The 144179-nt window shown below is 43.8% G+C and overlaps 1 protein-coding gene across 4 annotated transcripts; it reads right to left on the bottom strand.

Annotated features, from left to right (window-relative positions):
- Window positions 1-24995: 24995 nt before the first annotated feature.
- Window positions 24996-143678, bottom strand: CLTC (clathrin heavy chain). Of its 4 annotated transcripts, XM_073572970.1 has the most exons (34): window positions 143421-143678; window positions 123509-123716; window positions 96496-96525; window positions 91894-92162; window positions 90281-90442; window positions 88112-88225; window positions 87771-87944; window positions 86351-86548; window positions 79133-79333; window positions 78847-78999; window positions 78636-78758; window positions 78323-78460; window positions 78072-78236; window positions 77683-77863; window positions 75303-75466; window positions 66039-66164; window positions 65392-65534; window positions 65044-65278; window positions 64792-64914; window positions 64546-64691; window positions 62587-62770; window positions 62313-62505; window positions 61823-61980; window positions 61355-61519; window positions 61130-61237; window positions 60847-61014; window positions 60622-60771; window positions 60375-60506; window positions 60147-60257; window positions 59895-60065; window positions 56995-57216; window positions 34083-34103; window positions 30706-30781; window positions 24996-26268 (listed from the first exon to the last, which is right to left on the bottom strand). In XM_073572970.1, the coding sequence occupies exons 1-34, from the start codon at window positions 143460-143462 to the stop codon at window positions 26144-26146; spliced, it is 5079 nt and encodes a 1692-aa protein (XP_073429071.1). In that variant the 5' UTR covers window positions 143463-143678; the 3' UTR covers window positions 24996-26143. The 4 variants fall into 4 exon arrangements, with proteins under 4 accessions (XP_073429071.1, XP_073429073.1, XP_073429072.1 ...); XM_073572972.1 differs by lacking the exon at window positions 96496-96525; XM_073572971.1 differs by lacking the exon at window positions 34083-34103 and having other exon boundaries at window positions 143421-143677.
- Between the last annotated feature and the right edge of the window lie 501 nt (window positions 143679-144179).

The following is a 144179-nucleotide window of genomic DNA, read 5'->3' as shown; positions in this document are numbered from 1 at the left end:
TGTTTGATGAGAGGAGAGGGTGTGGAGAGGTTAGAGGAGCAGCGGAGTGTCATTTTTTTTTCTTTAATAACTTAATGCGTGTACAATCCAGCAGCCAATCAGGGAACAGAGACCATCCACAACGTCATGATACTAGGTCTTCTGTGATTGGCTGCTGAAGTTACATGTCCCTGGCCATATAAATAGCTCACATCTTGTTTTGTTGGGGCCATTTTCTCATTGTTACAGCGCAAAAAGAAGCCGCTCCTGATTGTGCTGCAAGGGAACTTGTCAGTTAGCTAGACAGGATCCTGTCCAGTGTGAAATCCATCTTCCAGCATCTAACTAGATTGTGCAAAAACTGTGTTGCAATCTCAGGAGGCACCGTTTGCTAATCCAAATCATTTGTGATAAATCTGTGTTGAAGTGAGAAATCAGAAGGCCACATTCCCTCTTAAAAATAGTTAGTGTGCCTGTACAATACTCATACCTATCTCAAAAAATAAATAGTGATTGTTCAGTTAGTGACAGGTGTGGGTGCTAAGGTTGTGAAACAGCAGGGTACAAGAGGGGAAGGATACATACAATATGAGTGAGGGAAAAGCGAGGTCGTGGTGGAAGAGGGAATAGGCTTGGTGTTTGACGTGTATATGGGTTAGGTGCTATTGTTAATGAAAGCTCAAGTGAACAAACATCGTCTCGTCCTATGCAAAGACCCCTGACAACACCTGTTTCTGGACGGGCTACTTTACTCCCTTTCTTTGGCAGCCACTTAGCCGAACGCCTTGTAGATAATGGCCATGTGCTCCAGTGGATGTGAAACGTTGCATCCAGTCTCTCCTCCTCTTCCTCCATCTTAACATCACACACAGTACAATCAGGGGTGAACCTAGCCTCTCTGCTGCCTTAGGCGAACGGAAAAAGGCCCCCCCCGTAGTAAAATCAGTAAGAATAAATCTGGTTTACTCTTTACTAGCCTAACCTGATGCACATGTAAAATACATACACTTTTAAATAGGAATATATTTGAAACATCGATCTTTACACTTGTCTTCAGGGACTCAATGTTGCCTGAGGCAAAGTGATCAACTTGCTTCTTTTTAGGTGCACCCCTGGCCGGGGATCAGTGCTTACTGTAGCACTTCTTCCCCGGCGGCAGTCCGTGTGGTACTGATGTGGCACATGGGCGGCACACAGTTGCCACATGTATTACACACACGGACATCTCCAGTAACGTTTTTTCCGGTACCGGAAATATCAGGATGTGTGAAATCAGCCTAAAGCCACTTTCACTTGTTCAGTATTTGGTCAGTATTTTACATCAGTATTTGTAAGGCCAAATCAGGAGTGGGTGATAAATACAGAAGTGGTGACGTGTTCCTATTATACTTTTCCTCTGATTATTACACTCCTGATTTTGCCTTACAAATAATGAGGTAAAATACTGAACGTGTGAACGTGGCCTGATAGCGTGTTTCTGTTACTTCTGACTTCCTGCAGACAGAAGTTGCAGTCACAAGATGGCGCCGATAAAAGTTGAAGACAGCAGCAGGGAGTATAGGAGCAGGGCAGGGACCTTAGGTTAGAAGCATCACTCCAGGGCAGCCCCCCCCCAAAAAAAAACAAAACAAAAAACACAAAGTGGTGCTTAGAGTGCACAATCCCAGCATTAAATCTACACCTAAATACATACACTGGGAAACCTAAAAAAACAGCAATGACCCAATAATCGGAGCAGATTGTTAACAACAAAAAATATATATACTATAATAATAATCTTTATTTTTATATAGCGCTAACAAATTCCGCAGCGCTTTACAGTTTGCACACATTATCATTACTGTCCCCGATGGGGCTCACAATCTACATTATATTAAATATATTAAAGATGAAATGTGGAAAAACGCAGTGTTTCTGCATTTAGGACCATAGCACAGGGGGCAGACAACCTGGATATATTGGCAGTACCCAGGGTGTATGATTTGAGGCTATTTTGCTGACACAAATTACTTGTGAATAAAACTGGTAATAAATCTTATAAATTAGTGCTTAGTAATAGTGTAACAAATGCTGTAAGAACAATGGAGATTCCTCCTGCTTTGTCCCGGCTCAGCACCTTCCTGGGAGCAAACATTGCCCGTGTACACACAGATAGGGCTGTCACTAGGAATTTCGGGGCAGTATAATTTTCGGGGACCCCCTTGAGACTCCACCCAGGCTCCACCCCTCGAACTGTCCACAGTCCCACCGCTCTCTCTTCGAAAAACTGCACTACTCACCAATCACACATTAACAGTTCCCATTACCAGATCCCACATGTAGCAAGCAGCTTTTGTTTTGGCCAAAAGATTTTTTAAGCTGCCACCACGACAAGGTAGACTCTTTTGGCTGGGCCCTACTCTACTCTAACCTATTAAACATTTGTTAAAATATCCAATACAATTAAGGTATATTTTTATTTATTTTTCAATTTTTAAAATGATCAATAATATCACATACAAATGACAAATACCATGACCAAACCATATAATACCACCACATAATGACCTATAATACCACATACAAAGGAACAAATACCACCACAAAATGCCTAGACAACATATTACTGACATGTTGCTGACGTCTTGCTATATGGGCTGGCTGCACCCTGTAGTGCACTTGCTTCAAGATCTAGGCAGGTAAGTGTTGCTGCCTTTTTGTCGGCTATTTAAAAATGAATTTTTGGAGACCTTGAGTCTTCTTTAGTGGCTTTGCTATTTAGTTTAGTGTAGGGACCCATAAGCGTGTGGACCTTTGGCGCAGGTTACGGGCTCCCGTATTTTGGCCAAAATATCAACTAATACCTCACTATTTTTGTATTTTTTGCACTATATTTTTCGGGGTACAGCCAAGCCCAGACACGTCTGGTCTCGCATGAGGGGTGTTCACAAGGCTATGCATTGAGAGTGTGCTGGCCAGCCCGCCTAATCGAAAAGTAGGGGCGTGACTAATAGGTTGTGAACCAGGCACTGTGCGGTACCTTTGTGTGAACAACGCCCTATGCGGGCCTCTATTGTGCAATTGTATACTGAGCAGTCACCCCCTCTAGGATTGGGTAGGTGGAGAGTGGCTGTTGATCTGGTATTTTGCACCTGTGTTGCTGACATCTTGCTATATGGGCTGGCCGCACCCTGTAGTGCATTTGTTTCAAGATCTAGGCAGGTAAGTGTTGCTGCCTTTTTATCTGTTGTTTAAAAATGAATTTTTGGAGACCTCGAGTCTTCTTTAGTGGCTTTGTTATTTAGTTAAATGTGAAACTAGCCTAATATAGTGATCAGCAGTGACATTATACACAGGAGCTCTGTATAGAGTGTCAGTGTACAGGTAATATAGTGATTACCAGTGACATTATACACAGGAGCCCTGTATATAGTGTACAGGTAATACAGTGATCACTGGTGACATACACAGGAGCGCTGTATATAGTGTCAGTGTACAGGTAATACAGTGATCACCGGTGACATTATACACAGGAGCTCTGTGTACAGTGTCAGTGTACAGATAATACAGGGATCACCAGTGACATTATACACAGGAGCTCTGTATATAGTGTCAGTGTACAGGTAATACAGTGATCACCGGTGACATTATACACAGAAGCTCTGTATACAATGTCAGTGTACAGGTAATACAGTGATAACCGGTGACATTATACACAGGAGCTCTGTATATAATGTATAGGTAATACAGTGATTACCGGTGACATTATACACCGGACCACTGTATATAGTATGCAGTGTTTAGTGTCAGTGTACAGGTAACACACTAACTCACCAGTGATGTCTCTAGGTGAAGTCCTTCATCTTTGCTTTTCATCTTTCATCCCGCACAGACCGCCGTCACGTCTTCCAGCCAGGGCTCATCTCTGCAGGAAATAACACAGCTATCTAGAGCACCGCTTGCAGAACACATTACTGAATTTTATCCCAAATTCTAAACTACGCCAGATGAAGAAAAAAAGCGAGTGTCGCTCTGCACATTAACAGAACCACCTCCCTCATTTAAAACTGTATCCTCAAAAAATAAAATAAATACATTACTGCTGTAATAATATCCCTTAAATAGCATATAAAGCAGGAATAGAACAATCCACAAAATAGATTATCTGTGTAGCAAGGTGGATATTAAAACTTAACCTTTATAAGGTAAAATTGTAAAAAGCCAAATTAGTCAAACAACAAAAACAAAGGGGTACCACAGTGAAGGAAGTGCCCTATAACCAAAGAACAAAAAAAGGGGGGTTGTTAAAAAGGTACTACTGGCCTCTCAGATCCTCAATATTAATCTAACCTGATAGCAAAATTACTATAGTTGTCCACAGGATAAGTCATCCACTTGCCCAAGTAAGTCACAATAACATGTATGGGTATAACATCCTTTTCTTATAAGCACCACTTCTTTGTACCATATAAATAAGATTATGTATATGCTATTCATCCTATGGGCAACTATAGTCACTTTGCTATCAGGTCAGATTAATATTGAGGATCTGAGAGGCCAGTAGTACCTTTTTAACAACACCTCCTTTTCTGTTCATTGGTTATAGGGCACCTCCTTCACTGTGGTACCCCTTTGTTTTTGTTGTTTGACTAATTTGGCTTTTTACAATTTTACCTAATAAAGGTTGTTTTAATATCCACCTTGCTGCACAAATAATCCCTTAATTAGCCCCTATGATATATCCTGGCTCCGTGTGTCAAATCCCTGGCTCCAGCCATATGTTCTCCCATCCTGCCCTCATGAGTATCCATTCTGCCCCCATGTGATGTCCCATGATCCTGCCCCATGATCCAGCCCCATCTGTCTCCATCGTATCCATCCTGCCCCATCTGTCTCCATCCTGCCCCCCATGCTCCATTCTGCCCCCCCGTGCTCCATTCTGCCCCCCCGTGCTCCATGCTGGCCCCCCCGTGCTCCATTCTGCCTCCGTGTGAAAGCGCAGAGACAGAAGGGAAGAACAGAGAGAGAAAGGAAGAAAGAGAGGAAAGAACAGAGAGCGAAAGAAAGAAGAGAGAGAAGGAAAGAAGAGAGAGGGAAAGAAAGAGGGGAAAGAAATAAAGAGAAAGAACAGAGAGAAAGAAAGAGGGGAAAGAACAGAGAGAGAAGAGAGGGGAAAGAACGAACAGAGAAAGAAAGAGGGAAAAGAAAGAACAGAGAGAGGGAAAGAACAGAGAGAGAAAGAAAGAGGGGAAAGAAAAGAGAGAAATAAAGAAAGATCAGAGAGAGAGAAAGAGGGGAAAGAAAGAACAGAGAGAGGGAGCGAGAAAGAAAAACAGAGAGAGAAAAAATGAAAGAGGGGAAAGAAAGAACAGAGCGAGAAAGAAAGAACAGAGAGAGAAAGGAAGAACAGAGAGAGAAAGGAAGAAAGAAAGAAAGAAAAAAAACAGAGAGAAAGAAAAAACAGAGAGAGAAAGAGGTGAAGGAAAGAACAAACAGAGAGAAAGGAAGAACAGAGAGAGAGAAAAAGGGAAAGAAAGAAAGAAAGGGGAACGAAAGAACATAAAGAGAGAAAGAAAGAGGGAAAAGAAAAAATAGAGTGAAAGAAAAATCACAGAGAGAAAGAAAGGGAAAAGAAAGAACAGAGTGAAAGAACAGAGAGAGAAAGAAAGAACAGAGAGAAAGAGGGGAGAGAAAGAACAGAGAGAGAAAGAAAGAACAGAGAGAGAAAGATAGGAAAGAAAGAACAGAGAGCAAAAGTAAGAAGGGAGAGAGAAAGAAAGAGGGTAAAGAACAGAGAGAAAGTAAGAGGGAAAAGAAAAAACGGAGAGAGAAGAAAGGGGAAAGAAAGAACAGAGAAAGAGGGAAAAGAAAGAACAGAGAGGGAAAGAGCAGAGAGAGAGAGAAAGAAAGAGGGGAAAGAAAAGAGAGAGAAATAAATAAAGAACAGAGTGAGAAAGAACAGCGAGAAAGAGGGGAAAGAAAGAACAGAGAGAGGGAGAGAGAAAGAAAAACAGAGAGAGAGAAAGAAAAACAGAGAGAGAAAGAAAGAAAGAAAGAGAAAGGAGAGAGAAAGGAAGAACAGAGAAAGAGAAAGAAAGAACAGAGAGAAAGAACAGAGAGAGAAATAAAGAGGTGAAAAAAAGAACGAACAGAGAGAGAGAGAAAGGAAGAACAGAGAGAAAGAAAGAGGGGAAAGAAAAAGAACAGAGAGCGAAAGAAAGAACAGAGAAAGAAAGAGGGGAAAGAAAAAACAGAGAGAGAGAAAGAAAGCGGGGAAAGAAAGAAAGAAAGGAGAGAAAAAAGAAAGAGGGGAAAGAAAGGAGAGAAAGAAAGAACAGAGATGGAGAGAGAAAGAAAGAACAGAGAGCGAAAGAAAGAACAGAGAGAGAAAGAAAGAACAGAGAGAGAAAGGAAGAAAGAACAGAGAAAGAAAGAACAGAGAAAGAAAAAGAGAGAAAGATTCTATATACTATAGCAGCCTGGCTCCCATTGTAGTGCCCACCTGAGCCTCCCAATGCAGGACATATCATCATCCGCTCACATGGCCGGCATCCCCGATTCCAAAGCGATCCTGCTGTCTGCGGTGTTGGAGGACGACACGGTGATGGATCTGAAGCATTCCCTGAAATGTCTCCATGGTTCCGTCACAATCTCCTCCCAAAATTACCTAATTTCTGGTCAGCTTCCAGCACATCACTTCCGGTGGAATGTCACGTGCGAGTTTTAAAGTGCTCCTCAGGGCTCCGCCGTGTACTCCTGTGTCCGCGGGAGAAGTAAGCTCCCGGCCGGGACAGCGGAGCAGACTCTCAAAATCGGGACTGTGCCGCTGGATCTGGGACGGTTGGGAGGTATGAATGCTCCCCACCATACACCTTGTACACGCAGTTCCTCTTTGTATGCCTCGTACACACGCTACATAAACCTCGTACACACATGGCTCCACTCTGTAAACCTTGTACACATGCGGCTCTGCTCCATACACTTTGTATTCATGCGGCTCTGCTCCGTACACTTCGTACACACAGGGCTCCGTTTCATACACCATGTACACACACGGCTCCGCTCCGTACGTCTTGTACATACGCGGCTCCGCTCCGCACACCTTGTACACACACAGCTCCGCTCCGTACACCTCATATACACACGGCTCCGCTCCGTACATCTTGTACACTCACGGTTCTACTCCGTACACCTCGTACACACCTGGCTCTACTACATCCACCCTGTAAACCCCTCCTGACCCCACACATAAACTTCTCTTCATCCAGCACCATGACAACCAGCACACTAGAGTCCTGCATATACTGAGGCCCCTGATCATGTGACTCCTGACTCCTCCCCTCCTGTGACCTCATCACAGGTCCTGTGCGCACAGGACAGCCATTTATGAGCAATCGGTGCAGATGCAGGAGGTGAATCTGCCGCCCCTATCTTCAGGGACGCAGCGCTGCCTGAGGCAAAGTGCTCAACTTGCCTCATGGTAGGTGCGCCCCTGGTGGGCACACAACAGGGACAAAGGCTATGTGCACACATTCAGAGAGAAAATTCTGCTGCATGTCCTAATGTGTTGTCAGGAAGAATGCTGCGTAAAATACAGTTTTTGCCACAAATTTGTTGCATAATTTCCCCCACTCGTTAGTATGGGTGAAATACGCTGAAAGAAGTGACATTATACAGAATTGAATTTGCTGCAAATCTACAAGGAAAAATTATCAACGTGTGCATGAGACTTCAGAGGTCTCATTCACTTTTCTTGTACTGTAAAACTTTGAGTATTTTCCATGTGTACATAGCCTTACAGTTAATTGGGGAGAGTCACAGAGACTGAATAATTTATATTATTGGGCAACGGCGATTATAGTTAATGGGGGATACAGTGCTGTTTATTTTACATTTTGATTGGTGCGTGGCTAATAGTATATTAATGGTGGGGTACATACCCGTAATCTGGGGGGAGACACAAGTATCTATACTATATATTTGACCTTGTTATTTTCAGGGCTGCGAAGACCATCATGACAAAAACAGTTATGACTGGAAGATGTCGACATGAAAGTCTGACTAGATGGAGAAAAAATAGCAGAAAATGACTCTAATCAGATGAGACATCAGCGGTAAGTGCCTGGATGTAAATATTATTCTGTATCAGCACTGTGTGACCTGATGTTTTTTTGTAAAATCCCTTATTCTACATTCTCACATTTGTGTGAATTGTACATGTGCTGCTAGATTTTTTTTTTTTATTAGACGGCACACTCATAGAGTTTTATAGTTCCATTCACACATCCATGAAAATCACAGATCAGGTAAGATCCATGAGGGTCAGAGAATGTCCTGTTCTGATTTTGAGGATCAGAATAGGACATGCTCAATGCATGTGTAAAAGCAGGCAGCACACCGAAACTGTGCAGGGATACAGAAATGTAGCCTTATTATGTATACCACAGTCCCTTAGTACACTGCTCAAAAAAAATAAAGGGAACACTAAGATACCACATTGTAGATATTACTGAATGAAATATCGCAGCTGCAAATCTTTATTCATTACATAGTGGAATGCGTTGAGAACAAGAAAACATAAAAATGATCAATGTAAAGCAAAATTAATATCCCATGGAGGTCTGGATTTGGAAGGATACTCAAAATCAAAGTGGAAAATCAAATTACAGGCTGATCCAACTTCAGTGGAAATGCCTCAAAACAAGGAAATGATGCTTAGTAGTATGTGTGGCCTCCACGTGCCTGTTTGACCTCCCTACAACACCTGGGCATGCTCCTGATGAGTCGGCGGATGTTGTTATGAGGGATCTCCTCCCAGACCTGGGCTAAAGCATCCGCCAACTCCTGGACAGTCTGTGGTGCAACGTGACATTGGTGGATGGAGCGAGACATGATTTCCCAGATGTGCTCAATCGGATTCAGGTCTGGGGAACGGGCGGGCCAGTCCATAGCTTCAATGCCTTCATCTTGCAGGAACTGCTGACACACTCCAGCCACATGAGGTCTGGCATTGTCCTGCATTAGGAGGAACCCAGGTCCAACCGCACCAGCATATGGTTTCACAAGGGGTCTGAGGAACTCATCTCGGTACCTAATGGTAGTCAGGCTACCTCTGGCGAGCACATAGACGGCTGTGCAGCCCTCCAAAGAAATGCCACCCCACACCATTACTGACCCACTTCCAAACCCATCATGCTGAAGGATGCTGCAGGCAGATCGCTCTCCACGGCGTCTCCAGACTCTGTCATGTCTGTCACATGTGCTCAGTGTGAACCTGCTTTCATCTGTGAAGAGCACAGGGCGCCAGTGGCGAATTTGCCAATCCTGGTGTTCTGTGGAAAAATGCCAAGCATCCTCCTAGGTGTTGGGCTGTAAGCGCAACCTCGATCTGTGGAGGTCAGGCACTCAGACCATCCTCATGGAGTCTGTTTCTAACCGTTTGTGCAGACACATGCACATTTATGGCCTGCTGGAGGTCATTTTGCAGGGCTCTGACAGTGCTCCTCCTGTTCCTCCTTGCACTAAGGTTGAGGTAGCGGTCCTGCTGCTGGGTTGTTGCCCTCCTATGGCCCCCTCCACGTCTCCTGGTAGCGCCTCCAGCCTCTGGATACTACGCTGACAGACCCAGCAAACCTGCTTACCATAGCTCTCATTGATGTGCCATCCTGGATGAGCTGCACTACCTGAGCCACTTATGTGGGTTGTAGAGTCCGTCTCATGCTACCACGAGTGTGAAAGCACAGCCAACATTCAAAAGTGAACAAAACATCAGCCAGAAAGCATTGGTACGGAGATGTGGTCCCCACCCGCAGAACCACTCCTTTATTGAGTGTCTTGATAATTGCCAATAATTTCTGTTGTCTATTCCATTTGCACAACAGCATGTGAAATTTATTGTCAATCAGTGTTGCTTCCTAAATGGACAGTTTGATTTCACAGAAGTTTGATTTACTTGGAGTTATATTGTGTTGTTTAAGTGTTCCCTTTATTTTTTGAGCAGTGTATATAGTGTACTCACTTATTATGTATAGCACAGTTGCTTAGAATATAATGTATTCACTTAAGTATATCACAGTCCCTTAGTATATAGTATACTCACTTATTATGTATAGAACAGTCCCCTATAGTTTGCTCACTTATGTATAGCACAGTCCCTTAGTATATAGTGTACTCGCATATTTTGTATAGCACCTGCCTTAGGCTGGTTTCACATTAGCGCTTTTTAAGCGCACGCACGGCCGGGGGTAGCTCCGCCCCCGAGCCGGCTCTCTGCCCGGCGTGCCCGCCCCTTGCTTGTAGCGCCGCCTCCTAGCGGACAGCGGCGCCTGCGATCGGCGCACCCTATCTTTAGCATAGGGTCCGCAGATCGTGCGCAGGCCATGCGCTAGTTGCGCTTTGACCTGCGCTGCGCACTTTTGACGGTGCGCCGTGCGCGCCAAAATCCGAAAAGTTCGATTTTGGCGCGCACGGCGCACCGTCAAAAGTGCGCAGCGCAGGTCAAAGCGCAACTAGCGCACGGCCTGCGCACGATCTGCACACCCTATGCTAAAGATAGGGTGCGCCGATCGCAGGCGCCGCTGTCCGCTAGGAGGCGGCGCTACAAGCAAGGGGCGGGCACGCCGGGCAGAGAGCCGGCTCGGGGGCGGAGCTACCCCCGGCCGTGCGTGCGCTTAAAAAGCGCTAATGTGAAACCAGCCTTAGTTACACGGTTTCTTTTATTATGTATAACTCCTTCCCTTATTACGTACCATCCTCTCTAGATATATATGGTGTCGTCCCTTATTATATAGCTTCCTCTGCTGTTATGTACAGTGCTATCCCGTACATAGTGTATTCTTGTCATTGTTGTTATTCAGTGCCCTCCCTTTATTACAGTCATCTCAATAGATATAAAAAGACTGCTGATGGAGCATCCAGTGACCAGTCCATCAGCTCCTTCATTAGAAAATAAGCTTTCCCATGCTCCATCAGCCATCATTGAATTATACATCTAACAAGAGAGGACAGTATGTAATAAAAAAACAAACAAACCCAGCACTATATAATTCAATATGTAAGGGACGGTTCTGTACATAACAAAAGAAGGCACTGTGTAATAAGAAACAGTAATATACATAATAAAGGAGACATATATATGGCTTTGTTGTCATAGAAGGAATGGGGCTCAGACATTTCTTGCACAAGGACCCTAGCTGTCAAGTGTTTACTTTGCACTTGCCTTGGAGGGTGCTAAAGGGCAGTCAGTTTTATTTTTTTTTATTAAAACAAGTGACAGCTTTGAGTCAGGGGGTTTTCTTGAAACTGGAAAACCCCTTTAATTTCTTTCAAACCACCTCTCAAAACTTGTCTTGCTGATGCAGAAAACTGCTGAGCATAAAGACTGTTTTTCCATCACATCTTTATTTGCCGCATTTGATAGCACCGACATGTTTTTCTGATTATAGTCACATTGATGCCATTCCACCGTGACGTTAGAATTACACAGCTGTAAATCTCCTGCCTATAGATTAAATACAAAATTCTGATTGCAAGAAAAGGTTTTATAGTATACTTTATTATTGCTTTAGTGCTCTAACAGCATATAGCCAGCTTTGAAGCTCCCTGTAGTGGTTTTCTAAAAAGAAACCATTAGCACAGCAAGGAGTACCGTATTTTTCGGACTATAAGACGCACTGGACCATAAGACGCACCCCAATTTTCAGAAGGAAAATAGGGAAAAAAATGTGTCAAATGGGGATCCGTCTTACAGACCGAATTTAGCTTACCTGGGAAGGGATCCGGCACAGGTGGAGGAGTGGTCACAGGGGTCATTCAGTGGTCCAGGTTCGTGCGGTGGCAGCTCTGTGCTGGGGCAGGTTGGTTGTGCTGGAGCAGCTGGGCTGTACTGGGGCAGCTGGGCTGTGGCAGCTGTGCTCGGGCAGCTGTGCTGGAGCAGGTGGGCTCTGTGGGGTGAGGGCTCTCTGTGCTCCGATGCAGGGGTGGCAGCGGCTCCGCCGGCATTTCCTCCAAGCCCGGAGGCCCCCGCATATTCCTTGCCGGCCGCCTCCATGTTGCGGTGGCCTCCGGGAACATGGACGCCAGGAAGATGGCCGCTGGTCCGGGGACGGCGCATGCGCAGGTTCAGATCTCGTCCCGAGATCTCAGGGGACGAGATCTCGTTGCCGAGATTTGAATCACAGCCCGCTGCCACCACCACACTACAGAGCCCCGCGGCACCCGCACCAGCCTCCGGAGGTTAGTATATTTCGACCATAAGACGCACCCCCCACTTTCCCCCAAAATTTTTGGGGAAAAAAGTGCGTCTTATGGTCCGAAAAATACGGTACTTTTTGTCTGGTGTTTTTGATGAATTTTAAGTTGGTGCTTCCAACATAGATGTGTAGTGGGCCTAAATGACTTATTTTCGAGGAAAGCTCATTGTTGCATATCAGGATAGTTTATGCTACAGCTTCACCAAACCACGTGGACCATGAATGTGAAGGAATTGTAACAGTGTAGTCTAAAGAAGCAACTGGTGTACAAAAGTGCCATTGCCCATATAGCATAAATAATTGCCAGTGTTTTACAGACATCACTGTCCCATTGGGGCTCAATCTAAATTCCCTATGTGTATGCTTTTACAATGTGGGAGGAAACGCGCCAAAACAGTGGAGAACATACAAACTCATAGCAGACACTGCCTTTGGTAGGATCTTTGAACCCATACTGCCCGATCACTGTATACTGAATAAAATTAAAAAAATCAGTGATACCTAAAGGCCCAAATTGGCTTATGGGGTTCAGCTGAGTTACATTTTGTTATCCATTTAATTTTTGACAGTAGGGGTGACATTAATATAGAAGAGAACATAGCCTTTCACATGGAAAAATCCATAAATAGAATCCTTACATCCCTTTAAGATTTCTACTATAAATACACTGCTCAAAAAAAGAGGGAACACTTAGGCTGAGTTCACACGTGGCGTTTTTTTCGCGTTTCCGCGGCGGTTTTAACCGCGCGATTTTGCCGCAAAAACGCGAAAAATAAGCATCCCATGCATTCCTATGGGATTCCGCAATGCTGTGCTAATGCTGCGGTTTTTACCGCGGCGGAATCGCTTCGCGGTAAAAACCGCAGCATGTTCATTAATTTGCGGAATCGCGGCGATCCCGCACCCATAGGATTGCATTGTTCCGCTTACTTCCCGCATGTGGCTGTGCACACCATGCGGAAAGTAAGCAGAACAATTGCGGATGGTACCCACGGTCCGGAGGAGAGGAGACTGTCCTCCGGGCTTTGGGTACCATATCCCTGTAAAAAATAGAATTTAAAAATAAAAAATATTGTTATTCTCACCCTCCGACGTCCCGCGCAGCCTTCCCGCTTCTCTCCACGCTCCCGTTCCCAGTAATCCTTTGCGAAAATGCCCGCGATGGCGTCCGTTCTCGCGGGATCGCAAAGTCTCGCGGTCATCGCGAATTACCGCGAGACATCGCGATCCCGCGAGAACGGACGTCATCGCGGGCATTTTCGCAAAGGATTACTGGGACCGGCTGCACGGGACGTCAGAGGGTAAGAATAAAACCATTTTTTATTTTTTTTTACATTCTATCTTTTACTATTGATGCCGAATAGGCGGCCTCAGTAGTAAAAAGTTGGTCACACTCGTCAAACACTATGTTTGACGAGTGCGATCAACCTGTCAATCAGTTCTCCAAGCGATGCTACAGATCGCTTGGAAAACGCTAGCATTTTGCAAGCTAATTACGCTTGCAAAATGCTAATTTTTCCGCGGGAAAATCGCGGGAATTTAAAATGCGATTTTCCCGCGGACTGGAATTCCGGAATTCTCGCGGTAATTTCCGCGAGAGTTCCGGTACGTGTGCACTTAGCCTTAAACAACAATTTATAACTCCAAGTAAATCAAACGTCTGTGAAATCAATCTGTCCACATAGGAAGCAACACTGATTGACAATCATTTTCACATGCTGTTGTGCAAATGGAATAGACAACAGATGGAAATTATTGGCAATTATCAAGACACTCAAAGGAGTGGTTCTGCAGGTGGGGAACACAGACCACATCTCAGTACCAATGCTTTCTGGCTGATGTTTTGTTCACTTTTGAATGTTGGTTGTGCTTTCACACTTGTGAGTAGCATGAGACAGACTCTACAACCCACACAAGTGGCTCAGGTAGTGCAGCTCATCCAGGATGGCACATCAGTGCAAGCTGTGGCAAGATGGTTTGCTGTGTCTGTCAGCGTAGTGTCGAGGCTGGAGGAGCTACCAGGAGACAGGCCAGTACACCAGGAGACGTGGATGGGGCCGCAGGAGGGCAACAACCGAGAAGCAGGACCACTACCTCTGCCTTTGTGCAAGAAGGAACAGGAGGAGCACTGCCAGAGCCCTGCAAAATGACCTCCAGCAGGCCACAAATGTGCATGTGTCTGCACAAATGGCTAGAAAACGACTCCATGAGGATGGTCTGAGTGCCCGACCTCCACAGATGGGGGTTGTGCTCACAGCCCAACACCGTGCAGGATGCTTGGCATTTGCCCCAGAACACCAGGATTGGCAAATTCGCCACTGGCGCCCTGTGCTCTTCACAGATGAAAGCAGGTTCACACTGAGCACGTGACAGACGTAACAGAGTCTGGAGACGCCGTGGAGAGCGATCTGCTGCCTGCAGCATCTTTCAGCATGATGTTTGGCAGTGGGTCAGTAATGGTGTGGGGTGGCATTTCTTTGGAGGGCCGCACAGACGTCCATGTGCTCGCCAGAGGTAGCCTGATGTTGTGAACACCTTTGACCTGGCTTCGGAGTGTGGGCTCCCTCTGGTGGTTGCTGCTGGTAATGGAGATGGTCTGGCTGACAGTCACCTGAGGATGATGATGATTGGAGGTCAGGTGTTACAGACTGGAGAGATTTAAGTGAGCAACCATCCCTCAGTGGTTGCCGGTGATTTGGTTTGCTTCCTGAGCATTTTGGAAGTCTGCTTGCGTCCTGCATCTTTCAGATAAGTTATTTGTCTGCTTGAATCTTTTTTGCATTTTGATTCATTTTTGCTGTTTTCTGATTTTTGCTCTGCTGGTTTGAGTTCAGCTGGGTTCCCTGTTGGGACCTGTGCTGGACTGTTTCATATGCCACAGCTTGTGTCAGTCTTTTCTGTATCTCTAATCCCGTTATATCAGTATCTTTGCTTTGCGTCCAGTTCACACCAGAGTTCTGATTTAGTGGGGGAGAGGTCGTGTCGCCTCAGTATTTTTGCATATCAGATGTGGTGGATTTTTCTTAGGGTTTTATGCGTGATTGCAGACAGTATCCTTTTCTGTCCTGTGCTATCTAGACAGTTTGGGCCCCATCATTTGCTTACTCTATTTTCTGTCTGTTTTGTGCCTCATCTTGTCTCACCGACAATATATGTTTGGGGGCTATCTATTCCTTTGGGGTTCTACTCCGGGGCAGTTTAGCTTTACCATTTCTCTCTTTAGGCTTAGTTAATTCTTGGGCTGTGCCGAGGCGTCTAGGGCATCGTAGGTACGTCCCACGGCTAATTCTAGACGTGTCGTCAGTTTAGGGGTCTGCAATCCGCTAAGCTACCCACCTCTCTGGTTATCTGGTTTCTTAGCCTATTCACCTGCTATCCTTCTCGGTTACCTAATCATAACAGACTGACTGCCATTAGTACCGAGAGATCCTCAGACCCCTTGTGAGGCCATATGCTGGTGCGGTAGGCCCTGGGCTCCTCCTATTGCAGGACAATGCCAGACCTCATGAGGCTGGAGTGTGCCAGCAGTTCCTGCAAGATGAAGGCATTGAAGCTATGGACGGGCCCGTTCCCCAGACCTGAATCCGACTTGAGCACATCTGGAACATCATGTCTCACTCCATCCATTGTCACGTTGCACCACAGACTGTCCAGGAGTTGGCAGATGCTTTAGTCCAGGTCTGGGAGGAGATCCCTCAGGAGACCATCCGCCGCCGCCTCATCAGGAGCATGCCCAGGCATTGTAGGGAGGTCATATAGGCACGTGGAGGCCACACACACATTACTGAGCATTTTTTCCTTGCCATGAGGCGTTTCCACTGAAGTTGGATCAGCCTGTAATTTGATTTTCCACTTTGAGTATCATTCCAAATCCAGACTTCCAAGGGATATTTATTTACATTGATAATTGTTTTATTGTTCTGAACGCATTCCACTATGCAATGAATACAAATTTGCAACTGGAATATTTCATTCAGAGATTTCTAGGATGTATTTTAGCGTTCCCTTTATTTTTTGAGCAGTGTATATAAGTGGAATAACCCCACTGAATGTGGCAACCAGCTATTTGATCATACAAACGATTTTTCCCCAGATTGTTAGGCTCTATATTCATGTTGCACTTGCACTATATTCAAAGTTAACTTAATTATTTCCCCTGGTCTACCACCATATCCATTCTTTCATAGCCCATTATTGCAGTCCTCCACTGTACTTCATACCCAACTTTGTTTCATTGCTTGGATCTCTTTTTATTCCATGACTTTTTTCAGTAATATTTTATTCATCGTCTCAATTTTTTCTGTCCTCACATTTTCTCTATGTTGATGCCTTAGGATAGTATAATTTTCTGTCTGTTTGCATTGTTTTAATCAGAGAGGTAAAATTAAGTATCAACTGTCAAGCAGTACACTTAGGCTGTTTTCACATTCGCGCTTTTTAAGGGCACGCACGGCCGGGGGTAGCTCCGCCCCCGAGCCGGCTCTCTGCCCGGCGTGCCCGCCCCTTCCTTGTAGCGCCGCCTCCTAGCGCACAGCGGCGCCTGCGATCGGCGCACCCTATCTTTAGCATAGGGTGCGCAGATCGTGCGCAGGCCGTGCGCTAGTTGCGCTTTGACCTGCGCACTTTTGACGGTGCGCCGTGCGCGCCAAAATCCGAAGTTTGATTTTGGCGCGCACGGCGCACCGTCAAAAGTGCGCAGCGCAGGTCAAAGCGCAACTAGCGCACGGCCTGCGCACCCTATGCTAAAGATAGGGTGCGCCGATCGCAGGCGCCGCTGTGCGCTAGGAGGCGGCGCTACAAGGAAGGGGCGGGCACGCCGGGCAGAGAGCCGGCTCGGGGGCGGAGCTACCCCCGGCCGTGCGTGCGCTTAAAAAGCGCGAATGTGAAACCAGCCTAAGTCAAGTTGACAGCCAAGTAATCTGAAGGACAGTAGGGTCCTCCCTGTGACTAGTCAATTCTATACGAGATACAATTCTACATAGAGATATAGATGTGTATGGGGGTGCTTAACCCTCATTAGACTAACCTCAGCCAAACCCCCCAAAATATGTGAGGGGTTCATCAGGACAGAGCAGGACTCCAGCGCTGCAAGGCTGTAGTGCTACCCACTGAGCCACGGTGCAGGTTCATTTTTTGTCCTATTCTTCCTAAACCTGAACATTTTATATTTTTCCAAGTTTTACTTTTGAGAAGATGCCCATTCACTTTACGAAATCATGTGCCAAATACACTCCCTGACAGAAGTAATGTCACTTGTGGGTGTGTATAAATAGAAACCCAGAACCCCAGACCTTCACTTGAGCTCTGACAACATGCCAAAAATCCATCCTGCGACCAAAGCCTGGATTATCAAGAGGCTGAAGACCAGATCCACTGCAGAAGTAGCTTGCACCTTTAATGTGTCTTAGCATCAAATATAAAGAATTAAAAAAAAAGATTTGAAGAGACTGGAGATGTGTTTGACAACCCCAGGTCCGTCAGACCCCGCAAGACAACTGTTGGTTTGAAAATCCAAAGCAAGACCCTCTTCCACTGCAGCAGAGCTCCAACAGGCCTGTTCACCTCAAGTCCCTATGTCAACTAGAACAGTTTGAAGGATTCTGTCTTGAAATTGCCTCCATTGTCAAATCAGTGCCCAGAAGCCAGCACTAAACAAAAGGCAAATAAAAACCCGTGTGGCATTTACACCACAGCCGCCGCAAATACTGCAGGAGACCTACTGGAATCCAAAATACACTCAGAAACCAGTTAAATTTGGTGGTGGAAAGATCATGGTCTGGGGTTACATTCAGTATGGGGGTGTGAAACATTTGCAAAGTGGAAGGCAATATCAATAGCCTAAAATATCAAGAAGTATTAGCTACCTCTTATATTCCAAATCATAAAGGGTCAAATTCTGAAGGATGGTGCTCCATCTCATACATCCATCTCTACAACAAAGTTTCTCCAGGCAAAAAAAGATCAAGGTGCTCAAGGACCGGCCACCCCAGGCACCGGCACAAGACATGAACATCATTGAGCATGTTTGGGGTAGGATGAAAGAGGAAGCCAAAACCAAAGAATCTATATGAACTCTGGGAGGCATGCAAGGCTAGGTTCACATTGCGTTAGGGCATCCGTTTAACGGATCAGTTAAATGGATGCGCCAACGTCTCTTGTGCACTTGAGCGCCATAGCACTAACGGTATGCGTTAACGCATGGTAGCGCTACAGTACCAAAGCCCTACCATGCGTTAGCCCATACAATCCTATGCACAGCGAATGGGTCTGTTCACTGTGCGTTATTGCCAACGCACCCAAAAACGCTGCAAGCAGCATTCGAGGGTGCGATAGGAAATAACGCATACTTGCTAACGCATGCCAATTTCAGCATACGTTAATATGCGTTATTTGAATTGCCGTCAATGGGTGTGCTAACGTATCCGTTAGATAGCGCCATCCGTTAACGGCAGGGCTGTGGAGTCGGAGTCGGTAGAAATGTACCGACTCCATCTTTAAAAAAAATGTATTATTTCATAATTGAACTTTCATATGAATTTTATAAATGTTACTCAAATATATATGTTCTATCAAACTATGAACAGTGATAAGCAGTTCTGCTGGAGATAGACATTTCTTACTTCTAGTGTGTCACTGTTCTCCACTGCCCTTATCTAATCTTATACTTGGTTAACCTCATGCTGCCCCAACCACCCTACTTACAATGTATGAAACTGAAAGTGAAAATGTGTTGCAAATTCTTAGTAGTAAAGCTCCTCCTCTAGACTAGATCATACTAGGTGTGCGTCTTCCAAGCATCTCACAGCTGCCTGCTACTCAGAAGAGGAAGACTGTAAGAAGTATTATCCTTTCAACAAACTTTGCATCAGTTAACTGTGAGTACATGAGGAATAACAGTATTACTGACCACTATATCAGTTGTACGACCTGGCAATAATTTTGTACAATTGTTTTTAGGAAAAACAATTGTCATTTGGATTGTGAATGCAGAATTAAAAACCTGAGAATGTCAAAGAAGCATCACATTAAATCAGCTGTATTTGAACATTTCACCATCACTCAAGATAGAAAACATTATGTCTGTCAGTGTATGACAAATGATCCAGACGAAAACAAATGCTGTAAAGCCAAGATGAGTGCATATTCAGGCAAAGATAAAAATGCTCCTACCAGAGCTTCTAATCTAAAGAGACATTTACAGCGCTTTCATCCAGAAGTACTGAAAGCAGTGGATGAGAAAGACTGCATCCAAACCAATGAACCAGTGCCCAGCTCTTCCAGTCAAACAAAGGAGCAGAGAACTTTGCAGCCATCAGTTGCAAGATATTTTGTCAGTGGCAAAGTTACTATGACAATGACAGTAGATACATTTAAAAAACAGATCATAGAGCTTGTTGTAAAGGATAGTGTGCCTATTTCATTATTTTCACGACCAGCTTTTGTGTGTCTGAATGGGGAAATGGCCCGCAAGCTTGGTGTTTCTCTGGAGAGAGAGAGTATTAGAAAATTAGTAATCGAAGAAGCTTTTAAACAAAAGGAAGAACTTAAAAAAAACTCTCAAGGGACGCTTTCTGTTTCTTAAAATGGATGCCTGCACACGTCACAGAGTGAACTATTTTGCCATCAATGTCCGATTTGTTTGTGACAAAAATGAAATAGTTACCAAGACATTGGCAGTAAAAGACACCAAAGCTCATCACACCAGTGAGTTTCTCCAGGTCTTGGTGGAAAAGGTTCTGCAAGACTATGAACTTAAAAAAGAGCAAGTTCTTTCTGTCGTAACTGACAATGCTTCAAATATGATAAGTACTATTAAGCTAATGAATGAGAGTAATGATGGTGACCAGCAGCTAGAAGAACATTCTGGGTCCACAGACAAATGTTTGAAATAGAGGAACACAGTATTGTAACTGAGGAGCAAACTGAAGTTGCTTCAGATGAACAGCAACATGATAGTTTAGATGATCTTGTTGAAACTGTGTCAATATGTTCTTTCATTCATCACATGCGCTGTGTTGTGCATACGCTACAGCTGGCTATAAGAGACAGTCTGCAAGAAGGACATGCTGCTGCACTGATTGGCAAGGTGAGAAAATTGGCTACTGTTGCCAGAACCCCTAAAGTTGACTCAATTTTGAAGAGACGTGCTGGAAAAGGGGCAATTATTGATCAAGCCACAAGATGGGGCAGTACTTAATGATTCAGCGCTTGGTTGAACTGAAAACCTTTCTTGTAGACATGGCTAACCCTCAACTGACGCTAAATGAAAGTCAGTGGAATCAGGTGACTGAGCTGGAAAAATTGCTAGAGCACCCATTTACAGTGACTAAAAAATTACAAGCAGAGGACTTAACTCCAGGTATTTTCTTAAAGGAGTGGAAGAACCTGATGTTTCGCCTGTCCCAAAGAGGAGGGTTAATTGCAAGTGGCATTGCTACATCAATGAAACGGAGAGAGGAGCTACTATTACAAAAAAACATTCTTTTGGCAGCTGTTTATGTAGACCCAATGCATTGGATTCTTCTAGATGATCAACAGCTAAGTAAAGGAAAAGAAGCTGTTTGAAATAGCAGTAAGGATGAAAGGGTTGCAGAACAGTCAGGAGGAACAAGAAGAATTTGGTCGTCCTGCCACATCTTCACCCTCATCATCAACTGATGAAGAATTTAATTTCGAAAAATATTTGGATCACAAGGACCGTGCAAAGCGTTCCCGCATAGAAGAGTCATCCCCATCAAGGAACACAGCCAGTATATTTCAGCAGAATTTTTCATGCGCACTAAAAGAAATTGAGAAATTTGACCGTTCATCAAAAATAACAGTGCAACAAGCGATTCCTCTGTATCCTGACATTGTCAGAGATGTTGCCCGAGTGGTTACTGCTTTGCCACCAACACAAGTTAGTGTAGAGAGGTTGTTCTCTGCTCTCAAAATAATTAGATCAAATTTGAGGGCATCCATGAAGGAGAATCTGACAGAGGCAATACTTTTTCTGAGGACAAATTTATAGATTTCTTCTTATTAACTGCATAAGTGTTTATTGCATATTTACTTACAGTTTAGAAAAGTTTATAAAAGTTATTTGCTATATTCTAATTGTATTCTAATAAATGTAGTTTTTGCTCTAAGTGGTCTGATTACTTATATGATGGTGAGAAACCGAATAAGCACGATGTTTAATATTTTACAACAGTAAATTTGTTGTTATGAATTGGCCATTTATGATGGAATCGGAGCCTGATAAAATCCAGGAGTCGGAGTCGCAACTGTGGCTTACCGACTCCACAGCCCTGGTTAACGGCGCTAACGGATTTACCCTAACGCAATGTGAACCCAGCCTAAGGCCTGTTTCACACTTCCGTTTTTTCAAAGCCGTCAAAATCCGTTGGTTTCCGTAAAAAAACGGATCCGCCATTTTTTTGCAGGATCCGTTTTTTTTGTCCCATAGACTTCCATTAGTGGTTACCGCGGATCCGTCAAAAAAACGGATCCGTGTTTTTAAAAACAGATCCGTTTGCATCAGTTTCTGTCAAAAAAACGGAAACTGATCCGTTTGGCGGACACAAAAACGGAAGTGTGAAACAGGCCTAAGACTGCATTCTTTGCCATTCCTGATGACTTCATTAATAAATTGTATGAGTCATTGTTGAACCGCATGGATGCAGTCCTTCAAGCTCATGGAAGTCACACAAAATATTAAATATGACTCATAGCACCACAACTTCATTCACCAATGTTATGCAACATATATTTGTATTTTAAGTTAATTTGTTTGAATATCACATTACTTTCTGTGGCCGACAAAACCTGACCATTCTGTGACCATTAAATGATCAATATTTTTGCATTGATGCCAATTTATTTTCTTAACCTAAACCACATTTCAGAGGGTTTCGGCTTTCAAAGGAATAATTTATACAACCAATGGATGAATTTAACGTCAGGTTATAAGCCTTTGTTTACATAACATGGATAAGCGACATAACTTCTGTCAGGGACTGTAAGGAGAACAGGGATGTTTGAATCTCCAAGTGTGGTGAAATGGTGAAAAACATGCAATTGCTTTTTCTATGGTGTTCATTGTGCAGTACAAATGGCCTGGAACCCCAATTGTACAAGTTAGACTACTTTCACACTAGCGTTTCCTGGAGCTGTGGAGGGATGCGCACTGCTACTGAAGGTCCGCCCACGGCCGCACCTCCTCCTATGCAGTATTGCATTTTGGTGCGCTCGGCGCACCGTCAGAAGGAAGCATGCGCCGGCAAACGCATACCTGCGCACCAAATGGTAAAGCTAGAGTACACAGGTTGCATGCAGCGTCATGTGCCCATAGGCGGAGCTGACCGGAGGAGGTGCAGCCGTGGGCGGAGCTTCACAGTGGCCATGTGCATCCCTTCGCACCTCCAGGAAACACTAGTGTGAAAGTAGCCTTAGTAAGATTACAGTGATGCAAAACATACAAATAAAAAAAGAAATACAGTATATTTAGAAGTGGTGAACACTTCAGAAGTTTGTATATTTAAAAAAAAAAAAAAAAAAAAAAAAAAAAGTGTCACCATGTCTGTGGTTTTTTTTTTTAACTTCATCATTGGAGCTGTGAGGGCTTTTTTTTTTTTTTTTTTTTTTTTCACGTGATGAACTGCCACTTTTTATACCATTTTCGGCAGTTCTGATGTTTGGATAGATTTCCATTGTAATTTTATAGGGAGATATGATAACCAACCTCCCCCCCCCCTGCAATTTTAGCGTGTTAGTTCTTCTCATTACCGTGTTTACTGATTGGGTTGTGTTTCATATTTTGAAAGAACAAACTGATGAACTAGGTGACACCAAATATTTACTGTTTTTAACAGAAGGTGATTCAAAGTTTTTTGTTAGCCTCTTTACAGGACTTGTAACTGATCGTCTGATTGCTTACACAATACTTACTGCAGTACAGGCAGCTGAGCCACTGTGGTCTTTTGGCCGAAAGCTAATGTGATGGGTGTGAACGCAGCTTCAATCTGAAAAAGGAGTGCAGTTATTTGGAGAAACAGATTATACCGTCAGACTTTTCACCTCCACTGTGGCTGCATCAGTGTTTAATAATCACATATGGAGTGTTAGAAGTTGCTTAGTCCCAATTGTCTAAAGAACATGACGAGAGAGGTGAAAGATGGAGACTAAAGGCCCCGTGTCTCACATAGCGATATCGCTGATGCATCACCGATTATGTGATGCAACAGCGATCTCGCTACATGTGACACATAGCGGCAACCGGCCCCCCTGCTGGATATCGCTGATCGAGCTCGAATGTCCTGGGCCATTTTTTCATTGTTGGTGTCCCGCTGGCCAGCATGCATCGCTGTGTTTGATGTCGACAAGCGACCTAGTTGGCGACACAGAACTCAGGGACGCAGGCGGGAATCGTTCAGAATAGCTGGTATGTAAAAACGCACCAGCGATCCTTACCAGGTCGTATCGTTGTTGGGATCGCTGGTGCGTCGTTGAAGAGATCTGCCTGTTTGGCAGCTTACTGGCGACCATGTAGCAACGCACCAGCGATCCCTACCAGGTCATATCGTTGTCGGGGTCACTGGTGCATCGCTATATGAAACGGGACCCTATGGCTATGTTCACACTTGTGTTTGGACGTTCCTTTGTTCCAACGAAACAGAATAGAAATGGAATTCAAGTTCCAAACTGATCCATTGTACTGAATTCAGACAGAAGAAGGGTCCCACTGATATGAAGTTTGGATATTCTGTTTGACTGTTCTGCATAATAGAACTCCGACAAACATATGTGAACCCTCAAAGGAATATGTGAAACCTAAAAGGAACTAAAGTAAAGCAAACTGAAGAATTTGCGAAACTAAAAAAATATAATTTAATATATTGGTAATAATTCTAATACACAGTTTGTGTGGCCTCAGCTTTATGAAGCAGCCTAAATGTCAGATACCCAGTCACATGGGTATATACCCCCCCCCCCCAAAAAAAAAAACCTGACCTCTGAAAAGTGAAGCTATACACGGCAGTAAAGGCCTTTGTACACATTAGACAAACATCGACTGAAACCATGAGGATTGACCAACAGTCTAATATGTATGCGGGCATCCAGATCTCACCTGACAAGATGTTGGGGAAGAGAAGGATCTAGAATGTCCGATCATGGTTTTCCTTGAAATAAGCCATTACCAGAGAGGTCTGGCAGCAGATCTCCGTCTAAAAACACAGGAATGCTTGACTAAGCAGGGTGCTCCTGTGTGTGCGGGAGTCAGAGGTCCTCCGAATAATCAGACAACAGCTATCTGTTGGGTATGGGGGCTTCCAAGAAGTATCATTACTTCTTGCAGAGACTGACATGCTAAGCATGCCGAGATGAGTAATACTTCTTGGATATCGGTCAAACGCCTCTCACACAGCCAAACCAGATCTCACACTGTTTCAGAGTACTGCCCCTTGTCAGTGCAGAGCCTGGAAATTGAGATTCTGATTTGGCTTTTATCCAAAGTCATGTGACAATGCTCGTTAAAGGGTCAACACTGACTTTTCGGATTGCTAATTCCAATAGGTGGCACTAGAGTTCTAGTTCTCTTCCTCTCTGAAGAGACAATTTGTGTATGGGGGCTTAAGATTCAAACCAATGTGAGGCTCAAAATGTAGTGAAAAGTGCTGCATTCATTTATTAGATATTTCAAGAATTTCATTCCATTTTTAAAGGGTTTTAGTCATGGGCAGAATCAGATTTTTGGGAGTACAGAAAAAGTGAGGGGAAAAAGACAAAAAAAAAAATCAAAACTCGTTTTGTATAATATGTCCACAGTTCAGTATTTTTATTTCATTTACTTTTTTTTTTTCTTTTAAATCTGTCATCTCAAATTGCACAAACAAAACCGAACAGCATTTATAGTTGTTGTTGCTTAAAGTCTCTCCTCTGTACACTCAAAACAGTGACCTAAGAACACCACAATATCCAACATACACAAACCTGGGGAGCAGAAGGGTACACAGACTGGAAATATGGTGCCTTCTTTGTTCCTGAATGAAATGGTCCCACAAAAAAAGCACAGGATACAGCACGACATAGGGCCATCTGTTCATCATGGATTGAGCTACACACACTAGCATTATCTATATGCGCAACTGAATATTCCCTTACGCCATGGATGGGTTGGTTTTCTTTTCCACTTTTATGCAGCGATGTCTTGTATGTTGCTAAAATTAACAGAGTCACACAACAAAAGTGGTATAGAATATGTAGATTAGTGTTCTTTTGTCATCGGCAGTCTTGCATGTGGAAATAGAAACATTTTCTTTTTTTTCTTCAGAATATACAAGTAGATTTATATGCATTTAGATAAGACCATACATAAGCTGCTTACATACATCAATTCTGAGAGTCAATATTAACTTTTCTAACACTAAGAGTGCAAATCAGATTCTTCACAACAGACTGTTAGTTATCCCCTTGGCTACCGGACAGTGTCTCTACAACTTTAATTTTTAGTTTTGGGCCATATATTGCAGGTCCTGTAAGGGGTTGAGAGTTGTATTAACCTCTCTAACAGCTGAAGCTGCTGCACCACATGGGGCCCCAACTACTGAAAGTGTTACAAGAAACTCTCATAGAAACAAAAAAGGGAGGTGGGAGGAAAAAAAACAAACACAAAAACCACAAAGCCAAGATAAAAAAAAAAAAAGCCTGCTTAAGGGAAAGCAACTAACATACAAGATTGTAATTTTGTAGATTATGGAATGTGAAGAAAAATAATTAAGGGAAGTGTGATCCAAATACACTGTAAAAAATAAATTGTCCTTCTTGGAAAAAGGATTAAAGAATACGATGCCAATTTCTGCAGCTTTTCCCTGCTATGGGACAGTAGGCGGAAGAGGGACGGTGGAGTTTCAGTAAGAAAATAGCCCAGGTTTAGAGATTCAAACCCTTTTCTTTTACATGCTATATCCAAATCCTGGTTGGGGCTGCCCATAGGCAGGTGCAGTATAGCCATAGCCAAATGCTGCTTGAGGAGGTACTGGAACACTGGGTCCTGCCGTCAGCATCAACTGGGGCTGACCTAGAAAGAACAAAAAAAAAATAAAAAAATCATAAGTCATCAAAAATCACCAAACCAAAAGGGGGAAAAAAAACAAACAAAACACATCCAAAAATGTATCAGCAATAATTTACTTAGAGTTCACAATGTGGTTCTCCTGATTAAGCGGATTCAGCTTTGAAATGCATTGAGACTGAAACACATGATCTAATCCTTCATCACAGCTTCTAGATTTCTTGAATCTAGCACAGCAGCGCAGATGACACCTATACTCCACCAATTGTTCTACACAGTGGGATTTCCCGACCTGAGGATACAGTAGCAGCTGCCACACCTCGATTCCTCAGTTAAGGGCCTGTCCCACTAAGCGATATTGCTAGCAATATCGCTATAATGTCACTGGTTTTGTGACGTAGCAGCGATATTGCTAGCGATATCGCTATGTGTGATACTTAACTCCGACCGGCTCCCCCGCTGATTATCGCTGATCGCGCGAGAGCGTCCTGGGCCGTTTCTCGTCGTCAGCTTCCTGCTGGGCTTCCTGTGGCGCCGACGAGCGACGCGTGGACGCGGACGGTAGGACGTCAGGATCGCCTCGTCTGACAGGTAAGGAGCGACCCCCGTCCCCTGCGATGTCGCTGGTGAGATCTGCCTGCGTGGCAGCTCACTAGCGACCACTTAGCGATGCACCAGCGATCCTGACCGCGTCATATCGCTGGTGCATCGCTAAGTGTGACAGTACCTTTAGGGTTAAACACCCCAAAAGGTGAGCAATTCCTAGACCAAATTCTCCACCAGATAAGACTCTTTCACATGGTTTCTCACTCTTTCTAGTTTAGGCAGAATGAATCAGTTGACAAGTTCGCTATAATAATACATTCAAAGGGAATCTTTTAGCAAGTTTTTGCTATGTAATCCGAGAGCAACATACCGTATTTTTTGGATTATAAGACGCACTTTTGATCCCCCAAATTTAGGGGGGAAAGTGAGGGGTGCCTCTGATAATCATAATGAGTGCTGTGGGGGGGGTGCGGGTCTGGAGTGGTGTCAGGGTGGGCTGCAGAGACAGAGGGAGGTCACGTGCTCCCGCTCATTAGGCTCATGTAATATTCACTGCACCCGCTGTCCATCACCTCGGTGCTGAAGCCGCGCCGAGTTGGTGGACGGGGGAACATCGCATATTGCATGTGCCTGCACTGTCCCCCACTGCCCCGTCACTATAGTCACCTTCTGATGATGGCTCCTTGCTCTCAGCTCTCCCCTGGCTCTTCCTGTGTCTGTGCCAATAGGACCTGCGGTCACGTGACTCCCAGTGTGCAGCACTGCAGTCAAGTGATGGAAGGTCCTGCAGCTACAATGAAATGCCTGTATGAGCAGCTCCTGGATGTCAGCACAGACACAGGAAGTGCCGTGGGGGAGCTGGGAGCACGGAGCCATCATCGGAAGGCGAGTTAACAGTTTGTTATTCTATCATGTGCTTGCCATCAGGGGGGAATGTAGGGACGGGGGGCCGTGTGCATGACAGCAGGGGGGAATATAGGGTCGGTGGGGCTGTTTGCATGCCAGAAGGGGGGAATATAGGGATGGGGTGGCCATGTGTGTGTCAGCATCAGCAGGGGGGCATATTGTGACCGGGGGGGGGGGGGGGGGGGGGGGAGACATATCCATGATTTGATGATGGAGGAGGCTATGTGCCAGCACAAGGGGGCCATGTACCAGGATGGGGGTTATATAGATACCAGGATGAGGGACATATATATGATTTAAAAGACGGACACTGGCATTATAAGACACACCTCCATTTAACATAAAAAAAAAAAATGTTTTCTTTTTCTTCACCAAATTTGGGGGTGCGTCTTATAATCAGGTGCGTCTTATAAAGTGAAAAATATGGTAATATAGGGAAAGAGCGCCTGGTTCCAACAATGTATCACTTACTGACCTGGCTGTTGTACTTTTGATTGAGACCGTTTTCTCTGCTGTAGATGTAGCAGTGCTCAGAATGCTGAGCCGTGTATAACACTGCCCAACACCACTGACTGGCAGCTTCCTGGGTACAGTGTCAGAAAGCTGCTATTCAGGAGTGTCAGCGGGGTTACAAAGATTAGCCTGACTGCCTTGCACGCCAGACCTAGTCAGGCAGTGATAACCTCGTGCTGATAAAACACTGGATTGTATTGAAACTACAACACAGCCTAGCAAGTGACACATCCCTGGTTAGTGATAAGCAAAGTGCTCGGATAAGGCGTTGTCTGAGCATGCTCAGGTACTGACCAAGTGACTTCAGTGTGCTCTAAGTATGTTAGAGTCCCTGTGGCTGCATGTCTCACTGCTGTTTGACAGCCGCAACACATGCAGGGATTGCCTGTTAGGCAATCCCATAATGTGTTGCAGCTGTCGAAAGCCATGAGAAATGCAGCAGCCGGGACTCGAGCACACTGAAGTCACTTGGTCAGTACCTGAGCATGCTCCGACAATGCCTTATCTGAGCACGTTTGCTCATAACTAATCATGATCACTTACTTATTTTACTCACCTATATAGCTCCATAAATTCCACAGCACTTTACAGACATTATCACTTGCCCTATATTATGCTGCACCGAGAATAAGTAGCAAAAACCTGCTGATAAAATGCCTTTAAAATAAAAACATGATATAAAGAGACAGTTTTCTGATAATATCTTCCCTTTAATGAATATAATGCTGACCATATACACTAGATAGCAGTCAGGTGAACATTAACTCGGCTGAAAACCATCTCAACAGGACTTTCTAGTACACGAGAGATTAACTTGACTGAGTATCAATGGGAAAAGACCTCCACCCATTATGTATTACTTTATGTGGGTAACATGCTGTCAATTACAGCTTCAGCAAGGAGTGTGGCCTTAATTTACCTTTGTGGTGCTAATAAAAAGATGGATATCTTATAGCCTACATATTGTAATATATTGTTTATATGCTTTGATATAGTGTGGTCACTAGACCAAGGGTGGAATGTATTGCAAATATGGTTGTTCGAATCCAAACACTATATATTGCAATATACTACGGTGTAATATCATTGATGCTGAACTTTGATACTGAGCCACAAAGCATTTGGTCTGTGTTAATACCATAAGACAAGGTTGATTGTTCTATGGTCTCTGAAGCTATGTGTTTCAAAGATTCATTATCCTGATTTGCACACAAGTGACCACTATGATATTTGATTTGACAAACAGTGATACTGAATACTTTCTCTTTTCTATACCCTGCCAATTGGGTTAAAGGAATTGGGGGGGTTGGTTGATGGGAATTCTACAAGGAGCTTTCCAACTAATTCTGTGTGGTATTCTAATATATATAGGGTTAAGAGTTGTGTGGTGTATTCTTACACATGTGCTAGAAAAAATTACTAAGAAAATAGGAAAAATAACTGTACAGATAATGAATATTTATGCTGCTTGAACAAGGAAGTCTTGTGTTCAATAATAGTATAATGCTCGGAGACAAGGGAGACCAAAAGGTTTTGATGGTTTCATGTAGCAATGGTCATGCATGACATCAATAATCAAGGACCGATTGTGATACAAATGAGACAAGTATGAGTGTGTGACTGGGTTACGATAGGTATCCAGTTTTCAGAATAGGTGATTATGGAAGTCACGCTGATCACATGCCACCATCTTAGAGCGTTATGCTATGATCATGAAGCGTTAACTTTGTGACAGGCAACATTTGGGGGGAACTTTGAACAGTAACAGACAACCTTGAAGCATTGTGCTATTGTTGAGACATGACAATGGCAAATAAATCTTGGGTTGGTGCAAACAAACTTTAAGATTGTAGTAGTCTATAACAAACAGACCTTGATGTCTTGTGCTGTTATCAAGACAACAACCAACTGTGCAATTGTAAGATACTGATGATTCAGCCTAAACATACTGCACAGATGTAATAGGGGAGGATGTGGGGGTTGTGTATAAAAAGGCGACCCTGTGTCAGCGAGGTAGGGACATTTCCAGAAGGTATCGTGGATGCACGGTTTCTGTGATGACAAGACCAGAGTATTTCCTACTCGCTGACACTGTGGTCCCTCCAGTGGAGAAGTGATGTTACAATACTTGGTAATGTATTGATGCTTATTTTTCTATGTACTATAATTCATATTAATTGTATGATTCACATGAAATGAATTAACACAAAACAGGGTAATATATCTGCCATCCCATGATTCAGCATTATCCTGATGTAATCTTAATAAATTGTTACATTATTGTTTTACCATAAAACTGTATTCAGTGTACCTATTTTGCATATTAGTGAGAGCTACGTAAGTAAGGGCGTACCCGCCCTGTCACTGACGTGGTGAAACAACCTTGTAAACGAGAACCAAATGCATCTGTGCTATGAGAAATTAAGTGGTCTGCATAATAATCAGCATGCTGTGAAAGAATGTGAAGAGGTAAATTACCATAGACAATAGGCTGTGTTTCTGTAGCTTGTTCCTCCTCTTTTCTAAGGGATTCAGAGGCATCCAGTTTGTCAACCTTTAAAACAGTATATGAAAATCATAATCAATGACATCACCATAAGATATAAAACCAAAGATCCTATAATAATTAAGACTAAAAAAAAAGTGGAAAAGCCTTAATATTAAGACATGTTTTTAGGAAAAGATTTGTATACATATACACAATTTATGTGTTATGCGACCCGCAAAACTGAGCCACATCAGACAAAAAAAATTCTTGACTTAGTTATCAGCAGTCACGATAAATGCACATCAGAGAAACAAATGAATTGTGTTAGCAAGTCTATATAGAACGACTAGTGCAGATGTAAAAGGGCCAGCTCATATGGCTAGGAGCGACATTCTGGTTAGCAACATTAAAATGGAGCAATGACGTCATGGTCCATGTTATAACTTGCAATAGGTCTTCGCGCCTTCGTTCCAAAGCCATATTTCAGGACTTCTGCTCTGTCTCATGACAGCAATATGAAAGCACGATCTGAGGTTACAAGAACGAACATCCTAAACTCAAGCAATGCTTAAATCAGCATGCAGGTCATTCACATTAGTTCCAGACTCAAATTCTAACACTAAAGGTAAAGAAAAAGGGTTAAAATAAACGTGGAATATATACAAAAAGTAGAAAAATGTCCCCTGACCTCCAGTTATAGCCAACATTCTTCATTCTGTCTGACCATCCCTCACATGTCCTCCTCTGTGATCCACAATATGAAGCTAAGTCGGCAACTGCTGCAGAGTGCCCAGATACTGCTTAAGGGTTTATATACGGGACCTCTGGGTGGGAAGTCTGAAAAGATGAGGCACGCTGGGATTTGGAATAGGTCTTCCTAGACGTCTGACATGCTAGTGTCAGAGCAGGAGTACTGAAGACTTCTGATCATAATAGCCTGGAAGACACCACCTAAACAATGTGTGCACGTGGCCCTGCTCTTTCTGCAGGCAAAAGCACTCTACACATGCAATGATGGACTGTGTTACGGTGTTAATCATGCCATTTAACCACCATGGCCAAACTACGGGAAGGCAAACAAGATCAGCTCCGACATGGCCAACACAATCTACTTCTACACCCGAAATACAAGTTAAGCAGACAATGCAAGCTGAGGTGAGAATACTTCCACATGCTCCTAGGACTGCAGACACATCACCAGCCTATGGAATAAGGGTTTTATATGTTACCGTATATTATGAAAATGAAGCCTTCAATACCTTCATATTGCTCACCATATTTAATGCAATCCAAAAAAAACATATATGGGAAGAGAAAACAATGGAGACTACTGGCGTTTGCCTTTCAAGATCTAGTTTTATACTTTTAATGCTCAGCATATTCAACTAGCTTCTTCACATCTCCCCTAGGTTTACATGCAAAAAAATTAAGGATCTATTATAACAATCTTTATAGAATACAGTGAGGTCATCTTTCCTGTAGCCCACCATGACTTCTAGATGGGTCTGAACGGAAAAAGCATTGGGCGCAGGAGACTCGCATAACACCGGCAGTAATTGTACGGGGAAAAGGCATAAAAGCCTTGGATTGCAACCGTGTGCGCTTACAAGGATGCCACCGCTATACCTACTCTGCCCTCACGCCTTGTGTCATCCGTGTAAACTCCAGCTCCGTATACACAGAACCGTGATTAAAGGCTTTTCCACAGAAGCACATTGCAAAAAAAAAAAAAAGTTGAAAACTCCTCTGGAAACATGCATGTAACGCCATTTGTGTGTCAAGTGTAAAATATGTGCATGAAAAGAAACGGCAACAGAACTGAAGCAAGGAGTGGATTCTGAAAAATGGAGGTTGCCATACGGGCTCCTGACAAACGCAGCCAACAGCAATGCTTGCGCGATCATCTGAAGAACATGGCGATGCACTGGCAAAGGCCGCCACACTCATGCTGCTCTCCAATAGTGCAACACCACTGCAGTTCAATTACCTGGTTTATTTTCACACAAACTCACACTAGATTTCTCCAGATCAGGCACAGAAGGATATTCCTCTGCTAGACTTCCAGAGCCCAGTGGATTGTTCCTATGGTGTCAGACCGTATGCCAAAAAAAACAAAACCATAAGGCCATGTTCCCAGGTGGTGGAAAAGCTGCATTTGTGTGTGCAGAAAATCTGCTAGATTTTATAGCTCAAGCAAAGTGGATGTGATTTCAGGAAAACACATACCCACTGGGCATTTAAAGACTTTGCAAAACTGTGCAGTCCTTGTTGTCTTTTTGCTCCCCTATTATGGGGAACCTGAAAACTTGCATGTAAAAAATGTCTAAGTGAGAAATCACAGCGTTTCAGCTTTAAAAACATAAAAAAAACACCCCCACTGCGACAAATACGCATCTGGATGCATAAAAACAAAAAAACAATATAAATGCAAGGCAACCGCTGAAGACTGCCATTGCTTATTTTGGTACAAACACCTGCAGAACCACCACAACATTTCCGAACGTGGAAAAATGGCCTAGAAGTATTACAAGGATTTTTAGTCTACAATTTGGTCAACTAGACCCTCAAAAATATCTTTTTGGATTGCGTTTAAAGCACAAAGACCAAAGAAATTATAATCCTTGCGCAATGGACCCAGACACCATAAGATCTGGACATAAGAGGATTCACTTCTGTGGCCTTAGTTTTGGCTACTGCAGAAAAAATAAGAACCAAAAACTGGATCACAGTTAAGATTTATTAAACTAAGAAAAAATATGGGTAAATCTGAAGGATGTACATATAAGCTACATTTATGCAAAAAAAAAAAAAAATACTGGTAATTAATAGACTATATTAAAAACTTCCAATATTGAGTCCCAAATATAAAATATTCTTATAAAAAAAGGGACACTTCTATAACAGACACTTTGTACGTGAAATATAGATTTCTTATTCCTTATTCCACCAATTCTCTACTTCTACAGCATAAGTACTTGGGTTATCGGGGTCCTAGGAAATGCACCACGTAGTGGTGTGAGCAGTTACTGCACACGATATATGCCTCTCATCCTTCAGATTTGTGACCAGGTTTACATTAGTAACTGTGAACCATACCTCACGTCTTCCTGAGATTAGCCGATTAGTAGCAAAACACTAGAAACAACCTAATTCTAACTATTTTAGTCTTGGTATTCTTAAGGCCAGCAGAGGCTTTAGTGAGTGTTTTTTGAAAGGGGAAGAGAAAAGAGTGGAAAAAAAAAGGACAGCAGCAGCAAAAGTAGTAATTGTAGTAGTAAAAGAAAGGAGGTGGTGTGGGGAAACGCATGCAGATTCTTTAGACTTAGTCTTCCAGGTTTAAAGACGGAAAACAAGAATCAACTTTCACCTTTTCCTTTATTGCATCAACCTGCAAAGGAATTCAGAGGGTGCAGCTTAGAAAATCAAATTTCACATTGAGCATAACAAAAAGGAAGAATAAGCAAAGAAATAAAATCAAAACTGCGGCTGTTAGAGGGAATAAAATAAAAGGAGAGGTGATCAGGAGAGGTAACAGGCACGGAGTTTGATGCAGAAATCCAAATAAATATGCTAGCAGTATACCGTTAGAGGTGGCATGGGTGCATTAGAGACCAAAGAGGTGCGCAAGGACATCCCCCTGTTAATACTAAAGGAAACCATTCTAAGACATTTAGAGTAATGTATCGTGGTTGGTAAGGAGATACTTTACCATTTCTCACACCGGTAACACCATAAAGACATTAGTCTCCAGAACTGGATTCATGTTCAGGTGTGTAGAGGCATATATTGTGGGGACTGCTCTATATAAATGGGCATCTTTTCACAGGTATCTACGCACTCAACATAGCTATAGATTGGAAGGAGTATGCTTTCTTTGAGACTCCTGCTCTGGAACTGAACGTGCAGCAACTAGCAATGGTTTAGTCATAGAATACACCTTTTCTTTTTAAATAAAGGGAATCTGTCAGCAGGTTTTTGCCATGTAATCTGAAGACAGCAGGACGCAGGGGTCATGAGAGGCACCTCACTGTCTATGGACATTGTATATACAAAGCCTTTTGTGGGTGGGGTTAGCTTCCTCAGCTCTGCTTCATGCTACATCTAAAAGCTCTGGTTGTGTGAGAATTGCTGCACCCATTCATCTAAGATATACATCGTTGGATTCATCTTTTTACCTACATTACGCTGCTCTCGGATGAGGTAGCAAAAAACCTGCTGACAGATTCACTTTCAATTCTTTCTGGAAAGCTTCATACTACTGAACAGCCATTTGACCTGTCAGGTATAAAACCATTCGCAAACAGACAATTACTAAAGAAGAAACCTAGAGCGAGGTAGAATAAAATAAAAAAATTGTTGCAGATTGGAGTCTTAGTAACTATAGCTGTGATCAATGCTGTTATGAACAGGTAGCCTTTTCCAAAATCCATATCAGCCACTAAAGTGTTTAGGCCAGAAAACGATCATTAAAAACAAAAAAACAAATAAAACAAAAACACAGTTTAAACTTTTGTGACTTGACGTTTTCACACGTTTCTGGCAGCTCTGCCAAAATGGTTGGAGCTTGGGTGGGAAAGGTCAAAGCTATGCCCGCCCATCAAATTTTTCAAAAGTGGTGGCGTTTTTTATGCCAGAAATGGTACACAACTCAAGTAACATTTCTTGTGAGGCACACGCCACTAAAATTCTGCCGAATTCATTAAGGGCCATGAGCCTCTAAATGAATTCAGCGGACAACCTCATTAATACTGGTGTACGAATCAGTAGTCTTCATAAATTGGGGCCATTGAGCTTTGTCTGCTACAAAAAAAAAAAAAAAAAAAAAAAAAAAAAAGGTACAGCATGTACAAAACTCTCCTGATAGGTGTATATATTGCTCTAGGTGGTCTGGATCTTCTTATATAGCTCTGGCAAAAATTAAGAGACCACTGCAAAATCTTCGGTTTGTCTGATTTTTCTCTAAAGGTATATTTGAGTAAAATGTAAATAGCTCTTTTATTCTATAAACTACTGACAACATGACATGTCTTTGAATTATTTCCAAGCACTTAATTTTGTATTTATTTTCAGAAAATGAGAAATGGTCAAAATAACAAAAAAAAAAAAATGCAGTGCTTGCAGACCTCAAGTAATGCTAAGAAAACAAGTTTATAATAATTTACAACAATACTAATGTTTTAACTCAGGAAGAGTTCAGAAATAGGGATTTTTGTGTACTCACCGTAAAATCCTTTTCTCCGAGCCATTCTTTGGGGGACATAGACAGTGGGTGTTATGCTGCTGCCACTAGGAGGATACTAAGCATTCAGAAAGAAAAAAGTTAACTCTTCCCCTGCAGTATACACCCCGCAGCTGGATGAGATATGAGTAGGAGCTTAAACAGTCAACAGTAACGAACTGTGTCAAAACCTAAGAATGCTACAAATGAGCCAGTAGGCTAAACAGGGCGGGTGCTGTGTCCCCCAATGAATGGCTCGGAGAAAAGGATTTTACAGTGAGTACACAAAAATCCCTATTTCTCCTACGCCTCATTGGAGTACACAGACAGTGGGACGTCCTAAAGCAGTCCCTGGGTGGGGAGCATACATCTGCTAATACCCCATGTACCTCTGAGTTAAGACTGAGGTACTGCCGATAGCAGGATGCGTCTTCCGAGAGCTGCATCTGCAGAGGCCTGAGATTGAATTTGGTAATGTTTTGAAAAGGTATGCAGACTGGACCAAGTCGCAGCCTTGCAGACTTGTGGCCTGGCGCCGAATGGCCCACGAGGCGCCCACTGACCGGGTAGAGTGCGCCTTAATCCCCGCAGAGACGGGTGCATTCCTAACACTGTAGGATTCCGGAATCGCAGAGCGAATCCACCTGGCTAGCGTTGCTTTGGACGCGGCTAGGCCTTTCCTATGCCCCTGAGGAAGTATGAACAGGGCATCTGACCTGCGTAAAGGAGCCATCCGCGAGATGTACCGTCTCAGCGCCCTAACCACATCCAGGGTGTGGAGGGCCTTTTCAATGCGATGGACTGGTGCCGGACAAAAGGAAGGCAAAACATTTTCCTCGTTGAGATGGAAAGAGGAAACGACCTTGGGCATGAAGGACGGGGACGTTCTGAGAACCACCTTGTCCTGATGAAAATTCAGGAACGGAGAACAGCAGGACAGAGCTGCCAATTCCGAAACTCGTCTGATTGACGTGATGGCTACTAGAAAGACCACTTTCCAAGAGAGGATGGTCAATGACACGTCCTGCAGCAGTTCAAAAGGATCCTCTTGTAAGGCCCCAAGAACCAGGTTAAGGTCCCATGGTTCTAATGGATTCCTATAAGGAGGCGCTACATGGGAGACTCCTTGAATAAACGTCCTGACCTGAGGTTTGGTGGCAATTCTTTGTTGGAAAAGCACTGACCAGGCCGAAATTTGGCCCTTGAGCGAGCTAAGTGCGAGGCCTGATCTTAGTCCGGATTGAAGAAACTCCAATATTCTCGGAATGGAGAATACCAGATGGGAACGAACATGATCCTTGCACCATGAAAAGAATATTTTCCAGGTGCGGGGATAGATATATCTGGAAACAGGCTTCCTAGCACTAATCATGGTGGAGATGACGTCGGGAGAGAATCCAGCCTGTGCTAAAATCCAGGATTCAACAGCCATGCCGTCAAAGACAGGGCCCTGGAGTTCTGGTGGTAAATTGGGCCCTGAGAAATCAGATCCGAGCGATCTGGAAGTCACCAGGGAACGTCGGCGACTAGCTGTACTAGTTCCGCATACCATGCTCGGCGCGGCCAATCTGGCGCGACTAGGAACACACAGGCACTCCCTCTGCTCTGATCTTCTTGACGACCCTCGGAAGCAAGGGAAGAGGGGGGAAAGATGTATGGAAGCCGGAACCGGTGCCATGGCAGCAGCAGGGTGTCCACTCCGATGGCGCATGGATCGGGCAATGAACCGAGACACCTTGTTGTTTAGCCTGGAGACCATGAGGTCCACATCCGGAGTCCCCCAACGAAGACAGATCTGGTGAAAGACTTCTGGATGGAGAGACCACTCTCCTGAGGCAATGCCTCGGCGACTGAGAAAATCTGCTGCCCAATTTTCCACGCCGGGGATGTGAATTGCTGAGATGGAGGAATGGTTGGTATCGGCCCAATGGAGGATGTGACTCACTTCGTGCATGGCCATCTTGCTCCGGGTACCTCCCTGGCGGTTGATATACGCTACAGCCGTGGTGTTGTCTGATTGGATCCTGATGGGGTGACCTGCGAGGAGATGGTGGAAACTCCGTAGAGCCAATCTGATCGCTCGAATCTCTAAGATGTTGATGGGGAGACGCGATTCTTGGGTTGACCAACGACCCTGTGCCGTGTGGTGACGAAAGACCGCACCCCAGCCGAGAAGACTTCCGTCGGTGGTTACTATCAACGATCTTACTGGGAGAAAAGACCTTCCTTGATTCAGGGAGGACTTCAGAGTCCACCACTTGAGGGCTTGCCTGACCCGCAGGGACAGAAGGATCTGACGGTCCGGGGAGAACGGGTTCTTGTCCCAAACTGACAGCAACTGGTGTTGCATATATAGGAAGGAGAGAAGTCCGGCTTTCAGGATCGCGCTGTTCCAGTCCAAAGTTCACAAGGAGTTAATCCAAGGACCAAGCAGTGATTATAACTTTCTTTTTATTCCATAAACTCTACGCGTTTCGTGTACACACTGTACACTTCCTCAGGAGCAAAGTTACACTGGCATCACATTCCATTCTCCTTATATACTAACTCCCCCAGGAAGTGAGGTAGGTGATCATTGCACTTAAAAAAATTCACACATAACTATCAACAAAATGTAAAATCACAAAAATCACTAAAATTCATCTATAAAACACACTTCTATAAAAACACACATATGTAAAACATCACACTAGAAAAAATGTAAAACATAATAAAATTATGATTATACTCAATAAAAATCTAAAATTCTTGGTACATCATATCAATTAGCAGAACAACATACACAAATCTCTTATATAATGGCACTTATTTTTTCCTTTCAGTATTAACCCTTCATTCAACATATTATACTTTTACTTTCCTTATATTTCAGGCAGATGATCATATACTAATTAATGTATGTACTCCTATGCGGATTCGATCCTGCACAGCAGACCCATGCTCTGCACTCAAGAAACGTTTCTGTTCTCTCAGCCATTGGCTCCACATCTCCAGAGCTGTCAGTTCCTTTTCAAGGCACCAGCCAACTATTCCAATCATAGTAAAATACCGCCGATTGTATCTCTTTATATGTTAGCGATATGATCATTCCCTTGCTGTAATGTTATAGCATGGACATCACACAATTATCAGATGCCAATACTACTCTAATCCTTAGCAGACAAATATGCAGAGCACCAAAATTATTTAAAGATGTCAGATATTTCATTTAAACCGTATGGTTGCAGAGTCTGCAACCTATGAATCCAGTAAATTTCCTCTCTCATCAGAATGACACTCCTGTTCACAGTGTCTTCTGAAACATAATCAATTGGGGCCACTTTAATACATGGTTTCTACCCATGTTTTATAGTGCAATGTTTTGATACTCCATGGAACATAAAACCTTCAATTATATTGTGTCTGCGAATTCATGCGGTTATGCAGTTCTTGTGTGGTTTTACCCACATACTGTAAACCACATTCGCATTCTATCAGATATATCACAAAACTACTTTTACAATTCAGGGAAAACTTTATATCAAACACCTTATTATTCTGAATTGATCTGAATGTGGTCATATTATGCATAATCATGCCACAACACAGACACCGAGCGGTATTACATTTAAAGACTCCTGTTTTTTTGCATTGTTCATCCCTAATTTATTCTTTTTTCAGGCGACTGGAGGCCAGTATATTTCTAAGAGTAGAGGATCTTTTAAAGGTTAGTCCTGGTTTATTCGGTAGCATACTCCCGAACACTGGATCATTAAGAAGAACAGACCAATGATCCTGTAAAATATTCCTAATTTTTTGATTTTGTTTAGTAAAATTAGTTAAAAAGTTTAAGGAGAAACTATCATTCTATTTTTTTTTTTTCTTAGGATTTACTAGGTCCATCTGTTCCAAACCTGCGCACTCATTATATGCTTTTTCTAGCAGTTTTTTTGGGTAGTTTTTCTCAATAAACCTATTTTTCAATTCCTTGGCTTGTGATACAAAATCTGACTCTAAACTACAATTTTTCTTAATCCTTTTATACTGGTTCTTCGGGACATTGATTAACCATTTATAATAATGGCCACTATTAAAATCTAACAAACTATTTGCATCACACTTCTTAAAAAAAGTTTTAGTAAAAATCTTCCCTTCTGAATGGAAAATGGTCAGATCCAAATAATCTATACTCTCCATATTATATACCCATGAAAAGGTGAGACCCCAATCATTCCTCTGAATGCTCTCCAGAAATTGTTCTATGTTATTACATTTATTATCAAAGACTCATTAGGTCATCTATGTACCGTTTAAAAAATATAATATGCTCTGAAAAAATGGAATTTTCTATATAAATGAATTCAAAAATGGCCATAAATAGGTTAGCGAAAGTTGGCGCTACTTTCGAACCCATTGCGGTTCCGACTTGTTGGTGATATAGTTTTCCCTGAAAGTCAAAAAAATTATTGTGCAGTATAAACTTCATGCTATCCATTAAAAAGGCTTTCTGATTCAATGGTAAACGGGCATCTTCTGTCACATATCTCCCAAAACAATACAATCCTAGATCATGTCTAATATTTGAATAGAGGGATGCAACATCTATAGTCAGAAACATGTATGAATCTTTCCACACTATATCCTTCATCAAATGAATCAGCTGGGCAGAATCCCTAAGAAAACTTTTCACAGACATCACATGGAAGTACATTATATTATCTACATACGCTGCCAATCCTGACGTGAGAGAACCTATGCCAGAAATGATGGGCCTCCCTGGGGGGTTGTTTTGATCCTTATGAATCTTAGGAAGATGATAGAAAAAAGCCCTAGGGGGATTTTTCATAGTCAGAAAATTATATTCATTTTTATTTAAAATCCCCTCCTTTTTTCCAGTTGCAATTAATTTATTATATTCAGTTACCGCACTCTTATAAATATCCATTGTGACCACTTTATATGTATTCTCATCATTTAATATTCTATATGCCTCTTTCAAATATTCCTTCCTATCTTGGATTACAACTCCCCCCCCCCCCCCCCCATCAGCTGGTCTAATAACCACCTCTGTGTTCTCTTTCAGACTTTTAACAGCCTCCCTTTCTGCTTTAGTCATATTTCTTTCATTTTTATAATCTGCAGGATTTATATTCTCAAAATCCTTCAGTACTAAATCAGAAAATGTTTTTAAATGTGTCCCTGGTTCTGTATCGGGTTAAAATTAGATTTATTCCTCAATGTAGTGTGTAATATTCCATTTTCAGTCTGCTGTAATGAAACTTCCTCATCTAAAGTCACTTTTTTACTATCCTGTATCAGGAAGTGTCTTTTTACCGTTAATTTTCTGATAAAAGTTTGCAAATCAATAAAAAGATCCAGTTCCTGTGAATTCGTGACAGGACAAAAGGATAATCCTTTTTGCAACACAGAAATTTCTGCTGTATTTAATATGATAGATGATAAATTAAAAATATTATTTATTATTTTGTTTTCTGGTGTCGGTATCTTTATTCTGTTTTGTTGCTTTTGCCCCCCTCTGCAGCCTCTAACACTTTCTTTTTCTTGGCTGGTTTGAAAAAAAGTGCGTTATTACATTCTGCTGGTTTTTTCCCTTCACTAAAAAAGACGGTATATCATCTTGAAAGGATTGTTTGTTCTTTTGTTCACTACTGTTAAATTTTGGAAGAAAAGGGACCAAACTGCTCTGATTTTTAGACTTATCAATAATACACATTTTGTTCAACTCTTGTGAGTTTTCACATACAATGGACTCATTCTCTGCAAATGCAATATCTGTCGCTCCCACAATTAAATTGTCATCCAACCCCACTTGGGGGAGAATATAAATATTTTGTCTATGATCATCAATTTTATCCAGGAGATTGCTCTTCATGTTATCATCTGAAAAATTAATCATATCCGGGGGTTCAATCCTCATAGGAGGTGGCAAGCTTTTATTTCCATCTTTCCTATTCACCTGTTTTTTATCCTGATTTTTCCCACTTCTCTTTATTGCATCTATTTGTTCTATTATTTTCTTAATCTGCATCTGTGAGTCTATAACTTCCCCAGTAACATTAGTATTATTGGTGGTATTTATAACAACTATTTTTACTAGTGCACCCAAATCATTATTTCTTGAATTATCCGTCACATCCATTTTGTCATTGTCACTATTGTCACTAATGATCCGCGGTTCGCTTATTTCGGCTGTCATATCATTAATATTTTCATTTCCATTTTTATTTTCATTTTTATTCTTATTAGTGTAATTTTCAGTAATCACTGTTTCACATAAACCCGTCTGTTTTACTTGTGCATCAGTGTCCGCTCCGATGGCGCATGGATCGGGCAATGAACCGAGACACCTTGTTGTTTAGCCTGGAGACCATGAGGTCCACATCCGGAGTCCCCAACGAAGAAAGATCTGGTGAAAGACTTCTGGATGGAGAGACCACTCTGAGGCAATGCCTCGGCGACTGAGAAAATCTGCTGCCCAATTTTCCACGCCGGGGATGTGAATTGCTGAGATGGAGGAATGGTTGGTCTCGGCCCAATGGAGGATGTGACTCACTTCGTGCATGGCCATCTTGCTCCGGGTACCTCCCTGGCGGTTGATATACGCTACAGCCGTGGTGTTGTCTGATTGGATCCTGATGGGGTGACCTGCGAGGAGATGGTGGAAACTCCGTAGAGCCAATCTGATCGCTTGAATCTCTAAGATGTTGATGGGGAGACGTGATTCTTGGGTTGACCAACGACCCTGTGCCGTGTGGTGAAGAAAGACCGCACCCCAGCCGAGAAGACTTCCGTCGGTGGTTACTATCAACGATCTTACTGGGAGAAAAGACCTTCCTTGATTCAGGGAGGACTTCAGAGTCCACCACTTGAGGGCTTGCCTGACCCGCAGGGACAGAAGGATCTGACGCTCCGGGGAGAACGGGTTCTTGTCCCAAACTGACAGCAACTGGTGTTGTAAGGGACGCAGATGGAACTGTGCAAACGGAACTGCTTCCATGGCAGCTACCATTTTTCCAAGAACTCTCATGCTGAAACGAATGGGAGTGAGAGGCTGGACGGGAAAGAGTTCGCACTGCCTGTTGTAAAGCTTGCGTCATTTCTGGAGGGAGAATGACCAACCCGCGGGAAGTGTCCAAGATCATTCCTAAAAGAAGATTTGCTGAGCCGGTTTCGGGGAAGACTTTTCGAAGTTTATCTTCCACCCCAGGCGTGAAAGTGTATTTACTGTGATCTCCACAGATTCTTTGCAGGCTGAAAGGGACGGACCCTTGATGAGCAGCTCATCCAGATACGGTAACACTACTACTCCCCGAGAGTGAAGAATGGCCATGACCTTGGTAAAGACCCTGGGGGCAGTGGCGAGTCTGAAGGGCAAGGCCACGAACTGGAAGTGTTCCTCGTGAATTGCAAAGCGCAGGAACTGCTGGTGAGACGGGCAGATCAAGATGTGAAGGTAAGCGTCCTTGATGTCGATGGATGCTAGGAACTCTCCTTTCTCCATCGAAGCGACCACTGACCGGAGAGATTCCATTCGGAATCGCTGAACCGTGACGAACTGATTTAACAGCTTGAGATCCAGAATGGGACGCATCGAGCAGTCTTTCTTTGGAACCACAAAAAGGTTTGAATAAAATCCTCTGAACGTCTGGTGATGAGGGACCGGAATGATGACGCCGTCCCTTAAGAGAGCTTGAACAGCCCGAAGGAAGGCTCGTCTTTCCTTTGGGTGGAGAAGAAAGGAAAAAACGAGTTGGAGGGGAAGAGGAAAACTATCTTGTATCCGGAGGACACTAGCTCCGTCACCCACTTGTCGTGGACGACTGCGAGCCAGGTGTGGCTGAAGGAAAATATACGGCCGCCTACTTTGTCGGTGTCCGCCGGATACCGCAACAAGTCATTGGGTAGATCTCTGAGACCTGGCTCCTTTGATACCAGAAGCCCTAGGTCTGGGTTTCCACCGACGGTTAGGTCTGTACGACACCTGGGAGCCTCTGTCCCCGTGCCAAGATGGACATGATCCGGAAGAGAAGGTAGAGGAAGACCAACCGGAGTTGTTGGAAAAGGAACGAAAGTGCGCCAGCTGTTGGTTGCGAAAAGGCCGAGCAGCTTTTTGTTGAGGGAGAAATTTACTCTCCCCCCGGTAGCATCAGAAATGAGTTGATCTAGTTTCTCTCCAAAAAGGCGACCTGTTTGAAACGGGAGAGAAGTCAAGGATCATTTGGATGCGGCATCCGCCCGCCAGTCGCAGAGCCATAGGGCTCTTCTAATGGCGACCGCATTAGCGGCAGTTTGAGCAGCGCAGTTGGCGGCGTCAAAAGAGGCGTCCACTACGAAGTCTGCTGCGTGAATTATCTGCCTGGCGACCGCGGTTGCTTCTGGAGGAAGATTGGTGTCCTGGAAGGAGGTAATCAAGACCTCTGCCCAAGCGGCCATTGCTTTTGTGACCCAAATTGCCGCGGAAGATGGAAAAAGCGCTGCTCCTGAAGCTTCAAAAACTGAACGGGCAAAATAGTCAATCTGACGATCGGAGGGGTTTTTGATCGAGGACCTCTTGGACACAGACAGAAGTGTCTTTGAAGCCAGGCGCGATACAGGCAGGTCCACCGGAGGGGAATGTAACCAATCTTTCATTAGGTCTGGGTCAAAAGGGTATTTAGCCTGAATAGATTTGTGCCCTGTGAATTGCTTATGCGGACGATCTCTATGTTGCTGAACCACTTCCTTAAAGTCCGGATGGCTGGTAAATAACCTACGCACACGCTTGGTTTTCTTAAGAGAAATAGGGTGTGTTGGAGCGGGAACATTATCCTCATCCAACTTCAGGATTTTGTTAACTGATTCTATAAGAGAATCAAGAGACTGTTGATCAGATGGAGGATTTTGAGGGGCAGACGTGTCAATCAAAATCAGAGTCATGCTCGCTGAGAACTCCAGGAGAGGGAGAGCGAGAGATAGGAGCCGCAGATGCAGAAGCACGAACAGGGCTAGGGGAAGCGTCATGGGTCGGCTTCTAGAGCCCCGACCATCCCTTGAACGAGAAGGGCCCCTGCTGGCGGACGGTTCCCTTTCAACGCCAGAGCTTTCCTCAGGGGGTAAGGATGTTTTCTGGTTTAAAGAGCCCTCCGGAAGGGAGAATATAGCCTGAGTCAGAGACTCTACCGATCTTGACAGGGACGCAGCCCACTCAGGGGTACTAGATGCAGGAGACCCGTCGGCAGCAGGGGGCGATTGAGCGCAAGTCCGGGCGCAGTCAGTGCAGAACGGATTAGTCTGTGCACTAGGTAAGCCAGCCTTGCAAGAGGTACACGGTAAAAAACGCAGTGTGCTTTTCAGCAACCCGCTTCGCTTCCTTAGACAGACATAGCGCTCCTGAAAGGGTTAACGGCAGAGTCTGCTGCAGCTGCAGGGAACGTGCCGGGAAGGGGTTAAGCTTTGATCTGGGATAGATGCAACTTACCCGGTCCTATCTTGTGTCCCCCGGGAGGAATGGCGGTGGCCCTGCGGTGACACCCAGTATCCGGCTGCTCGCCTCACGGCTTGCTGAGGAAGAAGGATATGGCCCCCGAGATTAGGAGCGTGCATCTCGTGCAAGCTGAGAGGCGCCAAAGCGAGGGGGGCGGCGCCAATAGCGCTATTCAATTTGCAGCCTAGTAGGCCTGAAAAGCCGGGGCCTGGATTTTTAGCCAACCCGAGGTAGGCGCCGATGGGCGGGCCGGGGTGGCGCCATTTAAATTGCGGCCTAGCAGGCCAGGAAGCCGGGGACTAAACTTTTCGCGCTACTCACGGTAGCACCGAGGGGGCACGACGGTGAGGGCCGTGATGAGCGCTGAGAAGGTACACCGCCGCTGACTACATCTGCGCTACCCCTGAGGGACAGGGCCCGACCCCATACCTCCACTCCAGCGTTCAGCGCTGTTCGGTTCTCAATGCAGGCTCTCATCCTCCAGGATGAAGCAGAGCTGGAGGAGTTCTTAAAGTGGCCACGCTTAATCGACCCTCCCTATGATAGGGGGATGGAGAGCTATGGGGCTGATTCAGGACGTACGTCGGTATCCGGCTGCTCTGTCCTGTTTCGGACGGGAACTTCCATCATCGCCAAATGTAGAGGAATCAGCCCCAAAAACGTTGCAGGAAAGGTACGTGAAGGGTTACTCCACGTGCTTGCCTGTTGTTGGTTCGGGGGAGAGCGGGCCGTAGAAAGGAACCGTCGCCCTATTCACTCCATTAATAAAAATTTACAGAAAAATTCAAAATTCAAATAAAAACGGTGGGGTCTGAAACCAGACCCAAATGCCTCCTACAGACACCAAGCAAGAACTGGAGATATCTCATCCAGCTGCGGGGTGTATACTGCAGGGCAAGAGTTAACTTTTTTCTTTCTGAATGCTTAGTGTCCTCCTAGTGGCAGCAGCATAACACCCACTGTCTGTGTCCCCCAATGAGGCGTAGGAGAAATCAATATGTGGAATAACCATGATTCTTAATCACAGCTTTCATGCATATTAGCATGCTTTCCAACAGTCCTTCACACTGCTTTTGGGTGACCTTATGCCACTCCTGGTATAAAAATTTAAGCAGTTGTTTGATGGCTTGTGACTAGAGTTGAGCGAAACCGGTCGAAAAATTTCAAAAGTCGCCGACTTTTGGCAAAGTCGGGTTTTATGAAACGAAACCCGACGCTAGGATGAGGTCGGCCACGAGGTCGGCGACTTACGCGCCAAAGTCGCGTTTCAAAAGTTTGTTTTGCGCTCTTTTTCAGCCAATCAGGATCCACGGACACTGTGGGCAACGTGATGACATAGGCAGGGGTCACCACCATCTTTCAGAAGGGCATGCAAGTGATTGGCTTGCTTTGGTGGGCGTCACAGGGGGTATAAAAGGGCGTGCACGCCGACCGCCATCTTACTTCTGCCGATCTCAGTATAGGGAGAGGTTGCTGCTGATTCTGTAGGGAGAGCGTTAGGCAGGGAAGAAGACAAAAAAACTGCTTCTGCTGCTAGCGATTTGGCCTGCACAACACACCAGTCACTGTGTGTGCAGTGCAAGGGGAGGCTATATAGTGGTGTATCAGTGGTGTTGGTTGTTGGGCTGCCTTCTAAGGCTTCCTGACATTCCTGCATTGCTGTTTACCCACTGCTCCGCAAACTGCTTTTTTAAAAGCAATCCCAATTTTTTTTTTTTGTCCTGCTGAGAAGAAAAAAAAACTGCTTCTGCTGCTAGCAATTTGGCCTGCACAACACACCAGTCACTGTGTGTGCAGTGCAAGGGGAGGCTATATTGTGGTGTATCAGTGGTGTTGGTTGTTGGGCTGCCTTTTAAGGCTTCCTGACAGGCTGGCATTGCCGTTTACCCACTGCTCTGCAAACTGCTTTTTTAAAAGCAATCCAATCTCCCTTATCCTCTAGTCACTTTTGTCACAGCTGTGCCATCGAGCCTGTGACATAGCGCTCAGATATCAGTGGGCCTCACACAATCCAAAAGTGTCCAGTGTCCAAAAGTGTGTGCAGAGATTCAAAATCTCCCTTATCCTCTAGTCACTTTGGTCACAGCTGTGCCATCGAGCCTGTCACATAGCGCTCAGATATTCATTGGGCCTCACACAATCCAAAAGTGTCCAGTGTCCACAAGTGTCTGCAGAAATTCAAAATCTCCCCTGTCCTATAGACACCTTGTACCTTGTTTTACATTACTATATAGTTTGTTGGATTTTGTCTACATTTCTACCAAAAATGAGGAAGGCTGGTGGAAGAGGCCGTGGAATTGGGCGGGGGTTGGCAGCTGGTAATGATGGTGTTGGTGGTGGATCTGATGGTAGTGGCAAGAGCAAAATAGGACCGAATGCAGGAAGTGTTGAGCCTGCGTCATCGTCTGGCTACATAAGGCCTCGAACGCTTAGTTTTCTAGGAGTTGGCAAACCGCTTTTAAAGCCAGAGCATCAGGAAACAGTTTTGTCTTACATTGCTGACTTAGCCTCCAGCTCTATCGCCTCCTCTTCTTCAGTTGTAAAAAGTAAAAGCACTGAGTCGTCATTGGAGGCTCATGTTCATGAACCACACCTTTCCTTGTGTCCTTCACCCCAACCAAGATTGAAGGATGACGCAGGCCATACTACTGATTACTCCATGGAGCTGTTTTCACATACCATGCCTGGATTGTCAAGTGAAATGGTGAATTACCCAGGCCAAGATGAATCTGACATGGAGTGCACTGATGCACAGCCGCTGATGGATGATTCTGCTGGTACATTCACTCAGAGCACTACATTGTCCTCGCAGTGTACAGAGCCAGATTCTGACCCTGATGAGACTCAGGTGCCCCTTCCCGCACACTATACCACCATACACGGTGACACAGAGGAAGGTGCACATGACATAGAAGAGGAGGTGATGGATGACCCAGTTGTTGACCCAGATTGGCATCCATTGGGGGAAGAGGGTGCTGCTTCCAATAGCTCAGATGAGGAGCATCCACAGCAGACATCGACATCGCAACAGCTGTTATCTGGCAGGCCCGGAGCACTCAAAAGACAGGTTCCAAACATCAAAAGAGTTGCTGGACAGCTTGTCCAGAGGGTCAAAAGATCACAGCGTGCTAGGCCGCAAAATGTCTGCCAAAGTAGGAAGAGTGCAGTGTGGCACTTTTTTGAACAAAATCCTCATGCTCAGGCCAAGGTTATCTGTAAGAAGTGCGCAAAGACCTTTAGCCGAGGGAAAAATCTGAAAAATTTGAATACCAGTTGCATGCTTAGACATTTAACCAGCATGCACTTGCAAGCGTGGACACAACACCAAACCTCAAGTGCCACATGTGCAACTGATCACAACGAAGGTAGTCAGCAACGCTACATTGTTTCCCCCACTGTAAGCCCACCGGTTAGCACAGCAGCAAATGTTGAGGTGTCGTTGCAAGGCCACAGCAGTCAGGGAATCCCACTGTTATATCAACGAAAGACTGATTCTAGGCCATCAGAAAGAACACCAACTCCATCACCATCATCAACCCTCTCTCAGTCCGCCCTCTCCACCGCTACTTCCACCATATGCAGCTCTCAAGTCCAGCTCACCCTCCCAGACACTATGAGTAGGTCAAGAAAGTACTCAGTCTCTCATCCGCGTACACTGGGTTTGAACGCCCACATTGCCAAACTAATCTCGTTTGATATGATGCCCTTTCGGTTGGTGGAAAGCACAGCTTTCTGCGAACTCATGGCCTATGCAGTACCACGCTATGACCTACCCAGTCGCCACCACTTCTCTCGCAAAGCCATCCCAGCCCTCCACCATCATGTGAAAGACCGCATTATCCATGCACTCAAGCAGTCAGTGAGCGGAAAGGTGCACCTCACAACTGATGCATGGTCCAGTCGGCATGGCCAGGGCCGTTACGTGTCCATCACTGCGCACTGGGTTAATGTGGTGGATGCAGGGTCCACAGGGGACAGCGGTGGTGGGACAGTGCTGCCTAGCCCACGGTATAGGAAACAGTTGGCTGTAGGCGTTCGGCCCTCCTCCTCCTCCTCCAGAAGCGAAAGCTCGTCCACAGAGCGCAGTCGTACGAGCACTGCAGCTGCCACTGTTGCACACGATGTGTCCCCCTATCGAGCAGCTAGTGGAAAGCGTCAGCAGGCTGTGTTGCAGATGATGTGTTTGGGCAACAGACACACCGCCGAGGTGCTGGCCGAGTACTTGAAGCGACAAACTGAGTCATGGCTGGGCAGTGTACATCTTGAGGCAGGCAAGGTAGTTAGTGATAACGGCCGTAATTATGTGGCAGCCATAGCCCTTTCAAAACTCAGCCATATACCTTGCTTGGCTCACACCTTGAACCTGGTGGTGCAGTGCTTCCTCAAAAATTATCCGGAGTTAACAGCCCTGCTCCAGAAGGTGCGAAGACTGTGCGCGCACATCCGCCGGTCGCCTGTACACTCCGTTCGTATGCAGAAGCTGCAGCGATTGCTCCACCTTCCCAACCACCGCCTCATTATCGACATTGCAACAAGGTGGAACTCCACCCTGCACATGGTGGAGCGGCTGTGCGAGCAGAGGCAGGCCATACTGCATTTGTGGGAGGATACACGGCCAGGCACTTTGAGAGCAGACATGGAGTTGACAGGTGTGCAATGGTCGAAGCTGAAAGACCTCTGTAAAGTCCTTCAGTGTTTTGAGGAATGCACACGGCTGGTAAGCGCAGACGACGCCATCCTAAGCATGAGCATCCCACTTATGCGTCTGCTCATGCAAACTTTGACGCACCTTAAGGAGCAGGCGTCTGCAGCCAATGTTGATGAGGAGGAAGAGGAGGAGGGAATCCTTGATGACATTCAGCCAAAGTCTGCTCAGGGACCTCTCCTGGACGAGGTGGAGGAAGAAGAGGAGGAGGATGATGGGGATGATTACTTAGGGGAGGAGGATGCATCTCGTGGGGCAAGTGAAAATGTTGGCGTGGCAAGGTCTGGTACAGGGTTTGTGCGTGACTGGAGGGATGTGGATTTGCCAGAAAGTGCTCCTCCAACCAGCACTCGCAGTGCATCATTGACACCGGGAACATTGGCCCACATGTCAGATTATGCCTTGCAGATCCTAAAAAGGGACCCACGCATTGCCAAAATGATGAAAGATGACGACTACTGGTTGGCCAGCATCCTGGATCCACGCTATAAAGGCAAATTACAAAACATCATGCCACAGGAGAGCCTTGACCTAATATTGGCTAATAAACAAGCAACTCTGGTAAATCGGTTGCTTGAGGCATTCCCAGCACACAGCAGCGGTGATGGTTCTCACACGAGCCGTACGGGCCGGGGGCAGCTTGGCAGAGGTGTTCGTGGTGCACACAGCAGAAGTGGCGTTGGAGACAGGGGTTTCATGACAATGTTGTGGACTGATTTTTCAAGTACCGCTGACACAACTGGTAATACTGCATCGATGGAAAGTGACAGGAGACAGCAGTTGTCAACTATGGTTACAAACTACTTTTCCTCCCATATCGATGTTCTCCCACACAGGTCATTCCCCTTTGACTATTGGGCCGCTAAACTGGACAGCTGGCCTGAATTGGCACAATATGCCTTACAGGAGCTCGCTTGCCCAGCTGCAAGTGTGCTATCGGAAAGAGTCTTCAGTGCAGCTGGATCAATCCTGACAGAAAAAAGGACCCGTCTGTCAACCCAAAATGTGGATGATCTAACCTTCATTAAAATGAACCACGCATGGGTTTCCAAGGATTTTGTCCCACCTTCCTCTGATGACACATAGGGTGACAGAAAAATGGCTTGCTTTGGTCCACCTCTTCCTGGGACTTGACCTATTTCACCTTTTGCATCAGCTGAATGTCCAACATCAACATATGCCACTTTCTAAAACTCCCTAACTGTGCTGCCTCCCCCCCCCATGGCCAGGGTCACCACCTAGCGCACGACACCGTGCGAGTGCCGTTGCCCTGGACAGGTGGGTAGGCCGACTTTTGGGCGCGGGCACTGGTACAGGGTCCTTCATAGTGCAATCAAGTGTCTCTGACGGTGGTGGTGCACACCCGCCGTCAGACACACCGCCGTACTATGAGGGGCCCAGTGCCAGTACCGACGCCCACGAGTGGGCCCCCCTTGCTTGGGCAGGGCCCCAGCATTTGCAATCTTTACCTCTCCCTGCTCCTCCGCTGTGTAGTCTGGGCCGTCAAATCCATACTGTGCCTGACACCGTCTGAGCCTGCCTCCTGATGTATAGACATATATTTTGAATGTGTACGCTATCCATACATGTTATCCGGGGATACGGTACCCTTTCTAACCTTTGTGCAATCACGTGCAATCCATACTGGGCCTAACATCGTCTGAGCCTGCCTCCTGAGACATATATTTTGAATGTGTACGCTATCCATACATGTTATCCGGGGATACGGTACCCTTTCTAACCTTTGTGCAATCACGTGCAATCCATACTGGGCCTAACACCGTCTGAGCCTGCCTCCTGAGACATATATTTTGAATGTGTACGCTATCCATACATGTTATCCGGGGATACGGTACCCTTTCTAACCTTTGTGCAATCACGTGCAATCCATACTGGGCCTAACACCGTCTGAGCCTGCCTCCTGAGACATATATTTTGAATGTGTACGCTATCCATACATGTTATCCGGGGATACGGTACCCTTTCTAACCTTTGTGCAATCACGTGCAATCCATACTGGGCCTAACACCGTCTGAGCCTGCCTCCTGAGACATATTTTGAATGTGTACGCTATCCATACATGTTATCCGGGGAAACGGTACCCTTTCTAACCTTTGTGCAATCACGTGCAATCCATACTGGGCCTAACACCGTCTGAGCCTGCCTCCTGAGACATATTTTGAATGTGTACGCTATCCATACATGTTATCTGGGGATACGGTACCCTTTCTAACCTTTGTGCAATCACGTGTAATCCATACTGGGCGTGAGAACGGCTGGCGAGCTGTTAAGCAAGCTACAGCACCTGTGGTTTGCACACGCAAGTTTTTCATTTTTTCAGGAATGACGGTTAGGCCTAATTCCGAACTGCGGTTGACCTGCACTTACTGGGAAATCATTGTTCGCGGGTAATAATTGTAATCAGTGATCCCCATCACTAACGTTGTTCAGCGGGTTATCTGCACCTGTAAGCGACAAACGCAGGCCTTTTCAGTGTAGCGCACATGCAGCCACGGACATGTAAGGGCATGACACACCAGTTATTGGCCAATCTCATGTGCCAGAGCCTCACGTGTCCCTCTAGTAAGCCGGACTCGGACCGCGGGGCATGACGGAGTCTCGTTCGTTAACGGAATTAAGCTTGCAATGTGTGCATCTGTTCTGTAGCTGGCATGGTTGAGGTTTCCCAGGTGGAGTCGAATTTAACCGTAGGCTCCACTCCTGGTGGTGCCCTTCTGGACATTCCTTTAAGGTTCAGCTTTGCAACCATACTGCCCACGTAAAACAAACACTGCCTTCATGAACGCTGTTTGGAGGGTCATGACTCGTGGGAATAACGCCGCCCAATCAGTTAACCTGCTAGAGAGATCCTTCTTTGCTCCCAAGCATGACATCACACTCCCTAGGAAGAAGGTAATGCCACTGTGGCGACCGTACTCCTGGGGGCGACAAGTGCACTGATGCCCAGCCACTGCTCAATGAATCTGCTGGTACATTGACCCAGACCACTACATTCCCCTCGCACGCTACACGACCTGAATCTGACCCTGATGAAACTCAGGTTACCCTTCCCATATACAGTTCCATCTTACACGGTGACAAAGAGGAAGCTGCAGATGAAAGTGCAGGTTCGGCCCACCCGCCATCAGACACACCACCGTACTATCAGGGGCCCTGTGCCAGTGCCGTCGCCAACGAGTGGGCCCCCCCTGCTTGCCCAGGATCACAGCACTTGCAAAGTTGAAATACTGTGCAGTGAGATGCAAGATGGGGACGACGAGGAATCCAGACAAGTACAGGGATTCCCTAGCGAGGAGACTTATTTGATTGTTTTCAATGTTGGGACAGCAATTTTTGGGGAGCACTATACTCTGGAGAATGATAGATGGGGCCCACCATACACTGGAACATTCCAAAGGTGGACATCAGACACTGGAGCAGCATTTACAGGGCCCATTATACACTAGAGCATTAGAAATGGGGCCCATTATGTTTGGAGCATTATTTGGGCCCATAAGACAGTGGAGCTTCATCCATGGGGACCAACATATACTGTAGCATTATGTGGAGCTCATCATATACTGTTTCAAACATTATATGGGACCAATGATTCTGTATGGAGAAATAGATGGGCCTCGTCATGAGATGTAAAAAGTGAGGTATTTTTCATTGTACTATACCGCTATTTCTCTGCCGTATCGGAGCATGATGAGTTGTGGTATGTGTTAAAGGGGCGCTCTTTCGCCCAGGGCACATGAAAACCTGCAGCCAGCCCTCCCCCCCCACAACTTTAGCCAAATAACCCCCATTTTTCAGTGCGTAACTTGTATTATGAAGTTAATTAAGGTTGACAAGCTTAAGTAAGAAGAATTGATGCTTTTGGCATTCAAATGGGCACTGTAGGTGTGTTTCCTGTCCTCCTCTCACTGCCGACTTTTATTCCCCATTGACTTACATTGGGTTTCGTGTTTCGGGACGACCCCGACTTTTCCCTATAATCGGACGATCTTGCTCGACCCGACTTTTGGAAAAGTCGGGTTTCACGAAACGAAACGCGACCCTAAAAAACCAAAAGTCGCTCAACTCTACTTGTGACTATACATCTTCCTCTTGATTACATTCCAGGTTTTCAATGGGGTTAAGGTCTGGAGTTTGGGCTGGCCTTGACAGGGATTTGATGTGGTGGTCCTTCATCCACACATTGATTGACCTAGCTGTGTGGCATGGCACATTGTCCTGCTGGAAAAACCAGTCCACAGAGTTGGGGAACATTGCCTGAGATGAAGGAATCAACTGTTTTTCCAGGATAACCTTGTATCCGGCTTGATTCATATGTCCTTCACAAAGATTAACCTGCCCAATTCCCGTCTTGCTGAAGCATCCCCAGACCATCACCGATCCTCCACCAAATTTCACAGTGGGTGCAAGACACTGTGGCTTGTACGCCTCTCCAGGTCTCCGTCTAACCATCAGACGACCAGGTGTTGGGCAAAGCTGAAAATTAGACTCAGATTACCTTACTCTAGTCCTCTATGGTCCAATCCTTATGGTCTTTTCAATGATGAAAGGCTTTTTTCTAGCTTTACACGACTTGAGTCCTGCCTCTAGGAGCCTGTTACAAACTGTTCTTGCCGTGCACTTCATCCCAGCTGCCATTTGCCATTCCTTTTGTAGGTGACTTGATGTCATCATGCGGTTGCTGAGTGACATTCGAGTAAGAGGACGGTCATCCCGGTCAGTGGAGAGTCGTTATCACTCCTCTGCCGGTCTGTAGCTCTGTTGTCCCCAATGTCTGCCGATTGACCATGTTGTAATGGACTGCCGTACTAGAAATTTTAAGGATGGAGGCAACATGATGCTCACTGTATCCCTCTGCTAGTAAAGCCAGAATTGAGCCTCACTTTTCTTTTCAACTCCTTTGGAATGATTAAAAGTTACTTTTTCATTCCTATTACTTTTGGGATATTACTAGTACTTGCTTTGCCATCCAGCTTGTCCTATTGCAAGAGGATTGTGAACACCACAACAGGGTTTTGTTTTTTTTTTATACTTTCCTTGGTTAAATAAGATTTGGCTCAGGTGATCATCTAATCAGAAGCACATTAAGTAGAATGAGGTATACTTTAGTTGGAATTCAACTGACACTGAAATGGAATGGCTGTCAGACATGTTGAGATGATTTTTATAAAACTGTGCAGTGGTCTCTTAATTTTTGCCAGAGCTGTATAACATGTGGAATTACTGCATTATATAAATACAGGATAAATAAACTAAAAAAAAAACAAACAAACCAGAAACAAAGCATCAGAAGACGTACTCCATTTCTAAAGGGGCTAGCTATCGCATAAACAGAGAATAGATGGCAAATTATCACTCGGAAGTTGTACTGTACTACAAACAGGAGTCCAGAGTAGCTCTGAAGAGAGCCAGCAATGACACTATGTGCGCGCAGCTGTGCTCCTGCAGTGCCCGTGTGGAGATGCAGAGCAGCTGTTCGAGGTCAGGTGGCACTCACTTGAGCCCTGACAATCAAGATAAATTGAGGGCGTCCCAGCAACTATACATGTATGATTTTCATAGGTGCCAAGACCCCCACATACTTGCATTAAGTGGTTCCATTAGCGTTTTGAGGTTGACCGACTCCTTTCGATGATTGGCCGTTATCAGCCATCCTGTGTCATGTCTCTTTAGGTGTAGCATAGTATAAAGATATGAAATGTTTCTAATCGCAGCCACAGAAAACAGCAGACTCCGTGAAGTCCATTGTACATAGGAAGGGAGCTCATTTGTGCCTCAGCCAACAGATGACTGCTGTGTAAGCAGATAAAATAGGTTGTTTTAGAGTTTAAAGCACCAATCCAGCCTTTTTTTTGTTGAGTGGTGCTTTAATTGTAATTCCACTACTCCACTGTCTCTTACTTGCCAACCGCCACCATCATCCTTTTCCAGCATCACTCCCATCTGTCTCTGGTGAGGTGGTCACTTTTCAATACATCTCCAAGAGAGCCTCATTCTGGCTCTCCTAGACTTGAATTGAGCTCTTTTAACGTAACTTCTGACTTCCGACCAGTCAGAAATTACAGGCACGAGCTAGCACAGAGGGACTAAGGAGGCGTCGGTAAAAGGGTGAAGCCACTGGAAGATGAGCGAGTATAAGAACAGGGGCTGGGTGCATACATTTAAAGCGCCACTTCAAGGCTGAAAAAACAAACACTGGAGTGGTGCTTCAAGAGGAACATAACTGCAGAAAAGGATAAAAAAAAAAATTCCTCCAGGTAAATATACTTCGACCAGGATTGACTTCTTGAGCAACGGCAGGGGGTTTAATAGTTGAGGAATTTTTTTAATCCTTTATTATGTGAACAATACTAAAAGGAGATTATTGTAACCCAAGATTATCCTGAGAGACTCCACTACAAGCCAATTCTTACAAACTTTGGCGATATATTCACTCTAAGGTATTTCCTGCAAATATTTACTCCTGTGTATTTGTGATAACGTTAAGATGGCTGTGATACCTATAGATTACTCCGCCTATTACAGCACAACCGGCATGGATAGCTTGTATGGAATGGCTTTAGTTGACTGCTTCAAAGGTAAATTATAATAATTCTTTATCATACTGATGTACCATAGCCAAGAACACAAAAAATATATTTCTGTAAACTTCGGAAGGTGATTACGGTAATTGCTCCAGGAGGACAAAAATCAGGCCGCTGATTCAACAATGGAGCAGCTCATACTTCCGGCCACCTCATGAGCGCTCAAATTTTGTTTTTATTAAAAGCAAACGTATTGACTAGGACACCACACTTCATTCCTATACACACTTTATGTATGGTATTACATTTGACTTTCTGCAGCTCCTAAAACAGAATAGTATCAGTTCTTACCTTGCTTAAGTATTCCCTCATGACCTGAATGAAGTAGGGCATGGCAAAGTCCATAATATTGTGCCTCCATGCAGTTTCCATGACCACATCTGGCCGCAGCAGGTCATAACATGTGAAGAGACAAGCTGCAAAGCACTCCTTCTTGTCTTCCAACAAGAACCATTGCAAAAGTTCCTCTGCCAGTTCTGTGTCTTTGGATTCAGAGGAATACTGCATAGCATCCTGGAAACAATGGTAGTTTACATATTTAGAATTAAAGATACACGTAATTTTTCCTTAACCCCTTAGCGACAGAGCCGTTTGCAGCTTGATGACCAGGCCAATTTTTACAATTCTGACCACTGTCCCTTTATGAGGTTATAACTCTGGAACGCTTTAATGGATCCCGCTGATTCTAAGACTGTTTTTTCGTGACATATTGTACTTCATATTAGTGGTAAAATTTCTTCGATAAGTCTTGTGTTTATTTATGAAAAAAATGGAAATATGGCTTAAATTTTGAAAATTTTGCAATTTTAAAACTAAATTTTTATGCCCTCAAATCAGAGATGTGTCACACAAATTTCTTAATAAATAACATTTCCCACATGTCTACTTTACATCAGCACAATTTTGGAAGCAAAATTTTTTTTTGTTAGGAAGTTATAAGGGTTAAAAGTTGACCAGCGATTTCTCATTTTTACAACAAAATTTACAAAACCATTTTTTTTTTAGGGACCACATCATATTTAAAGTCATTTTGAGGGGTGTACATGACAGAAAATACCCAAAAGTGGGACCATTCTAAACACTAGACCCCTCAAGGTGCTCAAAACCACATTGAAGAAGTTTATTAACCCTTTAAGTGCTTCACAGGAACTAAAGCAATGTGGAAGGAAAAAATTAATATTTAACTTTTTTTTGCAAAAAATTTACTTCAGAACCAATTTTTTTTATTTTCACAAGTGTTAAAAGGGAAAACCAACCACAAAATTTGTTGTACAATTTCTCCTGAATACGCCGATACCCTATATGTGGGGGTAAACCACTATTTCAGCACACGGCAGAGCTCGCAAGGGATGGAGCGCCGTTTGACTTTTTCAACGCAGAATTGGCTGGAATTGAGATCGGATGCCATGTTGCGTTCGGAGAGCCCTTAATGTGCCTAAATAGTGGAAACCTCCAACAAGTGACCCCATTTTGGAAACTAGAGGAACTTAAGGAACTTATCTAGATGTGTGGTGAGCACTTTGGACCCCCAAGGGCTTCACAGAAGTTTATAACGTAGAGCCGTGAAAATAAGAAATCTATTTTTTTCCACAAAGATGATCTTTTCGCCCCAAATTTTTATTTTTTACAAGGGTAACAGGAGAAATCATACCCGCACAGTTGTTATGCGATTTGTCCCGAGTACGCCGATACCCCATATGTGGGGGGGAACCACTGTTTGGGCGCATGGGAGAGCTCGGAAGGGAAGGAGTGCCATTTTGGAATGCAGACTTTGATGGAATGGTCTGCGGGCATCATGTTGTGCTTGCAGAGCCCCTGATGGGCCTAAACAGTGGAAACCCCCCACAAGTGACCCCATTTTGGAAACTAGACCCATTAAGGAACTTATCTAGATGTGTGGTGAGCACTTTGAACCTTCAAGTGCTTCACATTAGTTTATAACGTAGAGCCGTGAAAATAAAAAGTCTTTTTTTATTTCCACAAAAGTGATTTTTTAGACCCCAATTTTTAGACCCCCAAAGTTGGCAAATAGTGGAAACCCCTCAATTCTTGCTCCAACCCTAACCCCAACACACCCCTAACCCTAATCCCAACCCTAATTCTAACCCTAATTCTAGTTCGCCCTAACCCTAGTCGTGACCCGAGCCCTAACCCAACCCTAACCCAAGCCCAACCCTAACCCAACCCTAGCTCAATCCTAACCCTAGCCCAACCCTAACCCTAGCCCAACCCTAACCCTAGCCCAACCCTAACCCTAGCCCAACCCTAACCCTAGCCCAACCCTAACCCTAGCCCAACCCTAACCCTAACCCTAACCCTAGCCCAACCCTAACCCTAGCCCTACCCTAACGGAAAACTGAAAAAATATTTTCTTTATTTCATTATTTTGGCCTATATAAGGGAGTGATAAACAGGGGGGGGTTATGTACTATTATTTTTTATTTTGATCACTATCATCTTTTATCATAGTGATCAAAATAATGAATGGAATCTGCCAGCCGGAGCCGGCAGATTCCCGGCGGGCGCACTGCGCATGCGCCCGCCATTTTCAAGATGGCGGCGCCCATCGGAGGATGCCGGCGGGACGTGGGACCACCGGGAGGGGGGGGGATCGGGGATCCTATTTCTCTCTCCTCTGATGAGCGATCACATCAGAGGAGAGAGAAATTAAATGTAAAATCGCGGCTTTTTTTTTTTTTTTGCGGTCGCCGTTATAGAGTTAATAACGGCGATCGCAAAAGCGGGGGTCGGTAAAAACCGACCGATTCATGTTCACTGGGGTCTCGGCTACCCCTGGCAGCCGAGACCCCGGAGAAAATCCGACACTGGGGGGCGCTATTCACCTAAAATCACAGCGCCGTGAATTAACGGCGCTGTGGTTTTAGTACCCTTAATTACCACCGTTAAAAGGCGTATCGGCGGTCGTTAAGGGGTTAAAGGAGTTGTCCAGGTTTAGCACAAAAATTTGCACAATCGTGCACCCTGCCAGGATTGCAGAATGACTGCACACTTTTGATTAGAATGAATGACATCTGACTGTTGCCTTGTGTTCACCATTGTCTAGTGGCCAGCAAGGAAATTCTTCAAGCAAACTATAATTTAGCACATTCAAGAAATTTAGAATGGAATATGAGTATAAGGTTGGAAATGGCACGGAGAAAAAAAAAATGAAGCCAATTCTTCACATATACCTTATAGAGTCGGTCTTTCTTGCAGAGCTCTACACTTTGCTTCCAGCGGTTATTACCCTTGAATAGGTACGCAGCAATCCTCCTAAATTCAATAAGTTCGTGCTTTTCCAAACGTTGAGCAAGGGATATGTTGTCAAAGTTGTCATATGCATCTATAGAGGTACGAAGTGCCTAGAGCAGACAAGGGAACGAAAAGTAATATAACTGCATGACTAAGTAGCATTAAAGCGTTAGATGTTGCAAAATTATTACCTGGTAGTCCTCCTCTGTTATGAAAAGGTTGTTAAGAGCCTCATTAACGGATTTATTGTTATGATTCTGCACGGAGCGGAGGTATGGTTTTACAAGAGGGAGCTGCTTCACCTTGAATAAAAAAACCCCACAAGTTTAAAATAAAACAAAACTGCATTACAGAAAGAATGAGAATCAATATACCACTAGTTAGTCCAGACCAGACAACAAAGAATACTGTGAGCTTACCTTGCTGAAGTAGTTGACAGCGCGGGTATGGTCCAGTCTTGGAGATAATACCATCAGGAGATCATTCAGTAATAGTGGTTTGAACTCCAAATAGAACTGTATTGCTCTGTAATACAACTCCACATTGGCCACCTAAAAATATATATATAAGTCAGTAATAAGCTTACGCTGACTTCAGTCCTACACTAACACCTACAGATAATAGTTTTTGCTTGATATGCACATCATGCACATTTGGAAGTATTACCTTGGTGATAATATCTTTGAATTGTCCTTCCTTCCATGCGTCTGTCGGGTGGCTCATCATTGTGATAATGGCATTATCATACTCTTCATATTTATCATAAAGGAACACCAACTCTGCCCAAAGGTGAGCTTGCTCAGCTGCTCTGAGTACCTGTAAAAGTTTATTATTAATAAAACATTTACACACATGCTTTAATCTACATGTACACAAGTTGATGTGATTTACCTTGGGAATGTTGACTCTGGACCAGAAAAGTTCCAAGTGCTCTCTCATTTTTTGTGGCTTGAATTTAGAATACAGAATGGCAAGCTCCGTGAACATGCCCATGTGTGCCCTCTCCAGACCCAGAGCGGCTTCAAGCATGGTGATAAGCTCTTCAAAATAACCACGGTCCTAAACATAGGGGGGGGGGGGGGGAAGGTAAATTCAGATCCAAGTTTTAATACAGTGGCTACAAATAAACAGTAAAAGAAAAAGAAATAAATATTATTATAAGGTCTCTCGTTACCTGATAGTAGTTAATTAGCTCCTCCAGTTCATCAGCATGTACCACAATGTGAAGACCACACATTTGGGCAAGGCGGAATTCCTTACCATCAACACAAGCAAAGCAGACCTGGCAAAAGAAAAAAAAAAGGTAGTGAAATATTCTTAAAAGACATAGGGAAAAGGAAAAAAATAAAAATAAAAAAAAATAAAAAATCAGAAGACGGCTAAAAGATGCATGTGTCACCTCCTTCCATGTGCGAGTGCTGTTTGCCTTTCGTGCTCCATCCACAGCAGCTTGATATTCTCCCAGATGAACCAATGTGGATGCCAACCGGCCAAAATTTGACACATTATTGTAGAGAAGCTTAGCAGCATCATACATTTTCTCATCATAGCATCGATCACCAACCTAATAGAAAAGAATTAAAAATGAATGGTAAATGGATTAATGGGTTTCGTGCACAAAAATTTTAATTATTCCCTGTGAAGGTTTCTGTAGCTGAAGTCCGCACTTGCCACCATAATCCCCCAATCAATAGCTCTAAATTGCAGAGAACGGGTGAGTTTGAGAACTGTGCCCCAGCTACAAAACATGATAGGGATTCCTCCACAATAAGTTTAACAAAATGGAAGTATCCAAATTGTTTAACACCTTTAACAGGATTTTACTGTAAAATACTACATTTTCACAATAGCCATAAATGAAACGTACTTGTTGAATATGAGCATTGTTTGGTCCATTAATAAATTCTTCAAGTTCTGTGAGACGGTTGGTTTTAGCAAGAGCAAAGATGAGTTCTGTTTCTACATAAGATTCCCTTGCCTTCTTGCGGGCCATCTGCAGGTATTTAACAAGTTCTTCCCAATTCCCTAAAGAGAATATCACAAAAATCATCATCATGTAATCACGCACCACTTTTAACAAAAAATAAACAAATTTTACTGTATTACTACCGATGTACGCCACAACAATGCCTTAGCTTTCTTTATCATAGAGATTACTACATAAAATCAAATAAGAAAAGGCAAGAATGAGAAATTACAGGTGCTACCTCCCAAATTGGGAAACTGACAAATTTGAAGCACATCAGTTGCATAACGGATTCTTAAACATATTTGAGAATATTTGTTTTAGCTGTACGACACCCATTACGCAGGTTTCACAAGTCAGCTGTATTAAGTAGCATTGCACCCAAACCTACCACTAGCGTTGGCAGCCTGCACGACTTCCATGTAAGAAGAAGGATCATCTGCTTTAATGTAGGAGTCAATTGCTTCTTTGACCATTCCTTTCTGAAGCTGAGCCTTTGCCAGTTGGCTCCAAACGGCTGGCTCGTTGCAACGCTCCGCAAATTCATAAGCACGGTCCAAATTTCCAATGTGCTCAATCAAAACCTAAACATAAGATATTGTCATTAAAAACTCAAACACGTGAGACACATGGCGTGAAGACAGGTTAAAAAGGTATTGGCGAACCTGTATGGCAGAAGTGTTCACATCAAATTTTCTGAAAATGGCAAAGGCTTCCTCGTAGAGCTCATTACTGATGGCAATGTTTGCAATATCTGGAGCATCATAATTATCCAGTCGATTTATATATTCCATGACCCGGGTACGATCAGCTTTAATAGCAGTTAGAATCAGCAAATTCTGTAGATTTCTGGGGAGGGAAAGGGGATGATCAAATCTAGATGAACCTATGTAAATTTGATTGATGAAATGTTTTACACACAATGTGCCACTTACACATTATTGCTGCAACATCTAAACCACAAACTCAGCTACCTTAATATTGTTGCCACTGCACAGATAATCTTGGCAGAAAAAAAAAAAAAAAAAAAAAAAGCATCTCTCTAGTCAACTCTGGCCCTGCCCATAGTCTGGCCCCACCCCCCACTCCCAAAACACTGGGCAGGGTCCCCAAGTATATTTGGCCCTCGACGCCGGGCAGGTACCCCACCCAGCATCGCACTTTCAACTAGAATGCGGATACAGTTTAGATTGAGGGGGTAGTGTTACGCGCTCACTCTCCCATCTTTCCACCTCGGTCTTAGAAGTGTCAGTGCAGCAGGCGCGATGACATCACAATATGCCAGCTTTACCAAAATGTGCAGAGGATCTAAAGACACTATGGAGACAGTAGCAGCGGGTGAGCGGGCAGAGGTAAGTTTTTTTTATTTTCTATATGGAGTGCTCTGTGGGGTACCATTATACTGTATGGAGGGCTATGGAGGTGGCGCCCCTGAGAGTCTAGTCGCCACAGAAGTATTGCACCTCAGCTAGAGGTGTGGTACCCCACTCTCGGGTAAGGAGGGGGCAATACCTGGTACCCACACAAATACCAAACACAACACCGGCCCAGACTAGTGGAGAGACTGTAGGTCTCAGCTAGCAAACCGGAGGCTGCAGTATCTGTATGTGCAACAGCCAAATCCACACACATTTGCTGAAAAGGCAACCATATAGGGTTCAAGGGGACCAGGAGGTTGTTCCGACAGGATTCAAGGCTGCTGGCTGGAAACAGTGTGTGATGCACAGGGCAGGAGAGGCGGAAGCCAGGGCAGAGAGATGAACAGAGAAGGAACATAAGAAGGGGGTTCTGGCAAAGTGTATCCCAAATTACCCGAGAGCTGGCTGGACCACCGACCCAGAGGACACAGCACCCTGGCTGGTGATTGTAACCTGAAAGACCGTGAGTAAAAGTGTGAAGACTGCACCCTGCTGTGACTCCAATTATTTTACTGCGTCATCTGCCCTGCACTACAATCATTACAATCTACTATCTTATATCTTCCCTAGGGCCTAGCTCTACCCGTGGAGAGCTGTAAAATCTTTGCTGCGTCACCAACCACAGTGGATCGGAATTGCATTGTCAGCCATCTTCTTATTGCCGAACACCATGGGTGGTGTCACGACTTAATCCCCTATAAACTTTCCCATCTTTATTTCATTGCACTCCCAGGGCCAAGGACCAGATCACTGCTGCCGTGACATCCCTAAAGAACTGACCGGCCCGGACAGAGTACCCCCTGGCCCTGGTGGGCTTTGCATAGGGGTATCATATTGTGTTTTGGGGGAAATTTTGTATACATCATACTTTATCGGTATTATTCAAGGTTTTTTTTTATCCTTTGTTATTACATATTTAAATTGGGAGATATGTTTTTACTGCTCTTAAAATAAAATATTAGAATAATATACGCTCAGATCTATTAAGTTTGTTTCCATACGAAAAAGTTCATTGTTATATTTGATAAGGTAAAACTTGAATTGTGGACATTTTCTTTTAATAAGTCATTTATGGACTTTTTTTTTTTTTTTAAATATAAAAGGTTGGCCTGCAACTTTGTCCTAGCTTTTAATTTTGTCCCTCTGTATTTGAGTTCAACATCACTGCTTTACAGTAGTCTGATCAAGCATGCTTTCCACACATACCTGTGTTCACTGAACACTGAATTATCCAAAACAATCTTCTCCAATAGCTCAATGAGCTCATTAGGAAGGTCTGCGGTCATGAAAGCTTTTACAGTAACAGACACTTCCTCTGGATCTTGAGTTTCTGACAATGCTGTTTGCACAACCTGGAAGGTAAAAACATTGCTTTACTTAGAAAACAAAAAGCACAATGGGCAAAAATGCTCGTGGTCTCACCATCTGACATTGACAAGTCATGGAACATACCTGATCAATAAGAGGCCTTCTGAACGGATTGCTTTCCAGCAAGACACTGGCCCACAGTTCAGGATCTTTTCGGCGTACCAAATATCTTGACAGGCTTTTGAAGAGTGAATTTTCATTGCAAACCTGAAGAAAAAAAAAAAAATCGCTAAGAGGCTACAAACACTAAAGAGGAGTCCTCACACAAAAAACGCATAAACAGAATTTCCCCAAGGACAAACAATAAGTTATCTTGTACAGATTAGAAGTACATACATTGATCAGCTCCAGGTCACATTGTCCCCTCTCGTATGCCACACATGCCAGATGGGGATCTCTCTTTTCACAATATTTTCCAACAACACGGCTGTCATAATATGGATTTTCACGAAGGAACCGCTCCGGGTTGTTATTACTGTCGATGTAAATCTTTGCCAAAGCATTGTGTGTGGCTGGCTCCTCACAGCCCTCATGGATCCTAGACTCTAACCATGGCAGAAGCAACTTTAACCTAAGAAAAATTAAAATTTAATTTAGGAGACATTGTGAAATAGGGCTACTACGGTAGTCCAATTATGGTTCACAAAAATACAATGATACAGTAAGGGAATTTCAGGCACTTACCGGTTCCTTTTTTCAACTTCAGCAACAAGCTCATCAGTGGAGAACTGACCCCTCACCACAAGGATGAGGCTCTTGATCACATCCTCAGAGCAATCCACATCAAGCAAGCCACCAATAACCACAGGCAATCGGCTAGGATTAACCTTACAAGGGAGAAAAAAAAAAAAAAAATTCAGTGTTAAACCAAAAAGTGGATAATGCCTAAAATAAAAATTAAAAAGATGTCTCACAAATACAAAGTTTTTAAATGAAATCCAGTGGATCTGCAGGGAAAACCACAACTGGCTGGACATGTCCCCAGAATTGGTCTTAAGGTGTGGGGATGTCCTCCACTTCCCACCCACAAAAATATACCTCTAGCCAGGGGCTAATATCTCTCTGCCACTTTCGACTTCTATGGGATTGCCTTCTAAAGATTACTCTTCAAAATAAAAACACATAGAACCTTTCCACTAAAAAAAAAAAAAAAGAATGGAGGGATTTTATAGAAGTATTTTTCATTACTACAACATATTGCAGAGACCTAGTTGTACCTAAAACTTTGCCTACACTTAGAATAGATATATGCTAGAGTGCCCAGGAGGACAAGTACAGAAACACACATTTTCACTAGAGTCACTAAAAGTGACACAGAACAGATTCCTTACCTTTTGTACATAGATTTCAATATACTTCTGCAGATTATTTCTGTACAGATACAGGACAAGATCATGGACAAAGTCAAAGCGATCACATACAATTATGAGTGGCAGCTGGTCTGTAAGTTTAGCTTCCTGCAAGGATGCATAAAACAGGACATTTAAAAACAAACATCTGCATTACCACTAGCTATGCTACAATTAGTAACTATTCTTTTAGCTTAACACTAACTAATGTTAAATAGTACATAAGCAACACTGAATTGCAAGGAGGGTTTTTTTTTTTTTGCAAACTATAGATAACATTTTGACACCGATGCATGCCATAAAAATTTGCCACCAATATCAGATGTAAAAATGAGGTGTGCTGTGGATAGTTCTGCTCCCATATTGGATTTCTGCAATAGTCACACAGCACGCTGGGAGTCTAAACTTAATTTCCAATCAACAAAACAAAGATACCTTAAAATGTCCTTTTCCACATAACATTAATTTCCTACATACACAATTACACCAAAGTACAGGGGGAGACCCGTATAAGATTTACCTTGTACATGTCCTGCTCATTCCACAGACAAAAGGAAAAGCACAAAAAATAACTTCCATCAGGAAAAGCTTAAAATACATTAAAAGTGGGTCTATATGGGGTACTAAGTCTAAAACTTGTCATGACAATTCAAGCATTAAAGAAATAGAAGAGATGCAACTAAATGTATAAGCTTATTCTACGTAGCAGGAAAAAAAGGAGATTTTTGTGTACTCACCGTAAAATCTCTTAGCCTCTAATTGAAGGACACAGAACCATGGGTGTTATGCTGCTGTCCACTAGGAGGCGACACTATGCATAATCTGAAAAAGATTAACTATGGCTCCTCTGCAGTATACACCCCTGGACGGTGTCAGCCTTCTCCAGTTTTGTGCAAAAGCATTAGGAGGAACATAAACATAACCATGCCTGTAAGAAGGCCACTAAGTAAGAGCTCAAAGAATATGAGAACTCAACCATAACAACGGCCCGTAAGGGCAACAGGTTGGGAGCTGTGTCCCCCAATTAGAGGCTAAGAGAAAGATTTTACGGTGAGTACACAAAAATCTCCTTTACTCTGTCGCCTCATTGGGGGACAAAGAACAATGGGACGTCCCAAAGCAGTCCCTGGGTGGGAAGCAATGGACGAATATTGTGCTGACAGGTCCCTAAACTTGGGGCACCGCCGCCTGCAGAACCAGTCTACCCAGGCTCGCATCCGCTGAGGACTGGGTATGAACTCTGTAGTGTTTCGTAAACGTGTGTAGGCTAGTCCAAGTGGCCGCCTTACACACCTGTTGTGCCGAAGCCTGGTGCCGAATGGCCCAGGAGGCCCCTACAGCCCGCGTAGAGTGTGCCATGATAACGGCTGGAAGAGGAGAATTGTTAAGGTGGTACGCCTCTTGTATGGTGGACTTGATCCACCTGGCAAGGGTAGCTTTGGAAGCCGGCAGACCCTTGCGAACGACTTCCGGAAGAAGGAAAAGGGAATCAGACTTCCGGAAGGGCGCAGTCCTAGACACGTATATACGCAATGCCCTGACGAGGTCAAGCGTATGCAGAGCCTTCTCCACTCTATGAACCGGAACCGGGCAAAGGGATGGCAGTGAAATTTCCTCATTGAGGTGGAAGTTGGACACAACCTTCGGAAGGAAGGATGGGACTGTACGGAGAACCACCTTGTCCTGGTCAAAGGCTAGGAAGGGCCGTTTGCAGGAGTGCTGACAATTCAGACACCCTGCGTAGCGAGGTGATGGGAAACTCCTTGGAGAAAAAAGTCCTTACTTGCGGCTTGTTAGTAATGCGCCTCTGGTAAAGCACTGAGCGCTGACACCTGGCTCTTAAGCGAGCCTAGGGATAGCCTGGCGTCCAGACCCGATTGAAGAAAACCAAGTACCTTTGGGAGGGAATAAGGGAGTGGAATCTGGCCGTGAGATTCGCACCAGGTAAAGAAAGCTCTCCAGGTACAGTAATAAATCTTGGCGGAGGCTGGCTTCCGTGTCGTGATCATGGTCTTAATGACGTCCTGTGAGAGCCCTGCCTGGGTTAGAACCCAGGTCTCAAGGGCCACATCATCAAATTGAGAGCCCGAGTTCTGGTGGTAGAACGGGCCTTGTGACAGAAGATCGGGACGGTCGGGGAGACACCAGGGGGCGTCTGCTGTAAGTTGTACAATGTCGGCGTACCATGTACGTCTGGGCCAGTCTGGCGCGATCAGGATGGTTGGAACTCCCACTTGTTTGGTCTTCCTCACGACTCTGGAGATCAGAGGGAGGGGTGAAAAAATGTACAGAAGCTGGAACTGGGTCCTGTCCTGAACCAAGGCATCTGCTCCGAGTGACCGCGGATCGCGTGTCCTGGCCATGAAGTTGGAGACCTTGGCATTGAAATGGGATGCCATTAGGTCCACGTCCGGGGTCCCCCAGCGACGGCAGATCTGGTGAAAAATTTCGGGATGGAGAGACCACTCCCCCGAGTCCATTCCTTGTCTGCTGAGGAAGTCGTCTTCCCAGTTGTCCACACCCGGAATGTGGACCGCAGAGAGTACCGACCTCGTGTCTTCCGCCCAGTGGAGGATATGTGCCACTTCCGTCATCGCCTGGGTACTGCGGGTTCCGCCTTGGTGATTCACATATGCCACCGCCGTGGCATTGTCCGACTGTATTCTGATGAGGGGCTGCCAGCAAGTGATGAAAGGCTCTCAGTGTCAGGAAGATGGCCCAAATCTCCAGGACGTTGATGGGCATGGTCGCTTCCAGTGTTGACCACTTGCCTTGTGCCCTGTGATGTAGGTGCACCGCACCCCAACCTGTCAGGCTTGCGTTGGTGGTCAGAACCTTCCATTGACCTGAGAGAAAGGATTTTCCCCTTGCAAGCGAGGATGGCTTGAGCCACCAGTGCAGGGACCTTCTGGTTTTCGATGTTAGCTGGAACTCCCTGTCGAGGGAGAAAGGATTCCTGTCCCAGGACTTGATGGATAGTTGAAGGGGTCTGAGGTGAAACTGGGCAAATGGTACCGCCTCCATTGCTGCTGCCATCCTGCCGAGGACTCTCATGGCAAACCGGAGATCGGGGGGGGATTGCGGAGGAGTATGCGAACTCCCAGACGGAGAGCCAGTGCCTTGTCCCTGGGAAGGAGCATCAGACCCCTGGAGGTGTCGAATAGCATCCCCAGGAATGTCAGAGACTGACTCGGGGTAGTCGATGACTTTTGCAAGTTGACTAACCAGCCCAGGCGACTCAGTGTTGATTGTGATTGAAACGCTGACCTCGCAGTCCTTGAAGGTGGGAGCCTTGATAAGGTCGTCCAGGTATGGAATGACTACTATGCCTCTGGAGTGTAGAACGTCCATGGTGGCTGCCATGATTTTTGTAAACGTCCTGGGAGCCATGGCGAGTCCGAACGGGAGAGCCACGAACTGGTAGTAATCCTGGTCGATAGCGAACCCGAGAAATCTCGGATGGGCGGTGAGCAATCGGTATGTGGAGGTATGCGTCCTGTATGTCTATGGAGGCGAGAAATTCTCCCTGCTCCATGGACGCAATGATGGACCGAAGGGACTCCATGTGGAAATGACGAACCCGTACATATTTGTTGCGTTGTTTCAGGTCCAGTATGGGCCGTACGCTGCCTCCTTTTTTGGGGACTACAAATAGATTGGAGTCACAGATGCCATCCGAATCGTGCGTATCGCTGAGGCGTTCCCTGGTGGGCGAACTGGGGCAGAGGTCTCCTGTGGTCGGGGATCGCTGTGGAAATCTGTGTTGTCTGTCCCTAGTAGGGGACGGTCTACGTGACCTGGAACTACAGCGTCTCTCTCTAGAGGGGGGGATGACCGTGCGCTATGGGATGACGCAGATGAACGCGACCTGTGGGTCCGCTTACGTCTGGGAGAGCCAGAAACGGCCTGTCCCTGAGTGGAGCTGTCCCTTTGTTGGGTAACGCTCATAGCCGAGACATGACCTTGCAGAGCCTGGAGTAATGTGGAGGTCAGGTTATCTATGGACTGCGTCAGACTGCGACATTTGAGTAGCCCATTCCGGCGTGGTAGCCGACGCTGAAGCATTGGTAGGAGCCTCTTGGGGCTCTGACCCAGTATTTTGGATACAATCCCGGTAGTGCGGGTACGTGCTGCCACTGGGGAGAGTGGCTTTACAGGCTGTGCAGAATGCATAAAAGCAATACCTGCCTGGTTCTCTTGTACCTTGAGCCCGGCATAGTGCACCGAGTGCAGAAGGGCTGGCTATGCAGAGGGCCCTACAGGGGTGGCTATGCAGAGGCAACCAATAGGGGAGCCTTATAGGGAATATGGATTCACAGCCGAGTAAGAAAACCCAGCTGTGATCTTACCCCACCAGTGTGCCCCTAGGTCAAGCGCCGTAGATTCACAGTCCTGTGCCCCCTGGAGACTGGCTGACGTGCTGCTGATGTCACAGTGCCTTCTTCTGCAGCAATTCTGACCCAGAAATGGCCGCTGAGAGGACGAGGAGGAAGAGCAAGGGGGGCGGAGAGCTGAAAAGGGCGCGCGGAGCTATGTAAAATGCGCTATTTCTGTCTCGACCAGTCCCTTCTATGACACTGTAAGGTGTCATATGTCATCCGGGGGGCGGGCCGGGGAGGAGGCGGCGGCTTCAGCTAGGCCAAAGCCACGGTCTAAATTTGAAGTCTGATGCCCAGAAGGGCTCCAGGCCGGCACAGATGTCCGGGAGGGGGTCAGATCTGAACCAGACCCCCCCCCCCCCGGATCTAAAGGCAGGATAGAGGTGGGGCTAGTAACAGGAGTGGGGCCCTGTGAGGGGTCCCCCTGAAGCGCTAAGGAGCTGGCGCTGCCGCAGAGACAGGGGCACAGGAGCCCGGTGTCTGTGTGTGCTATGCCTGCGTGCACTCTCCCCCGGCCCCTACAGGAGCCCGCAGCTGGGCTGGAGGTCCCTGGCTTTGGAGCCGCAGAATGCTGCCTTGTACAGGACCTACCTGAGGGGTCTCAACCTAATGCCCCCAGATGGGGATTAGGGAGGGTGCTGTTGTCACCATCAGGGGGCTTCATCCTTGCCTCGACCTCAACCTAGAACCCAAGGGAATTGGAGAAGGAGGGGGGGGTCTCGACTTCGAACCACTACCCGAAGGACTGGGGAAGGAGCGACATGGGGAATAGCCACCTCAACTTCAACCGGGCACCCTATAATAGGGGCCGAGGAAAGCCATGCTGGGGGTCTCGCAGGAGACCCATTTTTCTTCATCTGTAGTCCATCAGGAAAAAAACGGAAAAAAATAAAAAAGGGAAAAAAATCTTTGTGTGCCTCCTACGCGACACTAAGCAAAAACTGGAGAAGGCTGACGCCGTCCAGGGGTGTATACTGCAGAGGAGGAGCCATAGTTACTTTTTCAGATTATGCATAGTGTCGCCTCCTAGTGGACAGCAGCATAACACCCATGGTTCTGTGTCCCCCAATGAGGCGACAGAGTAAAAATAAAATAAAAAGTCTAAAGGAGACTGGGGCTTCATGGTTTGCAATCTGGCTACCAATCATTAACTTCTGGATGCCAGCTGGCTCAAATCTAAATTAAAGGAGAGCCATCTGATGTGACATGTCCGTTTTTTTGAACGCTTGTATTCTGTAAATTATTAGCATTCAGGAGCAGCTTTTCTTAATTCTCTGTCAAGCAAACACCTGTTATACCTCCTGAAAGCATAAAAAATAAATAACAATTGGGTGTGTCCAGTATGATACCATCATCACTGATTAGACAATGTCGGGTGATGACGAATCACACCCAATGTTGGAAACACCCAATTGAAAACCAATTCAGAATTTTGTAGTAGGAACAGCAGAAGGACACTACACCGTGGAGTTATGTTAAATGCTGCAGAAGTATTAAAGGGTTTTTCACTGCATGTGATGAAGTGAGATTTCTCCAGTACAGGTGTCGGGAGTCATGTGACCGCAAGAATGGCATTTGCATTTTATCAGCCACAGCCTGACTAGTCTGGGTCCGGCCTCGTTCAATACATTTACATCGTGACCACATGTATACACATCACATACTTGCAGTCACACATCCACCGCCGGCACCGGAAAATCCTCACATGTAGTCTGTGGGATGTGAGGATTCAAAAGACTGCAGTCACATACAGTGACTGCAGACTTGTGGCCTGTGGCTGAACCACCCCTTTAACTAAACAGATAAGTCAGTAGTCATGACAGGTCCTCTTTAAGGCCGGGATCACACATGCGAGAAACTCGGACGAATCTCGCATCTTAAGACCCGGCACTGCCGCCGGCACTCGGGAGAGGAGCGTGTGGCTGCATAGAAAGACATGCAGCCGCACTCTCCGCTCCTGAGTGCTGGCAGCAGTGCTGGGTATTCACATGTGAGACTCGTGTTTCTCGCATATGTGAGAACCAGCCTTATAGTTTGCTTTCATACAGTTGAACATGTTGCCGAAACGCACAGGAAGAAATAGTCTGAGGAAATGCTTTAAGGATACATAGCACCACTTGCACTGCCAATTGGAAAAAGTTGTACAGCAACCTAAATTCGAGGTCCTAACAAGTGCTTTAAAAATCCCCTAGTTTAATGCTTTATTAACTTGTCCTGTTTTACAACCCACACTACTTTAAAAGACATTAATAAGTTAACATGCAGCAAATCGGCTTTATCACAATTTAGCTATTTACATTTCCTGCTAAAAAAGAAATAAAATTGTATTTATGGTAAAGTTAGACTACCGTATATACTCTTGTACAAGCCGAGATTTTCAGCCCATGATGTACCTAAACAGTGGAAACCCCCCACAAGTGACCCCATTTTGGAAAATAGACCCCCCAAGGAACTTATCTAGATATGTGGTGAGAATTTTGAACCCACAAGGGCTTCACAGAAGTTTATAACGTACAGCGGTACAATTAAAAAATCATTTTTTCCACAAAAATGATCTTTTCACCCCCAGTTTTTATTTTCCCAAGGGTAACAGGACGCTAAAAGTTATTGTGCGATTTGTCCCGAGTGCGCTGATACCCCACATGTGGGGGTAAACCACTATTTGGGCGCATGGCAGAGCTCGGAAGGGAAGCAGCGCCATTTGACGTTTTTGGCTGGAATTGAGATCGGACACCATGTCGCGTTTGGAGAGCCCCTGATGTACCAAAACAGTGGAAACCCCCCACAAATGACACCATTTTGGAAACTAGACCCCCCAAGGAACTTATCTAGATGTGTGGTGAGAACTTTGAACCCCCAAGGGCTTCACAGAAGTTTATAACACCCGGGCGTGAAAATAAAAAAATCGTATTTTTTCCACAAACATGATCTTTTAGTTACCAATTTTTTTATTTTCCCAAGGGTAACAGGAGAAATTGGATCCCAAAAGTTGTTGTCCAATTTGTCCTGAGTACGCTGACAACCCATATGTGGGAGAAAGCTACTGTATGGGCACACGTCGGGGCTTGAAAGGGAAGTAGTGACGTCTTGGAATGCAGACTTTGACGGAATGGTCTGCGGGTGTCATGTTGCCTTTGGAGAGCCCCTAATGTACCTAAACAGTGGAAACCCCCACAAATGACCCCATTTTGGAAACTAGACCCCCCACGGAACTTATCTAGATGTGTGGTGAGCACTTTGAACCCCCAAGTGCTTCACAGAAGTTTATAACGCCCGGGCGTGATTTTTTCCACAAAAATGATTTTTGCCCCCAATTTTTTATTTTCCTAAGGATAACAAGAGAAATTGGACCCCAAAAGTTGTTTTGCAATTTGTCCTGAGTAGGCTGATACCCCATATGTGGGGGTAAAACACTGTTTGGGCACATGGCAGAGCTTGGAAGGGAAGGACCACCATTTGACTTTTTTTTTGCCCAAACAGTGGAAACCCCCCAATTCTAACTCCAACCCTAACCCCAACACACGCCTAGCCCTAACCCTAATGGAAAAATGGAAATAAATACATTTTCTTTTAATTTTATTATTTTTCCCTAACTAAGGGGGTGATAACGGGGGGTTTGATTTACTATTTATGGCGGTTTTTATGTTTGGCAGCTGTCACACGCTAAAAGACGCTTTTTATTGTAAAAATAGTTTTTGCATCACCACATATTGAGAGCTATGATTTTTCCGTATTTTGACCCACCGAGTCATGTGAGGTCTTATTTTTTGCGGGACGAGTTGACGTTTTTATTGGTACCATTTTCGGGCACGTGTATTTTTTAAGGGGTTTGCTAAAGGGGTTAACTAATGGGACAGTTTTATAGGGCAGGTTGTTACGGACGCGGCGATACCAAATATGTGTACTTTTATTGTTTTTGTTTTTTTATTTCCAAAAAATGAATTTATTGGGGGATTTTTTTTTTTTTCTAATTTGGAGATTTTTTTAAAAAAATTATTTTAACACTTTTTTTTTTTTTTTTTTTTAACTTTTTTACATTGTCCCAGGTGGGACATCACTGTCCTGTGACAGATCGCTGATCTGTCACATCATTGTGACAGATCAGCGATTTGTCACATCATTGTGAAAGATCAGCGATCTGTCACAGGCAGTGCAGCAGGCTTCCTCGTGCCTGCGCTTTGCAGGCACTGAGGAAGCCGGCTCCCTGCAGGCCTCCGAAGGTCCCCGTCGCCATCTTGGATTCGGGGGCCTGCAGGGAAGGAGCCCCCCGCAGCTGTGCTGCACATTGCGCTGCCGTGGGGGGCTCAGGGAAGCACAGAGTGAGCCCCCTCCCTGCCGATGCTTCCCTTTAACCCCCGGTACACCGCGATCGTGTTTGATCGCGGTGTGCAAGGGGTTAGTTAACGTGTCGGGGGCGGTCCGTGACCGCCCCTGACACATTGTGCCGGGTGTCAGCTGTGATAATCAGCTGACACCCGGCAGCGATCAGCGGCGCTCACCACGTGGGTGCCGCTGATCGTTATGACGTACTATCCCGTCCCTGGGAATTAAGTCCCAGGGCACATGGACGGGATAGTACGTCTCATGGCAGAAAGGGGTTAAAAACACTTCAAAAGAAACGCTCACAGGACGCCTTTAAGCTGCACTGTAAATTGGGTACTATTTCCAACATGTAACTAAAGCTGCTGGTCTTCTCTGCAGAGTCTGGCTGTGTCTGACAGTGAGCGCTTCACTCAACAATGCTACAAAGTGGAATTAAGGGAAATTACTATTTTAATCTTTGTCTTCAACACACTAATTATAAAACCACATTTCTCAGGATAATTAATGACACATTTAGCTAAAAGATTAATTCAATCACAATTACCTTAAGAAAGTTTTTAACACGCTCTGGGTCATAACAGTTACTCTCTCTGCAAATTCTCTCAACTTCTTTTATCTGGCCTGTCTTGCAAGCTGCCTGAATGTACTTGAAGTGAACATCAGGATCTTGGCTGAAGTTAACAATAGAACCCAGGAAATAAAACAGGCCTAAAGAAACAAGATTAATAAAGAGCATTAAATACTTCTCTGATTTTGTACCAATAAAACTACATTAAATAAATACAATAAATGGCAATAGTATCCAAACAGGCTTGAGCTGTAAGTAATGATAGTAAGTAATCATACTTAATCTCCCAGAGAAGTACTGCACAATCTACAAGTCTCCTTACACTGGCATGTCAAGAACGTCACTCTCCATAAGGAGAAACGTTACCACTTAGACCTCAGGCACACTTAGGAACGCTAGATCCAATGGGTGACACTAGAGTTCAAGTTCTCTTCCTCTCTGAAGAGACAATTTGCATCAATCTACCAACATTTACACCAATCATTTCCATGCACACTTTAACCCCCATTGCCACTGCTGACAATTTTCGTACGCCTTCTTCCAAGAGCCATAACTTATATTTTTCCATCGACATCGCAGTATGATGGCTTGTTGTTCACAGGACAAGTTGAAGTTTTTATTGACATCACTATTATATAATGTAATAAAAATCGTGAAAAACAAAATGTAACAGTTGTATAAAATGATGGCAGGAAAAACATATTCCGCCATTTTTTCTTTTTAGAGTGTTCTCCTTGTATGATTACAGTGATACTAAACTTGTATTATTTTCTCTTTTAATTAAAAAAAGTGTTATAAAATTAATGTTTGAAAAAAAACTTGTCACTACCTGAGACCCATAACGTTCTTAAGTCAATTGAATTTCATAGCACTTAAAGAGCGATTCCCATAATGGCCTTCTTGTTCACAAAGCAAATGCATAGTGATTGTTAATATACAGACTAAGACAAACATAAATTTCCTGCAACTATGGGTATTTTCTTTATCTCCATCTGTCATTCTGTGAATGGCGTTTCTCATAGTTGAATGGGCCGTCTCATTCTTATCTACTAAAACTACATTTCCCAAGAGCACTTTGCTGTTCCTCAGCGCAATGCCTAGGACTGTAATTAAAAGCTCCATTGAGGAGGGCAGGAGAGTTGAGCTCTGCTGGAAATCAGCTAAAGTAAAAACAACACTATTGCCATACTGATGTAGATGGCTGAAGAGACCTACTGAGCAGAGTATGCACAGAGGTAGAGAGTGCAATCTAAAAGACAGAATGCAAAATGTCAGTGCAGGAGGCAGAGCAGAACATGCTGGCAGAAAGCCAACAGATATTGCACTGCGCCTTATTGACACTTGTGGAATGATATGTGCAAATCGAGGCATCTCTCTATTACATATTATATAATCTCCATTATATTTTTCCACTACGTCAACTCACTTGAAGCTTTTTTATTTTTTATTATTTTTTTTTCCACAGTTTTCCAGCACAGTGTATAGTAAAATGAATGTCATTCAAAACTACAATTTTTCACAACAGGACAAACCTTTGGCAAGCAGTGCAGCTTGCCGACTATGAACAGTTGTCACGTGACCACAAGCATGCGATTTCCTATTTGCATTCACGTGCCATCGAAAGTCTCGTTCACTTCGCTCAATGATCAGAGAAGCTAGTTGGCATGTTACCGCAAACACATGGTCACATGACCACTTGGATTAGCAAGCAGAGACAAATCCTAACAATGTGTATATTATACACTGTTACTGTTTGGTAAATCCCCTTAAATTTTCACAATTTTAACAACATGATCCACATTCTTTCAGCAATCATTTGTATGAAGATTTCAAGTATTACAAATCTAAAGTAGCTCAAATGATAACTAGTCACAGTGATCTCCTCACATAGGATCGTTTGAAGGACACAGATCATGTCCTTCCAGCATGTTCATCTGCCCAATATGTCATAAGTCTACATGGCAATGATCCACATGCTGAAAGAACGGTTTCTGCATTCAAGCTCCATTGCAGAACACAGCACACATCAAGCTCTGCCTATAGAATATCTTTGTGACACAAGGGCGATTTCTCTTCAGATGGATTAGGGCGACACTCAAATTGATCTCTTTAATGGTAGGGCATTATGATATCTTTCCGTTCCTGTAGAATGAACTATATACTGGTTAGTGCCATGATAGGGTTGCAGTAAACGAATTTATAGAATCTGGACAATTTGTGAGCCATGATCATTAAAAGGTTCAAGAGCCATCTATCTATACAAGTATCCACTCATTAACTGCAGAATATTCCCACTGCTAGAATTTTTTTTTCTTGGTTTCGATGTGAATTACATTTCTCTTCCCTTATTACGCACCTTCAAAACTCTTGAATGATTCAAAAAGTTCAATGAGAGACTGTGTAGACAGCTGCTCATGATATTTGGAGGCTACTTGGACGCATATCTGCAGGTTTTGTCGAATGTTTGCAGAAAGCATTGCACGTAAGCATTCAAGGGAGTCTTCAACGGACAGAGAGCCAAAATAATTAACAAGCCACTGGAAATGACAGGGAGAAAAAAAAAAGGGGTCAATGATATTCCGTTAGTTTTCTACCATTGGAACATTACTCAAAAAGAACAGGATAATAAATGCACCAAAACTGAGGGCACACCCTTTCTGTGCATTTCACTGAGTGTGTGAAGCTGTGAAAAATCTCTAAATTCATAGATTTCTAATTGGCATTGTAAACATATGCTGGCCTTACCTCTGGATTGAGAAGATGAGTGTGGACAACTGCTCTCTTAATGTCATATAAATCTGTGAAGTGCTCTAGAGCCCTCTGCAGCAAACCAGCTTTCTCACAAAGCTGGGCAATGTGAGCACGATCATAGTGTGTAAACATCTGGTTACCCAAAATTGCATCTGCAACCTACATGAAAACAGAAAAATTAGTACTAAAGCCCCACACCAGAAGCTTGCAATTCATGCCATAAAATGTGAGTTAGGTCAGATTACCTGAGGAGCATGCATTAGGTTCATCTCAAGCAAGCGTGTTTGCAATGGACCTTCGCTAGGACGGTTGTTCTTCAGAGCATCCAGCAGAAAAGCAGTGCACTGCTGGATAAGGTTGTATTCCATAAAAACATCCACAATCTGAAAAAAGAAAACATTGATAATGCAGCATCTGCCAAGGACTGACGCCAATGAAGTGTTTTATTAACCTCATTGTCTTTGCAACAAGTATCCATGAGGTTTAACACGTATGAAAAAAATGTTAAAAAAACAAATAAACCAAAAAAACCACCTTCAGCGTGGTCAATATTTTTACCTGTGTAATATCAGCAAGTGGCTCCTCATCCTGAACCAACATTTGAGCAAATTGTTGGCCTTGATCTGGGTTAATTCTCATGACATTTCTCAGCAAGAAGATCCAGTCAGGGGTGTATCCAACCTGAAGCATATAAACAAGAGGTGTACATTCATACAAAATAATCCACTAATTCAATGCAGACTAACTACAACTAAAGCAACTATCATACCTTTTTAGCATACAGGACAATCTTCTGAACTTGCCCAGTTTCCGCGAAACACTGAATAACCTTGTTAGGAACATTAGCCCTCAAGTAAACACTCAAGGCCAACGTAGGGTCCACAGACTTCACAAGATCCCCCAGCTCCTCTGAACACTCCAGCTGAAAAGAAAACAGTACTCAATAATGCTCAACCAAATATCTATAGAAAGTAAAAGGCTAATGTACTCCACATGAACAGAGGAAGCTTGTTACAGCAGAACAATGGCTCAGACATAACCATGCTTTGACGCACCTTGTCCTCCTTGAGCCACTTCTCAAGAAGTTGCTTGCGACCCTGCTGCAGTACAGGTCTACATAATTCCAGAGACTCGTATTTATTCAGCTGACCCTGATCTAAGAGAATGCCGAAATACTGTAACAATGGTGAGGTCTGACCAGGCTGGGCAGGAACACTTTGAAAGCGTCTTATTGTTTCTGGAGTACGAAGAATGCCCTGGAGTAAAACAGATAAATTGTTAAATATGGAACAAGTAAAATACCCAAGAACATTTTTTTATTGCTTCAAATCTGTATCAGTCCATACAAATGTTAAAAACATTAACCAGCCGATGCCAAAACAAAGGCAAGGCCAGCCTTCACAATATGGGCCCATTTAGCGACATGGATGTCATTTGCACATATTACATTGTAAAATTAGCAAGCCCATGATTATCTAAATCTGAATACCAAAGATGGTCTAGCATGTTAGTTTACTGAAACAAAAATCACAGGTTTTGGGAAAGCTATATCATTCCAGGACTACACTCTTTTAAGGTCCCCATTGGCAATATGTGGAATACACATGTAAGCCCCTTAAGTAAAGAGCAGTACTGGTGTCTTCAGAGTAATGCAAAGCATGATGAATGTAAGCTTAAAGTGAACAAGTCAGAAAGATTGTGCTCAGTAAACTACAGGCAGTGTCAGGTCGGCGCCGCTATATATATATATTCGTTTATTAAACCATAGGCAGTTTTACAATACACACATAGTACAAGGTGTTGAGCTTGATGCTAAACATACATATGTTCAGACAGCATGAAGACGCGGGGCAAAATATGTACATCGATTGTGTGTAAATAAAGCAAACATAATATCAATTGAATCACAGTAGTATTGTGTTATTGTACCAGTAATAAAACCTGCCTAGCTTCTAAACCTACCTACATCTACCAAAACAAACTATTCCACAGCCTGCTTCTATATAATGATCAGTTTACTGTGCGACATCTCCGCTCTGCAAAGTGAGGTGAGAGGAGTTCCACCTCTCCCAAATCTTTTAAAATTTACCCGGGCACCCTCTATTTTGATACAGTGTACGTTCATATGGGATAATCGAATTTACCAGAGTGATCCAGGATCCAAGAGAAGGAGGTGAATTTTCCATCCACCGCAATGCTAGTACCTTCCGTGCCATGAACAGCGTCTCCCGTAGAAAAATCCCAACATAATGGCCCCATGCCTCCTCATCCCACACTCCAAACAGACAGATCAGTGGCTCAAGGGGAACTGGGGTTTGTACAAAGGATGTTAATAATAACGTCACCTCCCTCCAGTATTGCACAACAGGACAGCACCAGATCATATGAATAAAGTCCGGATCTATTGAATGACATCTCAAACATTCCGATGACGAGTATCGGCCCATCTTACAGAGTCGAGTTGGAGTCAAATATGACTGATTAATAATTTATAACTGTATCATCCTGTTGTAGGCAGACGGAGATACCCATATTGGTGACTCCAGGATTTCTTCCCATTCCTCACCCTGTGTATCCGGGATGAGCCTCTCCCATTTCTTCTTAACGGAATCTAAGGCACATTCTGTCCCCACTGACAACATATATGTATATAAAAAGAGGAGACGAGACCCTGAGGGCCCTGTGATTTGAGAATCCCTATCAGGGGTAGAGACGAGATGGCAATATCTATACCCATACATCTCACGTGTGCTTGAAATGCTGATCTTAGTTGTAAATAACGGAAAAACTGGGATCTCGGAACACTGTGATTAACTTGTAATTGCTCAAAGGACACCAAAGTTCCACGATCGTATAGATCACCTATCGTAGAGACACTATACTGAACCCAGAATTCGGCAGATGGATGTTCACGTAGCACCGGGAGGTAGTCATTATTCCACAGGGGAATTTCAGCTATAATATCCCCAAATCTAACCACCCCCTTAATCTGTCTCCATATCGATTTTGCCAGACGAAGCAGAGGTAACAGTCCCGAGACAACCCAGTGGGCAACTAGTCCCTGCAGCATGAAGACGACTCTCAGAATTCGGGAGATGACCTCCAGGCATTCATGTACTTATGGCCTTGGCATGTCCAGCTAGATAATATAAAAAGAAATCGGGTAACGCTGCCCCACCTCCCTTCTTGGGCCTTTGTAAAGTAGTTAATTTAAGTTTAGGCCTGGCTTTCCCCCAAATAAAGGATGTGAAGTGGGAATTTAGATTAGCAAAAAAGGATTTGGGTACCACCACCGCACTATGTTGAAGAAAGTAACTGAGCTTGGGGAGTAATATCTTAATTAAATTGATACGTCCGGCTACAGACAGTGAAAGTTTACCCCAAATCGCGAATTTACCTTTGATCATCTCCAGCAATGGTTGTATATTGAGTTGTAGATCAAATTTAATGCCCTTAGAGATATAAACCCCCAAATATTTAAAACTAGTTACAATGGGCAGTAAGGAGAGAGTCTCAAGTCGTGGCATTGGAGCATGGGAAAGAGGCATCAAAGCAGATTTCTCCCAATTTATGTATAGGCCAGAGTATTTACTGAATTTATTTATGGTAGTAATCACTCTTGGTAGGGTCTCCTCTGCTTTGTCCATAAATACCACCATATCGTCAGCATAGAGGCCTATGGTATCCATCCGACCTGCTATTTCTACACCAGCAATGTCAGGGGAGGATCTTATACGAATTGCCAGCGCCTCAATAGCAAGAGCAAAAAGGGCCGGAGAAAGATGACACCCCTGACGAGCTCCCCTATACAGTGAAAATGGCTCAGATATGGAATTATTTACTATGACCCGGGCCTTGGGCTTCATGTATAAAACACAGACCCATTTTTGGAATCTATCACCAAATCCGTATCTCTGCAAACATGCACGAAGAAAAGGCCATTCAAGCAAGTCAAAGGCCTTGGCCGCATCCAACGATGCCAATGCCCATTCATTATCCGGTACCAGAGAGCTATATTGGACCACTGACTGGACACGCCTGATATTTATGGAAGTGCTCTTACCCGGCATAAAACCCGTCTGATCAGGGTGTACAAGATCTAATATAACTGAACTCTCTTGGCCAAAATTTTTGTAAAAATTATATAATCCACATTTACTAGTGATCTAGGCCTGTAAGATCCACAATCTAAAGGGTCCTTCCCAAGAAATATAATATTGGCCTCACAAAAGGACTCCGGCATACATCCCCCCTCCTAAATCCTGCGAAACAGTCAACAAAAGAGGTGCCGGTACATCCTGATATTTCCTATATAACTCCACAGGGAATCCATCCGGCCCAGGGGCCTTCCCAGAGGCCATGTCTTTTATGGCATCCTCTACCTCCTCCAGAGTGAACTCAGCATCCATAAAGGCCTGTTGGGAAGGACTTAGCGTAGGAAACTCTACGTCTAGCAAATAATTTAAACACTCCGGGCCATCCACATCCGTCTTCGAATTATACAATGAACTATAATAATCAGAAAAGCATTTTAGTATCTCCTCAGTTGAGGAAACCATAGCACCACCCGAATCACGGATCTGTAGAATTGTATTAGTTGTGTTATGCTGTCGTACTAAGTAGGCCAGAAACTTACTCACCTGATTCCCCATTTCAAAATAAGATTGCCAGGCAAATAATTTACGTTTCGTTTTGGTGTCAGTGTACTGAGCATGTAACCTTTGAGGGGTCAGCCATTCTACCCGATTACTATTAGTTTGATCTGATACATAGGCTGCCTCTGAGTCCTTCAGACGCAGCTCCATCTCGCCATCCTCCTCCGCTGTCACCCGTTTAATGTGAGAAACCGTGGAGGATAGACAACCCCGTAAATAGGCTTTAAGAGCATCCCAAAATATATTAATATTTCGGGGTTCAGGATGGGACGAGACGAAGCAGCGTAACTGATCTATTGTTCTATCAGGGGGTGTTATCAACTTCAGCCAAAAAGGGTTCAGCCTCCATGCAATTCTATTAGTCGATGGCCCATATTTAAGCTTGAGAATAATTGGACTATGATCCGAAATCCCCCTATCATCCACCCACGCCGCCAGACCCAAAAATGTAGTCTATGCGAGACAGAGCGTTTAGTGGAGGAATGGCAAGTATACTCCCTTGTCTCTGGATGGTGCACTCCCACTACCCGCTATGAATTGTGACAGTTGGGATGTGCCCGGGGGGGGGGGGGGGGGACGGACGGGGACGGGACGGGACTCCCCCCTGTACTCCATCGCCCAATCTCAATCTATCAAGATGGCTATTCATGACCAGATTAAAATCTCCCATACAGATGACATGTGCGTCTGGGTAATTTAAAGCAAAGCTCAATGCCTTCTGAATAATTGACGTAGTGGCCGGAGGGGGATTATAAATACAAAGAATTACATATTTCTGAGTTAATCAGCGCATGCACGAACACAAATGGCCCCTCGGGGTCCTTCCGGGCCTCCCTGACCTCCCACCGAACATCCTTATGAATTAACAGAGAAACACCCCTTGAGTAGCTAGTGTGAAAAGCATGCATTAACCATTGCACCCACGGTTTCTGTACCCACCGAACCGTATCTCTAGTCAGGTGCGTCTCCACCAGAGCCACAATGTGAGGACGGTAGTGTCTAATTTGTGAGAACACCTTAATTTTCTTTCGAGGGGTTTTTATGCCTCTCCCATTCCAGGTCATACAAATCAGCTCAGAACCCATTCCCGTCTATCAAGATATGGTGCATAGTGGCGCCCAAACCAGGTGCAGAGAGTCCACATATATAACAGTTTGGCGTCGGCTGTGGCCTCCATCTAAACAACTATAAAAATTAAAACCTTTGAAAAAGCAAAAGCGGAACCTAGTAACATAGGCGTACAGTCTTACGCCCCCATCAAAAAATAAACAAGGGGATACCATCACTGAGTACAGCGTCCAGTATAGCTGGTATCTGGGAACTCGCCGGGAGAGCTCCAATTAGACCTTGATTGAAAGGATCTGAGGTAACAGCCGTCACATTAGGACTCCTTTGCAGGGGATCCCCCATGGGACCTCCGCCGGATCTGTAAAAAATACGGAGGAACCCTCATGGACAATTCGGAGCCGGGCCAGATATATCATGGAATATACAATGTTCCTGTCTCTGAGTCGCCTCTTGACCTCGAAGAACTGCGCCCGCTGTTTCTGCAGCTCCACGGAGAAATCCGGAAAGGTGGAAACTACAGCATTGTTGAATTTAATAGGACTTTTCAGGCGTGCAAGACGCAAAATGGTGTCGCTGTCCTTGCAGTTGAGCAGGCGTGCCAGGATTGGTCGAGGTGGGGCCCCCCGAGGCAGAGGTCTTGTAGGGACCCTGTGAGCTCTCTCAACGGCGAACATCGAGGAGAATTCGTCCCCCAGGGAGGTCTTAAGCCAGTCCTCCAGAAACTGCTCAGGATGCTGACCTTCCGAGCGCTCAGGCAGTCCAACAATACGGATATTATTTCGGCGCATTCTGTTTTCTAGATCATCCGCCTTCTGTTTCCAAGCGTTTATGGAGCCCGCCACCTTCGTTAATTTAGCCTCCATAGGTGTAATGGTATCCTCCACCTTGGACACCCTCGTCTCCACCTCCGTAATGTGCCCCTTCATGGCCTGCATATCCTGACGGAGTCTCCCCACCTCCGTATAAACATCCTCGATTTTCTCCGTCAGAGATGTCCTGGTCAATGAGATAAACAAGCATCTGAGCAGTTGATGCAGGCTAAGAGTTAATTCCTCCTGTTCCATCTCCTCCTCGCCCCCAGAATGGCGATTTTTGAGCTGAACTTGAGAGGTTGTGCTCCTATTATGCCGCGCATTCTCAGCGGCGTCAGGTCTAGCAAACTCTTTCAATTTTTCCGCCGCTCCCGACTCTAAGTCGGCTCATGATTGTCTGCAGTGCGTTCTGATGAAGAAATTGAAGCGTGTGGTCCAGGTATTACCCACTACAGGTGGGGGTCACAGCGGGTCAGGCAATAGTTAATTATGGGGCTGGCTACAGAAAGATGCCTGCAGGATGACAAGGAGGGCAGCCAGGTACAGCCTAGATCTCTATGGCCCGGGGAGGGAGGGGGGGGTCCCGCAGAGGCAGCTGCAGTGGGGGGAGGGTGTACAGAGCCTCCTCTAATGATGGCGCCAGCCGGCACAGTGAGCGGGTAGGTGGAGAGGGATACCACGCGGGGCCCGTTTTTCCAGGGCACTCACCGCGCGCTCCCTCAATGTAACAGCCGGTTTTCTTCTCTGCCCGGTGGCAGTGCAGCAGTGGGAAGCCGGCGCTGCAGCTCTCAGCAGCTGAGCTGCGCGCCCAAGATGGCCGCCGCCTCATGGGGAACCCGCCGCCCGCTCCCAGAAGCCATCCTCCAACCTGCCACAGAGCGCCCAGGGGGTCCTGGTGTCCAGGGGGGGTCCAGGCAGCTACAAGCAAGTCGCCAGGAGGGGGTCCATGTATCAGGATTTATCAGGATTGTGAGGAGCTCTCTTCATCAGCGTCCTCTCCCGTTCACAGCATAGTCACGCCCCCGGCGCCCCTATATTTATTACAATGATACCTGGGGTGCTGAAATCCGTTTTGTGGTTGTTTTATCTGTATTTGTAGTTTCAGGCTTTATGTGGTGCTCATCTTACATATTCATGCTTATGACAGGTCAATGATCCCTCAGTAACCTGCCTCCTATTTTACGTACTGCCTTTGCGCAGTGCATATTGTGGGCTTTGTAGACATTTTTTCTTCCCTCCAACAAAAAGGCACCGGAGCATGCACAGTAGCATCTATTGGCAAGTGAGCGATGTCACTGCACGTGCGCCGCCATTTTGCTGTACTTAATCACTCCCCCCCCTCCCCACACACAGACTACAATATGAACTGGGCAAGTGCAGTATTTAATATAGGAGGCAGGTCAGTGAGGGATCAGTGACCTGTCAGAAGCCATACTGATGAATACCTAATCACAGCACCACATGTAGCCTCCCCCACAGGCCGCACTGGAGCACGAAAATCTCTAACTGAAACCTACAAATAAAGCTTAAACAACCAGAAGACGGATTTCATCAACCCAGGTATCATTTTAATTATTATAACGGCACCAACCTAACAGTGTCTGTAATTTACTGAGCACAATCCCGCTGACAGGTTCACGTTAAGGGGTCGTGGACTTTTTTTTGTTTCTTACTTGGGGGGGGGGGGGAAAAAAAAAAAAAAAAAAAAAAAAAAAAAAAAGGAGGAATAGCGGCTAACCTTTGGTGCATTTGCAGCCACCTTTGCTGCCTCTGAGTAATTCCCTTGAGCGAAAAGAGCATTAAATTTGCGAGCAAATAGTTCCTCGGCTCCAGCTAGATTGTTGCGGACAGCCATGCGCAGAGCTAGATCAGGGTTCTGCAGGACATTCGTGATGTATGGTATAATATTTTCTTCTTCTACACAGACAGAAAGAACCTGGTGGAAAAACAGGGCAAAAGCTTTTAGTAGTAGTTCATACAAAGAATAGCAAAATATTACATACAAAAACTGTGGCACATCCATTTAAAGTTCCTAATAAACCACGTTAAAACCGCAAAACAAATAATTGACCTAATTACGTGAAGTTTACAAAAAGACACAATGAGGGTATGAGTACACATCTTTAAGACATCAGCATCCCCTCCGAGGTTTTCCTAGGGGAAGTCACTTTAGGAAGGAGCCGGCAATCTTTCTTGAAGCAGCATTGCTGGCGATTTTACGGACGTTGTGTGGCAGCTCTGCCACGGGAGTCAATTTCTGTGGTTTCAACTTTAACTAGAAGTCGCCCAATGAATAAACTTACTAATTTTAACTGCTCCCCGTTTTCGATCTTTGAAGCAGTTACAAGTAGTAACGGAAAACTGAACATGTGCACATCAATGTTATTTTTACATTGTGGTGCATCACATTTGTTTTTTTGGCAATTTGCTGTCTTCTTCAGGTGGATTCCAGGTAGAATTCGCCTGAAAGATGTTGCAGTCACGTACCCTAAAGGTTTTAGGATAAAGTAAAGTGTCGGACAAAACTGGAACCAATCAGACTTAGTTCCATAACCTACATTTTCCACCTGTAGTGGGTCTCTTAGGCTGTGTGCACACGATGCAGATTTGCAGCGTTTCCGCAGCGGATTTTACCGCGCAGAAACGTTGCATATCCGCATTGTGATGTACAGTACCTTTAAATTGAATGGGGAAAAAAAAAAAAAAAACGCTGTGCAGACGCTGCGGATTTTTCCGCGCGGTTTTCCTGCGGTACAAAATCCGCAGCATGTTACTACTTTTGTGCGGCTTTCCATCTCCCCTGTCACCAAATCCGCAGGGGGAAAACCGCACAAAAACCGCATGAAAACCGCGTGAAAAATGGAAGAAATCCGCAGGAAAAATGCAGGTCATTTGACCTGCGGATTTCTTCCATTTTGCATGGAAAAATCCGCAGGGCCAAAAAGTCCGTCTGCACTCAGCCTTATAAGCTACACACTGAAAGCCATTTGCCTATGTGGCGTAACAGCTCATCTACTGTGGAGGAGGTAGCAGAGAAGCACAGCACTGATTGCAGTAGTCCTTTTTAGGGGGAAAATTACCATTTATCGTATACCAAACCAGCCTGTAACAAAACCAGACAAGCAACTATAAATACATGGAAATATCTCCCAATTTACCTGGCCCTTTCTGTTAACTCCGATAATTCCGGCAGTGGCTTCATGTGGTGCAGTGACAAATATGGTCTCCCCACTAATCCGGTTCATGTAAATGCAAGTGCCAGTTTCAAGGTCATAGAGGTGAATGTAGCCATACTTTGTAATTAAGAAGACAACATCATGTTTTCCACTGATCTATAGGGAAAGTAAGAGTAGTACTATTACACAACTGAAAAACAGAGCAATGACGAAAATCATTTACGTTTAGGTTGTGACTATTATCACGTGTTAAGACCCTCATACACATCATTCGAAGCCGTTATATCAATGCGTTTATCCGACAGACTACAACACAAGCATACCTGCATTGCTACAGGAAAGTCATTCTGGGCTTCTGGGGGAAAGAAAACATCCACTGCCTTCTTGGGAAAAGGCTGATTGCCAGTGGGTGGTGTACCAACTTCAATAATATGTAACTAAAAGGTAAAGCACACAAACAAATTAATGGACGGACAAAACTATTCTCATAACCAGTTTTTATTTCTATAATCTATATTCTATTTACTAAAGCCTTATCAAAACCGGGAAAAGAACTGCAAAAGTTTTTGACACCTGGAAAGTTAGAAAAAGAAATCACATTGTTATTACAAAAAAACAGTACACTATACATTTTATGCGCATATGCCACAATCCCTAATTTTGCACAGTTTTCAATACTAGTGGTAAAAAAGGAAGGTAGTAAAATAGTTTCTATGTCTAGAAAGCAGAATGTTGTGGTTTGTGATTAATGATAGGTAGCACCGATATGAGGACATGTAAAGACCCAAAATTATGTTATACAAACCGTGAGTGCAAATAAAATAAATGAATACTGTGCATAGTTTGCTTATGGTAAAAAAAAAAAACAAAAACAAAAAAAAAAACCACGCAACAGTAATTACCAGGTTTTATGCTGGCTGGCTAGTTCTTATACAATATATAAGCTTTTGCTGTTCTTCAGATTAGTCACAAGCAGTATAATTCATCAAGTTTGTTTATACAAAGTAACATTTTTTTATAAAATGCTTAATGTTTATTGTACACTCCTGCATGAATTAAAAGTTTTTTTTTTTTTTTTTTTACACCACACACACACACACACACACTGCCGAGGCTCTCCTGTTCTGGCACTAGGAGCGGGCGGCCATGTGACTGCCAAGTACCAGATATGGATACTGCCGTTCAGACTTTTGCGAGAAACTTTGAAAAAACCTTCAACAGGCTATAGACTACTTTAAGGCTATTTTTTAATGAAATTGTATTAACTTTTACAAAACATTTTTATGATAGCAATTTTAGACTGCATTCACATGTGATTGGTCCGTGTTGTGTCCAAAAAAAAAAAAACGGACAGCACACCGCTTCACTTATTTAAACACATCAGATTTAAAAACTGATTTGCATGTCCGGTCCGTGAGCCTCCAGTATCTGGATCACACCGTCAGTGTATAGGGATCATATAAAAACACACACTTTGTACATCAGTGTGCCATTTGTTTTTCAATGATCTGTTTTAAAAAGGGGTTTTCCCATGAACAAGGTTAATTTTAATCAACATATTATTCTAAGATCTATTGAATAATAAGTTCCACAATTGGATGTGTTAAAAAAAAAAAAAAATGTTCCTGTGCTGAGATAATCTTATAAATGTGCCCCTGCTGTGTAATGGAAGTGTCTGACCATACAGGGACATCTGATCACACCCGAGTATACAGATAATACAGCACAGGATCACAAATGATTCTTTCATGTAAAAGCATTGCTTAAAAACAAGCCGTGAAAGGTTTTGCCTCACAATAAGAATAACCTGTGATCCCAGGCTGCCCTGTCTGCATACTCTTGCTTCCTCCCCTGCCCAGGAGCTGTGGTATGATCAGACCATGGTTCCTGTACGGTCAGACACAGCCATTACACAGTACACACCAGGGGAACATTTATAAGATTATCTCGGCACAGGAACATTTTTTTTTTTTTTGTATTATTTTAAAACACATCCAAGTGTGGAACTGTTATTATTCAAAAATGTATTCATTAAAATATACTGTGGTCATGGGCAAACCCCTTTAAGAGTCAATTGATAAATTAAAGTTCCGATAATCTACCTCCTCCAGTATTGAAAAAAAAAAAAGTGGATGCAAAACAGATGAAATGGGGGAAAAAAACTATGTTTTACAGAAAAATGTAAGAATGTAGCTTATAAGCCATTTTTTTTTTATTTGATCAAAAATCATTTCAGAGGATTGTGCTCTGCTGGAGACAAGGGCTGGAGGCTGAGCACATGCTGCAATTTGCTATGTATTTTCATACAAACAAGCTACAGAAGGCAAATTCGTTGAACATTTTTAATAAAACTGAATTGCAAAAAACATTTACAAGCAAAGACTGATCCATGTAATAAACAGATTGTCTAGATGGATATAAAACTGCTTTTTAGTTGACACAGATGACAAAGTAATCACTCTGAAATGTCCAAGTGACTGAAGTGACTTTACCTTTCCTCCAGCCTGGCCTCTAACCGCGAAGCAGAACAGCGTTGACTCTTCGGCATTCCCTTCCATTTTAAACTGAGCAAAGCTGGCAGCATGGCCTTCGATGGGCTGCGACACTTTCCTGTCCACAGAGTACAGCTGCATGGCTCCAACTACACGGTTTTGCTGTGTCAAACAATTCAAAATAGGTCAGTCTATTAAACGAAAGCATAAAAATGAGAAACCATCACAAAGCTAAAGAGATTTACAATATTACATTGGTTTGAAAACAATCAAACTAGATTTGATGGCACGAATGGGAACAGCAGATATTTGCTACAAAGCTTCACGGTAAAACTTGACGCTACACTGTGTACACCACCGGGCTGGCTACATCACACAGTAGAAGAAAAAAATGTACAGTAACAGATTCCATAAGGACACTTGCCCATCATCAGTTGAATGGGGATATGTTTGACATGTACAGCCCAAGCTTTCCTTTTGCATCCAGCATGAAGACCCCAAAGCAGCTTTAGCCATGCAGAGGCTTTTCTACATGCCAAGAATAAAATCAGCATTTAATATGGAGTGACTAGCTCTGAGCTGTTGATGTTACTACACCCACAAAGTAACATCAGAGGATGAGTCATCATGCTAATAGCCAGACTTTGGAAAGGGATTGTATTCATGTAATATATCGTGGAGACCTTAAGGCTATGTGCACACGCTGCGGATTCACCTGCGGGTTTTTCCGCGCGGAACCGCAGGTAAAGTGACCTGCGGTTTTACACCTCTACTATATTAAAGGCGTGAAACCGCAGCGGAATCCGCAGAAACAATTGACATGCTGCGGTTTATAAACCGCAGAAAAACTGCGCGGAAAAAACCACAGCGTGAGCACAGCGGTTTTTAAAACCCATAGGGTAACATGGTACTGTACCATGTCTGCGGAACTGCTGCAGATCCGCAGGGCCAAAAACGCTGCGGAACCACAGCAGAATCCGCAGTGTGTGCACATAGCCTAAAACAAGCCTTCAGTGCCGCGGCTTTACAATACAATGCTTTGCATAAAGCAATCTGAAAATCAGGACAACTACTGCCAACATATGACTTAATAAGGATAATGGACAGCATAGAGTAGACTCTGCTGTGGAGGAGTAAGACTATGAGCGGTCATTGCTTTAAGGAGCTTGGGTTATCCATGTATCAAGAAGAAAATAACTTCTTTTCTGCTATAGGGGAAATGAGCATTATGACCAAGGCAAAATTAGCTCTTTAAATGGGGGATCCTGGGACTCACTCAAGATGATTCCTTGCTCTCTATATTGCCATCTCTATGTATAGAAAGATTTAACTGCTGATCACTGTAGTCCCATCTTGAATGGAGCACTAGCGCGCATGACGAGCCTCCACAAAGAATGAAGGACGGGAAGAGCATGCACACCTCTGCTCCAATCAAAATGGGGCTGCAGAGCCCCCATTAATATGAGTTCCAGAGTGGGATTGCTGGGTGTCCTTACAGTCAGACTGAGCAATCAGTTACCCCCTAGTCCTTGGATAGAGGATTATTCCCAAAAAGACAAGTCAACTTCCAATAGAAACTAGAGACGCATAAAATAACCTTTGCTCGTGTTTACCTGGGCAGAGATTCCGGTAAGCAGCAGCCACTTCTGTTTAGCATCTGTTCGGTAGTTAATGATCTGGCATCCCGCCAGGCTGGAGTGTCGATCAAACATCTTTACTGGCTGCGATTCCCCCTCCATGCTCCAATGATATACAGCATTGTCAGTTACTAGCGCTACAGTGTTCAGCGAGATCCACTTCCAGAAGGTGACGTCGTCGGTCATGGTGTGAGCCTTCATCTTACTTTTCATTTCAATGTTAAAGATCTGGAGGGTTTTCCCAGCTGAAAACAGAAACAAGCATATTTTTTTTCCCCCATGAAGCCATTTTCCCCCCAACCCCCTACAACCACGGCAGATGTAATATTTTATGCCAGTTTCTGTCATGCACAAATAACATGGTCGGAGTTCATGATGCATTATGTTTAACAAAAATGCTACAAAAGGATCTAAATGTAACAAGATCACTGGGATAATTGTAAAAGGAAACACCTCTACAGAGAAGGCATTAATACTGTGCATTGGAGAAAACATTTGAAAAATTGGTGTAACAAAGAGTTAACCAATTTGATTAGAAAAAGTATGGAAACACAGCTTTCTCTGCCATGCTGGCAAACTGAGCATGGCTCGCCCCCAGAAGCAGCCCCGAGCACCAACCCAGTGTCTACCAATCATTTACATGGCTTTAATAAGAAGATTTCCAGAAGCTATATACAGCCATCTAAAATCATTTAGAATCTCAACCTTCAGATCGCTTAAAGGGGTTATCCAGTTTTTACTGCAACTAAATATGCTGCTCACACAGCGAGCCAAAAGGGGAAACCCAGGATTATAAAAAGGGAAAAAATAAAAAAAATCTGCTTCTTCCATCAGTTACTTCCCCAGTCTTGTCTACAGGCAGTATTTAGTTTGACGGCAAGGCTCGATTATTTTATATAGGGAAAGAGCTGTCATACACAGACCATAGACAAGAGCGGTGAGGTTTCGGGGATTATTTATTTTTTTTTTTTATAATCCTGGAAACCCCCTTATGACCATGTGCATTAGTGGTCATCTCCCATGTTTTTTGCTTCATATCTGCTTGTTACCATTTAATGGAAATATTCTCATTTGCATCCACAGGCTGGAGACTTGGTGATGGTGCTCCCACAGCTGCGGCAATTGTTAGGCCACGTGCACACTCAGTATTTGGGGAGTTTTTTACCCCAGTATTTGTAAGCCAAAACCAGGAGTGGGTGAAAAAAATGCAGAAGTGGTGACGTGTTTCTATTATGCTTTTCTTCTGAATATTCTACTCCTGGTTTTGGCTTACAAATACAGGTGTAAAAAAACTCAAATACTCAGTGTGTGCACGTGGCCTTCCATTGTATCGGCAGAGCGCATCCTAAAGTCCAGAACAGAAAGTTGTGCTGCTGCATACCGGTCAAGCCTATAGTGAGAAAGCCTGCAGTCCTACTATGGATCAGGCATGCGTATATTTATCTAGTGTGCGGCCCCACAGGCTCAACGGAATATACACTAAATAGTGATGAGGGAACATGTTTGGATAAAGTGTTATCTGAGCATGCTTGTGTGGTAACCCAGTGTCTTCGGCGTGCTCAAAACATATGTTCCAAGACGCCGCACCTGCTGTTCGACAGGCGTTTGTTAGGCAACATGTGTTGCGGCTGTCGAACAGCAATGAGACATGCAGCCGCGGGGTCTCGAACATATTTTTCAAGCACGGGAAAGACGCTCGATTAGCACCTGAGCATACGCAGATAACGCCTTATCCGAGCACGCAACCAATTTTTCAGAAAGACCAATGGTCAGTTTGATCAAAAAACAAATACCTTGCAAGATGCACTGGGCCTGGTTCGCTTTACAGACCAGGCTAATAGCTGGCCAAAGAAAGCAGTTTCTGCACTCGTCTGATATGAGGTCGAGCACACGGAGGCAGTCGCATCTGCAAATCTCACTGGCTTAAAGTGTTAGTATGGTCGTGGACAACAGACACGTTCGTAGGCAAATCACAAATCTCTAATGTTCTGGACTCCAAGCTGAAACACTAAATACAATTAACTCAATTAAGAATATTGTGTGCATCTAAATGTAAACTGTCAATACTTTCAGTCAATGGTAGTAAGCAGAGATCTTGAAGAATTTTTGGGGAAAAAAGTTGCATATCTATCTTGCTCAATGAATAAGCAAAGGCAGGACAAATCCCAGGGTGCTCTAGAAGGCTTCGAAGGCTACAGTAAATTTGTTGGCCCCTGTATAGGGTCATTTACATAACACTTTACAACCCCTTTAATACTGGAATACAAATAATTAGAAAACAGCGAGGTATCCTTTTGCTTTCATTTATATAAAACTATGTTCCCATCACTTTCATTAGGCAAATGTTGACAACAACAAGCAAGGAAATGATTGAAAATGCAAATCATTTAGCTCAAGTGGTAAATACAATGGGATGCTGATATTGAATAGTGGCACATGAAGGTAGCCATGTCCTATTGATTTGGGTGCAACTTTTCATCTAGAGATGGGGGAAGGTGATGTGGACGCTAGAGATTTACTTTTAACCTGCTGTTGACCACACAAAAAAAAAAACTGCGCAATACCATGAAGGGGGGCATACATATCAGTTATTTTAGGAGATAAGAAAATGGGACAATAGCCAGTTGAAATGATCCCCAACGGATGAACAGACATGTGATTTCATTGAAGCATATCCTAGATTCCCTCTGCAGCCTAAACAGCAGATTAGGTCACATCGGCAGTGGTGATCTGTCACATTCACATCAATGGTGCCTCATAGATCAGTCACCACCCTAGGAAAGTAGGCACTTGTAGGACTTTGTGTTTGTCAGCATAGAATTACTGTTCCAACTATAACAGGCGCTCTATGCACCCTTTGCATGGCCAAAAAGGACACCTTCCCAACAGCTTGGTTACCGTCTATCTCCACCTCCCCTCCTATTTGATTGACAGCTCAGATTTCATAGAGCCAGAGCAAGGTAGAGATCGATAGAAAACAAGTAGGTGGGAAGGTGCGGTTAAATGTCTGTTAGCCTCACCAAGAATGCACTGACCGCCTGTACTTTGTTTGAATAGTCATTCTGTGCTTATCTTTAATTTTCTACAGTCGGTTTCATCTTACACATTTGCTGTACTATTTTGCACTGCATCCTACAGACACCAAGGCACCCAAATCAGTCGCTAGTCCGATGTATATGGCACAGGGGGTCTCAACTCAAACCCGACGTCAGGAGAGTAGAAAGATCAAGATATTGGAATTTACACGGCGTATGTTTTTGCTAGCCACCAACCTAGATTGCTAGAGGAAAACTCTGGCAGCGGCTCTTGTAAAAAAAAAAAAAACAATAGTGAGTGGAACAGTGTGTTTGTGGGTATGGGGGGAGTCAGGAGTCATAGTTGTCTAGAGCGGTTTTGGCCGGCTGCCATCTAATATGCGAAGGGGACTTAAGTAGGCACAAATTTCTCTTATTAGCATTTTAAGCCTATGTCCTTGATTTCACGCCAGTCTAGAGGACGGGTGCTGCAGTCAGATGCTCCCAATTCATTGGGGCACACACTTCTAACCAAATCTGTGAAAAGTGGCGTGTGCCTCACCTTGGCAGGGGACTGGATGAAGGGTCCCATCACACACAGCGATCTCGCAACACATCAGCGATCTTGCTGTGTGTGACGGGGATCAGCGGTCGGCCCCCCTGACTTATCGCTGATCGTGCTCGAGCGGCCTGGGCCATTTTTCCATCGCTGGTCTCCCGCTGCCCAGCACTCATCGCTGCGTGTGGCAGCGAAAGACCAGCGATCAGCGACGCTGGTTTCTAATGTAAACAGTGGGTATCCAGGAGTCGCGCGGCTCCTGGATACCCGCTGTTTACATTAGAAACCAGCACCGCTGGTCGTGATCGCTGGGGCTGTCTATGTGACAGCTCACCAGCGATCAGCCTAATGATGTCCCAGCGATCCCATCATGTCGGATCGTTGGTGGGATCGCTGGGACATTGTGTGACGGGGGCTTAAGATTTGTGGTTTAAGAAACTGCACTGCTCATCATAAATTTGAAGAGTGTGGGTTATCTTGACACTATCCAGCCCACTTTGCTGGAACTGAGCGAAAATGGTGCGAGATCTAAATGTAGCAAAATTTAGAGCACACTCGCATGGTGCCAAAATTTACCGACTTCTCCATTTTTTTTTTTATGCAAGAGCTCTGGTGTAAAAGCTTTGATGAATCGGGGCCTTTGTACTCACATTTGGGAGCAACTTTAGCAAAGACTATTATCTGTCACAGCAAAGAGGCGTTAGGTAGGAGTTACAAAGCCCTACTCTTAAGAAATGTACTTAAGCTATGCCTAAATAGAGAGATTCACACATCCATGTCCCAAAACTGGAAAGCAGGAGCCATCTCTCATAGGAGAAATGGAATGCCTATCACACAATAGCTAAGAAAGCAAGGGGAAGTGCTAATAAATGCTGCGCTAATCACTCCGAATCCCTCCCAGCTCCATACCCAAAATAGCACAACTCTAGCCAGATTTCATGGGGATTACTGAGCAAGCATACATTGTTAGTACTGTACATCTAAGGTCTACATGGTGATACTTACACTGTGCTGAGGCATTCTCTGCTGTGCCTGCTTCAAAAAAAAAATTAAAAAGATTGCAATCACTTTAAAGAGAGCTGTCTACACAAGGCTACTTAACTGTACATTCATAATAAGAAATAACCAAGTTTACTGATGGTTTAGAGGTACACTGAATACCTCTGTTTGCTTGAAGTCCGTAGAGATGGTTCATGGCTTAGTCAACTTTACTCAACTGGGCATCTCTTAATGTGCCTCCTTACACAGCTGCCAGCCAAACACTTGATCTCTCAACTTCCCCTCACAATACATTAATGCATTTATAGTTTGGAGAAAAGAAAAATGCACATGCCATATCACCCTGACCGCGGCTTCTATCTTGGGAAGGAAAGTGGTAGGTGAATTTGGTTGACTTTAATGCACTGCGTACGGGGACCCAAAGATGAAACTGAAAAATTAGTAGACAAAACTATATAGACAAGATGTTGGAACTAAATTATTTGCCTACAGAGGTTTCGGAATTGACAACAAGGAAAACGTCCAAACTGGAGGTCAAAGAAAAAGGTGAACTGACATTTGTCACATTCTATCAAAGTGACAGCAACAAAACCCTCCAGGTTCGGATTTACTGAATTATAGCTATTCAACCCTATTATAAAAGCATTCAGCTTTCTTTGTATCGCTATATAGATGGAAATAGTTGTCAGTATGCAGGGAGGGGAAAGTGGACTGGCAATAATGTACTCTTAAAAGGGAATCAGTCAATAACCTCATACAGATATGCAGCTCTTTGAAATATATATTCATCAACCCCTTTATATCGCTTGCTGTTGAATTTCGGAGTAACTAAAATCTAAAGTTTTAATCCATAAGTAAATAAGGAATTAAACAGGTTGGCCAGAAAGATCGTATCGGTGGGGGTGACCCCCGGATGATAAGCTGTCACCGACGTCAGCGGCTGCTGGAAGTTCTCTGATGCTGCTGTCTACTATTGTTTTCATGGAGCTGCTGTGTTCCGGTGACATCAAGAACTTCAAGCAGGGGCCAGTAACAACTGATCAGCGGGTGGATGCTGGGTGTTGCACGCCCATCGAACAGGTATTGATGGTCCAACAAGCATCGGACCAAAAAAAAGAAAAAAAATTAAATTGCTCCGGGTGTGATATAGCACTGAAGGAGCCACTACTTCCCAAGATTGTTCTTCGACCTCCACCAGCCTCTTTAGCTTGACTTATTGTGTGATGTCAGGAGCCAGGCAAGGAAATTATAAAGTGAACAGACAATGTGTTATCCAGCTAGAGGAGATGGTGTTTGACAGGGAAGTAACCCAGGCAGACAGAGGCTCTAAGTCAAGGGTCCTCAAATCACGGCCCACCAAGGACATTTATCCAGCCCGCCAGGTGCTTCTGCCACCGCGGCGTCTTGCTTAGCAGCAGACTTGTGCTTCAGAGTCCTTGGTCTCAAGGGGCTCCCGAGCAGTTGTTCCTCCTACCTCTGCGGCCACCCCTGGGCCGGGCCAACACTGAACTTCACTACAGTTCAATGTCGGTCAGCCCTGTAATCGCGGGTGGAACGACGAGGCAGCAAGGAATGGCTTTGCATGGCACTCCGTATGCAGCACAGACAACGCGATTGTCATCACACCGCTTGTGCCAGAAGACGGAGTCGAGCGAAGGGCTGTGGAGTCGGTAAGCCAAACCTCCGACTCCCTCATACCAGGGCTGTGGAGTCAGTAAGCCAAACCTTTGACTCCTTAATTTCCATGACACAGACTCCGACTCCACAGCCCTGGTTGAGCGGGCGCCTCTTCAGAGCAGCGAAGGACCTATGCTGCCTATTGGGGACCTATGCCAAATGAGAAAACAAATCCAGAAAAATCACCTTTTCTGGATTTGTTTTCTCATTTTCACCCTCATAATTGTGGTCTACCCATGTTGTCAATTACAGGCCTCATCTTTTTACATGGGAGAACTTGCACAATTGGTGGCTGACTAAATACTTTTTTCCCCGCTGTATATTGGTATTTTGTATATTTTAATATTGTATTTGTTCCCGTTTGGTTTTTTTTTCTTCAAAATAAGATATGTGCAATGTCTTCTCCTAAAATTATGGGTATAGAGATAGCAGATCGGGTAGACACCATAGGCCTGTACGCCGACGATTTGATAATATTTATGGATAGAGCGGAGGAGACGTTGACGGGGTGATTGCCACTATAAATGAATTCATGAGATATTCCGGCCTGTATATAAACTGGGAGAAGTCTGCTCTGATGCCGAGACTTGGGACTCTCTCCCCGTTGCCTATTGTATCACATTTTAAATATCTGGGTGTTCATATTTCTCAATCTAGCACACTGGATCTGCAACTTAAGGTATATCCGTTACTAGAGATGGTTAAGGTTAAATTTACGATTTGGAGCAAACTCCCGCTGTCTGTGGCTGGATGCATTAATCTAATTAAAATGATACTACTCCCTAAGATCAGTTATTTTCTCCAACATAGTGGTGTGGTAGTGCCTAAATCTTTTTTCACTAATTTGAACTCCCAGATCTTTCATATGGGGGAAAACCAGGCCAAAACAAGCTATCTGCCCTACAAAGGCCAAAAAAAGGGGGGGGGGGGGGGGGTAGCACTACCGGATTTTTTTCTATGTTATCTGGCAGGACAGGCAAGAGCTATAAATATGTGGATGCCTGGTAATTGTCTTCCTAATTCTGAGAGTCATCTGCTTCATGCCGCACGTGCTGATTGCCCGCTGGGGTTCTTGGAGATGGAAAAAGTTCCACGTCTGCTGCCCATGCTTCGTCTGGCAAGACTAGTGTGGAGACAGATTAAGAGGGTGGTTGGATTTAGTGATATCATAGCTGAAATGCCCTTATGGAATAGGTATTTTCCAACACTGCTTGCCCACCCATCTGCAGAATTCTGGCCTCAGTACAATGTCTCTACAATAGGGGATTTATATGAATGTGGGACACTATTATCTTTTGAACAACTGCAAGTTAAATGCAATGTCCCGAGGTCACAATTCTTACGATATTTGCAATTAAGATCAGCCTTTCAATCGCATATGAGAAATATCGGTATGAATAATGCTATTTCGCCTCTACCCTTGATAGGCATTCTTAAATCACAGGGTCCCCAGGGTCTCGTCTCCTCACTGTACACACACATGCTATCGGCGGGGACGGAATCTGCCATATGCCTGGTTAGGGGGAAATGGGAAAGGCTCATTCCTGATACAAAGGAGAGGAGTGGGAGGAAATTCTGGAGTCACCAACTAAAGTATCTGTCAATTAACAATAGAATGATACAACTTTATATCATAAACCAATCATATTTGACTCGAACTCGACTATTTAAGATGGGCCGTTTCCAATCTTCGGAGTGTCTGAGATGCCATGCATCCGATGCAGATTTTATTCACATGATTTGGCAATGTCCGATTATAGTACACTATTGGAAAGAGGTAACGTCATTATTATCCTCCCTGGCACAGATTCCTGTTCCCCTTGAGCCATTGGTTTGTCTGTTTGGGGTGTGGGATGATGAGACATGGGGACATTATACGGGGATTTTCTTATGGGAGACATTGTTCATGGCACAGAAAGTGTTGGCACTGCGGTGGATGGGGGGGGGTTCGGATCCCTCCCTTAGGACCTGGATAGAATTGGTGAACTCAATTATACCATACGAACGCACGCTCTACCAAAACAGAGGGTGCCCGGGCAAATTTGAGAAGATATGGGAGAGGTGGAACTCCTCTCACCTCCCGTTGTAGGACGGAGATATCGCATAATAAAGAGCTAAACATATAGACATAGGCTGCAAATAGTTGTTTTGTAGTAGTAGTAGTAGTAGTAGTAATGTTTTGGAAGTTGGCAGGCTTTAATATTTGAATAAAAATACATAGACTAATGTAGGCAATTGACAGTATGTTTTATTCTATGCACAGTTGGTATACATATGTTGTTTGACATTGATGCTCTGTGATATGTATGTGTGTTACATGATCTTTTCATTGCTGTCAGTTTGCATATTGCCTTTGGTTCAATAAACGAATTTAAAAAAAAAAATATATATATAATAATAATAATAATAATAATAAATAATATGTATAGGAATTTGTTCATAGGTTGTTTTAATCTATATTCCAGCCCTCCAATGGTCTGAGGGACAGTGAACTGGCCCCCTGTTTAAAAAGTTTGAGAACCCCTGCTCTAAGTGATCAATCACAGACTGATGACTTAATGCCTTATTTGCATATGAATTAACCTGCTAATTATTAAGGAATGCAGCAACAGAGAGAAGAAATAAAGATGCTGATGGATTTAAATTTCATAGAACTGCATGCCCATATGTGTGGTTTTTAAGGGATTGATTTTACGGACAGATTTTTTTTTTTTTTAAAAGCAAAAGGTGAAAACCTTGGGGTACTGGTCAATGTGTAATTTTAGTGAAGACTGTATGCCATGGTACAGACATGCTATGGGATAAGTCATCTATTGACTTGCCAATGTCAACCCGAGTGATAGTGCCCAGAGCTCAAAAATGCTGCAAGAAAACAAAGGCCAGACAGGTCTGCTGTAAAGGAAACATTTAGTCATTTCACATGTTAGTAGTGTATCTGTTTGTGTGATCTGATCATAGAATTGTATAAACAGCTAGCTTTATTTGGTCTGTCCTATACTCTTGTAATCACAGTAGAACATAAGCATTTTTTTTTTCATTTCTAACAATTCATAATGGAAGCATGCTCAGATTTACATAATACATGTGCCTTCTAGTGTTTACACTGGTAATCTACTACAATACAAGACTACAAGAGCACCAACACAGCATTTAAAGAGCTAACTACTGGAAGCCTAAGGAGAAATGCCAGTCTACATTGCCGAAGTCTTATGCCTACACCTAGTCACAGGCTAAATAAGGGAAACCTGTCAACCATGATAGTCTTCAGGGAGAAGTGATCACTGAGAAGTCTTATTATAAGATGTGTAGTAGGAGCACTTCATGAAATCCTAGTTCCCAGACTCACATTTCAGTGACAGCAAATCGAGAGGCTTGTCTCCACTGGCCATCACACAGTAAAGGGCTAGTCACACTAAGAGATATCGCTAGCAATATCGCTATAACTAGTGACGTTATAGCGATATTGCTAGCGATCTCTGTGTCTGATACTTACCTACGACCGGCTCCCCCGCTGATTATCGCTGATCGCGCGAGAACGTTCAGGACTGTTTCTCGTCGTCAGCTTCCTGCGGCGCTTCCTGCTGTGAGGATGAGCGACGCGTGGAGCCGGGCGGGAGGACGCAGGATCGCCTAGTGTGACAGGTAAGTAGCGACCCCCGTCCCCAGCGATGTCGCTGGTGAGATCTGCCTGTGTGGCAGCTCACTAGCGACCACTTAGCGATGTACCAGCGATCCTGACCGCGTCATATCGCTGGTCAGGATCGCTGGTACATCACTAAGTGTGACAGTACCTTAAGTGACAGCATGGGACAAGACAGTCCTCCAGACTAACCAGTCTCAGAATAATTTAAAATCCTGTTCTAGACACCACTTCCTAATAAAACTGCAAAAAAAACAACAATCTTAGCCCTCAGTATGGCAGCTGTACAGGCCTGACAGATCTGTTATAATGGAACCAATTCCTTCTAAAACACTTGGAAAGGTTTTCAGGGAAACAGAAATGTTATTAGAGCATTATGTTACTACTTAATTCCTTACTTCAATTACAGGCTGAACTTTTTTTCTGGACAACACACTGTCAGTATTTATTTTCTGCCACTTTTTACTACTAAAATTAAAATATAATATTAAAATATGGAATCCTGTAAAGAGGGGGGAAGAAAAAAAAAAAATAAAATAAATAAAAATACCGGTTTTCAAGTTTATTTTGTGCACCTCCCCTCCTTAACTGAAAACGTAATAAGAAATTAAAAAATACGCACACAAAATTGGTATACACTCACTGCAAAATAAAACAAGCCATCACTCGGCTTGTTTTATAGATAAAAACTGATCAGCTGATGTACTCCGGTAAACTTTCACGGCGGCTCAGTGATACACTGCGGGAGCGATTACCTCCTGTCAGTGTATCGCAGGAGGCCGGGTGAGATCGCCGTGGGACACTCGGGATTAAATGGACTACAGCGGAAAAGTACATATTGGTTTATTATTTTTGATTGTTTGCAGGAGACAAGGGCATCGGGGATTAAGTGTTCGGTGAGTATATATTTTGTATGTGAATATGTAAATTTTTTTTTTTTTTTTACAATTGAACACAGGTGCTGGATGATGAGACTATTCTCCCAACATCAGTTCATGTCTGTTATATGTGACAGCAGAAATAGCCAGATGGGAATAGTAGTCCCAGAGACGACACCCAAGTACAATCACTATGGACTGTTTGTCACATGGGTACACACCCGCACGCTTTTCCTCCTGACATTTCCTTTGACAATTTGCACCATTTTGGCAGCAAATCTGCAGTAAATACGCAAAGCTTTTAACAACTGCATTTTTGCTGCAGATTTGACTGACTCAATTGAAGTCAGAGTTAAAACGCTGCAGAAACAGAAAAAGAATTGACATGCTGCAGAAAATAAAATGCTGCAAATACGGATGGAAATTTACCGATCACGTGCACAACACTTCATGACAGTCATTGAATTACTTTGCATAAGTATTTCATTGCATTTTTGGACCATTTACGCGCGTAAAAGACCGCGGAAAAAACGCACTGTGTGCACATAGCCTTGCACCGGTTAGTGAGCTCTGGCTCCCTCCATCAAACACTGAAGCAGCCAGCAGGTCACAAACTGCAAGAGACAGAGGGATGGCAAAAATGCCAGAAGGAGAGCATCAGTCAGGGGACTTGGATTTTAAGCAGCACGCAAGCAGTGGGAGAAAAAAAAAAAAAACCAATTAATAAAATGCTTATGCCAGTAGTCCCAAACCTATCTTACCTGTAGAGACTCATTCTGCCCAAACAGGGTCGCAAGCCACATTCATACCTCCCTGGAGTAGTGACATCCAGAGGCCCCATTACCAGTATAATGACAGCCATAACTTTCCCACAGAGATCACACAGGCAACATACCTGCACCCAGGGGTTACACTCATTCCATAATCTCACAAAGCGCTCTCGCCACACTATAGTATCCAGCTTCCAACTCCCCTCTATTTGGAAGTATCATTTTAAATCCAGATTACTATATTTAATTCATCTCTAAACTCCCAAAGCCAGTACATGAGCATCCATATTCGCTCTTCTGTGGGGGAACTAAGGACAATTGTCACCAAACTTACTAGCAAAAGCTAGACCTACTTTGCTGAACCTAGTGCTATTGCCGCAGTCTGGCTGACAACTAAAAACGACACATCCTGAGTCCTTGAGATAAAGATTGGGGACCTCTGGATAACACTATATACTGCAGCATATAGTAGAAATAGCTTCTTATGGAGCTCAGCACTTCATAGGAGGCCAGAGATGAAAGCCATGGGTTGTCATAGCAATCTGTCTCCCGCAATCCCGTGTGTGGGGGCGATGGAACCAGAGCATACAGGCACAAGTTTCATTTAAATGTCCCTGTTAAAGCTGTTGCCTGAACTCTGCTAAAGTTGCAACTGTTAGATGTCGGCTCTGTAAAACAGCCAGTATGTGAGGTATGTGGCGGGACCCCCTTACACACCTGCAGAATCCTTAACAGGACGTTAATTCACATCTTAACGCAGGAAAAGGTTATAGAGGACCAGTCACTTTGTTAAATTAAACCAAGTACCTCCTCCAGTTGCCGTTGTTGCACCGATACTGGAAAAGTTTTACTTTTGAGCCCTCCATCACAAAGTTACGCTCCCCAGTAATATGCAAGTTTTCCCTTCTATGACAATGGCCACACAGTAGCTTCATAGAAGAAAAAGCAAATGCCCACATAGAAATTCTGTGCCAGACATCAAGTTGGTTCAAGGGAAAATTTGCACCTTTTATAACCAGAAGGCTTGACTGATAAGGCCTCTTTCACACTTCCGTTTTTTACAGTCAAAATCCGCCAGGTTTTGAAAAAAACGGATCCGCAATTTTTTTTTTTTTTTGCGGATCCGTTTTTTTCCCCATTGACTTCCATTATCGGCGGATTTTGACGGATTGCCGTCCGTTGCATCCGTTTTTGTGAGGATCCGCCATAATGTTGCTCTCCGTTAACATCTCGAGAGAGATCCGTTTGGAAATCTCTCTCTCCTTCCCGGCCAGTGGTTCCTTTAAATTTTCTCATTTTGCGGATCCGTCAAAAAACGGATCCTGTGACATCCGTTCACATCAGTTAAGAACGGATCCGCTTCTCCACCTTTTTGGCGGATTGTAACTGACACAAAAAACTGAAGTGTGAAAGAGGCCTAAGGGCCATGGAACAGTGGCAACTAAAGGAGGTCTGCCATTTAAAGAGGAAAAAATCCAGTCAAAGGCCCTCAAATAATGGTGATATTCCTGCACATATCTGAAATCAGCATTGTGGGATGAGGGGGCAGTGGTGGGGAGAAAACATGTCAATTGCAACAGATTCTGAAAATAAAGCACATAAGGTAACCACACTTGGATTATCCTCATTTAATAGATCTGTAGCATATCAAAAGGGTCAGTCTTGGATTTTTGCCATGGATTAGTGATTTTTGTTCACATAAATGAAATAATCTGTTGTCTGAACATACCTTTACTCAGTCTCAATTCGATCCCTAGCTTGATATATACACAATTGAAAGAAAGCAGAATGTCTAATAAATATCTGGAGCGGCGGTGACAGCTCAGTACCAGTACTTATGGAAATGTATGCATTCATAGCTTCCAACGTTGGCTTTATGTGCAGGCAATTCATGTAATACAGAGGCCAAATGGTCTGATACCAACATTGATTTCTGCAAAGTTTGCTGCTTTAGGCTATGTGCCCACGTTGCAGAAATGCTGCGGAAGTGTCCACATTTCTGCAACTCTCTACCGTGGGTAATACGTATGCCTTTTCCCTCAAAACACAAGCATTTTGCAAGCGTTTTTAGCTTGCAGAATTGCTTGCGCTTTTCCATTGCTTGGAAAAGTGATTGACAGATTGGTCACACAGTGCTTGACAAGTGTGACCAATTTTTTTTACTATTGATGCTACCTATGCAGCATCAATAGTAAAAAAAAAAAAAAAAAAAAAAAAAAAAAAAAAAAATGGTATTCTCACCTTTCGACGGCCCCCGATGTCCTCAGCGGTGCTCCCGGTACATTCCGTTCCCAGGGATGCTTTGCGCGAAGGACGTTTGTGACGTCACGGTCACGTGACCGCTATGTCATCTCAGGTGATTTGTGCAAGGCATCCCTGGGAAAGGAAGATGGGGCCATCAGAGGGCGAGTATATCACCATTTTGTTATTTTAATTCTATTTTTTTACAGGATTATGGTACTCAGAGCATGGAGGAGAGCCTCCTCTTCTCCAGACTCTGGGTACCATCCACACACGAAGCGCTCACTTTACACATGTGGCTATTCCCACCATGCATAAAGTGAGCGTTTCAACGCAATCCTATGGTGGCGGAATCGCCGCGATTCCGCAGAAATAATGGACATGCTGCGGATTCTACCGCTATGCGATGCCCATAGGATTGCGTTTTTAAAGCGTTTCCGCTACGGCGGAAACGCTGAAAAACGCAATGCGGCAAACAACCTTAGTCTTTCGATCTTTTAGTGAGACGTTTCTATGGTTACAGAAGTATAATTATAAACTTATCAGTTTTTAGGTTATTGACAAATACTTCAAGTTTATGTAAAGACTATCTGCAGTGCTGTCATTTTCCAAGGCTTCTGCAATTCACCCTGGCGTGTTGAATGTCAGCTTCTGGGCTAAATCCGGAGTGATGCCAACCTATTCTTGTCTAATCAGTGCTGGAAGTATATCACAATTTCAGTGTTCTTGTTTGTCCATCGCTTTTTGAAGACTGACCACATGTTCAATATCTGAGAAGTTTCCTTGCCATGGATCCAAAATTTCAATGTTTTGCTCACCAAGATACTTTGCTATCAGGGCTGTGGAGTCGTTAAGCCCAACCTGCCAACTCCTCCGACTCGTCAATTTCCCTTACACCGACTCCAACATATATTGCTTATATTTAAGTGAAAAACTTATTGTAGAACAACGTGAACATCAGACATTTAATCATTTTTATGATACAATAATCAAGATATTTAGATAGAACATAATATTTATTGGAATACAACTTTAGAACACAAAAAACTAATTGTAAATATGTAATACACTATAATATCGATTACATATATTGTATATACAGTATAATATATACACACACACACACACACGGGTTGGACAAAATAATGGAAACATCAATAGTTTAATATGGTGTAGGTCCACCATTTTGCTGCGATTACAGTCTCAATTCTCCGAGGTATGGATTCATACAAGGTGTGAATTGTTTCCAAAGGAGTTGTAGCCCATTCTTTAGTTAAAACACCCTCCAGTTCTTTGAGCGACGATGGCGGAGGAAATCGATGTCTAACTTGAATCTCTAAAATCGACCATAAATGCTCAATAATGTTGAGGTCTGGGTATTGTGGGGGCCAGATGAGATGCTCAACTTCATTACAATGTTCCTCATGCCATGCTTTAACGATTCTAGCTGTATGAATTTTTTGCATCATCATCCTGAAAGATGGCGTTCCCCTCCGGGAACAGTGCTTGAACCATAGGATGCACTTGGTCGCCCAAAATGACTAAATAATCGCGGCTGTAAATTCTTCCATGAAGGGATATCATTGGCCCGGCGGATCTCCACGAAATAGCACCCCAGATCATCACAGAACCTCCACCATGTTTTACGGTTGGGAGAAGACAGTCTGGATGGAATGCTTCTTTCGGCTGTCTCCAAACGTACACTCAGCTGGAGGTCGGAAATAGGGTAAACGATGATTCGTCTGAGAATATCACATGTTTCTACTGCTCGAGGGACCAATTCTGGAGGTTTCTACACCACTCTAAACGCTTGGAAACATTTGTCATTGAGAGCAGCGGTTTTCGAATTGCAGCTCTTCCATGGAATCCAGATTTGTGCAGCTCCTGGCGAACAGTTTTCATGGATACTGGGTTCTGTAGGTGTCCATTGAGCTCAGCAGTGATTTTCGGAGCCGTGGTCTTGTGATCCTCTCTCACAATTCGCTTTAGAGTCCGACGGTCTCTCAGTCAACTTCGACTTTCAGCCGGACCTGTGCTTTGCTGCGGATGTTTTTCCTTCTCTTTCAAACGCAGTAATTACTTTGGAGGCAGAACCTCTTGACACGCCAAGCATTTGGGCACTTTGCTACACTAGCGCCTGCCATACGAGCACCAACAATTTGGCCTCTTTGAAAATCCGAGAGGTCTGCCATTGGTTGATCAGGTTCTTACAATTCTGCAAATCATCAGTTAATTTACATACACATCACATAACACAAATAATCAACTACAAAACATTACCATATGTCACGGTTTGCATGTTTATAATATGTTCGAAGATTATGATGCATTATTTTGTCCAGTGTGTGTGTGTATATATATATATATATATATATATATATATATATATATATATATATATACACACACTCACTGGCCACTTTATTAGGTACACCATGATAGTAAGGGGTTGGACCCCCTTTTGCCTTCAGAACTGCCTCAATTCTTCGTGGCAGAGATTCAACAAGGTGCTGGAAGCATTCCTCAGAGATTTTGGACCATATTGACATGATGGCATCACACAGTTGGCGCAGATTTGTCGGCTGCACATCCCTGATGCGAATCTCCCGTTCCACCACATCCCAAAGATGCTCTATTGGATTGAGATCTGGTGACTGAGGAGGCCATTTGAGTACAGTAAACTCATTGTCATGTTCAAGAAACCAATCTGAGATGATTCGAGCTTTATGACATGGCGCATTATCCTGCTGAAAGTAGCCATCAGATGTTGGGTACATTGTGGTCATAAAGGGATGGACATGGTCAGCAACAATACTCAGGTAGGCTGTGGCGTTGCAACGATGCTCAATTGGTTCCAAGGGGCCCAAAGAGTGCCCAGAAAAAATTCCCCACACCATGACACCACCACCACCAGCCTGAACCGTTGATACAAGGCAGGATGGATCCATGCTTTCATGTTGTTTACGCCAAATTCTGACCCTACCATCCGAATGTCGCAGCAGAAATCGAGACTCATCAGACCAGGCAACGTTTTTCCAATCTTCTACTGTCCAATTTCGATGAGCTTGTGCAAATTGTAGCCTCAGTTTCCTGTTCTTAGCTGAGAGGAGTGGTACCCAGTGTGGTCTTCTGCTGCTGTAGCCCATCTGCCTCAAAGTTCGACGCACTGTGCGTTCAGAGATGCTCTTCTGCCTACCTTGGTTGTAACGGGTGGCAATTTGAGTCACTGTTGCCTTTCTATCAGCTCGAACCAGTCTGCCCATTCTCCTCTGACCTCTGGCATCAACATGGCATTTCCGGCCACAGAACTGCCGCTCACTGGATTTTTTTTCTTTTTCGGACCATTCTCTGTAAACCCTAGAGATGGTTGTGCGTGAAAATCCCAGTAGATCAGCAGTTTCTGAAATTCTCAGACCAGCCCTTCTGGCACCAACAATCATGCCACGTTCAAAGGCACTCAAATCACCTTTCTTCCCCATACTGATGCTCGGTTTGAACTGCAGGAGATTGTCTTGACCATGTCTACATGCCTAAATGCACTGAGTTGCCGCCATGTGATTGGCTGATTAGAAATTAAGTCTTAACACACAGTTGGACAGGTGTACCTAATAAAGTGGCCAGTGAGTGTATATATCTGTCACTATGTAATAAACTATGTAAGTGCCAAAAAACAGTTTTCAACAAAATCATACTAAACTTTTGTGCAGTCAATGAATTTGTTCAAAGAAATAGAATTGCCTCCATCAGATCCTCCTTCATAGATGACCTCAAATCTGACCTAATAATTTTAAGGCTGGAGAACAACCTCTCTACACTAACTTGGGTTGGAGGCAAAGCCGTAACCACATGGGCAACATCTCTAACAATTTCCGGGTATAAAGGAATTGCCTCATGCACAGTTAGTTTTGATGAACGGTTGAATTTTTCTATTTCTTTGAGAGCAAGTGAAACATTTTGCTGAAATATGGTCAATCTGCTTGCTATAGGAGACTGAGTGAAATCTTTTTCCTTGCGGCAACGCTTTGCCTGCTCCATGTCATCCAAATACTTGTCAAAGTCAAACTCCTCATCTGATGAGGATGAAGATATGGCAGCAGTAGCACTGGCAGGACCCAAGTCCTCTTGTGCCTGGCAGTCCTCCTGTAGGCCGCTCATCCTAACTGCTATCTCAGTCAGAGCTTCTTTCCCTTTAGCAAGCTGTTGATCATGAAGCAGTATAGCTTGTAATTTTTTAGTCACGGTAATTGGGTGATTAAGCAAGTCCTTCAATTCAGCCACCTGTGTCCATTGACCTTCAATTAGGGTTCTGACCTGAGGGTGGTGACCTGGGGGTTCGCCATATCTATAAGCAGGGCTGTGGAGTCGGAGTTAGTTTTGGTTGGAGTCGGAGTCGGTAGAAATGTACCGACTCAGACTCCAGCTTTAAAAAAAAAATGTATTATTTCATAATTGAACTTTCATATGAATTTTATAAATGTTACTCAAATATATATGTTCTATCAAACTATAAACAGTGATAAGCAGTTCTGCTGGAGATAGAGACATTTCTTACTTCTTGTGTGTCACTGTTCTCCACTGCCCTTATCTAATCTTATACTTGGTTAACCTCATGCTGCCCCAACCCCCCTACTTACAATGTATGAAACTGAAAGTGAAAATGTGTTGCAAATTCTTAGTAGTAAAGCTCCTCCTCTAGACTAGATCATACTAGGTGTGCATCTTCTAAGCATCTCACAGCTGCCTGCTACTCAGAAGAGGAAGACTGTAAGTAGTATTATCCTTTCAACAAACTTTGCATCAGTTAACTGTGAGTACATGAGGAATAACAGTATTACTGACCACTATATCAGTTGTACGACCTGGCAATAATTTTGTACAATTGTTTTTAGGAAAAACAATTGTCATTTGGATTGTGAATGCAGAATTAAAAACCTGAGAATGTCAAAGAAGCATCACATTAAATCAGCTGTATTTGAACATTTCACCATCACTCAAGATAGAAAACATTATGTCTGTCAGTGTATGACAAATGATCCAGACGAAAACAAATGCTGTGAAGCCAAGATGAGTGCATATTCAGGCAAAGATAAAAATGCTCCTACCAGAGCTTCTAATCTAAAGAGACATTTACAGCGCTTTCATCCAGAAGTACTGAAAGCAGTGGATGAGAAAGACTGCATCCAAACCAATGAACCAGTGCCCAGCTCTTCCAGCCAAACAAAGGAGCAGAGAACTTTGCAGCCATCAGTTGCAAGATATTTTGTCAGTGACAAAGTTACTATGACAATGACAGTAGATACATTTAAAAAACAGATCATAGAGCTTGTTGTAAAGGATAGTGTGCCTATTTCATTATTTTCACGACCAGCTTTTATGTGTTTGAATGGGGAAATGGCCCGCAAGCTTGGTGTTTTTCTGGAGAGAGTATTAGAAAATTAGTAATCGAAGAAGCTTTTAAACAAAAGGAAGAACTTAAAAAAACTCTCAAGGGACGCTTTCTGTTTCTTAAAATGGATGCCTGCACACGTCACAGAGTGAACTATTTTGCCATCAATGTCCGATTTGTTTGTGACAAAAATGAAATAGTTACCAAGACATTGGCAGTAAAAGACACCAAAGCTCATCACACCAGTGAGTTTCTCCAGGTCTTGGTGGAAAAGGTTCTGCAAGACTATGAACTTAAAAAAGAGCAAGTTCTTTCTGTCGTAACTGACAATGCTTCAAATATGATAAGTACTATTAAGCTAATGAATGAGAGTAATGATGGTGACCAGCAGCTAGAAGAACATTCTGGGTCCACAGACACAGAAATGTTTGAAATAGAGGAACACAGTATTGTAACTGAGGAGCAAACTGAAGTTGCTTCAGATGAACAGCAACATGATAGTTTAGATGATCTTGCTGAAACTGTGTCAATATGTTCTTTCATTCATCACATGCGCTGTGTTGTGCATACGCTACAGCTGGCTATAAGAGACAGTCTGCAAGAAGGACATGCTGCTGCACTGATTGGCAAGGTGAGAAAATTGGCTACTGTTGCCAGAACCCCTAAAGTTGACTCAATTTTGAAGAGACGTGCTGGAAAAGGGGCAATTATTGATCAAGCCACACGATGGGGCAGTACTTACTTAATGATTCAGCGCTTGGTTGAACTGAAAACCTTTCTTGTAGACATGGCTAACCCTCAACTGACGCTAAATGAAAGTCAGTGGAATCAGGTGACTGAGCTGGAAAAATTGCTAGAGCACCCATTTACAGTGACTAAAAAATTACAAGCAGAGGACTTAACTCCAGGTATTTTCTTAAAGGAGTGGAAGAACCTGATGTTTCGCCTGTCCCAAAGAGGAGGGTTAATTGCAAGTGGCATTGCTACATCAATGAAACGGAGAGAGGAGCTACTATTACAAAATAACATTCTTTTGGCAGCTGTTTATGTAGACCCAATGCATCGGATTCTTCTAGATGATCAACAGCTAAGTAAAGGAAAAGAAGCTCTGTTTGAAATAGCAGTAAGGATGAAAGGGTTGCAGAACAGTCAGGAGGAACAAGAAGAATTTGGTCGTCCTGCCACATCTTCACCCTCATCATCAACTGATGAAGAATTTAATTTCGAAAAATATTTGGATCACAAGGACCGTGCAAAGCGTTCCCGCATAGAAGAGTCATCCCCATCAAGGAACACAGCCAGTACATTTCAGCAGAATTTTTCATGTGCACTAAAAGAAATTGAGAAATTTGACCGTTCATCAAAAATAACAGTGCAACAAGCGATTCCTCTGTATCCTGACATTGTCAGAGATGTTGCCCGAGTGGTTACTGCTTTGCCACCAACACAAGTTAGTGTAGAGAGGTTGTTCTCTGCTCTCAAAATAATTAGATCAGATTTGAGGGCATCCATGAAGGAGGATCTGACAGAGGCAATACTTTTTCTGAGGACAAATTTATAGATTTCTTCTTATTAACTGCATAAAAGTGTTTATTGCATATTTACTTACAGTTTAGAAAAGTTTATAAAAGTTATTTGCTATATTCTAATTGTATTCTAATAAATGTAGTTTTTGCTCTAAGTGGTCTGATTACTTATATGATGGTGAGAAACTGAATAAGCACGATGTTTAATATTTTACAACAGTAAATTTGTTATGAATTGGCCATTTATGAAGGAGTCGGAGTCTGATAAAATCAAGGAGTCGGAGTCGCACCTGTGGCTTACCGACTCCACAGCCCTGTCTATAAGAAATGGTTTTAGTTGAAGCAATCAAACATAAGTGCTGCCCCACCGAGTGGCTTGATCTACAATTGCCCCTTTCCCAGCAAGTCTCTTCAAGATGGAATCAATTTTAGGGGTTCTGGTGGCAATAACCAATTTCCTCACTTTTCCAATCAGAGCTTCACTGGTGCTCAAGTGCAGCACTGACTTATCTCAGCTAAGACAAAGCCTAGATCCACAGGCTACATTCACACCATGGGCGTAGACATAATCAAACCTGGGGGGGGCAGAACCTCATACTGTTCCGCAGAATCACATACTGCACACCTCAGCTGCTGTAGCACCTCATACTGCACACCCTTACACTTGAAAATAAAGCCTGCACCTTAAGAAGATGTGGTGATGAATGCAGTCTATTTATTCCAACTATCAAATGATGTTGATGTGTTACTGAAGACGAGAAATGCCTGTCCTGGGCGTCCTTTTGGGCAGCTATGAGGTGTACCAGACTGGTGATAAAAACAAACAAACCAAGGAGTGTTAGTCAAAGGAGTGTTAGTCTGTGTGCTACCCAGCTTTCATTCTTTTTGGTACAGATAAGATATGGATAGACAGATATGGATAAACGGATTAGATAGATATACAGTGCCTACAAGTAGTATTCAACCCCCTGCAGATTTATCAGGTTTGATAAGATGCAAATAAGTTAGAGCCTTCAAACTTCACACAAGAGCAGGATTTATTAACAGATGCATAAATCTTACAAACCAAAAAGTTATGTTGCTCAGTTAAATTTTAATAAATTTTAAACATACAAGTGTGGGTCAATTATTATTCAACCCCTAGGTTTAATATTTTGTGGAATAACCTTTGTTTGCAATTACAGCTAATAATCGTCTTTTATAAGACCTGATCAGGCCGGCACAGGTCTCTGGAGTTATCTTGGCCCACTCCTCCATGCAGATCTTCTCCAAGTTATCTAGGTTCTTTGGGTGTCTCATGTGGACTTTAATCTTGAGCTCCTTCCACAAGTTTTCAATTGGGTTAAGGTCAGGAGACTGACTAGGCCACTCCAACACCTTGATTTTTTGCCTCTTGAACCAGGCCTTGGTTTTCTTGGCTGTGTGCTTTGGGTCGTTGTCTTGTTGAAAGATGAAATGTCGACCCATCTTAATATCCTTGATGGAGGAGCGGAGGTTCTTGGCCAAAATCTCCAGGTAGGCCGTGCTATCCATCTTCCCATGGATGCGGACCAGATGGCCAGGCCCCTTGGCTGAGAAACAGCCCCACAGCATGATGCTGCCACCACCATGCTTGACTGTAGGGATGGTATTCTTGGGGTCGTATGCAGTGCCATCCAGTCTCCAAACGTCACGTGTGTGGTTGGCACCAAAGATCTCGATCTTGGTCTCATCAGACAAGAGAACCTTGAACCAGTCTGTCTCAGAGTCCTCCAAGTGATCATGAGCAAACTGTAGACGAGCCTTGACATGACGCTTTGAAAGTAAAGGTACCTTACGGGCTCGTCTGGAACGGAGACCATTGCGGTGGAGTACGTTACTTATGGTATTGACTGAAACCAATGTCCCCACTGCCATGAGATCTTCCCGGAGCTCCTTCCTTGTTGTCCTTGGGTTAGCCTTGACTCTTCGGACAAGCCTGGCCTCGGCACGGGAGGAAACTTTCAAAGGCTGTCCAGGCCGTGGAAGGCTAACAGTAGTTCCATAAGCCTTCCACTTCCGGATGATGCTCCCAACAGTGGAGACAGGTAGGCCCAACTCCTTGGAAAAGGTTTTGTACCCCTTTCCAGCCTTGTGACCCTCCATGATCTTGTCTCTGATGGCCTTGGAATGCTCCTTTGTCTTTCCCATGTTGACCATGTATGAGTGCTGTTCACAAGTTTGGGGAGGGTCTTAAATAGTCAGAAAAGGCTGGAAAAAGAGATAATTAATCCAAACATGTGAAGCTCATTGTTCTTTGTGCCTGAAATACTTCTTAATACTTTAGGGGAACCAAACAGAATTCTGGTGGTTTGAGGGGTTGAATAATAAATGACCCTCTGAATAAACTTTTCACAATTTAAAAAAAAAATTAAACAAAGAAATAACATTCTTTTTTGCTGCAGTGCATTTCACACTTCCAGGCTGATCTACAGTCCAAATGTCACAATGCCAAGTTAATTCCGAATGTGTAAACCTGCTAAATCTGCTGGGGGTTGAATACTACTTGTAGGCACTGTAGATAAAGATTTGTAATCTGCTTTTGCTATTGAAAACATTAGCTATGAGCTCAAAAACATTTCAGCTGATGCGTTTTTTTAAAAAGCTTATCTGCTTTTGCAGCTGAAAAACGCATCCTCAAAAAACGCAGCAAAAACGCTGTGTGTGAATGTAGCCTTAGATCAGGAATAGAACAGCCATTTACAGGACATTTCATAACTTTTCCAAATTCCTATGAAAAAATATTCAGCACATTCTGCATTGAACTACTGTACACAATTTATTATATATTTTAGGAGTCGGTCCATTTTATACCGACTCCACAGCCCTGTTTGCCATCACTTTTGCATTGTAGCATGGTGCTCTATAATACTGGAAAAAGCATTATTTATCACCAAATAACTCCTGCATCTTTAGAAGCTGTTCTTGTAGGATGACTAGGTAACATTCTTTATTCATGGCAGTGTTATCCAAGACTGAGTAAGCCCGCACTCTTGCATGAAAGCAACCCCACATATGAATGGTCTCAGGATGCTTTATTGTTGGCATGACTCAGGACTCATGGTAAAGACCACCATTTATTCTCCATATGACCATTCTTCTATACCTTCTAAACCAGTGGTCCAACTCCAGTCCGCAAAAGCCACCAAGAAATCATGTTTTCAGGAATTCCTTAGTATTCTATTAGGTGATGGAATTATCACCCGGGCAATATTAAGGAAATCCTGAAATCATGATCCGTTAGTGGCTCTTCAGGACTGGAGTTGGGGGAACACTATTCTTAACTGTCTGAAGGCGGTTTTGGCAGGGCAAATAACTTAACCCTAGTACTCTGGAGTCTAATCCTTGTACTTCCTGCAAAATGTCAGCTTTTCCTTGGTGTTTTTCTTGGCCAAAAAATGCTTTCTTTGCTTCCCTCCGTGACACCAGGCTAGCATCCAAAGCCGTTGCCTCCTTAGAAACAGCAATGTCTTTGAATGTAAAGCTGTTTTGATGCAAAGCAATAAGGACTGTGTGCCTTTCCTTAGAGGCAACCACGGTTCGCAGAAGACAATGATTTAAAGCACTAGCCCATTTTAGAGCAACCACTCTTCTTACAATTCAGTCAGCATGACAGTGACATCAAATGACTGGTCCCTGTTTACACTTTCTCCTGAGTAAACGAGAAGCTCACTGAGATGATTGAATTAGGGTACCGTCACATTTAACGATGCACCAGTGATCCCGACAACGATATGACCCGGTCAGGATCGCTGGTGCATCGCTAAATGGTCGCTAGTGAGCTGCCACAGGCAGATCTCACCAGCGATCGGTGGTCGTCACTTACCTGTCAGACGCGGCGATGAAGACGTCCTCCCGCCCGCGTCCACGCGTTGCTCGTCGGCGCCACAGGAAGCCGCCAAGAAACGGCCCAGGACGTTCTCGCGTGATCAGCGATAGCCAGTGGGGGAGCCGGTCGGAGGTAAGTGTCACATGTAGCGATATCGCTAGCAATATTGCTGCTGCGTCACAAAATTGGTGACGCTTAAGCGATATCGCTAGCGATCTCGCTTAGTGTGACGGGCCCTTTATACCTGCTCACATCATGACAACTCAGAATAAAGGGTTAACAAGGACAAAGCAGCTGATATCATTCCAGCACCACAAGGCAGATATGCAGAGATTATTTTCATTGCAAGAAATGACTTTGTATTATCTCTATATTGTTGTAAAGAGTGATCTGATGAATTTAAAAAAAAACAAACTGCCACTATAAAAACTAAAGCAGTAAACTTCATGAAAACTAAGATTTGCACTAGCCTCAAACATTTGGCCACAACAGTGCATTGTTTAAGTTAAACGGTTAAATTATGCACTTTAACTCACACTTCCCACTACTCCAAAGTAATTTGCCAGGATCCACAGTAGGGTTCCTGCATAACGTCATTAGTAGTGATGAGCGAACGTGCTCCAAGAAGGTGTTACACGAGCACGCTCGGCTGCCAACAGTATCTCCGCAGTGCGCGAATACTAGATTTGAGTCACTGCGATGTCAAGTGGCTGTATGACAGCCGCAACACATTCAGAGATTGCCTAATAGGCAATCCCATTGATGCCAGAGCTGACCGGACGTCGGGCTCATGTGTCACAACAACCGCATGAAAGCCCCTGGAATGCAAGTGCCGACACCGCTGGAATGCAGATGGCACATAAGGAGAGTACAAGTTTTATTTTATCGGGGTCAAACATTTAGATCAAGAAGGGGGATGTCCTAGTAGTGGACAACCCCTTTAAGACATAATCATAAAAGTTCCTCATTAACTTCAGTGTATGTATGAAATATGAAGGACAATATAGCACATCTACATGGGTTACCACTAGAAGTACGGAGTTATCGTGAACTGTACAGGATTTAGAAAGCAAAAAATGAACCTAGGTCTTCATGCCAGATATATAGAATTAGAACAGTGTGTTGTACCATTCCTCTGTTAATACAATAATAAACTGAACTTGGTGTTTTCCATTTCTTCCATGACAAAGGCATATTTCCCCTAAACAGCTTGACCTGTCAACTCTGATGGGACACTGCCAGTGTTGGAAAACTATATTACCAGTTTTTCCTAATTTATTAATCAAGTATTAGTATGATTAACAGAGGAACATCACGATAGAGTATTAAAAGGGCTCTGAATTCATATCAGAGTACACATTTTAAATAGAGCTTACATGTGATGTACTTATTTTCTAAATCCATGTCAGAACGGTAAAAAAATTAAATAAAAACGGCTATTTTAATAAATGAAGCATTTCATCATAAAACGATCCCATTTATATCAGGGCAGTGGAGTCGGAGTCATGGAGTCTGTGTCCATTGTGGTGGAGTCTGTATAAAATGGACCAACTGCGACTCCTAAAACATAAAATTTGTTCTGTAAATGTTTTCACAATAATTTGGAAAAGCTATAAATGTCTGTTCTGTTCCTGATCTAAGGATCTAGGCTTTTAGTTGAGATGGAACTGTGATGCACTAATGGCAACACCGCAGAAGAAATGCTAGTCTAAGGGGGTCAGAATCCTTGTAGGAATGCTCAGACCTGACCCCATGTGGTGGTGCACCATCTTGCTGGTAAAAATTCAGGGAACGTGCCATCTTCAGTGCAGAAAGAGGGCAACAGATCATCAGAAGGCAATTGTCTATGCTGTGAAGATACGAGATGTGCAGCATCTGAAACAACGGATACTGGAAGCCTGTGCTAGCATTTCTTCTGCGGTGTTGCTATCAGTATCTCAAGAGTGGGAGAAGAGGGTTGCATTGACAATCCAACACAATGGGCAGCACTTTGAACACATTTTATAAGTAATCATAAACTTGCAAATAACTCATGAAAGAATAAAGTTGTTAAAACCAAGCACACCATTGTTTTTTTTGTGAAATTCTCAATAAGTTTGCTGTGTCACATGACCCTCTTCCCATTAAAAAAAATAAAGTAGGATACAAAATGGCCACCGTGGTCACCACCCATCTTGAAAAGTTTCCCCCTCCCATATACTAATGTGCCACAAACAGAAAGTTGATATCACCAACCATTCCCATTTTATTTAGGTGTATCCATATAAATGGCTCACCCTATACTTGTGTCTTTTGGTATAGGGTTGGCATTTAAAGCAAGATAACTTTCTTAGCATATACAAAGCACAGATATCCCAATGATGGGTGTAAGGCCTTCTTACATAGATTTGTAAGTAGAAGCCCAACTGCAATAAAAACCTATTGAAAAACGAAAACTGCACTACACTGACTTCTTAATAATCACGTGCACTAGTATGTCTGTAGGGTTACAAACAAAATGGCCAAATTCACATTATCTTTAAAATTGTGCTCAAGGGAAAGATGGTAATGATGTAATCTATAAGTGTTACAAATTCATGTCTTCACCACGGCCTTTGCCTAAATACACACAAAAAAAGTAAGAGAAGGCCAACACAGTGTAAAGTATAAAAAGTTAAGCTCAGATTGTGCTCCATTTCTCCTAAATGTAACAGTGCTGCAGTTCCTCTGCACTGGAAACAATTTCAGTGCATAAGCCCATCCAGTCTCAGAACTGGTGGAGTTCTCCAAAGAGTGTAATGTGATGGCTTATCCTAATACCACTGAATTGTTTTATAGGAATATACCTACAAACAGAAAGTAGCCATGACCACCTAGGAAACCAGTAAGTAGATGGGACCCTATCCTTGTCCCTAATGAACCCCTCGTGCACCAACCATGAGGCTTCGGAAGAAACTTGTAGCTGTGAAAATCAAAAAGAATATTGAACATCTAAAAGCTGACCGCGTCTTCTCAAGGGCATTGTGCTATAGTCAGAAAACTATTGTATTAAATTCTGGTCGTTATAAACACTATCAACTCAGTCCAAAAGGGAGGTCGCAGATGACTGAGCCTTACTCCTGTTTCACACTTCCGTTTTTGTGTCCGCAAAACGGATCCGTTTCCGTTTTTTTGACGGAAACTGATGCAAACGGATCCGTTTTTAAAAAACGGATCCGTTTTTTTGACGGATCCGCGGTAACCACTAATGGAAGTCTATGGGACAAAAAAACGGATCCTGCAAAAAAATGGCGGATCCGTTTTTTTACGGAAACCAACGGATTTTGACGGATTTGAAAAAACGGAAGTGTGAAACAGGCCTTACCGCTTCATTTCCTCTAAACCTTTAAATAGCTGAATTGCATTAATAAGTGATGAGGAGCGTCTGAACAGGAATAACTGGGGCTCTACGCAAAACATGTGAAGCATATGAAGGGGGTATATAAAGCACACTAAGGGAAACACTACGAAATAGACATTGTAAAAGTCACCATCCAGTTGATAAAAAGCTTACAATTGTTTTTGCGTGGTTTATTTTAATATGCAGGAGGTCCTTATATTTGACTATATTTTAAGTAATAGTGAGGGAGTATTGTTTTTCCCCATTATTTATATAATGGGAACCAATTGCTTTCTTTTCAAGGGGATATCATTATAAATAGGGGGGGGGGGGGGAAGCAGCAAGCTGCACCCTTCTTCCTCAGTAGAAGCGTCGGAGCTTGATATAGAACTTCCGAGGAAAGTGTAAACCTAGCCAAAGTACCCAGTTTATATGAATATACAGGCAGAGTGCACTGCACGGAGTAGGGGATGAATGTTCACCTTCTCTATCATTACAGAGGTTGTCATACACAGAAACAGTGGCCAAGGCTTTTTATAATTTACAGGATGATGACTTATACAATGTAATAGGAGATAACTCACCATCTGCATACACACAAGAAGCATTAAAATGTAACAAAAAGCAATGCAAAATTAAATCTTTGTAAAAAAAACCAAAAAAAACAAAAACATGATTTCATATAACAACATTTTTCGTTTTAATTAAAAAGTGCTTTGCATGAAAGAATATATAAGGCACATTCACATGGGGTCGTAGTAGTACAGACGAGAGCCATCAGGCATACACAAAACATTGGAAGTCGGTTGCCCACCTCTCATCTGCACCATCACAACCATGAGTGAATAAGCAGAAGGGTACAGGTTATTGTAACCATAAGAATTCCTAAAGTAAGAATGCATTAAAGAACTTTTCACAATTTCCTTAAAAACAGTATCAGTCGCGGTGCATTCCTAGCCTTATCCATTCAATATTCAGAGAGACGCCAAGATCAAGGATCACATTCAAGAATAACTTATCAATAAGTGTTGTCATCATAGTAAATGCTAATGTATGTATGTGTATATATATATATATATATATATATATATATATATATATATATATATATATATATATATTTTTTTTTTTATAAATATTGGAATACCATGTAATTTGTATGCTGACTCAGTAGAGGGCACTACAGTAATAATACTATCTAGATGCCTTCGGGAGACTTTCCACATTAGGCTCTGTTCACACAGGCGTGTGATTTCTAAAATAAGTGGATGTGACACCACTACTAGATCTTTTGAATGACTCCTTATGGGGTTATTATGTAAGTGTCCTTCACTGGGTTGGACAAAAACCAGGCATTCTGTGATTGCGTCACCAACGCATATCTGAAAATAACCTTAAAGGGAAACTGTCACCCTTTTTTAGGAGTATGAGCTGCTGGCATTGACATCAGGGGCTTATCTACAGCATTCTGTAATGCTGTAGATAAAGCCTTTGATGTAACCTGAAAGATAAGAAAAAAAAAAAAGAGACAGATTATACTCACCGGAGGGGGCGGTCCGGTCCGATGGGTGTCGCGGTCCAGCGCCTCCCATCTTCACACGATGCCATCCTCTTCTTCCTTTCCTGTCGTGGCTCTGGCGCAGGCGCACTGTTCTGCCCTGTTGAGGGCAGAGCAGAATACTGCAGTGCACAGGCGCCAGACCTCTCCCGACGCCTGCGCACTGCAGGACTATGCTCTGCCCTCAACAGGGCAGAGCAGTGCGCCTGCGCAGGAGCCACGACAGGAAGGGAAGAAGAGGACGGCATCGTGTGAAGATGGGAGGCGCCGGACCGGACCGCCCCCTCCGGTGAGTATAATCTCTTTTTTCTTATCTTTCAAGTTACATCGGAGGCTTATCTACAGCATTACAGAATGCTGTAGATAAGCCCCTGATGTCAATTCCGGCAGCTCATACTCCAGAAAAAGGGTGACAGATTCCCTTTAATGGGCAAACTTTTTAGCTTGATCAGAAAAACAGCTCTGAGTAGCTCTGCACACATACAGCTGTCAGGTGTAGTTTATAGGATGGAAGCAGCAGGGACAGACATGTACATGCAGTGGATTCTTTACTATGTATACAGAGACTTTACACTGCAGGACACCTCCTGATGTGTGTGCCGCTACACTTCTTTACTGCTATGTCCATTTGAGTATATTTGGTGTTCGCATCTATAAATATGTAAGATTTTTTTTTTCTTTTTAAAAGTTTTATCTGGAATAGAATTTTCTCTTTAAATTCCTTCAAAAAATACATTACACAGATGTCTAAAAGTGTTTGTCCAATATGGAAAACCCCTTTCATACAATATAGCATTCAACTAACATGTACGCTAGAAAACATTTCTGCAAAGTCACTTTAAAGCAAACCATCCAAAGTTAAGAATACAGTCACATTTACCTTCTAAACTGCAGAGACTAGTATGGAACGGACATACACTCTATATGCTTATGGGGATTCCATCTTATAATGGAGCTCTAAGGGTATGTTTCCACGTTCAGGAAACGGCAGCGCTTCGGACGCAGCTGTCCAAAACGCTGCCCCCTTTTGTACACGCGGTGATTCTGCATGTGTTCATTGAACCATGCGGAATCACCGCATCCTATACACAGACAGATATTTATCTTGGGGAGACTGTGCATCTCCACAATATAAATAGATATGCTGCGGTCAATAAAGATGCGCCGCATGTGCGTATATATATGCAGATTTGCCACCAGCGTCTTTGAACGCATAGTGGAGATGGGATTTCAGAAAATCCCCTCCACTATGGTGTAACATCTGGACGCTGTGGATGTACACAGCGTCCAATCCGCAGCAAATACTGAACGTGGAAACATACCCTAATAAGTCACTGCCAGCAATTATTGGTCCTTTATGTGGGGTCAGAAGCACGAGAAGGGGGACATGTGAACCCCCTCTCTTTCTATCAAGATCAAAATAAATACATTATATAAGATTCATAGGCAGGAAATCTGACTAGTCTCTTCATCTATCTATACATATATGACTAAAAATTGTTGCTGAAAAAACCTGACAATTTAATAAAATATTGACATGGCAAATCTCCTCATTTGAACTATTTTAAGAACAATTTGAACCTATAAAACTAATCTACAATTTATACAAAACCCAGTAGGTTTTCTATGCTTTATGGCCAATGTGAACATTTGTTTATGTGCTGCATGTATACCAACTCAAACCAAGCTTTTTGTGTTTTTTTTCTAATCTACAGTTTGTAAGGGCTAAACAAACAAAATAAAATGTCTGCAGTAATTATTTCATTGGGTATTCTTCACCGCTAAATCATGATCAGTGGAGGTCTGATCTCTGGCTGAAAGAAATGGCATATGCCCCTTTAGCCATTTTCCGTGGGACTCTACAATCACTATGCAGGAAACTGCCTCGTGGCTCCACCGAAGTGCATAGGGCTGTGCTGCAGCTCCTGGCACAGCAGGACAAGGAACTGCTGTGCAGCAGAAAAGTTCGAAGCAGCCTTAGAAAGTAGCTATCAGTCTAAGGATCGGCAAGATGTTACAAAAGCCGTAAGATAATCTTAATATCTGCCATTTCATTAAGAGGACTGATCTGTCATCTATTGGACATTACTGTTCCATTTCATACAGACGGCGGCAAAAATCAAAAACGCGACAAATACCTTTCAACGCTATGACTTTGCTGGCTGGATTCATAATTGCATTATCAGCAGATATTGGCCGACGAATCGGATTGTTGGGGTCGTTCAGATCAATGATAACTACTTGGGCTTGCTCTCCAACTTTTTCTCGGATGCAGATGAACTTGTCAGACTCCATGGTAAGTGTACTAAAGCCAATATTAGCTGGGTTAATGCCCAGATTTTGGAGCTAAAGTAGAAAGAAAACAAAAGGATACAAAGTTATCATTGGTAATGATGCAATGTCATAACTGTAAACACAAATATCCATTATTAAATTCAAGAAAAAAAAAGTACATACGGTAAATCAAATCTATAAAGATGCTACTTAACCCCTTCATGACCCAGCCTATTTGACCTTAAAGACCTGGACATTTTTTGCAATTCTGACCAGTGTCCCTTTATGTGGTAATAACTCAGGAACGCTTCAACGGATCCTAGCGACTTTGAGATTGTTTTTTCATGACATATTGGGCTTCATGGTAGTGGTAAATTTAGGTCGATAATTTTTGCGTTTGTGAAAAAAAGGAAATTTGGTGAAAATTTCACAATTTTCAAATTTTGAATTTTTATTCTGTTAAACCAGAGTTATGTGACAAAATAGTTAATAAAGAACATTTCCCACATGTTTACTTTACATCAGCACAATTTTGGAAACAAATTTTTTTTTGTTAGGAAGTTATAAGGGTTAAAAGTTGACCAGCGATTTCTCATTTTTACAACAAAATTTACAAAACCATTTTTTTAGGGACCACCTCACATTTGAAGTCACTTTGAGGGGTCTATATGGCAGAATACCCAAAAGTGACACCATTCTAAAAACTGCACCCCTCAAGCTACCCAAAACTACATTCAAGAAGATTATTAACCCTTCGGGTGCTTCACAGGAACTAAAGCAACGTGGAAGGAAAAAATGGCATCAATTTTTTCATTTTCACATGGGCAACAGGATAAAATGGATCCTAAAATTTGTTGGGCAATTTCTCCGGAGTATACCGATACCTCATATGTGGTCATAAACCACTGTTTGGGCTCACAGCAGGGCTTAGAAGGGAAGGAGCGCCATTTGACTTTTTGAAAGGAAAATTAGCTCCAATCGTTAACAGACACCATGTCGCTTATGGAGCCCCTGTGTGACTAACATTGGAGCACCCCCACAAGTGACACCATTCTGGAAACTAGACCCCCCACGGAACTTATCTAGATGTGTGGTGAGCACTTTGAACCCCCAAGTGCTTCACAGAAGTTTATAATGCAGAGCCGTGAAAATAAATCATTTTTTTTTTTCCACAAAAATAATTTTTTAACCCCCAATTTTCCCAATGGTAACAGGAGAAATTAGACCCTCAAAGTTGTTGTGCAGTTTTTCCTGAGTACGCCGATACCCAATATGTGGGGGTAAACCACTGTTTGGGCACACGTCGGGGCTTGGAAGGGAGGGATCAGTTTGACTTTTTGAACGCAAAATTGGCTGGAATCAATGGTGGCGCCATGTCACGTTTGTAGACCCCCTGATGTGCCTAAACAGTGGAAACCCCTCAATTCTAACTCCAATCCACCCCTAACCCCAACTCCAACCCTAACGGAAAGATAAAAATAAATATATTTTCTTTATTTCATTAATTGTCCCTACCTATGGGGGTGATAGGGGGGGGGGGGGGTTATTTACTATTTTTTTCTATTTTGATCACTGTGATAGGGTCTATCACATTGATCAAAATGTACCGGGAATGAATGAATGAGCCGGCCGAATCCTGGAAGATGGAGGCGCCCACTGACGATGATTGACGTCGGGACTCAGGAGGTACCGGGGGGAATCGAAAGGCTGGGGAGCAGAGGGCAAGGGGGCAGATACTGACGGCACCGGGAGATCGCTTCCGTCAGTCATGGGGGGGGGGGGGGCTGATCGCTGTCTCCAGCCATGGCCGATGATATAGCAGCATCGGCCATGGCTGGATTGTAATATTTCACCAAGTTTCATTTGTGAAATATTACAATCGCTCTGACTGGCTGCTTCACTTTCAACAGCCAATCAGAAAGATCGTAGCCACGGGGGGGGGGGGGGGGGCGCAAAGCCACCCCCCTGTGGTGAAGCACAAGGTCTCCTGTACCTGCAGGTTGGGTGACCTTTCAGTGACTCCGGTCACCCGACCCGCAGGTACGCGATTTATACCATGACGCCTACGTAGGCGTCATGGCACAGGTTTTCATTACGCCTATGAAGGCGTCATGGGTTGGGAAGGGGTTAAAATATAGAGATATTATATACATATAAGCACTTTTTTGCATATATCATATATATAAATTCTCTTTTTCCCATTACAAATGGGCTAACGCTTCAGACATTTATGGCATGCTGAGTGAATAGGGCAGGGTTTCCCAACTCCAGTCCTCAAGGCACACCAACAGATCATGTTTTCAGGATTTCCTTAGTATTGCTCAGGTGATAATTGCTTCACCTGTGCAATACAAAGGAAATCCTGAAAACATGATCTGTTGGTGTGCCTTGAGGACTGGAGTTGGGAAACCCTGGAATAGGGCATCTGTGTCAACGGGTTGTCCGTGATCTCTGTCTAACCACCTATATGCTGCAGTCACTATCAGCCGCAGTCACAGCAGGAGCCAGGCTAAGCATATCAGCGAAGCTCCTGCAGATGATTACACAGGCATACAATAATAAATACATTAGATAGGACTGCTCCGAGATGGGTATACCGTGACGTTGGTGAAGTGGCTTAGTATACATTTTTTGCAAAAAACGAATCAACTAAATACCCTGTTTTTGTTATTTTTTATTAGCACTTGCTGTCTACTGTTATACTTTTTACAACAGAGTATTTTTGCACGTTTGTCATAATGTGTCCTTTGTGCTACAAGCATATCAGATGATGGTCATCTCTTCTGTACAAAGCATTCATGTGCTCTCAATGGTGAAAGCAGCGAAAAAGGCAACCAAACTCATACGGCAACGGCCCCAGTTCCTGGGAATAAGAAAAATTGGGAGATTGGATTCAAACCACCTACCCCTCATGTCCCCGATGTCATCTGTAGGGGGAAGACCCCCCCCCCCCCCCAATACACATTAGAAGGCCAACTGCTCCAGACCACTTTAAAGAAGGTTTGTGGCTCTGCCCACTTCCATAACTGGAGGATCAGTGGGGCCAGTGACGTCACCTCTACCGATTACTGCCAGGTCATATGCGTAATTGACTATTACCAGTACACTTGATGTCACCGGCCCATGTGGAAATGGGCAGAATCTGAATACCCCTCTTATAGGTGCATGGACGCCTTTACACTTTTAGATCCACTCCCAGTGTCACCATAAAACATTGGGCTTTAACCACTCCACTACGTTACAATTTTCTGTTTGCAAGAGCCATAACATTTTTATTTTTCAGGCCATATAGCTGTATGGGGGCTTGTTTTCTTGTTATTTTAAGGATGAGGTCTTTTGAATGACACCATTTGTTCTACCAGTGCATGGAGAAATAAAATTCCAAATGCGTTGAAACTGCAAAAAAAAAAAAAAAAAAAAAAAAAAAACACAAAACAATTTCACAATTGTTTTGCGTTTCTTTTTAAATTTACTATGCACACTACACTATATGATAAAACGGACCTCGTATTACAATGTTGTGGCGGCCAAAGAAACCGCAATTCTGGATTTAGATTTTTGTGTTCGTTACGCTGTTTACAGAGTGGATTACTTTTATATTTTGATAGATCGGACTTTTCTAAACGCAGCGATACCAAATGTGTATTTTTTAAATGGTTTTATTTTTAATGGGGCAAAAGTGAGGAGATTTGAAGTTGTGTTTCCTTTATTTAAAAAATTCCCCCCAGGAAACTTGAAGCCACGATCGTCTGAGCTATACTTAGCCGCGATTTGTGCTATACACAGCAGAACTAAAGCACCATCTCCAGTGAATGCCGGCCAAAGTGCCACGCAATCATGTGACAGGGGATCCCCGATGGGCATGAAGGATATGTGGCGCGCCTTCATCCAGTAAGTGATAAATACCGCTGTCTGCAATGGACAGCAGGATTTACCTCCGTGGTTCCCAAACTCCAGTCCTCACGGACCCCAACAGTTCATGTTTTCAGGATTTCCATAGTGTTACACATGTGAGAGAATTCCTGATGCCTTGATGATACTTCCATCACCTGTGAAATACTAAGGAAATCCTGAAAACGTAACATGTTGGGGGCTGTCAGGACTGGAGTTTGGGAAACACCGATTTACCTGGTTAACAGCCGCAGGTGGAGGAGGTCCGTTCACCCGCAACTGTTAAGGCTATGTGCACATGCTGTGGATTCTGCTGCGGATCCGCAGCGTTTCTGGCCTTGCTGGTCCGCAGCAGTTTCTGCTGCATTGTGCAGTACCATTGTTTTCAATGGTAATACCAAAAACGCTGTGCACATGCTGCAGATTTTTCCACGCGGATTTGCTGCGGGTTACAATCCGCATGTCAATTCTTTGTGCGGATTCCGCTGCAGTTTCACACCTTCACCATTGTGAGGTGAGAAACCGCAGGTATTTTGACCTGCGGATTTTTTAAAATCCGCAGCACTTCCAACTACGTGTGCACATAGCCTAAAGGGCACTTGATGGCAGCCATTGTGTGCAGGGAAAAATGTGGGCTTGGTGTGCAAACCTACATCAAAAGCCGGACTCTTATCTTTGACATAGATGTACGTCAAAGGTAGAGAAGGGGTTAAAATACTTCAGATAGTGACTTTCAGTAATAATCCACACTGTGCATTTTGGGTATGCACCAGAAAAACTCCCAGCATAAATGTATCTATAGATTCCATTGTGCTGGTATAAGGTTTCCTTTTTCAATTTCTTCTGCTAAATGGAGAAGCATTTAGGGAGTGCAAACACCATGGGAGCCTATGGGCAACGTAGCTACCGTATGCTCATTAGTGTCCTTAGTCAGGGGTATACACCAGGTAGCCCTCCCAATGTATACCTCTGCTGTGCTCTGCAAACATAGTATGAAAGCACCCCCTAGCAAAAGGTTGGGGAAATCAACCTAAATTTGTAAGAAGGCCAAAGCGCCGCTCAGTATTAATAAAGTTAAACACCTTAATTTACTTATAAAGTCCAGAAACATGGCGAGTGAACATCAAGTGAGAAGGCTTAGTGACACTGGCTTCCGGCCTGTCAGAGAATAGCACGTTCCTAAACTTAATATGTAGCTATTAAATGGATAACTATATGATCCTCCACGCGTGTGGGATTCATGGTCTATAATAGGCAGCAGATGGTATTCTTACTGGACGCCAGGCTTATACGCCACTGTATCCAATCAACTTAGTCAAGACAGATTTACCTTAAATAATCACAAGAAAATGTAACCATCTGTTAACTGAGAAAACGCAAAGGAGCCAGACATGTCCGGTAAGTGCTGAACCTGGTGCCACGTGTGCAGGCTCCTTACAGGAGCTATTTCCCTATGCATGCACCACTAGGAAAAATAAATATTATAGGTCTTCTACAACTACTCATCATAGATTGTGACCAAACCAGGTCTACCAGGCCTCCTTTGTATAGGTGCTGCAGAAGCAGATCATAAGATGCTGAAGAGAAGAAAAAAAAAAACAAACAAGATTTCTAACTTCTGGAATGAATAAATGGGAATGTGCTGACAAGGATTGCTACACTATTATCCCTAAAAGTGTCAGCAGACTGAGGCAGTGTAAGGAAGGACACAGATCTGCTGAGCAGACCGCATTCTTCTAACAGGAAGTTCACCATTGTTCTCAACGGATTTCCCAAAGTATTTCACAAACCTAAACCCTCAAATGCTCCAACGAAAAATAATGCAATCCACAACAGAGTCAGAACGAATCCATTGCCAATGACAGTCAGAAGTGATACTCACCTGCAAAGCATGGGGTATAACAGGCTACTTGGGTGGTAGGTAGAAATGTTCAATGTTTGCACAAGGCAACGGGAGAAAACCCCTAGCTAACAGTTGTACAAACCAGCCATTTACCCAACCCAAATCCCCTATTACTATAAAAACACACAAGATACTGCAGCAGACCCCTTTCACATGATGGTGGCCAGGGCATTGCTCTGTAGGGAACAGGGATGTGGAATCGGTGAGGGTACAAAATGGACCGACTCAGAAAATGTATAATACATTGGGTACAATGCAGGATGTGCTGTACATTTTCATAATATGGGAAAGTTATGAAATGTCCTGTACATGTCTGTTCTGTTCCTGATCTGAGGATCTGGGCTTTTAGTGGAGATGGATCTGTGTCGCACTTTATGTACATGATCAGTAGTGACCAGTGCTGTGGAGTCGGAGACTCGGAAATTGAGGAGTCGGAGGTTTGGCTTACCAATTCCAAAGCCCTGCTAGGGAACAATAGTAATGCAGCATTTACAGTAAGTGGGAACAACACGGCATTTACTACATGCAGAAAACAGACTTCCTTTACCCCTTTAGCGCAATTTCACATAGCTATAAGTCAGAGTTGAGCTTCTTCCACACGTGGTGGATACCGGCTATATTACAAAGTCAGCGACCAGAGTGGAGCTCCAATCACTGATGTAAACCATTTAGAAGCTGTTGCCCATCTCTGACAGCATCATTTAAAGAGAGTGTCAAACAATGAGTGTTCAAACCAAGTAAAGGCACTTGGTGCACCCTTAGCATGGCCAAACATTTTAAGGGAATATGTCACATTTGACCTACTTAAACTATTAATATGGGCATAGGTTTTAGATTACTGAGGAAGTGATACCTGTATGCATCATGCCTTGTTGAGAAATCATCTTTTACCACTTTAGTTAAATGACATCTTCCAGGCTCTGGGGAGGATGGTGTCTGGAAGATAACTCTGCCTCCAGAGCTTTTGTTACATGAATGAGGCATTCCTAGTGTGATATGTAATGGCTGTTCTTCTGATCTCACCGCAGAGCTGTGTGTGATTATACCTGACGCACCTGCAGGTTCCTCAGCTTCAGCCTCCAGCTCACAGGATTGTAATATTGTTACAATACAGCAGAGCCGAGAGAAAAAGTAAAAAATGTGTTTGACAGAAGACAGTTCATTTCTCCTGTTCTGTGTTAGTTACTTGTCTCACATTAGTACCTGCCCCTTTATGTAAAATAAGCTCTGGAGGCAGAGTTATCTTCCAGGCACCATCCTCCCCAGAGCCTGGAAGAAGCCATTTATATAAAGTGATAAAAGAGCATCAGCACATCTGATATGAGACATACAGGTAGGTCTGTCTTCAGCATTCTATAACCTGTATGCCCATATTAATAGTTTAGATAGGTCAATGTGGCGAGTTTCCCTTTAAGCACACCTTCTCATTTGCATGTCCCCCCTCCCCTCAATCTCCACCCCCTGCCCTCTGACAGCTCTGGCTTTATAGAGACAGAGAAAGGAAAACAAAGAAAAAACAAGCAGGTGCACTGAGCACCTGTACGTCGTCAGCACAGACTAACTGTCCAAGCAGAGTCCTTTTAAATGAAGCAGCTCACAGTGTGCACGGTTGGCAGCTCCTATCGGTCCCGCAACATGCAATTATGAGGTACCGATGAGTTAGACTAGCAGAAGTGGGTGACTTACATTATACACTGCAATACGATAGCAAATCTGCACTAAAAACGCAACAAAGCCAGAACAAACAGTTAATTGTTGTGTAGTTTGGGAGATTATATATACACACATACACACAGCATTTGTGAGAAGGTATGGTAAAGACCCTGCAGAATTGTAATTGGACCGCTCAACTTAAGGTGATATCTGGTTCAGGGGGCAAATTAAAGGGATGCATTTTTCAGATACGAGAAGGGATATTAGAATTTGGCAGTAATAATCCACAAAATGTTGTTTACTTCTGTTGTTCTCTATTGCTATTGGGACAAATATGCAATCTGAGGCCACCATATTCTCTCCTGACTTAGGGACTACAATGACCTTGTTTCCAAATCACTATATATGCCTTCAGTCAGCTTAAGAAGGTGGGGGAAACTGATGTGTCATGAAAGGTCGTGGTTTTTACAGAAAACGTATTTCACAAACACTAGAATAATAATCGCTTTCCTTGGAAATGTATATGGTGCAATTGGTTTCTGCTGCCTCAGCACAACAGGCAGGGTCACATTTCAACGTTAAATGGATGAATAAATGACATTGGAAGGACTCTTTGGAAACTACTAATGTCATGATTATTCTGGAACTGGCATGTGAAAATAGGAGTATGTACACCCAGACATCATTCACCTGTATACAAAGAGCAGCAGTGACATGTCATTGTCCTGGTACACCGCTTAAGGTACTGTCACACTTAGCGATGCACCAGTGATCCCGACCAGCAATATGACGCGGTCAGGATCGCTGGTACATCGCTAAGTGGTCGCTAGTGAGCTGCCAAACAGGCAGATCTCACCAGCGACATGGAAGGGGTCGGGGGTCGCTACTTACCTGTCACACTAGGCGATCCCGACGTCCTCCCGCCCGGGTCCAAGCTCGTCTCCAAAGCAGGAAGCCCAGCAGGAAGCGGCCGACGAGAAACGGTCCAGGACGTTCTCGCGCGATCAGCGATAACCAGCAGAGGAGCGGTCGGAGGTAAGTATCAGACATAGCGATGTCGCTAGCAACATCGCTATAACGTCACAAAACCCAGTGAGATTATAGCGATATTGCTAGCGATATCGCTTAGTGTGACAGGCCCTTTAGATGACTAGTCAGTTAATTACAGCTGCGTTACATAGGAAGTGTTACAAGACAGCAGGCATTTTTAGCCATTTATCAAGTCCTGTACATTTTTAGTTTCCTGATTTTACACATTTGTAGCTTAAATGATCTTGATTTTGTTACAATAGGTCCTGTATAAAAATATCTTCAGCACTGCAACTGCAGTCTGTCTAGCCCTTGCCTAAAGGCCCCGTCACACATAGCGATCTCACTAGCGAGATCGCTGCCGAGTCACAACTTTTGTGACACAACAGCGATATCACCAGCGAGATCGCTGTATGCGATAGCGATCAGCAACCGGCCCCCCTGCCGGTATCGCTGCAAGAAACCTCTGGACATTTTTTTCGTCGCTGGACAGCATGCATCGCTACGTGTGACAGGCGGGAGACCAGCGATCAGCTGTAAAATAAAAAATATTGTTATATTGAGAATAACAATATTTTTTCTTTTAATTCTATTTTTTACATGGATCCATGGCATCAGCGCTAACGAACACAGCGATGCCGCGCGCTCGGCGTCGCTGTGCTAATCGCTGGTGAAGCTGTCTGTTTGACAGCTCACCAGCGATCACACAGCGACTTACCAGCGATCCTGACACGATATAGTTGTCGGGATCGCTGGTAAGTTGCCATGTGTGACTCCAGCTTAAGGGGTAGCCAAATCCCAAGCATGTCAAGTACACAGAAATAGGACTATTTGAGAAGAAAAAAAAAACCAAACACTATTTTCCACAAACATGTAGAAAAATTAATTAGTAATAAGTACACCCCTTTAACAATCATTTATCCAGAAGATAGGCTGTATCTAAAATAAGAGTGGGACAACCATCTGCAACCCACACTGATTTTGGAAACCTGCAGTAGGAAGAAAGGAGGACATAATTCTTCCATTCTGATAGTAAAGAGACCGGATCCCCACCAATCTAAGAATTTTTACCAAATCAGTGGTTAGGTGATCACTTTTGCAGGCTTAGTTAAGGCCCCGTTACACATAACGATGTCCCAGCGATCCCACCAACGATCCGACATGGATGGGATCACTGGGACATCGTTAGACAGCCCCTCCAGCGATCAGGACCAGCGAGCAAGCTGGTATCTAAGGTAAACAGCGGGATTCTAAGAGCCGCGCGGCTCTTAGAAACCCGCTGTTTACCTTAGATACCAGCGTCGCTGATGATCGTTGCTCTCCCGCTGCCACACACAGCGATGTCGCTGGCGAGATCGCTGATGATGCGTCACAAAATCAGCGATCTCGCTGTGTGTGACGGGGCCTTTACTCTCTTTAAAGCCAATCTTCATAGAATGTTAGAGATGGAAGGGACCTCTAGAGTAATCATGTCCAACCCCCTGCTCAATGCAGGATTCACTAAACCATCTCAGACAGATGTCTGTCCACTTTCTGTTTGAAGAATTCACCAACCAGTGATGAGCGAACGTACTTGCATAATGTCTTATCCAAGCATGTTCAGGTGTTATCCGAGTATCTGGGCGTGCTTGTATATTATGTAAAGGTACTGTCACACTTAGCGATGTACCAGCGATCCCGACCAGCGACATGACGCAGTCAGGATGGCTGGTACATCGCTAAGTGGTCGCTAGTGAGCTGTCACACAGGCAGATCTCACCAGCGACATCGCTGGGGACGGGGGTCGCTACTTACGTGTCACACCAGGCGATCCTGACGTCCTCCCGCCCGGCTCCACGCTCGTCTCTCCACAGGAAGTGCCGCAGGAAGCTGACGACGAGAAACGGTCCAGGACGTTCTTGCGCGATCAGCGATAAGCAGCGGGGGAGCGGGTTGTAGGTAAGTATCACACACAGCGATATCTCTAGCAATATCGCTATAACGTCACTAGTTATAGCGATATTGCTAGCGATATCGCTTAGTGTGACAGGCCCTTTAGAGTTCCTGTGGCTGCATGATTTGCGGCTGTTAAGACAGCCTCAACACATGCAGGGATTGCCAGTTTGTTAGGGAATCCCCACACGTGATGAGGCTTTCCAACATCCGCAATTCATGCAGCTGCGGAGACTTGAACATAATATAAGAGCACGACTAGATACTCGGATAACACGTTATCCAAGCATGTTCGCTCATAACTACTCACCACCTCTCGTGGCAGCCTTGTTCCACTCATTGATCACCCTGAAAAAAAGTTTTTTTTCCTAATATTCAATCTGTATCTTCTCCCTTTCAGTTTCATTCCATTGCTTCTCGTTTCCATGTGCAAATGAGAATAATGATGATCCCTCTACACAGTAACATCCCTTCAGATATTTGTAGACAACCATTATGGCAAGTCTTCTTAGATTTCTTTTTTTGCAAGCTTAACATTCCCAGATCCTTTATCCGCTCCTCGTAGGACATACTTTGCAGTCAGCTCACCATCCTGGTAGCTCTTCTCTGAACTTGCTCCAGTTTTTCAATGTCTTTTTTTTTTTTTTTTTTTTTTTTTAAAGTGTGGCGCCCAGAATAACTCTTCAATGAGTTCTGAGCTCATCACACCCCACTGTAAAACATTTTGGAGAAGTTTCTGCCTTTCCAAACTACTTTTCTATTGTAGATTTAGGATAGTAATAAGCTCTGAAGCACTGGTTTGCACCCCTAAATTATGCTTTGAACACATTGCGGTACTCTAATTACTTATTTTAGAAAGGTTGTCATTTCCTAAAACAAATAAAGTATCCCGAATATGTTAAACTTCATTGACACACACATACAAGATGGATAAGTAATTTTTACCCCTCAATCACAGTAAGATTTTCTTTTCGCATGAAAAAAAAAAAAGTCAGTTTTTCGTCAATGCGCTGGATCTAATTTTCAGCTGATTTTGGGCAGTGGGACTGTTTTAAACATCAGTGTAGCATTTGTGGGGGGGTTTTTGCATATGAGAAAAAAAAAATTATAAAGGATGTCAAGCTTCTTAAACCCACTAAACCATGAATAACTGACAGCTCTCAGACTGCATCCAAGTACTATCCATTCTTTAGCAGGACAGGTAAATTCATGGATCAAAATTGGACATTTCTGCTTTTTCTTTTTATCGGTATCCGCAAAAAAAGGGTATCAATATGAAAAGATCCATAGAATATAATGGACACGTCCTATTCATGAAAGGCACAAACAGAATATGTGCGACAAAGTCAGACATCAGAATGAGGCCCAACATTGCACAGAAATGTAAAAATGGCAAGTGGAAATGAGCCTTCTGAAAACATGATATACAACTGAGGCAAGTGCGACAGAAATGTCTTACACTATTTACAGTGTACATAATGGCCGAGATGGGTTTGTATGACAAGTCCGCTTATAATTCCCTACCCCGCCATAGTTTTCATAGGAAAATGCCATCCAGGCTGCTGCACCAAATGGATGAGCTGGCTCTACCAGACTAGGCTTATTTACGTCTATTCCTACTAATGAAACTGGCAATCAATACCTAGGTCATTTGAACACATCATTAAAAATGCATCCATTCGATCTGTACTAAAGGAATAGCACGTATCTGTTTCCAGGCTTGCTGCAGAGTAATAATTACCGTAATCTTGTAAATTCTAATTTTGCACTTTAGCCTAGTAAGTACTCATTTATAACGCAGCTAAATCCTGAAATGACATGGCTGCATCATAGGCTGTATGGGGTTTGTAGGAAATAAAATGCCACCATGATGTTGGGAACGTCACAGGGCTTTGGGACCTATTGTCCTCAGCAATGCTGGGGAGTGTCAGGGGACAGCCCCCAAACAATCAAACTTTAACAACTTGTGGAAATGACGGCTCATAAAAGGTTGATGCCACACTTTATAGTAGAAAGAGTTTGCAAATACTTTAAATATAAAGATCCTGAGATACAAGGGTGAATTCATACAACCAAAATGCTAGGGATTTCCCATGTGGATAGGCGCATAGTAGCGGCATAAAAAGGGAGGAGAGTAGATGAGATGTTAAACCCCATTCACACACTGAAACTGTTCTACTTGAGTGTGGACCTGTCAATTCAAAAATGGCAGGGAAGGGGTGTCGAAGAAAGTGTCAAAGCATGGGATTGCCTAAGTATTTGATTTAGGTTTTTTTTTTCATTCCACAAAAGGAAAAACTGCATTATTGGCAGGATTTGGCAGTGTGGATGTCCAGCAGGAGTTTTCCCAAGTCAAATCTATTACAAACGAACATTTTGCTACTATGCATTTTAAGGGCTGTCCACTACTCCAATAACCCATCCATATTATGTTCCCTCAAGTAAAATGGCATCCTATAGTCTCCTCTGAGTCTTTTCCTTCGATGTCGATGCCAAGCCTCCAGAAGCTTATGTGACATTATGTCATAGGAGCCCTGCAGCCAATCAGAATCTGCATGTCAGAGCCTGGCCTCCCAGGGATGTGTGTGATATTCGGTCATATGAGCCCTGCAACCAATCAGCAACTGATTCACTCAATAGCTTCAGCCATAACTGACATGTAGAGGAAGTCAGAGCAGCAGCACACCCTCACTACTTCTGGATTACAGTTTTGAGAGCGAAATGGCTGCAGGGATCACGTGACAATGTCATATCAGCCCCGGGAGACCAGGCGTATACATCACTGGAACGGCGTCCGCATCGGACAGGAGCATAGGCTGGTATTTAACATGGAGAAATATAGTGTTTGAAAAGGGGTTGTATAAGTAGTGGACAAACACTAAGTATTCATCATATCAAGTAAGGGTGATTTTCGCTGCTTGGACTTTAGAACTACAGAAATGAAAAGCTGGAAAGAACATCTTATTCAGGGTAATACAGGGTCCAGAGTTGTATAACTTCATAAAGATTATCTCTATGTCAAAAGAAGGTGTGAAAAGGTGAACATACAATTTAAAGGAAATCTGTCAACAGTTTTTTGCCAGCCCATCTCAGAGCAGCATTATGTTGGGGCAGAGACACCGATTCCAGGAATGCATCACTTACTGGGCTTCTTGCTGCAGTTTTGATAAAATCACTTATCTGCTGCAGATCTATCAGTTCTTTGAACACTGAGCTCTCTATAACCCTACCCCCACACTGCTGATTGGCAGCTTTCTGTGTACACTCTGCATAGGCAGAAAGCTGCTAATCTGTAGTGGGGGCATGGTTGGACTACATGGAAGTATACAAGTCCTCTAGTAAAAGTTTTGCTAATAAAAGTGATATCAAAACTATAGCAAGCAGAGCAGTAGCTGATACATGGCTAGAATCAGGTTCTCCGTCTCTGTACCTATTCCGAGAGCAGTATAATATAAAAACCTGGAAACAGATTCCCTTTAAGATAAGCGTTACGTTTTGTAATTAGCCTGATCTGTATCTCCTAGCTAAACAGTGCGTTTCCAACTTTTCTATAAACCCCGACAAACCCACACTGAGCGTGTTAAAGGGGTGATTCGAAGTCCAAAGTAAATTTCATTCAAAATCTATTTAGAGCCATTATCTAAACTATTTTCTAATATTCTTGAATTAAAAACATCCTACCTTTCTGTCACCACACTTTTCTATTTTTTCTTCTACTTCCTTTTTGAGGATTCTTCGTTTGAAAATCCCAGTGAACACTAAGATATTCAAAAGAAGCATCATCAGGGGTAAAAACATACAGTCACTGCCACCTTCCTAAGAAAGTCATCGGCGACGCTCGTTTCAGGGACTAGACTAGTCACAGCACACTGTGCTCAATGACAGCACACTCTGTTGCCAATTCCGACCAGTAGTAATGAGCCGACAACAGAGTGCATTGTCAGAATATCAATGTCGCCCTCGCGTGACATCACTGGTTTCTGCACGCCGGGTTTTCTGACACAGCTCTTTATAATGCAGACCTGAGAAAACAAGAGCGCGCACTGTCATTGTGCACATCGCACTGGGACTAGCTATGCCTCTGAAATACACACATCATTGATGACACTTTGTTTCAGGGAGGGGGCAGTGGCTGGGTGAGTGACCACCACAGCCTCTGCCCCCTGATGATGCTTCTTTGAGTATCCTGACATGCACTGGGATTCTGAAATGAAGAAAGATGCTTGGAGGAAAGAAAAAAAAAAAAAAAAAAAAAGGAGTTACCGTAAATTGTGTAGCTAGGGAAGGATATAAACCCCTACTCTTCTGAAGATGCTAAACTGAGCCAGATTAATGTCCCAATCATTGAATTGCTGCTTTCAGACATCCTGTGTCATTGCCGGAGCAAGGACAGGCTCAAGGTCTCCTGACCTGAATGTGACAGTCTCAAATATGCCAATAAGGCTGTCAAGTTCAGGGCAGAAGAATCAGGTCTGATCCGTCAAAGTCCATGCTTGTACCTTAACACTTGTATGTGTGAACGTAGCCTAAAACTTATGTCCGCTATAATAAACGGACATGCGGATGGCACAAGGACATCTCGGGGCTACGAGCACACGCTGCGGATCTGCAGCAGTTCTGCAGACAGTGTATAGTGGCATGTTATCCTATGGGATTTACATTCTGCTGTGCACATGCTGCGGATTTAACTGCGGAAAAGCTGCGGTTTTGAATCCGCAGAAAGAAATGACATGTCACTTTTCTGCGGATTCTGCTGCGGTTTACCATCTCCTCCATTGTAGAGGTGATAAACCGCAGGCCAATCCGCAGGTCATTCTACCTGCGGTTTTACCTGCGGTTCCACAGATAAAAAATCCGCAGACCAATCCGCAGCGTGTGCACTTAGCCTAAAGCAGACATGCAAGCGCAACACAAATATGAAAAACTGGGAAATGAAACGCAGAGCACAAAAATAAGGCATTGAGTCTGGTTGTTGATAGACGATACCCAAAAGTGGCATCCATCACTAATCGGCTAGAAGGACATCCAATTAATGGCTATCAGAAAACAAGAGATTCCATATTAGAAATCACTACACCATGTTCCAAATTATAATGCAAATTATATTTTTCTCTGATTTTCCTAAGTGGTTGGTGCAAATGACAGTCAGTCTAATAAAAGTCATCACTCGTTAGCGTATACATCGAATATTATTGAAGAAACCTCCCAATGATAACAGTATAATCTCCAAAATGAATAAAAACACAAAATGCACTGCTCCAAATTGTGCACAGGTTAATTTCTAAACATTTGTTATGTTTTAACGAACTGAAAATGTTCATTTGTGGAATTTGCAGCATTAGGAGGTCACATTCACTTAACAAAAGAGCTATTTAACTCCAAAACATCCTAACAGGCCAAGTTACATGTTAACATAGGAACCCTTCAATGATAGCACCTTCACAATTCTTGCATCCATTGAACTTGTGAGTTTTTGGAGAGTTTCTGCTTGTATTTCTTTGCATGAAGTCAGAATAGCCTCCCAGAGCTGCTGTTTTGATGTGAACTGCCTCCCACCCTCATAGATCTTTTGCTTGATGATACTCCAAAGGTTCTCTATAGGGTTGAGGTCAGGGGAAGATGGTGGCCACACCATGAGTTTATCTCCTTTTATGCCCATAGCAGCCAATGACTCAGAGGTCTTCTTTGTAGCATGAGATGGTGCATTGTCATGCATGAAGATGATTTTGCTCCTGAAGGCACTTTTCTGCTTTTTATACCATGGAAGAAAGTTGTCAGTCAGAAACTCTATATACTTTGCAGAGGTCATTTTCACACCTTCAGGAACCTTAAAGGGCCCTACCAGCTGTTTCCCCATGATTCCGGCCCAAAACATGACTCCTCCACCTCCTTGATGACGTCGCAGCCTTGTTGGGACATGGTGGCCATCCACCAACCATCCACTACTCCATCCATCTGGACCATCCAGGGTTGCTCGCCACTCATCAGTAAACAAGACTTCATGTATGTCTGGGCCCACTGCAACTGTTTCTGCTTGTGAGCACTGTTTAGGGGTGGGCGAATAGTAGGTTTATGCACCACAGCAAGCCTTTGAAGGATCCTACACCTTGAGGTTCGAGGGACTCCAGAGGCACCAGCAGCTTCAAATATCTGTTTGCTGGTTTGTAATGGCTTTTTAGCAGCTGCTCTCTTAATCCGATGAACTTGCCTGGCAGAAACCTTCCTCATTCTGCCTTTATCAGCACGAACACGTCTGTGCTCAGAATCAGCCACAAATCTCTTAACAGTGCGATGATCACGCTTACGTTTTCGGGAAATATCTAATGTTTTCATCCCTTGACCAAGGCATTGCACCATTTGATGCTTTTCAGCAGCAGAGAAATCCTTTTTCTTTCCCATGTTACTTGAAAACTCTGGCCTGTTTAATAGTGTGGAACATCCAGTTTTCCTTTTATTGGGCTCACAAGGCAAACTAATTATCACAGTTATCTGAGACTGATTTCAGTGATCCAAAGAACCTTGAGACACAATACCATCAATGGGTTTCATTGAAAAAAAACAAACAAAAAAAATGTTATGACACTTAAAACCAATTTGCATAATTGTTTGGAACATGCTGTATATAGCAGATGTATAAACTGCGTGCCTTTACTGGCGTACACCTTAAAGGCAATCTGTCAGCAGAAAACACACAAAAAAACAAAACAAAAACACAACCTACAAATTTAGGGGATATTATTAACCTACCCGTCGCCCACACTTAGCCGAATACTGCAAAGAGAAAATTAACGTTATTCCCCAGCAGTGTTCCAGCTTCTGTCATGGGATAGAGAATACAGAGAGGTGGTTGTACCTTGTAAGCGCTGTCCAGTATCAGACTGGGGTGCAAAGGGCCCACCAGTAACCAATTCTAGGGCCCCACTTTTCAGTTATATGCAAATGAGACATTATCCTCAATCACAAAATAATATAACAATGAACTGGGTAGATGGTTAAATGAAGAAAATGCTGCCTTTGTCTGTACATAGTGATTCAAGTATATTGTGCCAAGTACTGTTTATATAAGAGGGTGGTGGGCCCACCGGAGGATTCTCCTGTGAGCCAGTCCAAGCCTGCAGCTGTGTGACCATGCCCTCGGCTCGAACAGTCAATCTTCATGAGCGCACCACCTCGGTAAGCAGGATAACCCCTTTAATCTACCAGCTGAGGTTGTCTCACAGAAAATCCCACACGTAAACTATCATAGGAGCTTCACAACACTATTCTTTGCAAAAAAAGACAACCCCTTCATCTATTCTAGACATTCTCCTCCTCACAAGGTCAGTGTACCTGTCAAAGACAAGACATTCCTGCTAGCTATAATTTAGAAATGACAGATGCCACATTTGCACACCACTTTTTTTTTTGCAATCACTCCTGATTTTAGGTAAAAAAAAAAATGCTAATCAACTGCTAAAGTGTGACTAACCCTTTAATGAATAATTACTGATGAAGCGTATTCAGAAGAGATCGAACCACCATGCACAGACTGGCCGTTGGTCTACTGACCCAGAGAGACAGCGTCATTATTTCTATGAAGCGGTCACACTCTGGTTGGGAGAACCAAGGCCAGTCTGTGCATTGAGGTCCGATCTTGGACCGATTTGCACAGAAGTCTGAAAGTGCCCTTACTACGGGAGTCACAAGTTACACAACTTTTCAACTCCGAACCATTCTCAACATCCCTAGGTGTCGACATTTAAAAAGGGTGTTCCTACTCAAGGCATATCCACAGAATGAAAGGAGATCGTCCAGCTTCATGGAAAAGCAAATCTTTTATTAGGTGTACATACAAACTGGCGACCGGTTAAAATGTGAACATCTACACGTTTCTGGTGCACGTCAAACTAAGGTTACTCGTAGCACCAGAAATGCGTAGATGTTCACATTTTAACCGGTCACCAATCTGTCTGCACACTGAATAAGATGTGCTTTTTCGTGAAGCTGGACGATCTCCTTTCTTCCTCCGATTATGACGTACTGTCGGACGTCCTCTCCATGCAACGGTGAGCTGGATTATTTCCTTCATATTCACAGAACACATGTTCAGACGTGCACCCTAGGACGGAGGTCCCCAGGAATAATAGGAAATGTGGTTGTGCATGTCATCACTTACATGGGCGTTACAGAATCAGACAAAAACAGTGAAGTTCCGGAGACCCCTTGATTTGCCATATCCAAGTGCAAGATGCCCACAAAACGTCTTAAGCTCTGGGCAGACACACGTGTGTGTGATATATATATATATATTTTGCAGTATGGTGATCACTTAGGTGCAAGTTTTTCCACATGCCCCATTCCTTCAGCCATAACAGTGGTATGGGCTCGCTGGATAGGCGAGAGACTGTACCACCTCTAACCTGCCAGTGACTGCGGCTCTTCTCGATGATTACCTGGTCTGGTTCAACATCACAAGTGCATCATGCTGCAATGACAACGTTGTGCCAGACTGGCTAATCAAAAAAAGATTTGGGGGAGACGGCTGTGCCCCCTCACCTGTCCTGCCCGAGGGAATTGGACATGTAAGTCAATTTGCACTGACTAGGTGGCGCATAGGTGAGCAGCCCCCGGTCTGATGCACCAGGCATGGCCTTGTATTACTTTACACCCATTCATTGAATAAGGCCATCCCAGAATGGACCGCATAGACTGACTTTGCAAAAGAGAGACTTCCAGTTCTCGCACGAACACATGTGACCCGGTAAGTCGGAATTGAAGACGTGTGACAAACACCTTCGAGCTACTAATACATGGGCCCCTTCTGCACTACTGACAGGTCAAGGGCGTCTCTTAAAGCTTGTGTAAGGAGGTTGGTCCTTCTAGACAGCGCTTTGTATTTAATCTCATCCTGGACCCCTGCTGAATACTTGGGGGTGGATGGATGGATTGCCATAGAACCCAGCACCCATCCCACCAGCCATGTAAGGCTCCTGCCACCAGGCTGCCTCATCCCCTTCCTACAGCACCTTGTGGGAAGCCTCCGCTGCTGCCCGGCCTGATCTGGGTGCTGGCAGCTACTCCCAGGATCTTTGCCCTTTCCCATACAGCCCACAGTCATTCATTCGTCACGGCAGCCACATTACACAATGCTGTCAGTGACACTCCCTCATCCACCTGCCCCACATCTCCCGCATCCACCTAGCGCCTCTTCCGCCTGTGACATCAGCAGGGAAGGGGTTACAGGCCTGCAGCCAGCGCTGGGAGTGGAGGTGACCGGCCCCCAGGACTACTCTCCCATCAGTGCCCGCACGGCCAGGGGCGCCGGGTGACAGATGCCGGCCGGAGGCATACCGATTCCCGGGCCGCAGCGGCGCGCTACGCTCCGGTACCTGCAGGTGCTCCTGGAAGCGGATGGGGAGTATCTGAGCCATGGCGGTTACGAGCTCTGCCGCTTCTCTCCGGGATGTCGCCTCACGCTCTCAGGGGCTGGGAATTCTAGAAGGCTGTCGTCGGTGCGCGTCCTCCGGCTGGTCCTCACTGACTATCGGGCAGGAGCCGCAATGGCGGAAACGGGGGAGCTGCCTCTGCAATCCGGAACGACAGCTTCACCCTCACTCTGCGCCCCGCCCCCTCTCCGCGCAGGAATACTATCTATACCTAGCACAGCTGACCGCTCGCTCAACGCCCGGCGGAGGGATATCGCTCGGTTCTGTGATTACGGCGCTCATAAGGGCTGCGTTACTAAGTGGGAGAAGCAGCTGCGGGGAAATGTGTGTTCACGAGTTGCCCCATACTGGAGACTGTGGGGTTAACGCTCCGTGAATATTCATTTGAAGCAGCAGGGATTCTTTTCTCCCTTCATTCTGCCACATCATGCGACTGGGTGCGTGACGTCATTTCCGGAAAATTTGTACCTTGGCCTTGAATTCGTGGTCACATGACACTGGCTGGAGCTGATGCTGAGGCGGCCGGGTGCCCTGTCAGTCACCTGAGCGGCCGTGTGCGCCGGTGCCCGCCGTGACTGACCACAGGCTGCGGCCCATGGCGTGGAATTGGCCAGTACTCACCAGCAGGCGGCGCCTGTCACTGACAGCCCCAGAGGCTGGCAGTGCTGGGCAGAATGGCAGCAGCGCCTTTCCCCTCACCTA

This window comes from Dendrobates tinctorius, unplaced genomic scaffold (assembly GCF_039654945.1).
Source record: "Dendrobates tinctorius isolate UK_male_01 unplaced genomic scaffold, ASM3965494v1 ptg000007l, whole genome shotgun sequence".
Taxonomy (NCBI): domain Eukaryota; kingdom Metazoa; phylum Chordata; class Amphibia; order Anura; family Dendrobatidae; genus Dendrobates; species Dendrobates tinctorius.
The sequence above is the reverse complement of the archived record's forward strand: the minus strand, read 5'-3'. Positions and strand labels throughout refer to the sequence as shown.

What these genes read in the sequence shown, in the direction of transcription:
- CLTC (XM_073572970.1), bottom strand. Translation starts at nt 143,462, where the DNA reads ATGGCTCAGATACTCCCCATCCGCTTCCAGGAGCACCTGCAG. An exon ending in GAGTTAACAGAAAGGGCCAG is followed by an intron (nt 86,549 to 87,770) that starts GTAAATTGGGAG and finishes TTTTTCCACCAG; the next exon opens with GTTCTTTCTGTCTGTGTAGA. An exon ending in ATCATTCAAGAGTTTTGAAG is followed by an intron (nt 75,467 to 77,682) that starts GTGCGTAATAAG and finishes TTGTTTCTTTAG; the next exon opens with GCCTGTTTTATTTCCTGGGT.